This window comes from Talpa occidentalis, unplaced genomic scaffold (assembly GCF_014898055.3).
Source record: "Talpa occidentalis isolate TD23 unplaced genomic scaffold, MPIMG_talOcc4v2.1 talOcc4.5, whole genome shotgun sequence".
NCBI classification, from domain to species: Eukaryota; Metazoa; Chordata; class Mammalia; order Eulipotyphla; family Talpidae; genus Talpa; species Talpa occidentalis.
In genome coordinates this window covers 122612908-122720326 of record NW_023604861.1, presented here as the reverse complement: position 1 = coordinate 122720326, position 107419 = coordinate 122612908, and the positions used below count along the sequence as shown (strand labels likewise).

The following is a 107419-nucleotide window of genomic DNA, read 5'->3' as shown; positions in this document are numbered from 1 at the left end:
CAGTCCTCCCTGACCTCTGCTGACCCTGCTCATCTGCAGCACTTTCTGGCAGAAGCCCCTTTACACCCTGTTTTCGTCTTCTCGGGGTACAGTGACACATTGTGTATATCCAGTATAAACTCCGCTGTCGAACGGCTGTTCCACGCCTCCAAACCCCAGCAGGGGAGCGCACTGCAGGCCCCACAAAATCACTGTCAGTCAGTTGATTAATCAGTTAAAGTATCAAGGTCCAGGGCAGCTGGTTACACATTCAAATCAAAGGGCAAATAATTTTTAACTCGTAGTTTTACCTTCTGTGCTGACTGCAATGTTTGACAGGCCCTGGCAGCCTCCTGCACTCCTCATCCTCTTCATGTCGGTTCATTCCTGCTGCAACCTCTGGGTGGACCCTTTCCTAAGTTGGGGGGAATTTAAACTTCAGTGGCTCAAGGGCAAATCCCCGGAGCCCCTCAACTAGGCCCCTTCTCTGGCCAGGACAGCAGGTCTGCTGACAGCCCCTCCTCCAGCTCCTGCGCTTGTCGCCGCTTGGAGCTGCTGGGTTGACACCTGGCCCGAGTTCTGATTCCTCTAGGACTCACTCCAGCTGGGGTCTGGAAGTCCTCTGTGTGACCTTCACATGTCCCCTGCTCTAGGGGCAGCTATCGACTCCCCACGGGCGACCAGGCTGCTCTGTCCCAGCTTCCCAGCTGTCCGGCTTCTCTGTACAACCATAGCTTCCAACAGGACGGATTTCACCCCACGACCCTGCCCTGGGCCTGCCCTCCATCCTGACCTCAGGCCTGTAGAGCTTTCAGGTGCTGACTCTTCAAGGCCGCGCTCTGCTTAGATCCTGATTCATTGCTTCATCCACTTAGCTTCTCATTCATTCCACAAACACGTGCTGGAGGTCTTCTCTGCACAGATGGTGCCCTGGAGGCTGGGCTCTGTGCCCCAGTCCCACCCACCCCAGCCCGCATGCCCCAGGCGTCTGGCAGAGCCGCTTTCTGAGTCTCTGCGTGCACACTACCCCGCATGGAGGATTTGATTGTGGCCACCTGTAGTGCTGCAATAACCATTAAATTAATAACACAAGGCAGAATAATAGAGCTTGGGTTATAGTTCTAACCTTGATAGAATTCTTTGGTACAATAAGCACTCATAATGATAAGTGAATTAACCCATAAGTGGCACATTTAACTTTCTTGAATCTCTCAAGAAGTCCTGGTTGAGGCGCCTTTATATACAGGAGGGGAAGAGGAATTTTCTTGAGGCCATTGTAGTTCAAGAAAGGGGAACCTTGAAGGCACCATCAGCTGCAGCAGGTATTTGCAAAACCCCGGGAGGGCCCACGGGCCGGGGACAGTGTCACTTCAGTCCACTCGCCGTGGTCCTGTTTCATTGCAACGCTGATGAGAAAAAACAGCCCCGGCCAGCGGATGCTATTTGAGGACTTGATTTCCTTACATGCCGTTTCGCTTAAAGTTGCAGCTTCCAAGAAGCTCTTCGAGGCCTTGAATGAGAACTTCCGTTCTGAGCGCCAGTGGGGGTAAGAGTGGAGGGGGGGAGCTTTGAACCCCCAAGACAGTGAGAGGCTGGCGCCCTCTAGCGGCGGACGGGGCTAAGACATCGCCTTTGGGGCGTTATAAAGGCAACAGGAACGTTTAGTTTTTTGTTTTTTTTTTTTTAAGATTTATTTATGCATACAAGAGCTGGGGTACAGGCCAGAGGTGTGGGGAGTGAGAGGATTCACCAGAGACAGAGCGGGGAGCAGAACAGGCAGATTGTCTGAAGTACACTCCTGAGGGGAACAGCGGGCGAGACAGGAGAGGTCTGCTGCACCGTGTAGGTATCTCCCGTCCAGGGGGCTCGAACTCGTGGTGCAGAGGCTGCGGACAGCTTCATAGCGTCTTAACCCCTTGTGCCACCAGGGAGGCCCCAAACGTTCAGCATTTTAATAACAGAAGCATAACACTAATCACACATTCAAAATAAAATGTCACATTTTGTGCCCCAAGGGGCATCCACACAGCAGTACTCACTCGGCTTCTGCTCCCCATGAGCGCGGGCGCTTGGGCGTCTGGCCAGGTGGTCAGCGCTTCCCTGGAGGCTCCCATTTGGCCCTCGCGTTTCTTTCCATGACAGATAGTTTGTCCCAGTTAAAAATAGTGCCTCCCCCTAGAGCTGAGCTAAGCACTTATTCACGCTGGTTCTCAGCCTCCTCCCGAGGCATCGCTGAGCTGGTTCGCTGGCATCTGGTGGAGGCGCCAGCCAAGAATCCCACCTGGCCCCGGGCAACAGGCTTCAGGGCGCCGCTTCGGGTCAGCCCCAGCCAGGCACGATTTCAACCCCACGGAGCTGCGGCCCCCAGTGCCAGCTCCCGGACCCCCAGCCGGGAGGAAGGACCACAGCTTTGGTGCTGGCCAAGGAAACCTCAGTGGCTCAGAGTCTGTATTTAGCCAGAGCCCGTTTGTTGTGAAACCCTGAACGTGTCCTGAACCGGCATGTGCTCCCCACGGGAGGGTTTTGAACTGTGATGAAAAGGTTCACACGGTGTGCCAAGGAGGCGCCCAGCAAGCAGCAGCCACAACCCAAGGCAGGGCAACTCAGCATTCTTTTTTTTTTTTAATTTATTCATACATACAAGAACTGGGGCACAGACCAGAAGTGTGGGGGTAAGCGGATTCACCAGAGACAGAGTGGGGAACACCACAGGCAGATTGACAGAATTACACTGCTGAGGGGAGCAGCGGGCACAACAGGAGAGGTCTGCTGCGCCATGTGGGTAGCTCCCTGGCCAGGGATGTAACTCGTGCTGCAGTGGCTGTGGTGAGCTTCATAGGTTGCATCTTCATCCCTTGCACCAACAAGGAGGCCTCATCTCGGCATTCTTAAGAGTCAGTAGTTTCCTCCATCGGGATCAGAAAAGGTGCCCCAGCCAGTGGAGCTGAGCATGGGCCCTGGGCTCACAGGGCTTGCCACTGCCCCATCTTCTGAGCCAACAAGATAAAACTTGCCCCAAAGCAGGCTCCTCAGGGTGCTGCTTCTCCAAGTCAGGTCTGTGCTACACCCGTGTCTGCAGTCAGCATGCTTCCCGAAAATGCAGACTGCTGGGTCTGATCGAAGATTTTGGGGGGCAGGTGGCACCTGCATTTCTACAAGGGTAGTACATGGTGCTTACACACCATCCCAGCCAAAGGAGCAGAAGCAGTGACCTCCCCAGATGTCCTCCAAGGCTGCCGTTCCCCACGCGTCTTCTCCAACCCCCTGTGAGGAGGACCCTGGGGTTGGGTCCTTCTTGCCCTTGTAGCTTTCAGCACAGAGTCCTGGTAGCCGTTCTGTGAGTGAGCTGGGCTCTCAGCGTTGGACTCCAGGGAGACAAATCAGGCCCCAGTGCCTAGATTGGCCCTGGGGGGACAGAGGGGAACACTTGGGAAATTGGTCCTTCCCCCAAGTTCCCCACATGGAAGCAACATTTACAATGATGACTTTCAGCTGCATACTCTGATGAACAATGAGGCTTCCTGATGCTGCAGAAGGCAGCATCTGGGTGTGGTCTCCCGCTTACCGTCTCCCCACTCCCAGGGCTGAGGAGCTGGACTCCTTGCACCCCTGCAGCTCTCTTGTTTGGGAAACTTGCATTACGTGTCTGTTGCTCTTGTCCAGATAAGAAATGGAATGGAGAGGAGGCCACAGAAGAGAGATAGTGAGGGTGGGAATTTTAGACTTCACAGCTGATTAGATGTGGGGGAAATAGAAGGGCAGGCGTCAGAGGGCTGGGGGTTTCAGCTGGGATGTGGGGAAATGGACAGATGTAATGGTAGAGCCGGGCCTTGTTGCTGCCAGAACTTCTCATCTAGTCCTCACCTCGCTCCTGTGTCCTGGGGAAACCTCATACGTTTCCCTGGCCATCTGTTCCAAGGCTTTCTAAGAGGTTTGAGGTTGCAGAAGCTGGGGGTCTCTGATATTCTAGGTTTTGGGGTGAAGGACCGCTTTCTCTTGCTGACCTCTGCGCTCCTGCTAACCATGGTGAGGAAAGCATTTTGCATTTTCTCATCTCACTTCTCAGTCGAATCAGAGACACACAGGCTACATACTTTGTTCCATGACTAGCCAGGGGCTGAGGTTGGGCATTGGTGTCATGCCTACCTCAGTGTTTTGTGTGTTTTTACAATCATCAGTGACACTGTGTAAGGGCAGGACTGGACGCGGTGCAGGTTTTCTGATCCCATGCAGACCGGGTAAAGGAGGAGTCAGAGTCCTCAGTGGTTTTTTGCAGGTCTTTTATTGGGGTTCACCAGGCATATGGCAGGCAGGGGTGCTGGCTGGGGGGCTGGCAGGCTGGCAGGCCTCCCAGCCCCCAGCAAGTCTTCACTCTATCTGGGCTCTCTAGCGTTCGTTCTGCTGCTTCTCGGCTTCTCTTTCGGTTCTGCTGCTGCTGGCGTCCCCCCGTGACGCCGCCCTTAAAAGCCCAGTCTCAGCTCAGCTGAATCCCATCTACCTATGCCCACACCCTATTCCAGGTGCCCGCCATCAGGCATGCATTCAGGACAAGGATCCATCATCTATCCTGATGGCGGGAGGGCAGAAAAGCCTGACATTTTCTTTACCCTACACACTGCCATCTCAGCATGTTGACAGATGACCCATTTGCCCTTTCGGTCACTCTCTCCCTGGGGCCAGGTCAGATTTCTAGGTTACCTTTTCGGGAGGAGTCTCAGGCTCAGAGTTCAGGTGGCTGCACCCAATCCCCCACTAGGTGGCAGAGCTGGGAACCCGGGCTCTGGGATGAAGACCACAAGTCCCAGCTGGATTCTGCTCCAAGAAATTATCCAATTCTTTAACCCGCAGTGCAACTCCCTCTCTGGCTTGTACCCCCAAATCTATTTGCCAGTCCTTAATGGCACAAACGGACAATGTAAACTTCCGGGTAGGGCAGAGCCAAGAGGTAACTTAGGTTTAGTTAACTTAGGAGGGTGGGTTAGGTTTTACAGAACTGAAGTTTCTAGCAGTTTAGGAATATCTCTTTGGGGAACAATGCAAATATATATTACTTTTGCATATTTTACAGGAAACACAGGACTGTGCAATTGAAGGGTCCTGGAGTTAATGCTTCCTTAGCTCCCAGACACTCTGCCTTCATTTAAACAGGCTAAGGACTGCCGAGGGCTTGCGCAACCTTGGGTCACTTTTCCTTTCTGTTCTCATCTTGCCCGGCACAGGTGCAAAATTACAGTATCCTTGCATTTGAGAACAGTGCTGTCATCCCAGGGCCCTCGAGGCCCTTTAGAAATGTCAGGCTAATTATTAGATGATTAGATAATAGCTTCAGTGTGGCCGTCTGGGTGAGCCGCCACCGCTGCTACCCAAACACCCGAGAATGCCAAGTGACATGTTTGGAAAGCTGGGAGGGACTCGGCGACTCAGGCCTGCACAGCGTGCTCTACTCCAGGGTGACCTGGTCAGGGAGACACCCTGGAGACCCAGCTGGGGCAGGAGCCTGTGGTGGGAGGAGGCTGTGACAGGTTCTAACCTCTTCCCTGGTGAAAGGGCTCAGGTTCCAGCAGGGATTTACTGAGTGTTCACTGAATCAGCTAAACAAATTCTCCACATTGTTTCCTTTAATCCACCCCAAGTAGTCTTTGAAGGTGGGAGCTACTGATAATATTCATTAACAGAGAAAATGGAGGTCACAGCTGGTAAGTGGGGGAAACAGTGCTTATAACCTAGAGCTTGTGGGCCAGGATCCCCTGGTTTCTTTCACACACACAGGTGGAGGGAGGCCTTGCCTTGGCTTGACAGCTAACACACCTGACACCCTTCCTCTGCCACCCCCCACGACCTGCCTGCAGACAGGACTTTCCATGCCAGCGTGTAGGTGAGCCACCAAGAAGGGAGCCATCAGCACTGTCCTCTGCCCCTGGAGACATGGCACATTAAGCTGATGATTTGCAGAGATCTCTGTGAGAACCCAGAGCTGCATGCAGCTTCTCAGGAAGGGGAGAGGGGCATCTGTCAGTGAGGGATTAGTGGAGGGGTGAAGCAGCTCCTAGAAACCCCCATTCCCAAATGCAGCCAGAGCAGCTCCACCTTCATATGATTTTGTGTTTGGACAACTGGAGCTAGCTGCCCCCCCAAAATGTTTGCAGGCCCACATGGGTCTCCTAGCCCTGCACATATCACCCTGGCTGTTTGGGCGTGAGCGTAGCATGAGGTTCTGCGCGGAAAGAGGGTTCTGAACACATTGGTGAAGACAAGCTGGTGAGGCTGGTGAACCCCACCTCAGAGCAACATTTTAAAATGCATAGAACAGAGCACAAAAGATTCCAAAGGAAACCGACTTCAATGAGATGCAGTTATCAAAATATTTTTTAGAACCTCGACTTTGTGATATCACATGGCATGTGCTTTGTTAGCACACTCAACAAGATCCTGAGACAGGTCTAATAGCCACGATAATCCCGGAGTCGTGATGAGCTTAAACAATGACTTTAGATGTCTGCAAAAGAGAACTGGCAGAGGAAAACACCTGCGCTCTCTATGGGGGCAAATCCTGACGCTGCTGCAGTATCTGAGGTCTGCTGCCTACATTCAGATTCACAGGAAATGCTACATTTTGGCTGAAGGTTAGTGAAAATAAAGGTGCAAAATTTTTCCCCTTCCAATTGCAAAGACCCCTTGAATTCTGTCTGTGGCTCCACAGCATTCACTTAAATCCATCAGCACGGTCCCTGGTCGCCATCTAAATTCTTGCCCCTAACAATTGCTGCAGCTGCCCTTCGCCGAGCGGCCGCACAATGGCCTGCTCAGAGCTCCCTGGTGCCCACTGTGCTTTATGTCCTGGTGACCAGCAAGGAGGAGCCTTTCTCCATGTTTTTTCCTACTGGATTTTGATTCAAGTGCCTCTCACCAGAGGTTGTCCACAAATCGATCCCTTTACCAAGGAAGGGTGTTTTACTAATAAGAGTATTGGATCAAGATGGGTTTAGATTTTGCTGGGGAAAAGCCTATGTGGGGAGGAATTATGGGGAGTGGTCCTGGGTATCTGGCCCCTCCCTGCCCCATGCCTCCCACATTAAGGACACAGCCCTGCCCTGCACCCACCACTTTCCCTGTAGTCTGGCCTGTGCTCCTGGACTCGCCTCCTGTCGCCAGTCCTGGCAGCCGAGTCATCAACGCGCACCAGGGCAGCGAGGGGCCCACCTCGCCAGGGACACAGGACACAGCCCTCCGGCCATGCTCTGTCCCAGGCCTTGCCTCTGCCTCCGGGGAGATGGACCCCTGATGGGATGGGTCTCTGCTCAGCTGACCCGGAAGAGCATTCCGAAGTGGGGAACGCAGATGGATGATTTTCTGTTCAGCTTTCCCAACAAAAACCACTTGGAATTTATGTCCCTGAACATACCGTTCCCTGTTTCTGCTCACATTCCTCCCCCTGCCGCCTCGAAGCCTGTAGCTTGGCAAACAGCCCTTCCTGGGCCATAGGGGGGTCAGGGACCCGCAGCCACCTGGCCTTTCATTTCAACAAGGATGTTAAGCCCCCACCAGTGCCAGGCCTGGGACAGTCCCAGCCACTGACAGCAGCTCTGCGCAGACCAGGAGGGGCAGGGCTGCCCTTTCAGGACCTTATTTTCAACATTTTGCCAGGTATGGAGTTGGGCACCTTGTAACCTAATTTGTCCTCCCAACAGTCCTGGAAGACACAGGGTGCAGGCTAACGCCCCAAACCTATGAATAGAAGCTAAAATGTATGTATGATTGCGAGGATCTTGTGTTGGGGAGATTATCCTGGAACGTCCTATAAGAGAGAGGTGGGAAGGCCAGCGTCTGAGAACCAGACAAGTGATGAAAACAGAGGTCCAGGGGATGCGGCCGAGAGCCAAGGAACTCAGGCAGCTGCAGATGCCAGAAAAACAAGGGGGTGGATCTTCCCCGAGATCTAGAAGGAGCACAGCCCTGCAGAGACCTTGATTTTATCGCAGTGAGGCTGATTTGGGCACCTTGATAAATTGGTGTTGTTTAAAGCACAAAGTTTGTGGTCTTTTGTTTCAGAAGCAGCAGGAAAATGCTCCACCTGGCATTCGTCCTCCAGAGGCCAGCAGAGGTGGGGTTTGAACCTTGGTCTGTCTGACTCTAGGTCCAAAAGATGTTAAGACACGTTCATCAGAGCTCAGAGCCAGTGGCATTCAAAGGTGCTGTTGCTTGACCAGGTAAGAGGTGTCTGGACTGGCTACAGAGCTGGAGGGCACTGGACGGGGGCTCCCAGCTGAGTGGGAATGAGGGAGGTGTGAGAAGTTCACAACTGCAGAATGACCCCGACTATCCTCCCTGTCGACTTGCACAAGCTGAAAGCTGTTCCCACAGGGCACCTAGCAATGCCCCTTCAGTGACCACAGCTGGCTGAGGTGTCTGCTGACAGTCAGGGCTGGATGGGCGAGGGGAGCAGCAGAACTCCCACCCCACTTCATGAGACTCAGCTAAGCTCTGCCATGACTAATCCATCACAGAACCACCCCTGTCCTCAGCCTCCCCTCTGATCGACAGGATATATCACCTGCTTCACAAGGCTGCTGGAAGGATGGCCCACCCGAGGTCTGCAGGGAGCTGATTCTCAGCTGTGGCCACCATGCCTCCCCTTTTCAAAAGCTGGGGTCCACCCTGGCAGGCAGGTGCCAACTCTACTAGAGGCAGAATGATTTCATGGCATCCACCTGGGAACGCGCCTCTGTGGGGCTGCCCTCCTGTTCTGAGCTTTCACCCCCGAGCTCTTCCCTGAGGGGCTAACATCTGGTAGTCTGGACCCTCAGGCCAGAGGCTTTTTAAGAAGTTTGGCTGTGGTACATATATACCATGGAATATTACTCAGCATTCAAAAAAGATAAACACATGCAATTTGCAGCAACATGGATGGCGCTGGAAGGGATCATGCTCAGCGAAATAAGCCAAAAAGAAAAAGAAAAATACCGGATGGTCTCACTCATAGCAGGAATCTAGAAAACTTAAATAAGGGACCAGGAAAATGAATATAAGAAAGTGAAAATCAAAATCAACAAAAAACTATGAACCAGAGACACTTTTTGGGGGGTGGGGGGCGGGAGGGGAAGGATTGGGGTCAGAATGGGGCGTTTGCAATTGTATGGGGGAATATAAAAATAAAATTTATTATTTAAAAAAAAAAAAAAAGAACATGCAACGGAATGTAAAGGACAATTTACTGGAAGCCACACACCATCCCTCCCATTCAGCTGAAACAGATTTTTGACGCAACTTTATTTGTAGTTTGTAATTTTATTTTGCTTTTGTGATTGAGTATGAATGATTAGGATAAGAAACATACACCTACTGTATTTACCCAAAGGACACAGAAACATCAATTCCAAAGAGCACCTGCACCCCTATGTTTATAGCAGCACTATTTACAATAGCTAAGCTTTGGAAACAACCCAAATGCCCAAAAATAGATGACTGGATCAAGAAGATGTGGTACATATACACCATGGAATATTACTCAGCATTCAAAAAAGATAAACACATTCAATTTGCAGCAACATGGATGGCGCTGGAAGGGATCATGCTCAGCGAAATAAGCCAGAAAGAAAAAGAAAAATACCGGATGGTCTCACTCATAGCAGGAATCTAGAAAACTTAAATAAGGGACCAGGAAAATGAATAACTATAAGAAAGTGAAAATCAAAATCAACAAACAACTATGAACCAGAGACACTTTTAGGGGGGCGGGGGCGGGAGGGGAGGGATTGGGGTCAGAATGGGGGGCTGCAATTGTATGGGGAATATAACAATAAAATTTATAATATAAAAAAAAAAAGAAACATACACCTACCATTGTTTGAAATATTTAAGTTACATGATACAAAATGACTTACTTCTAACTGGTTTCCCTATTTCTATTCCTCCCCCCATACAGACATATACACATGCAGTGCTATTTATTGAATGACTGAATAAGGAAAAAAAAAAAAAAAAGAAGTTTGGTTGCTCTGTTATTCCTCCCTTTGCCAGAGGGCTGGGGAGGCTGGCACAGACCCGCTCCTGGCTCTCCCTCCATCTGGGGGCTCCAGGACATGGGGCATCATCAGAGCCAGGGGAGACCCCTCAGTGGCAGCCCCTCCAAGTGACTCTTCCTGGATGTGTTCAAAGTGTCCTTCAGTGACACATCTACTCGCGTCGCTGTATTTGTGAGAGGGACAGGATATTTTTGAACGGATGTAATTTCTGGCTCTTCCCTTGAAAAATTCTTTTCTCGTTCCTACTCTTCCTGGCCCTGCCTCTCACAGATTTCTCCTGTGTCCACACACATACACACGTGCACCAAGAAAGAAGGTCTCTATTCACAACGACTCTGACAAGATGGTGGCTGACTCTAGCATGATGGAGAGACAGACAGAGGGACAGAGGGACAGAGGGAAAAGGGAAAGCACTTGAGGAAACTATGACCATTTATTTTTTTCTTCCAACTTCACTGAACAATCACCCAGTGTGAAGGAGACCGGGTGAGCTTAGTGCACAAAGAGTTTGTTTCTGGACTACACACACACACACACACACACACACACACTCATAAAAACATTTGTATATATCTTTGGAGAATATATATATTTCTCTGAAACTACATGACCTCATTATTGTAACTTATAGTAAGTCTTGAGATCAGGTTTGCAGTTCCTCCAACTTTACTCTTTTTCTTCAAAATCGGTTTGACTATTCAAGTTCCTTGCCTTTCCGTATATGTTTTAGCACGAGCTTGTCAATTTCTATAAAATATTTTGCATGGAGCTTTATTGTATTGCATTAAGTGTACGGGTGATTTATATCTTAACAACACTGGGGCTTTCAATCCATGGACATGGGTTTCTTTAGGACTATTTTAATTTTTTTTCATCAAAGTTTTCTAATTTTCAACATAGTCTTGCACAGATTTATAACTGTTTAATATTTTTAGTGTTTTATCAATTTTATTTACCTTTTCAAAGATCCAGTTTTTCATTTCATTGAGTTTTTTCCTATTGTCTTTCTGTCCTCAATTTTGATTTTATTAATTTCTTCCTTTTGCCTGCTTCGAGTTTGATTTGCTTTTCTACTCTTGTTTCCTAGAGTGAGAGAGCAGTCATTTTTCCTTTCTTCTTCTCTAGCATAAGCTTATGCTATAAATTTCCCCTCCAAGCACTGACTTAGATGCATCTCACAAAGTCTGATATATTGTACTTTTATTTTCATTCAGTTCAAGCTATTTTCTAATTTTCCTGTTACTTCCTATTTGACTCAAGGGTTATTTAAAAATGTTTTTTAAATGTCTAAATATTTGAAGATTTCCAGATAGCTTTCTGGTTTCAATTTTCAGTTCAATTCTGCTGTGGTCAGAGAACATACTTAGTATTATTTAAATTCTTTTAAATGTGTTTGTTTGTTTTTAAGTGACCCTGAATATGTCCTATTTTGGCAACTATTTCACGTGATCTTGAAAAGAACGCGTATTCTGTTGTTGTTGGGTGGAATATTCTATGAACATCAATTAGTTCAAGTTGACTGATGGTGCAGTTCTGGTCATCTATGTTCTTAGAGATTTTTTGGCTACTTCTTCTATCAGTCATGCCAGAAGAATGTCAAAGTTTCTAAATACATATGTGGTTTGTCTATTTTCCCTTTCAAGTATGTCACTTTTTACATTGTGTGTTTTGAAGCTTTCTCTTTAAAGGTATACATTCTTAAGCTCATTATTATTTGGTGATTTTATCCTGTAATCATTATTTACTGTTCTCCTCTATCAACAGTAATATTCCTTGTTCCAAAGTCTATTTTGTCTGATATTAATATGAGCACTTCAGCTTACTTTTGAAGTCTGCAAGATAGATCTTTCCCCATTACTTTAGTGTCATCCTATTTATGTCAGTATTTAAGAGACAGAATAAAATTTTGTGCTTTAAAAAAAAATCTAGTTTGCAATTACTGTCTTTAAATTGGCGTGCTTGTGCAATTTGCATTGAATATAATTATCTTTGTCTAGTTAAAAATCTATAGTCTTGCACTTTTCTATTTGTTGCATCATTACTTATTCTCTTTATTTACCTCTTTTACCCTAGATTGAATGTTTCTTATTATTTCATTTTATTTCCAGTAGGGGTTGTTGTTTTTACTTCATTTTAAATTTATTCTAGTGATTAGCCTAAGGCTTACAATAAGCATTTTAATTCAAATAATATCATACTGTTTTACTTGTACTATAAGGCTTTTACAACAGTATATTCCTCCCCACCAGCATTGTCTGGCATTTTCCATGTGCCATAAGCACACAGGACATTGCTACTGACTTTGCTTCATACAGTCCACTATATTTTGGATCCGTTGGAATTTACTCTCATTAATGCCACTTCTAATGTTCTTTATTTTCTTTTTGTAAATTCTGGTTTCTATTTGCTATATAGCTTCTAAATAACTTGCTTTAGTATTTCTCATAGTACTGGTATGTCAGCAATTCATTATTTTTCTGAAAAAGTTTTTATTGGACTCTTATTTTTGAAAAATACCTTCCCTGGGAATAGAATTCTGAGTTAACAATCCTTTGTCTTTCAGCACTTTAGGATGTCAGTTCATTGTCTTCTGGTTAGCATATTTCTGAAAAGAACTCTGCAATATGGCTGACCTTTGTTCCTGGGTATACACTGGGTCTTTTGCTCTCACTGCCTCCAATTTTTTTCTCCTCATTTTTGGATTTCAGCAGTTTGGATAAGCTATGGTTCTCTTCTTTCTTCTTCATTTCCTACTCTCCATTCTCCTACCCCATCCCCTTTTTTGTTCTTCTTTTCTGACTGCTATTCTCTTAGATTGATGGATCTGTGGTTTGGTGACTGTAACTATATTTTAAAATTCCCAGTCAGTATCTTTTCAAATACTGCTTCTGAAAGTAGAATATTGCTATTTGCTGTGATTTGGTAGGTTATATTTTGGGTCTGGGAACGCTATTACCATTGATTTATATGGAAATTTTTTTGAGTGTTTCCAGATCCAAAAAAAATAACCTGCCAAATTATAGCAAATAGGAATGTTCTGCTTTCAAAGAGCATGGGAAACCTGTGTGTATATTTACATTATAGATGTCTCCAAATTGCCCTCTACAGGTGTTGCATCAATTCAGTTCTTCCCTACATTGCATGAGGCCTGCTTCCTACACCTTTGCCAAAATAAAGCGTTCCCAACCTTTTGGATCTTTGCCAGCCTCATAGAGCAAAAATACTATCTCAATGCAGTTTTGATTTGCATTTATTTTACTAAGACTTAATCTGTATGTCCTTACATTGGTTAAAGAGGCATTTTCCCCCTTTCTGTTCTCCAGAAAACAGGGTGCCTTGCTGGCTACAGGGGCAGGGGGGAGCAAAGGCAGGGATCTGGGCCCAGGATTAAGAATTCTCATTCCCTCTGCTGTATTTTTCCTTTTTGTATGGATTAGGGACGCTGCATCAAGTTTTATTGTAAACAAAATGTATCTGCCGCATTTTAAAACTTAGAAAATTACTGATTGAATGCCAGGTATCTTTGAAACACAGGAATAAAGACACCCCCCCCCCCCCCATTGCTTCCTTCTTTGCCAGCCTCCTTAGAGGAAACCCAGTGAGCAGCGTGGTGAGGACTTCTAAGCTGAGGGAGGAGGGAGAGTTTAGTAACTGTCAGTAAGACACACTTCCGAGGAAAGGGAGCCCTTGTCTTCTGCACTGAACATGCAGGCTGATAACACACACTGGCTCAGAGCCACCTCTGGGCCCCGCAGAGGCCATTGTCCTTGGACCACCACAGCAGGGTGGACAGAGTGCTCCCTAATAGGAGGTGGTTCCTCACTGGCCAAGAGCCTGCTCCTGTACTTTGGGCTGAGTAAGGCCTGGCCCCCAGGAAAGGCCTGGAACACTACAGCCTGAGGAGTGAGAGTCTTGTTTTAATTTTAATTTTTTTAATGACATAAATTTTAATTTTGTATAACATGGACACAGGGAAAGAAAACAGCATTCTGGGACAGGCCAGCACCAGGGAGCAGAAGGCAGAGATGCAAGGTGGGAGTGGAAAGGGAGCACCAGAGGCAGGAGGCCAGGGCATGAGCACAGATCTCGAGGTGGGAGATGAACTCCCCCAGGGGAGTTTGAGCCTATCTTATCTTTTAGGGAAGGGGCCTGCCAATTGGTGGGTCACAAAAACTACAGTACTATGTCTCAGATACGAAACAAATCTGGTTTCCAGGCTGCCCTGCCCTGTCCTTTGCCCTCTGTTGCTGGCACTGGGCCTTTAGCCACTGCTGCCAGGTGCTGCCCAACCACAGTGTCTGTTCCTGGCCACCAGGGCTTGCACCTTCTTCCTGGGGTGCAGGGGCTGCCCCTGCCCAGCGGCCTGCTCCCAGACCTGTACTCCCACATCTCTCAAGGGCTTGAGCCCCCATCCTTGTGGCCGCACTGTCATTCTCCTCCATTCGGTGCCGCTTTTCAGAGCTGCTGGCCCTTGGCCTCTGCCCAGCCAGAACTGCTGCCCAGCCCCCGACTCTGTGTGGACCCGGTGGGCTCTCGCTGGTTTGCACCTCTCCGCTTCCAGGTGAGTGTCACTGAGGGGTGGGGGCAGGCAGGAATTCCAGGTTAACACCAGCTAACTAACTCTGTTCTCTTGTTATTTTCCAGGTCTGGCTTTGAGCACATTCAATGTGTTTGTTACCTTGGGAGAACCTTCCAAGCACCCCTGTGAGGCAGGGCTATTTAGGAGAAAACAGGCCCTAATTTCAAACATGAGCATTTCTGAGAGTCCGTGTGGAAGGATGAGGGCCCCCGCTTTTTGACCAATGGCTGCCTGCCCTGTCCCAACACCACCAGCCGTGGACCTGGGGCTTCTTCCCAACCTGCGGACACCGTGGGAGCACTGCTAGCCCCCAGCATGCTCCTGCCCCAGCTTGCTGGTCACCCGGCCCCAGCAGGACATGTGTCTACACAGATGGCTTCCTGGGCACCTGTGGGGACGAAGGGATTAGAGGCCACTGAGCTACGGATGCCATTGCTGAAGGAGTACAGTTCAGGCAGGCTTAGCAGAGGAAGTTTCCACAAATCACTGAGACTCAGGGGTTAAAAATTACCTAGGAATCCTGTTCTACGAATAAGAAAGGAACAAGGAGACCAGGGTGCCTGCCTGCCTTCCTGGGGTTCTCAGTGCCCCTGCAGAGTCCAGGCCAAGCCTCACTACAGTGGGGGCCTTGACCAATAGCACCAGCCCTGGAGTCTGGGCTCTGTGGGAAGGAGGCCTCTGGGGGCAGGCCCTGACTTCTAGTCCCCTCCCTCTCAGTCACTGTCCTCATCTGCAAGTCAGGCTCCTGGGCCTGCCAGGTGGTTGACTGGTGCAGCATGCAGGTGCCTGGGCTGCGGGATGGGGAGGTTTAATTCCCACCTCCGCCCCCTTGACAGATCCTTCCACCTGACTCACCTTCCCTCCCCTCGTCAAGGCGGTCACTGCATGCACCTCCCTCTCCCGGTGGAGCACGTTCAGTGCTCCCACATGGCTCCAGTGGTAAGAACTCAATAAATAGCTGACGCTTACTGTTACCCAAGGGCCCAACTAGTGCTTGTTTTCTGAGCGGAGACAGTTTAAGCAGAAAAAGGGCTCTGGTTCCACAGCCCTGTGCTGCCGCCTGGTGGTCATGGGGGGGCAGCAAATGCAAACCCCTTAAGAGGGAGATGAACCTGCCAAGGCCCGAAACAATAGCTGTTGCTAGTGGAGTCCTTATCTAGGCACCTTCCTGACACAGAGAGGTGACCTCTTCTAAGGACAAGACACCTAATACCACATATTAAATAAGGTGGTGCTGTGGTTTATGAGGCCAGAGGCACCGCCTGTGTCATGTTACTTCATCCTTACAACACCCTGTGAGCAGAGGGTCTCGCTATCAGAGCGTCGTGGGACGGCGAGGGTCAGAGGTGGTAAGTACCTTCCCAAGGTCACACAGCAAGGAAGTGGCTGAGTTAGCCTGGAACCACATCTGTGTGGAGCCTAGTTCATGCTTGTTTGGGCATCATGTGCTTCCCCCAGAGAAGTTGGGGATCTGCTCACAGTCTCTGGATCTGGGGAGGGTGTCTGGCCGGGAGGTCAGCTATAGCTGGAGGGTGACGTGGAGCTACGGTCAGGAGGCATCCACTTTCCCGGATCAGCCCTGGACCGCAGGCACGGACACAGTCCTACAGTCCTCACAGCCATCCAAGCACCTTCCAAACAAGCGCTTTCACTCACACAGGCGAGGGGGCAGAAACGTGGATCAAAAGACAGAGCTTGGAGGAAACACAATATTTCTGGAAACTGGGATTAAGGAAACTCTCTAGTCTTCATCCTTGGGCTTTGGGGCACTTTATAATCCTCCCGGCACATTTGAATCCCACGGCATAGCTGTACACTGTTGGAAGTGACTTGTGGCAAGCACGGAGTAGCCTCCACAGATGTCAAGTTATAACATCTACACCCGAAACGTCTATAAAGTCATAAGTCAATGTTACCTCAATACAAATAAACAAAATCAAGAGGAAAAAGTTGATCTCACTGACAAAAACAAAAAACAAGTCACAGTTGGAAGGACCCTTGGACGCGGTCTGGGTATTAGTGGTACTCAGTGATGTAAGTCAGCAAGAGGAGGGGAGGAATCTGATGTGGGGAAACCGAGGCACAGAGGGGCAAGATGTTTCCTAGGTGATACAGCTGAGGCAGAGTTGGGCCTGAAACGTGGGTTCCTGGACACCTGCCTATTCTCTTTGTGCTCCATTGAGAGGTACCCAGAAGGCTGTGGGGTCCAGCAAGTGGAGGGAAGGGAAGGCCTGTGGCCAGAGGAAGGCACTGGGGGAGCAAGTGAGGCCTTCAGAGCAGAGCAGTGGCCGGCCAGAGTCGTGCTTTTGCCAAATAGCCAAGTCTTCTGACTATGGGAAGCTTTGTCTGGAGAGAGGGAGTGGAGGGTGGATCTTGCAGATCCTAGACCTCGAGTGTTTTTATCCCCAGCCTGGGGCTGTGTCTGCTGTCTTCTCCTGACTATAAATAAGCTCACTTGGCCAATCTGATCCTTAATTCTAACCCTGACTTATCTTAATTCTCATGACAATTTAAAGAGACAATAATTTCCCGCCCCTTTAAATAGACTTTAGGCTTCAGAGTAGCTTTAGGGTCACAGGAGAATTGAGGGGAAATCATAGCGCATTCCCTACCCCCCCCACCCGTGCACAGTCTCCCCTCCATCAACACCCCATCAAGGCATGCACTTGTTACAGTGCTTGCTGTCATCGCCCCAAAGATTTACACTAGAGCTCATTTTTGGTGTTGTCCGTTATGGGTGTGGCCAAGAAAGAGGTAGTGCTTTGAAATGCCTCTTTACAGAAGAGGGTGAGGGCCAGAGGGGTGCGGGCCAAGGCCATGCAGGCAGCGGGATCTGTGCCTGGATCCTCCCAGGACATACGGTTTCCAGTGGAGGTGCCCGTCGGGCAGAGCAGGGTGCTGGTGGGGATCCCCGTGCATCTTGGCCAGGATCGCCAAGCCCCACTGGCTGATGCCCAGTCTTCTCAAACCTTGTATGGGTTGGGCAGCGTGACATGGAAGAGAAGAAACTATTCTCACCCTTTTGTAGGATTAAACAGGCTGGCACTTGAGAGGATTCTAAATTTTCCCCGTCTAGATGTGAGTTTTCCGGTGGCCATCTCATCAGTGACTTGGGAGAATCAATCAGATACTGTAACTTTGATTACCGTGAACTGGCACTATTCCTTCATTGGCCCATCCTGCCTTCCTCCAGGCTTCTGTGTAGCTCAGGCTGTGGGCTCTGCCTTCCCTACTGCCTTCTGGGGCACTTCTAGGCACCCCTGGCTGAGTCCTGGCTGCCTGCAGGCTGTGCTGAGTCACCTCCCGGGACACCCCCTCAGCCCCTCTCAGGACTGACTGGCTGTCCCCTGGTCGGGGCTCGGGGCCAGAAGCTGGTTCCTCTCCCAAGCTACTTGGGCCAGAGGACAGAGCACCACTCTGGAGTGAGACTCTCCTGCCCCTTGTATCTGTGTGACCTTGGGCAAGCCCCTCCGCTTACTGATTTGAGAGCTGCTGCGAGAGCCATGCAAGAGGGTGTAAGGGCCAGAAACACAAGGCAGGCATTCCAAAGTCAGTGGTGCTTATCCCTGGGCCAGATGGGATCACATCTGGCCTGTCCTAGCTCTGGAAAACCTCCTCTCCAGAAAATATGCCCAGAGGGGCTGCCAGGCAAGAGGCCAAGGGATTCCACCCTCCAGTTTCCCAGCTGATGAGCAGGACTCAATTCTGCTCCACTATCGCCATTACAGCTTCGTCACCCATTAAGAGGATCCACGTGCCCTATTTGATTTTCATTTCAGAAGCCAGGTATCAATATCGGCCTTCGCACGGGCTGCTGGGGCTAAGAGAAGCTTGTTAGCCGGCAGCGATGCAAGGCTGGGCAGCCCCTACTTTTCATTGCCATCCCATTGGGGTGGATGGTCCCCTCTCGGAGCGTATCCTGACTTCTGGTGGTTTTGTTAAGTGCAAATTCCAGGTTCCCCTCTACCTATTAAATTGGACCCTGCAGAGGTGAGCTGGAGCCTCTACCAAGGCTTTCCGGGGATTCTGACTTGGGAGTCCTGCCTTCAAGCACCCAAGGGCACCTGACTGCCTTGCTTCCAGGGCAGAGAGCTCACGAAGCAGTGCTCAGAGGCGCTAGGTGTGTTCCTGGAGGAGGAGCTCTGCAACCTCGGTGGAGAAGCCCAGAGGCTAGCGCCACACACACCTCTGTCTAAACACCAGCTCAGCCACGAGTCCCTGCGTGCCCTTCTGGTTGCCTCTGGTCATTCAACAGCAAGCAACGACATCAATGCTGGCTCCTATTTCAAGGAATTAGGCCTGAGATTATAGGAGATTCGTGAAGACAATGCCTGACGCGGGTCTGGCACAAAGTAGCCGTGTCGTCAGCTTATTGCCGCTGAACTCCAAATCCTCCTTTGCCAGACTCTGATAGCAGAGCTGGACCCTGCCAGGGTGTCTCCTTTGCCTGCCGGTTAATGTTAGACTTTATCAGTAGGGGGCGCTACAGGGACACCGCAAGGTGGGTGGGATGCGCTTCTCTTCCCGCCTCCAGGAAGCCCTTTTGCTTCCTACAGTGACTGCCTGGGGCATCTGGCTCTCACCCGGTGGTGCTCTCTCCAGAAGGTGTTTCTGGCACCCAGTGGCTGGACTCCGTGTGGCACCCCACCTGCGGGTGTCCCCGTGAACGTCACCATCTACCGGGCGGCAGCCACACTCTCCAGGTGGGCTGAATCTTAGCTAAGTCCTTTGTTCCTTCTTGGGGCAACTATCCTCATCCCCTCAGGCCAGAGGTTGCAGCTGTTTCCTGCATTTTCTAATCCTGTATTCCTTGGAGTCCTTTGGTCTCGTTTAGTAGTTCATAATTCTGTTAGACTTCCCTGTTCAAACAGCTGGTGTGATTTTGAACTCTTGACTGGAGTTCAAACACCCTGAAATGGTGTTTTAAAACACTAGTTCACCTGCTCTCCATTTCCAGCAACATATTTTTACAAGCACACGTAATGTACTACATGCCACCAAAAAAAATGTGGCACCTCTAGAATTTGTCTCCCCAACCTGAGTTTCCTTCTCCCAGGGCGCCTAGTGTGGGCGCTGTGCACTTGCTAGGGTGGTCTGGAGGAAGCATGAGGAGTAAAGGTGCAGGCACAGGTGCAGCCTCACCTGGCACCTCAGCTGCTTGCACCTTGGAAAGCACTCAGGTCCCAAGGGGATGATGCAGCACCCAAAGGTTATATATACTTTGAGAAAGACGAAGGAACACAGACTAAAATGAGCGAAAAGGAACATGATTCAAGAGACAGGAAGCCTAGTTACTCCAGGATGAAAGTAACACGGGCCTCAGCAGCATCAGCAGGCTCAGCCTCCGTGTCCTCCGCCTTGCTACAATGGCACCTGGGCCCTGGGGGAGGCTCTGAAGTCTCACTCTTCGTGGTTTGTGGGGTATCTAGTGTGTTAACTAGAACCCATCTGGATTGTTTTTTAGGGATACACCAGCCCTGTGGACCCTACCAATAGGACAAGGCCCTGGTATCCAAAGAGGTGAGCACAGGTAGACTGGCCTGCAACACAAAGCTCCTTCCTTCTGCCTGGTCTTGTCACTTTTCCTAGCTCAGCAGCTGAGCTGGTGAGGCAGGAGTCGGCGATCTGCATCAGTGTCCTGGCCGGGTGGTCTCATGGCTGGTGGAGGTGGTTGCGTGGCAGGACCGTGCACAACTGTGGGGATGGAACCTCAGACAGCTCCTTCCAGGTTGGGGTACCCTGTCCACATGTAGGCCTAGGACCCCTGACTGGCTGCCATAAGCCATGGCAGATTCCCAGAGGACAAGGAAGTTGGAAGGAAAGGATTTACATGTCAAACTCCTATTTGAATCAACTAAGGTCAGACAGAGGCAGTTTCAAGACTGAGGTTGTAACCCAGGGCCCTGCATTACTCACACTGGCCTGTTACTGCCCATGGAGCCTTGCGGGGGTTGGAGACTTGGCCAGAGCTGAGAGGCAGGGCTGGGCCGGTTAGCGGAGATGGCCACTAGATGTCACTGTCTCTCCACCAGCCGGGACCACACCCAGGCCTCCTGGGGTCAAAGTCAATGCAAAAGGGGTCTCCCCGGTGGTGCAGCAGTTGAGAGCTGGGGTGCGAAGCTGCCCGCAGCCTCTGCAGCGCCGGTTCGATCCCCGGCTGCTCCCCGGCCACCGGAGGAGGGTCCCACATGGCGCACAGACCTCTCCTGCCGCCCGCTGCTCCCCTCAGCAGTGTACTTCGGTCCTTCTGCCTGCTCTGCTCCCCGCTCTGGCTCTGGTGAATTCTCTCACCCTCCCGCGCTTCTGACTGTACCCAGTGCTTGTATAAATAAATAAATAAATCTTTAAAAAAAAAAAAAGTCAATGCAAAGGCCAATTCTGGGTAAGCAAAGAGGCTTTTGAATTTCTACTGTCCTATAAGGAGTGGCAACCCCCAGGTGGGGTGGGTGGGGCACTTTTGACTTATTTTGCCTGAAAGTGGGTCCTGGTAAGAGCTCTTGTGGCTGCGTTGCTAGAGGCCCTTCTTTTCCCCCTTGCTGATCTCTGTCACTTACCGATTACTAAATAGAATCCCAACGGCTCCCAAGTTTGTGAGTTGCACGGGACTTTAGCAATCTTTGAGTTCAGTCCTCCATTTTAGAGGAGAATAAGAAAGCTTGGCCCCATTCTGCATCTGTCTCCTCAGACACAGCCCAGGGCTGCTGCTGCACTCATTATTGGCCATTCCGCCGGGATACACCCATAAAGAGGATTCACGTGCCCTGTTTGATTTTTATTTTAGAAGCCAGGGATCCATATTGATTTTCGCACGGGCTGCTGGGGCTGAGAGAAGCCCCACTTTTGGCTTGACTGGGGGATGGGATGGCTAATCAACACCCTGAGAGCCCCGCGCCCCTGACATCACCACATAAATACCCACTCACCCATCCTCTTAACATGCTGGAGCGCAGCGAGGTGCTTTTCTTCTTTCTATGCGACTGAAAATAATTGGAAACCCTTAAAGATATAAGGTGACATAGTATCGTAACAGGGTGGTCCCCAGGAAAGGGGGAGGTTCCAGGTTCCCTGCCCCACCCAAATGGAGGGTGGAGCTGAGCAGGGAGAGGAGAAGCTGAAGAGGAGACTGAGGAAGGAAGGAAGCAGGATGGAGCCAGGAGACCTGGAGGAGGCGCATGGAGCCGAGAGACACGTGAAGAAACTGCGCTTGTCTTTTGGTCGTGGACTGGGTGACACAGATGTGGGTGAGACCCGTGGGGAGGTGACCATGGCAGCTTTTATCTTGATGTTGATTTTGCTCTTTTCCTTCCGGGCTTGTCTGGTTGCTTCTGGCCCTTTTCTGTGGGTCCCCACTGGAAGATGCTTTAGACTTGTGCCAGGCTTTGGGGCCTTGCTCTGGGCCAATCCCATATGGATGGACTTTTACCCACGAGGGGACGGGTAACTTTGGGTGCTTGATTTAGAAACTAGATTCTTTGACTTTCCTGCATTGTTTCCTAATTGTACTAACGTTTCTTCCCATTAAAGTCTCCTATGTTTTGTGTTGATGTGGCAGATGGCAGAACCCATTTAGAACAGGCAGGTTGGCGGGGTCTGGGCTGCCCCTCTCCCTGCCCTGTAACAGATTGAGCGGGTGAAGCCCCGCAGTCAGGCAACCCCATTTTATATTGGGGTTTGCCCAGTAACAGTATGTCAGCGACCAAATCAGTGATTCAGCTGGGGTCTGTTTCCTTCCCCTTGGCTCAGAGTATTTGCCAAGGACATCAACTCTTTATGTAAAAACCGCAGAGGTGAGAGCAGGGCTAGACCCTGGAGCCAGCAGATGAGCGAGCAATTCCAGGGGGCGCCGCCAGAGGGCGCGGCTGGGCGGCCCACGCCGGCTGCCTGCGTGAGCTGGAACCTCTGGGAGGTGGAGCTGCTGCCCCAACTGCGGCCACCAGGGGGCAGTGTTTCACCAGGTCCCGCCTGCTCGAGGCCCAACTCTCCAGGCACTGAGAAAGCAAACATTTCAAGGCAGCAGTGGGGTGCTTGGAGTCTGACTGTGCAAAAGAGAAAGACATATTCGACTGGACTTGAAATGGCTCTCTCGAAGGCAGTCATTTTTTGGTTTGGCCTCGCTCTGACTCTGGCGGCTATGGAGTTGCCACAGCTGTGAACTTGGGGCATTTTCTTCCCAGCCAACTCCCTTTTCCACAGACTGTCCTCTCAGGTCCAGGCTTGGGGTGACTTTGGAAACCCTCTGGGGCAGTGGGTGGTCTCAGAAAGAATGGTCCAGAAAGGGCTCGCAGGCCCCGGCCTGGACACCCTGACGCAGTCCTGGAGCTGCCTGCTGTCCTCCAGCAGGCTGCAAAGTCGGGCCCAATTACCCATTCTGCATCTGTCTTCGCAGACACAGCCCGGGGCGGCTGCTGTACTCATTATTGACCATTCCGCTGGGATATTAAACACTTTTGGCTTGACTGGGGGATGGTTAATCAACAACCTTGTCAGAGTGATGGATTCTGCTAGGATTATTGCTTAATTAGCTTGTTTGGAGGTAAAAATTAACTAGGACATCAGATTTCTGGAGGCTGCAGGAAGGGGAGAGGTAAAAGGGGCGGTAGAAAGGGCTTTTGGTGAGATCCCACGGTGGGCGGGTGGCAGCCTGGAAGCTCCAACTTGTCCACGCTTCCAAGCTACCCACCCAGGGCGGCCAAAAGCGTGTCCACCCCTGGAGGAGGGTCAAGAGCTAGATTCCCAGGAGGTCCCCCAGGGACCTCAGAACCACTCGGGGGAGCTGCTAAAATGCCAATCCCCAGGCCTGACCCTGGATTCTCTGGGTCAGAATCTCTGAAGCTATTTTAAAAATCTATTCTGGGGGATATTTTATGCACAGCAAACTTTGACAGTCACGACCCTAAAGGTTTTGCGACTAGAACGGTTAAGGGGTCAGTGCTGGGCAAGTCGGCATTTTCACAAAATATCGGATGATGGCCCAAAACGACCTCCTGCACCCCGGCTTCTTCCCTCCGTTTTAATCTGACTGCTCACTTGTCCTCTGCCTGTCCCCTCTTATTTGTCCCTGCCCTGCCCGGTTTGCTGTTCCTGGCTGTCTGAATCTTCCCTCTGCCCAGCTCTCCATCTCTGCGACTCTCCCTCTCTCCCTGAGTTTCCTCTTTTCTTGGTGGTGCTATTATCTGGGGGGAACCTCACATCCATGCTCCCCTTCTGTATTCTCTCTTATCGGGAGGGGCTGGAAGCTGGTGAGCTCCCTTGCAGGAGAGTTCCAGATGCACGTAAATCCCACCAATGAGATGCACATAGGTGACACTTGGAAGGCAGAAGAGGGGCAGAAGCCGCATTATTCTGCCCTTAGCAGGTAGGCAGGCACGGCGCTCCAGATGTGAGCTCTGCCCTGCAGATCATCCCCGCAGGGCCACAGGTGGTGGCTGTTTCTGAAGCTTCCTCCAGTGTCTGGCTACAAGGTGACAGAAGCTTCTTGGTTCCCAGAAAGCTAGTGGTGAACTTGGAGTCGGTGGTGACCTTCTGGGGCCTTTCCTCTTCCACATCCTGACTCTTTGATGAGCACCTTGTTCCCTGTATTCAATAACTCCATCCTCAAACACCTTGCGTGGTTTCTCTCTTCCTGGCTAGATGCTGCCACTTATACTCTCTGCTCCTTCCCAATTTTCTCCTATCCCACGCTCTCTCCCCCTTGTCTTTTCCCACCCCCCACAGGCAATTAGATGGAATTAAATATTTTCAGTGCTTGGTTTTGGGTAAATTGTACAGCTTCTGTATTTAAAACATGGATGAGGTGAACATTTTTTAAGTTGGAGGACCCCCATTGAGTTGAATGGCTTCTATTTGAGCATCTCCATGGATTCTTTTAGGTCAGGGCCCTTGGGGGAGCAAAGGGAGGGAAGAGGGTGAGGAAGAGCACAGATGTGAAGAGAAAAGCCCCTGTGATTTCCCCTGTGAATCCTGCCTCTGTCCGCCTTGAGCCTACAATGGCAAGAACCCAGTGGGGCAAAGGGACCCATTTATGTTCTAAAGAGAATCAGGGCTGACTCAACCCCTGGGCACACATGTGGACTGCTTTTTGGGGGGCGTTCCCCTGGGAGGAGGGTTATTGCATGTGTGTGTGTGTGTGTGTGTGCGTGCACGCGTGTGTATGCACACAGGCCTCAGATTTCACCTCACCCCCACCAGATTAACCCCTGGCCCTGGGAAGTGATCCCATGCTTTTCTCTCCTCACCCAGGGCCAGCCTAAGGCCCAGCTGCTGGAGAAGACACGGTCACTGAGTCTGCTGCAGCTGGGGTGGCCACCTCTTCTCTGGGCCCTAAAACCTCCCTGTAAAGTGGGTAAGGCATGGCCTCCTGCTTCCCTTGTGGAACAGCTGCTGCTGAGAAGTTATGGGGAGTCCGAGGGGCAGGTGAGATTTGTGATGAGGCCTCGTGGTTTGGCCCTCCCTGCCCTTCCGGTGCTGGCTGTGCTTCCTGCCCACCACCTATTGCCAGACAACACACCTCACAGGGAAGAAGTGGGCAGAGTCAGGGTGTCTGGAGTCCTCAGCCCTGCTTTGGAGGCCTTTCTTGACCTTGGGTGAAGGATATGGGAGCCCTGAGGAGGGCCGTCTAGGCACAAGCTGGCCTGTCTGCCCTGGCCGGGGGCTAACAATCAAGCTCTCCTCTCCTGTGGGGGGGCGGGGAATGGTGACACATTCTTCCTGGCCCCAAGCAGGGCGCCTCCCTGAGCCCTCTGGCCTGGGTGCAGCAGAGAGTCAGCTTGTAGGTTATAGATCAACCTCCTCTCTCAGATCCTGTTACAGAGACAATCAAAGGCTGGTGCCTGAGCAAAGCCCCCTGAGGGCGGAAACTGCTCAGCTGCACGGCCAGCCACTGGCCCCAGGCCCATGGCATCCTTGTCCTCCAGGGCCCCAGCAGGCCCAGGAGGAGCCTGGGGTGATGTGGTTGAGTGTGCAGGTGTGTTGGGCTCTGACCTGGACATTCCGGTGAAGGTTCCCTCTAAATCCCACTGGAAAAGCTCATTCATTCTTGGAGACTCTCTTTGTAACAGAACTGATGTTGTCCTGCTGCATCACTTTCTCACCCGCAGGAGATCTCCCCTAACAGGGCAGGCTGACAGCCCCAGACTCGGGATCTTCGGGCATTAACTCCGTCTACCTCCAGAACCCATGCTGTCAGCCACCGCCACGGACCCTGGCTGGCCAGGCCTTGGGCCCGGTGGGAAAGTCCCCACCCAGCACTGCTCCGCCACAGTCCCGGCAGGGTGCCTGCTAGTAGACTGTGTGTTTGTTCCTTGTACCAGGCTGTGTTCACGTCTGGACGCTGACCTGGTCCTTCGGCGTGGTGCCTGGTGGCTCTGCCCACACCCTCCACATCCCGAGGTGTCTGCTCAGAAAACTCCCACTCACGAATTCTCCACCCTCTGGCCTCCTGGCACATGCATTTGCAAGGATTCCTCACTGGGGAGGCGCCTCTCAAAATGAGCTCTCAAGCCACATTCTCTACGGTGAGGTCTGGCTGGTCATTTCCTGGAATCTCTTCTGTTCTTGAGTGGGTCAGAGATTTGGGAGACACTAACTAGATGCCCACTTCATGGGTATGGACGGAGGGAGGTGCTCATCCTGCTGACTGACTTCCCCTTCCCAAAACGTATTTTTTTCATTTGTGAAACTAACATTCTGCTTGCCACTGAGCCTAAGATCACAAGAACTTTGTTTTATTTTGTCATTTGATCATGGAACAATCAGGATCCAGACACTGGAGATTATCTTTGTCCTGCAAGTGTCCAGAGGACTGTTCTGTGTCGCCCACGGCACCTGTGGGCAGATGCCGCCGTCCAGCTCATCCCAGACCTGGGGTAGGCTGGAGCGACAAATCCCAGATTTAGCTTCTTTCCCACAGTGGCACATCTCCTGCTTGACTTTCCCGGGGATTCCAGGCTGATTCCAGGAGGTTCCATACTCAGGTGCCCTTTCTGTCACCTCGGGCTGACCAGGGCCTGACCCAGCTGAGGACTCAGCCCAGATTCCTCAGGGGTGGCTTTGACATTTCAGGTGGTCCAAGCTTGGATGGGGGCAAGCACAGGGGCAATAGGACCTGTTGGGGTGAGAGGCAGATTCTTGAGAGAAAACTGAGAACTAGTCTTGGAGAAAGACACAGGTGCTCAAATGCAGGAGGCCCCTGCAGAATAAAGACTTTCCTTCCCTTGAGTGACCACATCAGCCCACAGAGGCTGATCGGGACCAGGAGACAGCAGAGGGGGCACAGGTACCACCTGCTGGCAAGACTGGACAGGCTCCGTCCTGCTGCTGCCCTACTCCCCCAAGGACGAGAATGTCTGCCCATTCTTCAAAATTCCTCAGAGGTCCCCTACCCACACACTCTTCCTGCTCCGAGTCCAAACCACAGCGCCCTCCGCACCTGAGTGCCTGCAGCAAAGTGGAGGAGAGCTGGGGAGCAGACATGCCCCAGACTCTAGGCAGGATGGAAAGACAGACCAGGGGCAACCAGAACAGCAGCTTCATCCTCTGTTCCAGCCGAGCCCGGGTCGGTCTGCTGCAGGGGCACACCTGAACACGCTTCTCTCATGTGTGTGTCATGGGTCAAAGTGACATTCTTGCATGAACATTTTCCTACAAAATCAGTCAACTTTCCTGTCCACATGGTGAAGAAGCCTCAACTCTTCTCTGTCTTCAGCTGCTTCTCTCGAATCTTAAACTCTTTTATCTCAGGTATGTTTGCTGGTTTGCTTACTTATCATAACAACACAGCCCAAGCTACATAATTACAAATTCAAGAAGCACAAAAAGACATGAAGGAAAAACGCAGTCTGCTGTGCCATTTCCCTCCTAAATTCCTGTGTCCAGACTTCGTTTCCTGATGTGCACTCCAAATCTATAAATAATGTGTCTGCACGGTTAGCCCTGGGCTCGTCTGCTTTAAATGCTGAGGACTTCTGACGATGGCAGCTGGGGCCGGTTGCTCCAACCCACTTTCATACCTTTATCTTCTCCCCTTCTATTCTTTAAAATATTTATATCGCATTTTTTTTGGTTAAATCGATATTCAATTTTATTATAATTATGTATGTACTGTTCACTGCTGAGTGAAGAAACACTTTCAGGATCACATTTCTTTCTTGCAGAAGTCTTTATTCTTCCAGGAGATAATAATTACCTCATTTTTGAAAATCATCTTAGTCAATTTCATTATCCTAATAATTCTTCCAAAACTCTCCAGCAGAAATTTAAAACCATCCTAAACACTAATTTTCCCATGGTTAAGTGATCAGATAATGACTGTTTCCTTTTTTGCAAGCTCGCTCCCCTTGCTGGGCTCCTTGCTGTCTTGTTCTGGCGCACAGCCCTGGTCCCTCGACTTTCTCAGCTAGTAAAGGATTTTGTGCCTGACCTCTGGTCTCCTGAATTCCAAATTTTTCTGCTTTTTGGTTTATGTCCTTGGAGGGTACATGCCAGTTTCCCATTTGGAGACATTTCACTCTAAGAACCAGCTCTGGAAGGGGGGCACCCTTGCTCTGAAAGGCGGGATCAGCAGGTATATTTGGGAGGTAGGGGGTGGGGAGTTCTCACATCTCCAGGGCAAAATTCAGCCCCCCCACACTCCAGTTCTCAAAAAGAATTTCTTTGGCCTGTAGGATGGGAGAGGTGAATTGATTAGGCCAAAAGGAGACCCATTCTGGTGAAAGCCGTGACTGGGACATCAGCAAGATCAGGGTCCCCCACAAGCAAAGTAGGAGGAAGTGGCCTATTCCTCAAGGCACTACTTTCGTGTATCAGGAAGTTGTGGCAAATATTAGCTTTATTAGAATGAGGCACATCACCGCTGTATTGACAGCTGATCAACATGAAAGCATATGACATTAGTTAGACAAACTCTCAGTGGGTATGACTTACAGTGTATTAAACTTCTAGATTCTGAAATCAATCAAACATAGTTTCAAATGTCTAGTGACCCTACACCAACGCACTCAGTGTCAGCATTTTTTAAAAGTACGAACCTGATTTCTTTAAGCAATTTTAACATTGCCCACAATGTGGCAATGGCGGTGCAAGCTCTGTTCAAAAGAAATAGATATAGGGGCTTCCCTGGTGGCGCATGGGGTTAAGACACAGCACTATGAAGCTATCCGCAGCCACTGCAGCACGATGCCTGGCCAGGGAGCTACCCACATGGCGCAGCAGACCTCTCCTGACTCGCCCACTGCTCTTCTCAGCAGTGTATTTCAGTAGATCCGCCTGTTCTATTCCCCTGTCTGTCTCTGGTGAATCCTCTCACCCCCTGCATCTCTGGCCTGTACCCCAGTTCTTGTATGCATAAATAAAGAAATCTTTCAAAAAACCCAAAAGAAATAGATATGATGGGAGGGAAGGAAGAGGAGCTGTCTGGTCACACATACTTTGAAGTCAGAGGAGAGCCTATGGGGGGAGATGAGGGAACAGGATGGGAGTGCACCCCAGCTTGCCTGGTGAGCCCAAGGGACAGTAAGAAGATTCTCATACACAGCTGAGAGGGAGTGGCCTGGAATCAACACAGACTGGTTAGGAGTTTCTGTAGCCCTGGCCTCTGGGGAGAAGCTCACTTGGGTTATCTCCCTGCATTGCAGTGATTGCTTCTTTGCACTGGGGGCCCGAGTGAGCCAGAAGAGGGGATTCTCCTCTGCATGGAATGCAGGCTGACAGTCAAAGTCCCTTTGCTGACCAGGAAATAGCGATTCTGAAAAGAGTGACTTAGACTTTGTAGTAGCAAAGTAAGGGAATGTTGGAGAGAGTTGAAATGCGCTCTGGTCTCGGGAAAGCAGACTTCAAACAGGGCAAGAGGATCAGCAGGTCGAACAACAGTCTTTATAAAAGAGTGTAGATCATGACAGGCTGGAGGTTGTTACAAGATTATGTAAAACACAGCACTATGAAGCTGTCCGCAGCCACTGCAGTACGGGTTCGATCCCCAGTCAGGGAGGTGACTCACATGGCGCAGCAGACCTCTGCTGACTCGCTCCCTAGGAATCCAAATAGGGAAGAAAATAAAGAAGTAGTTGAAAGAGTAGGAAGATCATGCTATCTTGGAGGTTACAAGATAATGTCAACTATCTTCTCCCTGGGGACTCTAAAGGGGTAGAAAATAGAAACAGTTGAAATAGTAGGAAGAAGACAATTATATACAAAAGTTGGGATGAGAACAAAACAAAGGAAGAGCATGAGGTTAAAAGGACAATTTCTTTCTGTTGTTTGGGGAAACTGTTAGCAAGCGGTTCCTGCATGCCGGGCACTTTGCTCTGAACACACCTGGGCTTACTGCCTCACAGGGAATACAGACACCAGGTAATTAAAGGTGTGCTGATATAATGAACTACAAACAGAATTTCCTCAACTTGATGAATGCTTCATCTATAAAAATCCATCATAGTGAAAGATGATTATTTCCCCCCAAGATGAAAAACATAAAGATGTCTGTTCTCTCCACCTTTACTCAGCTCTGTAGTAGAAGTTCTAGCCCTGACAATTTGACAAGAAAAAGCAATAAAATGTATCTTGATTAAAACAGAAGAAATAAAACTCTACTTGCAGATGACAAGCTTTTGTATATTTAAGATCCTAACATATCCCCTAAGAAACTGTTAGAACTAATAAATGAGTTTAGCAAGGTGGCAGAATATCAGTATATAAAAATTAATTTTAATTATATAAAAATTTTTAAATAATAATTGTTAGCAATGAATATTCTGAAACTGAAACTAAGGAAAACTGCATTTTTAATAGCATTAATAAGAATGTAATACCTAGGAATGAATTTAAGACAGGAAATGCAGGACTTCTGAAAGCAATAAAATATTGCTGAAAGAAATTAAAGAGCTAAAAAAAAATGGAGAGATATCTTATGTTCATAGATCAAAGACTTTATGTGGTAAAGATGGCAATACTCCCCAAATTAATCCACAGATTTATGTGATTACTATCAAAATCCCAGTTGCCTTTGTTTCCTGCAGAATTTGTCAATTGTGATCCTAAAATATATATGAAAGTATAAGGAAGCCAGAATAACCTACACAGTTTTGAAAAAGAAAACTGAATTAGAGACATGCTTCTTGATTTCAAAACATACTACATCCATTACTAGATGAATATATATAAATATATACACACATATACCATATACAAGCAAGTACTTGCTATCAATATTACATATTACATATCATGCATACTATTATTCACTAATATATATTATTCCTATTCACCATCATATAGTATGATATACATATACATACATGTGTATTATAGTTATATATATCAGAACTATAGTAGAGAATGAGACGATATGAATATTACGCTCAGTGAAATAAGTCCAACAGAGAAAGACAAATAACATATGATCTCTTTATATGTGGAATTAAGAGAATGAAAAAAAAAAACAGTTCATATGTACAGATTGGTTGTTGATAGGGGCTGGGGGTGGGAGAAATGGATGAAGAGGATCAAAAAGTAAAAATAAAACCAAGGGCCTTGTATCTCAGTAAAATTCCTTTCTTTTTAGCTTGCCCTTAAAAAACAAACAAAACCCACCTTACCACAAAACTATATTAGATAACACATAAGGACAGACAATAGAATAGAATTGAAAGTCCAGAAATAAATCCTTAATTAGATAAACTATTGAGAAGGGTGCCAAGTAGCACTGTGGTAACTGGGTATCAACCTGCAAAAACATGAAGCTGGATCCCTACCTCACACCATACACAAAAATTACCTCAAGATCAATCAAAGGCCTAAATGTAAGAACTATGAAACTTGTAAAACTATACAACTTTTAGATGAAAAATAGGAGTAAATGCTTGTGTTTTGGTGTCAGGCAGTGATTTCATAAGTAAAAACCAAAAGTGTGAGTGACAAAATTAAAAATAGATGAGACTAACTGCACCTAAATAAAAAAAACTCATGTTTTATACAATTTTTCAAGTAACTAAAAAGACAACCGGGAGATTGGGAGAAAATCTTTGCAAATCACATATGATAAGGGACAGGAGATTTTAAAAAACAATTTAAAAATGAGCAAAGGATTTGAATAGACATCTCTCCAGAGAAGATCAACGAATGGCCAATAAGCACTGGGAAGATATTCGATGTCACTGGAAAAATACTCGACATCACTAGCCGTCAGGGAACTGCACATCAAACCACAACAAGATATCACTTAACACCTTTTGGGGTGGCTAAAATAAAAAAAAGAGACAATAAAAGTGGTGAGGATGTGGACAAAGCAGAACTTTCATTCACTCGCATGTAAAATGGTGCAGCTTCTTTGGTGAACAGTCTAGCAGGCCCTCAAAATGTTACATATGGATGCCATATGCCCTACCAATCCTAGGAATACATCCAAGCAAAATGAGAACATACCTTCATGCAAAAACTTGTGCACAAACATTGATAGCAGCATTATTTACAAGAGCTAAAAAGTAGAAATAATCTAAATGTCCATCAACTGATAAATGAATGAATAAAATATGATGTATTTACAATGAATTGTTACTTGGAACTAAGAAGGAATGAAGTCTTGAGACATGTTACCACAGAGATGAACCTCGAAAATATGTGCTAAGTTAAAGAAGTCAATCACAGAAGACCAGATATTACACAACTCCAATTATATAAAATGTCTATAGAGTCGGAAAGTAAATTAATGATTGCCTGGGATTGGAGGGGTAGCAGTGGTTGCTAATGGGCATGGGATTTCTTTCAACAGTGATAATAATGTTCTAAAATTAGACAGTGATGATGGTTGTACAACTCTGTGATTATACTGAAATCTATTGATCTCTATGCCTTAAATCGGTGAACAGTATGATGCATGAATTCTATCTCCACAAGACTTTAAAGGAAAAGAAAGGAACAACAAAGCATCTTGAATACTATATGTGGGGAAGATTGATATGTGAGCAAATAATATGGGAACCCAATTGGGCTAAGACATGAAGGATCAGGAGCTACATAACTAACCCCAGAGCTGAGCAGACTAAGAGCAAAGGATGGACAGAGAAGGAAATAAAGGTGATACTGAGGCAGTGGGAGCAGAGTGCAGGAAGGAGGAGAGATACAGGTATGGTTAGATGGGTGGGCAGAGGCCAGGTGCAGTCTCTTATCATCCAGTGACTTAAAACTTTCCCTGGATATCAATAGGAAGACACTGAAAGGTTTCAAGCTGGGGAGTGCAATGATTGGATTTTTAAAAGTATACTTAGACTGCAGGAAATTGATTGAGGGATACAGGAGATATAGGAAAGTCAGGAAGCCAATGTAAAAGTCAAGGAGAGAGATGATGTCTGGGAAGTTCAAGTTGAAGGAGTTGGAATGGATAGTGGGAGGTAAGGAGGTGGAGACAATTTGCTCTTATATGAAGTTTGGTTATAAAGGGAGAAAAGAGTTGTAGTTCTAAATGAAAGGGAATTATGAGAGGGAGGAAATTTAAATGATAGTCATGTTTAAATGGGAATTGGAAGACTCCAGGAGAGAGGTTTAGTATTCAGAATATAAGGAAGATAATTCATTCAATCAGGTCCTTGTGAAGGTGGAAGGTAATGAGATCAGAACACTTTCAGAGGAATATAAGCTCTACTATTTCAGGAGGAAGTTGGGAATGGTTACAGATGAAAGTGGGCTTGTAAATTTGGAGTCAGAATTTCAGTCTCTTGCCTCCAGTTCTGCAAAGCAACCTATGAACCAAAAGTGAGCAGATATGCTTTAGCACTTTGCTGTCAGAGGACAGTGATTAATGAGGAAGGCAGAAGAACATGCTTAGGGATAATGATAGGCATTAATGAAAGAAATGGAAACACACATAACCTTGTATCTTATATTATACTTCCTACATAATTGTCAGGACAGGACATGTGGAAAAACTGGAATCCTACGCAAAAGAAAGGATAATAAGAAAGTAGTTATTTCAAAAGTTCAAGTCTTTGGTTCTTGCTGAATTAGCTTTAAAAAATAAAACAACTGAAGAATCATTCCTGAGATTATAAATCATCCAGATTGGAATAGGAGCCAGGCAGACTGGAAATGACCAAATGTCCTATATTGTAAAAGGAATGAAAGGGAAATTCAAGAAAATATAGTTGAATCTAATTTACTTTCATCTTTGCAATGTTTGTTAACTTGTGTTCATTAGGAAGTACCGTGTTCATCAGGACTTATTTATGATAAAATATTATTTCTTTATGGAGACATTGTCTTGTTTTTGAGGTAAATGATGGGGAGATTAAATAAATGCTGGTTCAAAATAATAGGGTTCCAGAATGGTTTGATCACTGGACTGCTGCAGAGAGAACTGCGGACTTCAAAGGGACACTGGCACAAACAGAATGAGAGCCAACAAGGGTAACTAAAGAAAAGGGGCTCTGGATGAGGCACAGAAGCTATCCTCAAGTGTCTGAAGCCCTGGCATGTGCAGTCTTTTTTCCACAGTGGTCCAGTGAGCACAGGCAGAAACGAAAGTAGAAAGTTCCAGGGAACTAGATTGTTGTCCCTAGATAAAGATTACCCAATATCTGAAGATGTCCAATAATATGAAACACAAATCACTGGGTTCCTAGTCCTGGAAGATTCTAGCAGACTCTCTCAGGGATTTTGCTATAATAGGTTAGGGTGTAGACTAAAAAAAGTCTAGGATCCAGGGCTTCCCTGGTGGCGCAGGGGTCAAAGTCTCAGCACTATCAAGCTATCGCCAGCCATTGTGGCGTGGGAGCTAACCCACATGGCACAGCAGACCTCTCCTGACTTGCCCGCTGCTCCCCTCAGCAGTGTATTTCAGTAGATCCACCTGTTCTACTCCCCACTCTGTCTCTGGTGAATCCTCTCAACCCCACTTCTGGCCTGTACCCCAGTTCTTGTATGCATAAATAAAATCTTTTTTTAAAAAAAGAATTCTAGAAAGAAACTACCATACACAAAAATTTAAAAAAAAAATGGATTAAAGACTTGAATATAAGACCTTGAGACCATAAAACTCCTAGAAGAAAATATAAGGGGTAAGCTTCTTGATAGGAGTCTTGGCAATGATTTTTTTTTTTTTTGATTTGACACCAAAAGCAAGACAAAAAAAGTAAAAATACACAAGTGGCATTACAATAAATTTTAAAGAACTTCTGTATGGCAAAGAAAATCATCAACAAAATGAAAAGGCAAACTATAGAATGGGAGAAAATATTTGAAAATAAGATCTGATAAGAGGTTAATATCTAAAATATATAAAGAACTCACACAACTCAAAAGAAATAAACAAGATTTAAAAATGGGCAGAGATCCAAATAGACATTTTTCCAAAGAAGACATACAAATGGTACATGGAATGATGCTCAATATCACTAATCATCAAGGAAATGCAAGTCAAATCCATAATAAGATATCACCTCATATCTGTTAGAAGAATGATTATCAAAAAGACAACAAACAACAAGTGTTGATGAGGATGTGGAGAAAAGGGCAACCTTGTGCACTGTTGGTGGGAATGTAAACTGTGCAACCAGTATGGAAAAAAGTAGGCCTAAAAAAATTAAAAATAGAACTCCTATTTGATCCAGCCATTCTACTTCAGGGTATTTATCTGAGGAAATGAAATCACTATTTTAAAAAGGTATCTGTATCCTCATGCTCATAGTAGCATTATTCAGAACAGCAAAGACACAGAAGAAAAGTAAATGTCCATCTATGGAAAATTATTCAGTCATAAAAAAGGAAAAAAATCCTCCTAATTGTAATGGACCTTGAGGGCACTAGTCAGAGAAAGACAAATATTGCATGATCCCACTTACACATGGTATCTAAAAGAAAATAAATCAAAGATACACAAGAACAGACAGATTGGTGGTTGGCAGAGGTAGGGGGTTGCAGAGTGGGCAAACTCTCAGAAGATAAATACATCCTGGGGATGCAATATACAGCATGGTGACTACAGTTAGCAATACTGTAGTAATGAAGGTTGCTCTAATGGGTAGAACATAAAACAGAACAAGGAAAAAACTGGGATGTATCGCAATGGATAGTAATGAAGCCTCTTGTAATAATTTAGCAATATATACATAGATCAAGTCATTATGGTGTAGCAGGAAAACAGTGTTATATGTCAATTATATATCTCAATAAAGAATCACAAAACAAGACCCTCATAAATGAGGTCTCACACTCCCCTGAGTGCTCACTGATCTACATGGCTTGGATGAAATCTGCAGTATTGGCCTTGAAACTCAGGGGCCTTATCACACAGATCTTATCACACAGTAATCTCTGGGGAGAGGTGCTCTCAGGGGAGAGAGTTTTTTGTGCCATTCCTGGGGATGAAGGGGAATTTTCACTCCAGGAGGAAATGATTCAAATGCCGCCATTTCTTACCTGGACTTTGGGATCTGCTCCACGCCTTGCTTCAATTGTACATGGCCAGGTTCATCCACTGAGAAATAAGCATTACCATTACAATCAATCTTTGAGCTTGTTGGCTTAGTACAGAGCAGTGCAAATGGTACCCTCCTCCATTGAAAAATTTCATCAACCCTTTCCAGCAAATTCCAACTCTAGCAAGAGTTCTCAGCCCCTTCGCAGTGTATCTTCTGCTACTCCCTGACTTGGCAGGCAGTACAGGGATAGCTGAGGTTGACCAGCTGGCTGGTCTGGGAGGCTCTTTCTTAAACTCGATGGGAGTACATTTCATGTACAGTTGAGCTCAGCAGGTGTTCTTCAGTTCCCTCCTGGATTTATGACTCCCACCATAATCTTCTGCTTTATTAAGCTATCGGAAAAAAATAAAATCTGTCTGCCAAGATCCTAAAGCAGCGTTGGCAGGCAGCAATATATAAAGGCAGTAATTGGAGGCCAGAGGGAGCAGCTTAGCAGTCTTTGACAGACTGTTCAATATCCTTAGGGAGAAAAATACTCCCTGGAATCAGGTGAGGAAGGTGGCCTGGAGCTGTGCCCTGACTCTGCGTGGGGAGGGACCTCACCTGTGTTTCTGTCAGGTAGATTCCTTTTCCATCATTGCAGAGGTTCTGGAAAGTCCCTAGTGGGGAGAGGAGGGGAGAAGTCAGGGTGGGTCCGAGGAGGCAGACATAAAACATGTGAAGTGTTTTATGCCAAAATTGGGGGAACCTCCCTTCTTCAACTGAGGACTCTCTGGAGAAAGTTTATGCCTTGGGATTCCTTTTATGCACCCAGGGCTTGGTTCTCATTCTTGATTAACTGACTAGCTGAGAGCTGCAGGGTTTAGAGGCTCCTCACCCCAGGGAGGGTGCAAGGCTTAGATCTGAGGTCAGATCCCATCCCACCTCCATTCTGAGCTCTAAATGGCTTGGGGTTTCACCTAAAATAGCATTTAAAACAAAGGGTGTGCTGCTAAGTATCAATGCCTCTGCCCCCAGAAGCCTTGGGAAAGCCCTCCTGGCCCCACTGTGGGCTGGGTGTGCACTTCCTTCAGCAGAGCCCAAATCATTCCCTGCATGATTGAAGAGCAGGTTTAAACTATCAACACCGTCTGCAGCGGGGACACAGAGCTTTGAGTGAAACTCTTTCCTGAAAGAGGTGCTGAATAGGGTGATGAGGAAAATGAGCTGGCTGGGTAGAGGAATGTCTTGGAGAGAAAAGGGGGCAGAAGGAGGTGGGAACCATCCCAAGCCCATTATTCTGTCACACAGACTAACACTGGCTCTGCCTCTTGGGCCAGGGCTCCAGCCCACCCCATGACTGAGGCCTAGCCCAGGCCTGCTTTCCTGGCTCTCTCCTATCTCTTTGCTCTATGAAGGTCTTCAGGGTGTCCCTCCGGTGACACTCACTCGACATGGCTTCGAGCCGCACCAGGAAGCAGGCCATGTTGGGGAAAGTGACCTTGCCGCTGCTGTCGCTGTAGCGGAGGGTCATGAGGTCCAGCAGATCATTGGTGACAGAGACCCCTGCAAGGAATTCTGGGCCCAGGGTGAGCCAGTGAGTGGGAAGGAAGCCAGGACTGGGGGTGCCCCCTGCCTTGCTGGGTCTGAGAAACCATTCAAATGGCCTCATGGCCTTTCCACTGACATTTTCTACTCATCCTGCTTCGGTGGCCAGCCCACTCTACCTCAGCGTTGTTATGATTCTCTGGTCAATTCTTTCTTGCTGGTTTTTGGACCCCAGTGACACTATTTTGAAGTTTGGCCACATACCGAGTCTAGAAAGTCGAGACCTTGCTGTGGTAGGGACACCTGCACCTTCCCCACATGCTGATGATCCCAATAGGGGTAGGGGGTTGCCACTACACTGGGGTTTGCTGGAACCCAGCCTCTGTCAGTCCTCTTTCTGCCGATGACCTTTAAACTCCCTTCGCCCCTGACCCAAGGCCGCCTGGGGGCCTTAGGCGCGGAGGCAGTCAGCATGTTAAGCATGGCTCCTGGAAGAGGGCGAGTCAGTCCTAAGTCATGCAAGGAACTGGGGAGAGCACAAGTCAGAACATGGCCTCGGGTGGGCAGGACAGAGCCCTGGTCATCTTGCATGTTTTGTTCTGAGCTCCAGAGAGGCACCAGCATCATAGTGGACAGCAGCTGAATGGCACAGGTGGCTCGGAGCTCTGGTGGCAAGTAGAACCTAGCAAGTCACACATTTATCAAGGGGATGAGCCTGGTGACCCATGCAGCTGGAGACAGTGGTTAATAAAATGTGGGTTTGAATGCCATCACTCAGAGTGTGCGGTCTCCAGCTGGCCATGTTCTTAAATCACCTTCTCTGTTTAGCTCTGCTGCACCTTTATGTTATCACACTGGGCCCTGAAGTCTTGTGAGCTGCTTCCAACTATTCTTTATCTTTCTCCACTTTATTATTCTGGAGTTATTAGTGAGCTCTCCTTTAAAAATTTTATCTTTCAGTGGCTATTCTGTGGTTCTCAAAGGTGGTTTCCAAAACAGAAGCATCACCTCACTAGGGGAACTTGTTAGAAATGCAAATGACTGAACCCCAACCACATCCATCCTGAATCAGAAGCTTCCAATGGGGTGAGGCTCATCAATCTGTTTTAACAAGCCTCCAGGGGGTGCTGGTGCATGCTCAGTTGAAGAACCAGCTCTGTGGTGTGAAGAATTAAGGGGTAGGGGGCTGTGCTAAAGGGGAGCAGCAACCCATCTGAAAGCCACAGAGGTAGAATTATGGAGGCTCCTTCACATCACCTGGGGGAATAGAGTATTGCATTTTACTAAGGAAGGTGGCAATTTCCTGTCTTAACCTTTGTGTGCTCCCTGTCCAGCAGAGATAATGATTTCTGCCCTCCCCAGTGGGCAGAGTTCTGGAGACCATCAGATGAGTGAGTGCAAATTCTTGCTGAACTATGGAAATCTCCTGTGCCCCACAGTATTATCTTCATTATCCCAGGGCTGAAACTAGGCCTACTTGGAGCAGACAGAGGCCGTTTGATTTCATTGTAGCCCCAAACCCTCTGTGAAGAGAGCACAGCAGCCTGCCCGGGGCTATAAACCTCCTGGCCCAGAGGCTGAGAAGGAAGCATGTCCCTGGCAACTTGGATTTCCGGTAGGGTGTCTGTCATGTGGGGTTATTTTCTCACAATTAGAGCTGTGTGGGTGTGAGAAAAGGCATTTGAGGACGAAGGTGGGGGGAGGATAGAGTGTGAGTGTGGAGCCTGGAGGCCCACAGACACGGCATAAACTAAGGAGGACAGTTTATGAGTTTCTGCTCTTTCCTGACTGCCCAGTGGGCAGCATTGTACTGGCCTTTACCTACCACATGCTGGGGTGTCAACGATCTCCACCCACTAGCAGTTATCCCCTCCCCCCAGCCATGGCTCACAGAGCTCCCAGTTTTACCTGTGTCCTCTATGGCCTGACACAAATCCGAGGTCAGGAAAATTCCAGAGTACCTCTGGATATTCTGGAAAACCCTCTGATATGCAAAAAGAAGCAAAGAACCATGTGAGTCCCAGTGTCGACCTTGAAGAGGACATCAGGGTGAGGGGGCCTGGAAACCCCTTCTCCATTCCTGGAAGTCGCTGCACTAAAACTCCCAGGCCTGCACCTTCGCCCCCCTCCCTCTGTACCCCTGGACTGGGCTCCAGACACACAGGGCAAGTTGCTGCTTTGGAAGGAGGTGTAACGCTCTCTGCAGAGTTGGGTTGGAGGTGGTTAAGAGCACAGACTTTCTCACCCAACTGCTGGGTTTAAATCCCAGCCTCATTATCATCTGGGTGAGTCACTTACCCTCTCTAGGCCTCAGTTTCCCCACCATTAGCACAGGACTAATGGCTAATGGCAGGACTAATGGCAGTACCTACTGCCCAAGTTAGCGACAAGGCGTACAGGGGCAATATTTATAAGGGCTGAGGAGTGCAGCACACAGAGCGCTAGAAAACACTCACAGTAGGTGAGAAACACCTGGGCCCCGCACGTGCCCTCACATCTCTATTTTGTATGCGGCACCTTCACATTTCCTACCTCTCCTGCCTTCTCAGTCCAATCCCCATCATCCTCTTACTTTGAAGGTGAGGAGGCCTACGCTTAGGCCTGTGGTCCCTGGCTTTGGATTAAGCGTGTACGTGCCATGGGATTGCGCTGTGACTCCTGATTTGGTCTGTGCACACCTGCCCCAGGGGTGGTGCTGAGGCAAAATACCCCACAGAGGTGTGTGAGGAGGCCAACTTGGGAGCAATTATTGTGAAATAGCAGCTGGAGGACTTTTTCTGATCTTACTTGGCCGTTGGTGAGTTTAAAGGCCTAGAATGTTCTTACTTAGGAAATCACTCATTCATGACTTCATTAGTTCAGTCATTTATTCAGCATGTTTGAGTTTCTGATGTTTGCTAGACACTATGGAAAGCACTGGAGAATGAAGATGAATATGAGGGAGCTCCTGCCTGAAAGACCCCGCAATCTAATGGGGGTTGGGGAGGGGACAGTAACATGTCAGCCATTGCAGTCCCCTGTGAGAAACCAAGTGACCCCAAGATAGGATTTAATTAGTGATGCATCCTGGTACAGCCACACAGGAGCCTTTACTGCTGGGGTCCAAGTGTTAGGAGCTGCAAGGGGAACTGGCAAGGCCCCAGAGGCCCTGCAGGGACGGACTCTCAGGCTGGGCGGGCACTCACCAGTTTTGGGACTCTGGGAGGAAACAGTCAGGTTTCTTAGGAGGGGCCTGCAGGGTGGGAAGGATTAGTGAAATGGCTTCTCCTGGACCCCAAAGTAAGTGCCAACTTGGAGGGCATTGATAACAGCTCTGATGAGTTTGTAGAACAGTGGTGAGGCCACAGACCACATCTGTGACTTTGACTTCTTCTGGCAGATGGATAGGAAGGGAGCGAGATGAGTGAGGGGTCTGGGGATGTTGCAGGGGGCCAGGGAGGAAGTGGAGGGGGCGGACACCCTCCTGGAGTGTGCTCATCCTGCCATGAGATCGAGCATTGCTGTGACCTTCCAGTGGTGCCGTGGGTCTCCCCAAAAAATGGGAGCTCTGCTGGAGGGCAGGGGTGATGTGCCTCTTCTTTCACACTCCTCAACTCTGGCACAGTGTTAGACACCCAACAGATTTTGACTAAACTGGATGGGATAAATGTCAGTCAAGAGAGAACATGCTGGTTGGTACCTGACAGCGAATGAGACGGCTCCATAGTCTTGAAAACTCCTCTTCGTCCAGCCGCCCGTCCACTTTCAGCTGGTGGGCAGTTAAGAGTTAACCAGTTCAGGCCACAGTGAGCAAAGGGGCTTTGGATCCTGCCAGACTAGCAGGAGCAGCTCCATCCATCAACTAGTAACACAGTCGGGCGGCCGTCACCTGGACGTGGCCCATGTCAGCCGGCTCCCGCTGTGTCTGCAAGGGACCTGGCTTAGATTTAATTTACAAGGGAAAATGGACCATTGGAAGGGAAGGAAGCCCCGAGAAAGAGGACCATCATCATCACTTGTATCCTCAGGAAGAGAAAGAGTCCAAATCATAACCTTGACTGGTAGGGAGGGGACACCCAGCAGGGGAGAGCGGGGAGGAGCAGGAGGGGGTCGTTGCCACTGCCAAAGCCACAGGAGAGGTGAGTGTGCACACCAGTGAGCTCGAGGGGATGGATCGCACTCCTATACTGAAGCCAGACCTGGTCACTCTTACGACAGGTTTAATGAGGACTAATGAAAGGAAAGAATCAGTCTCTGAGGAGTTGAGGGGAGCTGGTGGGTCAGTAGGAGAAAAGGCAGAAAAGACCCGCCTGCTTTGCAAGGGTCCAGCAGATAGGACCAGGCTGTGTGGCTGCGGCCAGCCATGTAATTCATCTGCAGGGGAGGGCAGCCTCTGAGCGATGCCAAGCCACAGCCAGCAGAGACAGGGCCTGATTTATGACTTCATCAAGAAGCCCTCTTGTTTGACAATGGCCTGCTTCGCATTTCCAATCGAGCCTGGTTAACCGTGAACAAACCGGGGCTCTGTCCCACTCCCGGAGGCAGAACACGCCCAGGTGAAGAGCTGCTGCAGCAGCTGGAGGAAGGCACAGTGGAGCCAGCTCTCCTGCCCAGACCCGACAGGCCCGGAGGACGACCCGGCTGGCCCGGAGGATGACCCGGCTTACTGGAGATGGAAGTCAGGGCAGGAGTCAGGAGGCCTCGGTTTCACCCCAGCCCCCTACTTGTGCCCATGGAACTTGGGCAAATCAGTGAACTGCTCCGACCCCAGGCTTGTCTGCAGATGCAGCATCCTAGTAAAAAGGGACACGACTGTGTAGGCCAAGGAATTTTCTACAAGTCTCAAGGGTTCTCTTCATTGAATTGGGGGTTTGTTGAATAAGGAATTTTAATAGCGAGGGCCCCTCCTGTGGGAAGCAAATGGAGGAATCTCCCAGTGGAGCTACAAAGAGGCAGCATGGGATGATGTGGGACGCAGACTTTGGGGACTAAAAATCCAGCTTCCAATCCAGGCACACGTTTTGACAAGCAGTGTGATCCGCTCCAATGACAATCTCTCTGAACCCATGTCTTCCACTGTGTGATGGTTTGATACTTATATCACAGAGCTATTGCAAGAATTACAAGGAAAAAAAATATATATATATACAGCAGTATAGCTCTCAGCACACAAAAGATGCCTAACAGAGCATAACTCCCGCTGTTGCTGCTGTGGTTGTTCTGGCGAGTTAGTGACTTAGTGCAGCATCCACAGAAACCTGGGCTCTTAGATGATCCTTAGAGCCAAGAAGGGGAAAGAACACTGAGCATAAGAAAAACAATCTCTTTTGGCCTAATTAGACCCCTAGGGAAGGCCGCAGAGCAGAGCAGACCTTAGATGTGGGAGTGGTGCAGGGTGGCATGGGTGACAGCAAAGGATACATCCATCAGCGCCACCATGCTCCGGCACTGATCCAGAGAGAATGTGTCCTCTTGGCGTCCTGAAGAGGGGGAAACAGGAAGGACCCACATGTGGGGGCTGGGATGACACTGGGCTGCTCGGAAGTGGGGTGAGGTGGGGGCCGGCAGGTTGACCTTACCTCTCAGGAGCTCGTGGTTGAGGAGACGCTGAAGCCGCATGGCATCAATGTCCACTCCCTGTCAGGACAAGAGAGGAAGCAGAATCACATGGGGCCACAGCTGAGGGGTACACTGCCTGGCTTTGTGAAAGCATTGGGTTTCTGGGTACTCACTCTCCAGCCTGCCATGCCCAGCTTATTCTGTCAAGCCTTTTCTCCTGATACTCCAGGTGGTGGTGACAACTCCCTCCCCTGGACGTCTGTGGTACCCACTTGGTGTGGGCTGCTTGTCTCTCTCTTCATTCATCATTGGGTGAAAGCAGGGTTTGCTTCCTCCCTGCTCCCACCCTAAGACTGGCACTCAGGAGCCCCTCAGGAGCAGCACTATTGAAATGAATCAATTCAGCCCTGTAGGTGTATTTCCCCATCTGCTTCTAGAAAGAGACTAAGAGAAAAGATGACTACAGTGTATGTAAATGCCCAGAATCTAGGCTAACAGAAGCTGCTCTAATCGAGAACATTACTTAGCTCTAGTCTTCCCAGCCAATGAAGCAAAAAGGGAGACATCAGGCCTTTCTTGGATTAAAAATGGGAAGCAATTGAGGCTCAGGGGAGAGAAACTTTTCCTGGCCTCAACTTCTGGAGGTGTTAACTGCATTCAATTTTCCACTGGGGACACCGAGCAGCTTTATGGGTAACATCAGCCATGATGATTTTGCAGAGAAGCTGAGCGGTTCCAACACGGCCGTTTCTTACACCCATCGGGGAACAAGCTGAGGGGATGCTGTGGCTCCTCATCCAGGGGAAGCTTTTCCACAGGGAAGGATCTGAGTGAGAAATTGCAGCAGGTGGGTCTGTAGGGAGGCCCTGGGTCAGGTGGAAGTGGGTGCCTCTTTGGGGGAGAACAAGCACCCCAGAGACAACAGATGCATGATCCCCAGGGTTGGCCTCACCACCTAGAAATGGAAGCCCAGGCAGACCTGCTGCCTGTCCCCAGGGGTGTCCTTCACATGCCCCCTGAGAAAAATGCCATGCCCAGGCCTGGAACTGGGCCTCACATTATCCCTGCAACATCTTAGTGACATCACTGACATTGGTGTTATGTGCTCGCCATCAACTGAGTTTTATCTCCTCCAAAGAAGCACAGCACCTAGTGTTAAGGGTACTGGATGGGCTGGTGAGGTATTAAGGGAATCACCAGCTATAATAAGGAGCTGGAGTCCAATTTGTATTCTACTTCCCAGCCATGCACCTTGGCATGAGGCTGGATCTGTGTCTTGGTCTAATTCCTGCAAAGAACCCCTAGGGACCCCCAGTTACCCTCTATGAGGAGACAAGTGGCTGCTCTTTGGAATAGTCCTGATGAGGGAATGTGTGCATTAATCACGTGACTGATTTTTTTTAGATGTGCAGGTGCGCGAACCAATTGAGAAATTTGCTTCCTGCCCCTGAAGGAAACTGGTCTCAGGTATCCTAATCAGGCCCTGCTCATCATTTTGGGCAGTAACCTTAGCTTGCTCTAAGGAAGCAAATCTGTCTTAATTCAATGCAAATTGAGACTCTTCTCTGTGCCAAGAACGGTGATAGGTCCTGGGGTCCAGGAATGCATAAAATGTCCTTTCTGCCTTTGGGAACTCACAGACTGGGGACAATCATCTCAGAAGATCTGGTCTTGCATCAAGTGAAGTGTGTTCTGAATCACCCCAGATGAGGGCCTGAATCCATTTATTTCAGTCCATACTAAGCTGCTCCTCATGCCAGCCACATTCTGTATTCTCCTTGCTTTTCCTCTGGACTCAGTCTGCCTGCATCATTTTCCCTTGGGCTCCTTCCTGGTTGCCACTGCCCCATTAGCCCTCCGAATGCCTGGCATCCCTCCTGTCCCTGACCTCTGCATGGCCTGTTCTGACCTGTACTCACCGGCATCTCTATTGCTCTCAGTTGCCACACCAACACTAGTATTAACGGTAAAAGGCCCATAGTGCAGAGCCCTTGGCAGCTATTCTTACCCTGACATGTCTTCATAACGGTTTATTAAACCATTTAGAAAGTCCCCTGTGCACATAGGTGGTTTGGCAATAAAAACACTTTCTGGAGTTGGCCAGCTCCTGGGAGAAATGATGCCAACGTTGGTGGGAGGCAGCAGAGCAGGAGAAAGATTTCAAGGGGTATTGCCAGTTGCTTGTTTAAAGATTTAGAAATCACACACACCCCATGATGAGCCCCTTCTGTTCCACGCTCTTCATTCCACCCCAGATGTTACCTGGGTGGGGAGCTACTTCCCTCATGGTCTGGAAGCCAGATCAGATCTGGAGACATCCATGAAGAGAGGTCGATAAAGTGACCCATCAAGTCGCTTTTCCTGTCTGTAACTTTGTTAAGAGTCTGGGAGCAGTTTCCAATCCCCTGGTTCTGCCTTCGCCTGTCTGACATAGGACCGCCAGTTCTAAGTACTGTACCTGATGAGCGTATCTGTGGAAAATGGTCTGTTCCCAGTCGTCTTCTGGAATATTTTCCTGTATCAAAGGGAGAACATCAACATCAAATTTCTGGAGAAGGGGGCTACCTCTGTGGTGCACTGAGGACACCAGAACCTCCCACGTGGATCTGAGACAGAGGTTTCAACCAGCCATTGGGTAAAGCCTTTAAGAGAGTGGGAAAACTGCAGTTTGTGGAAGCTGGTTGGGTCCAGCTTGGCCTTCGAGGCTGGGTCTTCTCCCCTAGGGCTACCCATCCACCCATTATGGTGTATCTGTTTTCACTGGTCCATGGAGAATCAAGAGGGAAGGAGACAGAGGCTCTTGGGGATGGGATGTGGTCAGTGACCCTTGACAGCCAAACCTTAACACACCTACCTTTATTTCTTTGAAACTGAAAGTGCTGTCCAGTTTCCTAGAAAATTAGGGAAACAGTGTGACAAGGATAACCAACTCACTCTTTAAAGGAGGGGGATTGGCCATTCCTGCGAGATTACCTCAGCCTGGCAGACCGAAGCAGAAAGCTGAAGAGCCTACAGACCAATAGTGTCTCAGGCTCCGGTCTTTCTGGTGGGAATACTCTGGTCTTCAAACCACTTGGTAAATGATTCCTTTCATAACCAGGCACACATGTATGCCACCCCACTGCCAGCGTTGTCTTGGGTTACAACTCTGATTGGTGGCACAGTGGCTGCTGGGTGTGCATGACCAGGAGGGTCTCATCCACACTGTAATGCGGGGACTGCCATGGCTATATGTCTGTCAGGAGGGACAAGGTGCCCACCAAGGTGTGCACTTGTGGATTCCAGTCTTGGCCACTGACTTGGCACTGAACACCCTCCACAGTCAGACTCTCTCTCTTACTATCCTCCTGATAAATCCCACATTCTGGCCACATTTCAGATAATTGCTGTGCAAGCCATGGAGCGCCTTCCTACATGTTTGGCTGCCATCACGTATGCTTCAACCAGCTCCATGCTCAACCACTTCCCTGCTTCACAATTTTATCTCATGCTTTCTCTTCTACTTGCCTTGCCTCCCCCTTTGAAACATTAGGTCTTCCATCAAGAGCTGGCTCAAATGCCATCTCCTCCAGCAAGGCTTCCTCAGTGCCTCTTGCCAGAAGTGGGCCCTTCCTTCCACCCCCTCTGCCCACACATGCCAAGTTGCCTTTCCCTCTAGCAATCACCTGGTCCTGTTTGTGGGCTAGTTGTTGATTGACAGATTTTTCTCACCCCCCCCCACCCCTTTATGGTAAGATTATGAGTAGGGTCTATGCCTTGCCCCCTGCTGGTGTTGGATACAATGTGTTTTTATAAAATTAAGTAGAATAAAACATTCAGAAGCTCAGAGGCTCTGTACCTGTCACAGTCTGATATTTTCAGGAAGACTCGGGCCAAGAAGTCAATTGGCTCTTTGCGGGCAGAGGCGGCCACCACATAGGTCCCAGGGGTCAGAGTGAAGCACTTGGTGAGGTTGCACTTGGTTTTAGACACTATGCCCTTTACAACACTTCTGAATTGGGAAAAAAATGTAGAAGGCAATTTCTCCTGAAAGTGCCGGAACTGAAAGAAGATAATAATGGTAAGAAAGCCCCCTGCTGCATGCACAAGCCCAGCCACCAGCAGATACCCATGCACTTCCAGACCCCTCTGCGTCTGCCAGAACAACATTACAGGCCTCAAATCGGGAAGCAGTGCTCACCTGAACTCTCAAAATGTGATGGAGTTTGAACTGTTATTTAATGGAGACTCTACCACCACAATGAAGGCAAAGAAATATGACACACAATTTTATCTCATTAAATCTAAGAGCATCCTGGGTTTCTAGGTTTCTCTCTCTGCTTATATATAGAGACTTCCAGAAAAATTGGGGAGATTATTTTTAGAGCCTCTAAAGCCCCTTCTCTGCTGAGAAACAAAACCTCTTTGGATTTCAGGGACACTGCAGGGCAAGTAGGCCCCTTTCCTTTCCTCCAGCTCAGCTTCCCAGCAGAGCTCTGAAATTCCTTCTCATTGGAGAATAATAGGCCCTGATCATTTTCCTTTTATTTCAATATTTTCTTAGAGATAAAACAATAAATATAATGCAGTTCCCATTACTGGATGTCACATACATATTACATAATAAAAACCCCTTACTAAATAAATTTTCCCCAATACAGTCAAGCATGGGGATTCCATTTAGAATGGTTACATAGTGTGAAATGATTATTTGTGAGCTCTGCCTTGGGGAAAGCAGGGAGAAGGGAGAGTTTCGTTTCTGGAGGTGGGGAAGGGCTGGGTGACAAGGTAAGACGGGAGAGAGGCACTTCAGTGCAGCAGGGCTGGGTGGCACCTCCAAAGTGACTCTCTTGGCACTAATATCAGTCCCAGTGGGGCTGGAGCCTGGTTGGCTGGATGAGGTCAGTTCTTCTCGAGTCAGCACTGTCCTGCAGCTCTGGGGTAAGTGTGCATGAGCACGTGGGAAGGCAGTGCGTGTGCAGGGGTGTGTGGGTGTTGTGCCTGCTACAACCTAGAAGATAAGGATTTCCCTCCATTGGATCTTGGCAGCCCTGTCTGGTGCCCGATCCTTCAGGACAGACATGCTCAGGCAGTGGGAAGTGTGATTGTGGGAGGGGGTGTGCTCTGGGTCCAGCATCAGATGAACAAATTCAGCCACCACCACGAATAGACCCGACCCCATAGCTCTAGGGGGGGAGCTTGTGCCTTTTCCTGGATCAAGTCCTCACCTTGCACCTCAACTCTGACAGCTAGAATGCCAACCTGTTCCTTGCACCCCAGTGCTTCCCTCCAAGCCCTTGAAGAAGTTTCACATTCATCAAAAACCAGAGTCAGATCCTAAACCCAGCTCTGTGCTGTCTGCTTTCTTCCGGGGCTTCTGGGTCTAAGACTCCATGTCTAGGACCTCTGGAAGGCCCAAAGAAGTTTCCTGGTCCTGGCAGCAGGCATCATCACCCATTGGCCATGGCTGGATCCTGCTCCCTCCCCTCCACCCCTTTCTGGGCACACCCACTTGCCCTTGGCACCAACAGCCCTTAGATCACATTTCCCCAACTCCATCTGTCTTCCCTCCTCACTCATATTTTCAATCACCTTTCACACCAAGGCCGGGCCAGAATATGTACTTAGGAGGCGAGACAATTTGGCTGTAAGAGGAGCTGGAGAATGTAGCTGAAGTTGATCTGCATGGCATGCTTTCTGGATGTGGTGGATTTGGGGCTGACAAAGAATGGAAGGTGGATGATTCCTCCAAAGTACGCCCATTAGCTTTGCCTCTCATCTCAAATATAAGTGGGAACTGGCTGTACCCGCCTTACCCATCAGGAGCCAAATACTTGAGGATGCTGTCACAGCTGCAGCCCCCCTTGAATGTCAGACCAGAGGGTTTGCCTCAAGTCCAGGGGATCCAGCCTTTAGACCAGGACACCTGTGGGCCTGCTTGGAGGGTCTATGCTTGTATCGGTTACAGGACACGCAAGACTGATTTCGCAGCCCCCGGACAGTGCGAGCCGTGTGCCAGCCACGGACTTGGAAGAGGCATAACACTTTACCGACTGTGCCCAGTGAGGCGGCGAGCCGTACCTGAGAGTCCACCTGTGGGGAGGAGGAAGAAAAGCAGGTTCAGCAACTCAAACCAAAACACAGAGGCAAGCGGAGCACAGCAGCCTGGCTCAGGGCCCTGAATCCAGTCCTCTTCTCTGTTGGCCGGTACCTGGGCCAACCGGGGGTGGGGGGTGTGGGGTGTGGGGGGATGGGGGGTGGGGTGAACAAGGGGAAAGGTTTCTCCCTTTGTCTGCAGAGCTGTGAAACAGACACCAGCCCATTGCAAAGGCTGGAGCGGGGACATCAGGAGGGGGACAAGCTGAGAGGAGGCGACTCTCCCTTGTCAAGTCAGCCAGGCATAGCTGCCCTTCACAGCACTGATGACAAATCCGGGAGGAGAAGGAGACAGTGACAGGGCCTGCGGGTAAGACAGAACCCAGATCCAATGTCAGCTCCCCAACACTGGAGCTCCAAGGAGAAGCAAACTCCTTTCCCCTGGGAACATGCCCAGCGTACCCCTCTGGTAGGGGATGTGAGATCACATTTCCCAAACGCCATCTGTCTTCCCTCCTCACTCATATTTTCCCTCCTCACTCGGCTTCCTTTGTAATCAAGACCCAGTGCCACCAGGCACTGCCCTCCGCAGCTGGCCAGGGGTTCAGTTCCTTGCCACCGCTCTCTTGGGCCCCTTTCATTTACTCAGGCAGGCTTCTCCAGAGGCAGGGGGAGCTGTGAAGGGGGTGCAAAGTCTCAGCCCCGGGGTGGAGCATTCGGGTGAGGTTGAATTGGTGTGTCTTTGTCTGTCTCTGTCCTGTCCCTCACTGCCTATCTGTGTTTGATGGTAGGTGGAGAGAGCAGTGCTGGCATAGTATTGGGGAGTCATAGGTGCACCCCAGGGCCAGAGCATAGTACGTAGTTATTGTTTTCATTATCACCGAGCACCTGAACACCCTTGCTACAAGGGGGGATGGATGGGGGCGGGGGTTGTGGAAGGCAGAGCCTAGACCCCCATTGCATCAGCAACAGGGCCTAACATTTCTTCTCCCTGCTCCCAGATACAAAGGAGTAGATGGGGGAGCCAGGCTTGTCCAACTCAATGCTCCCCTCACCTGCATTGCACTCAGTCACTCTTGGCTTTGACACTTGAGAAAGTACATAAAGGAGGCAGGGCCAGCCAAGGGAATTTTCCCAGCAAATCTCTGGGTCCAGAACAGCAATTAAGGCAAACCCAGGGGTGATGTCCAGACCCAGGGGTGATGTCCAGTGGGGTAGCCATCTCCTGAGTCTCCCCGCCTTCTAAGCTGCTTTCTCTAGACTTCTCCCACTGCCTCTGTGAACTAGCCTTCCTAAAAATGAGCTCTGCCCACACTATGCTGGGATGATTTCCCTTATTTCCTGCCAAAAATCCAAATTGATTCAGATGACTTTTAAGAGGACCCTTATCCTTAGAGTTCCTCAATTCCCACCTCTTGAAAGGACACGAGAATAAGAGTTGGGAAGGAATCGACACCTCTGGTTTACCGAGACAAGATTGAACCGTTCAGGGCAGCAGACAGGACTACTGAAGTATCCTGGCCTAGTCTTCCTTTTCCTGAGGAGAGACCACTGCAGAGAGGGTCGCCGGAGGGCACATGTCCTCAGGGTGATGTTCACCTTGTCTGCAAATCTGGCACCCCAGAGCCCAGCACCCTTACAGTAACTCACTTGTCCACGGTCTCCAGAGTTCAGGAGCCCGGGTAAGATGGTAATCATATCCATTTTTTAAGTGCTGTCAAGCCCATTTCTTTACTTTTCAGACAGATGCATTCTTTACTCAGCTGCCCACTTTGCTTAAAGGGGAAGATTTCCTCAGGTTCCCTGGCTCCTTATCAATTTAAATACCAGGACCAGTCCAGACAGCTCAAGAGACACCTGGGTTCCTTTCAAAATTCAGCCAAGGAGGGGCCTCCCTGGTGGCGCAAGGGGTAAAGATGCAGCACTATGAAGCAATCCACAGCCACCGCAGCACGAGTTCTATTCCCGGCCGGCCAGGGAGCGACCCACATGGTGCAGCAGACCTCCCCTGTCTAGCCCCCTGCTCCCCTCAGCAGTGTATTTCAGTCTGTCTGCCTGTTCTGCTCGCCACTCTGTCTCTGGTGAATTTCTCACCCCCTGCACCTCTGGCCTGTACCCCAGCTCTTGTATGCATAAATAAATAAATCTTAAAAAAAAAAAATTCCGCCAAGGAGATGAACATTGCACCTGGAAGCGGGCTCTCAGAAGCCTCAGAGGCTCTAATGGTGTTTGTGGGGACACCTCCTTCAGGGTTATTCTTTGATAGTTTCACAGGCTTGAGGTACCTCAAAACAGTAGTATGTTAACTGCACCCCCAAATTTCTTTCTGCTTTCAAATTCATGCAATTGGGATTAGAAATGTGCTCAGAGAAAGCAGAGCCCAAAGGGCTCTTCTCCTAGAGCCAGAATCATCATTTCTGGGGAAGCCATTTAACCAGCAATGCAAGTGCCTAAGTCCTGCCTTAAACCCTGGACCTGGACCAGATTCTCTGGTACCAGATACTCCCCATCACTCCCGCTGCTCCCTGGGCATGCCCTTCCTGCTCTGGGAGCTTTAGCTTCCGCATCAGTGAAAGTGGGGACACTAGAGGTTTTGAGACAGTGACTGTAAACCTGCTTGCAACTCTGAAATGCTGTTTGGGACTGTACCACTGATGACTTCCCCTTGGAGTGAGCCACTAGTGGGGGTACAGGACAGCTCCCCCATGAGCAGAAGACCTCGAAGCCCTCCCCGTCCATAAATGGGATAAGCCCAGGCTGTGAAGATCACCTTGTCTCAGCGACTCAAAACAGATCTTTCCTAGATATTCTATGACCAAATCCAACCACAGAGGTGCTGGGTATGTTTGACTGAAGACTTGGGGTCATGTGTTGCCCTGTCCCCAGCTCTGCCACCACCTCTGATCATGTCACTTCGCCTCACTGTCTGTTTCTTCAGTTCTGATATGAGGTGAGGGGAGTCCCAGCATTTGGTGGTTACATCATCTTAGTTATTCAAGTCTGTGCAGAAAGGCTGTGGGGTATATGATCTAAGAACACTTTATCTTTGGGGTGCATTAAATTTGGGGGGAAGGAGAAAGAAGCATAGGTATCAGCTTTTCTTCTATAACTCTTTTAAATAATATAAAATACCAAATTCCCTGATTACTTGCAAGTGCGGGTGTGTGCAGGTGTGGGGTACGAGGCAGCCTCTTGAGCTGAAAAACTGGTTTGGAGTTGCATGAAAGGGGAGCAGAGTCTATGGGAGAAGAAAACCTAGCCTTGGATGAGGGACCCAACAGATGCTTGCAAGCAACCACCAACCTATACCTGGACTTTGGTCCAAACATGAGAGCTAGTTACACCCAGGATTGTTTTTTTCCTTAAACGCTTCCTGAAGTTTAGCTAAATTCTCCTACAGTCATGTGCTCAAGCAGTACTGGGACTGCTCATTACAGTGTAGATTTTCAGGCTCTGTCCAAGGAGATTCAGGTTCAAAAGGCTCGGGCTGGTCCCAGGAACCTGCCTGCTTAACAGCTTGTCTTAGACCAGACCACTTTTTTGAGAAGCATTAATGCCTGCAGCATACCAGGAAATGCTGACAATTAACAGAAAAGAAGGCATGGCCCATTGTCAACTTGGTCCAGCCTAACCTCTCCTTCTCAAATTTGATTTGCCCAGATAAACTCTCTAGAGTTTCAAAGTGTTAACCCGGAGGAGTATCTCTATCTTGGTTCAGTGAGCCCCTCTCCCCTGCCGCCTGTTCTCCCTGCCAACGAATACACAAATGTCCTGACCAGGCAAGCCCTGAACTGGCTGCCTTACCTTGAACACCTCAAAGCTTAGTGGAAATTTCTCCTCTTCTGCTTTGAAATCCTGTGGCATGATGGTGAAGGACACAACAGCGTTGTTGCCTCTCGTGTTGTCTGGCACTGAGAAGATGAACTGCGAGTATTTCTGAAGTCCTTCTGCATGAGAAAGGGCTGTTACTAGGGTTGGCCTAAGGCCCTGGGACTCTCAGATGGGACTGGTCCAGTCCAGAGAGGCCTGGGGGGCTGTGTGCGGAGCACTGTACTTGGAGACCTGAGGCCTGTGTCCGAGGCCCCACGGATGGTGGCTGTGGTGCTAGCTGCTTTATTGGGCGAACCTCAGCCTCCTCCTCTTAAAATCAGGGAGGGGGAGTTGACTCCCCTCTTGGTGAGAATGTTTCTTAAACTATAAGGTTGAAGACTATTTTTATAAAAATGAGTGAGCCCAGGTATGTACTGGTGATAACCCCAGGGCCTTGAAGTGACACCGAGCCCCCATGCACCCATGGAGACAGGAAAATGGCGATTCATCAGAGCTAGAGCAAGAAAGAGAACTCATGGAAACGGTTCTGTTCAAATGTATGAGCGAATGAAGTGACTTAAGCTGGAATTGACACACGTCAGAGGCTGGGCTCACACCTGGGAAGCTCTGAAAGGTGAGTGGGAAGACCCAGGGGGCTGCATGGCTTTTTGAGGACTGGGCAAGATGACACACCAAAGAGCACAAAGCAGCACCTAGTAGGTGCCTGCTCGCTGGCTCCCTCCCTCTCTCCCTTGTAGGGAATTATTAAAAATGTATAATTTAGGTTAGTTCAGACGCCAAGGAACCACTGAGTTACTGCCTGGCTGCAAACTCACTGATTCACCTCCCTGAGCTGCACCTGCCTGAGTGTGGGCCCACAGCCCTCTGCTCTGGATGGAGTTCATGTCCATGAATGAACCAAAATCTAGTCTGTTAAGTTCTCTTTGTGCTTCCAGCCAATGGTTCAGACTCAAGGGCCACTAGGAGCTGAAGCCAGGGCCGGGCTACAGGAGAACAATCACCCATGTCATAACTACCTGCAGACATTCCTGGAATCACGCGGTCCTTATATGCCATTTGGGACCATCTTTCGCAGGCCATATTTCCATGGGCCAGGCTGATCGGAACTTGATTGCATATATACAGGCAAGAGAAATTCTCTTGGAAATCTCGACATGACATCCTGTTAAAAAAAAGATACACATCAAATAAGGGACCAGGAAATAGACTACTTAGAATAAAGAAAAAAATAAAAATCAACAAGCAACTATAAACCAGAGACACACTACGGGGGGCAGGGAGAGGAGAGGAGGGATTAGGGCCAAAATAAGGAGGGGGGGTGAGAATTATATGGGGAATATAACCAAAATAAAAATGCCTACATTGTGCAAAAATGAAAAATGATGTAAGAATTATATAAAATAAAAAAAAAGATACACATCACTGGCTTTACCCCTGGAGCAGGGAGGGGGGCTCCCATCACTTTACGCAACCTTTGCCCTTCTGGGACAGTATCCATTGACTGACCATGGTCTACCCAAAGACCAGAGCCTCATTCTAGTCCATTCACTGGCATGTAGACTTCTGCTCCCTCCAATGGGGAGGATGAGGACAGCGTCAACTGTGGGCTCTGTATGTCACCTGGCAGGGGCTTTATCGTCCACGGCCATCTCCTCAACTTACAGATCAAGTTGTGAGCCATCTGGAGGTCAGCAGGATGACTGCTGTCCTCTGGTATGGGTCCCACACACTGCTGCCAGGAAAACCACCCTTCCCTACGGTCTTCTCCCAATTCCATTGTTGAGAATACAATGAATTCAACACCTAATATCCCACCTTGTGTTATGATTAAAGTATAAGTGTCAGCACACCCTTATAAAGTATACAGATCAGAAGTATTTTTCCTTTTAATTTACATTTGTCCATCTGATCCTCAGTCTCTTTCCATATCTGTTGATTTCATTTGAATATGGCACTGCCTACACCAGCCTGTCCTTCAGAGAAATGTCCACCTTCCCCTTTATGATGTAGGCAGAAACCTGGACACACAATCTAGAATCAGATCTGGTGGCTTAACACTAAGTTGGTCTTTGGAATTCATGCCAGGGGAGGCTGTGGAGTTCCAGGGTCCCCACATGATAACATTGAAGATACAAGTCTGGCCCGCATGCACCCCAACTTCTAGGAAACTACTCATTTCAAAGCATTGGTGGCAACAATCCCAAATCCCTTTTACCCAGAACAGAGAGAGCACAATCAAGTCACTTTCCATCCAGAGACCAGGTCTCTGCAAAGTGAATATTCTCATGGAAGAGGTTGAGGGAAAGGGACGGGGATTGAGGATTGGGGCAAGTGTTAAAGATTTCAAGTATCTTTTTCAAAAAATAGTAAATACCAAAACTCTCCATCTTCCTTATTGTCATGTAGCTGGTTTTTCCGTTGGTCTGGCGTTTCCTTCCACTCCCGAGACCTGAGCGTGGACAGACAGACCAATGGTGAGACTTCTCAGAGCATTTCATCTCGGCCACAGGCGGCCACTGGATCTTGGCACAGCCTAGATTAGTCCCCGGGGTGCACGTGGACAGATCCATTAGTCTCTGTATGCTGATGGCTCCCAAATTCTATCCCCAACCTGATTCTCTTTCCCGAGCTCTTAATAGATACTCGCTACTATCCATCCCATGTCCCCACCAGACCCCCACAGTGGCCTTGAGATCAGCCTGTCCCCACTGTGCCATCCCCTCTCCTATCTCTGAAAGAGACAGGAGCTGTCACTCTTTCTCATAACCGTCCCAAATCCAAATCATCACCAAACATTTGTGATTTATCAATTCTGCCTCTCCAGCCCCTCTTAAAGTCATGCAGGTACTTCCCTCCCTACTGCTGATATCACAGCTCGGGAACCCTTAGCTCCCACTGGCCTCCCTGATCTACATCCCACTACTTCCTCTCTGTTGTCCACACCGCCATCAAAATGATTTCTCTAAAATAGAAATCTGTTTCTGGCATTTTCCTGCTTAAAAACACCAGTAGGTCTCCTTTTACTCTCAGGGTGATGTCCACACCCCTGAAATAGAACCTGGGCTCAGTCATCCTCTCTGCTTGATCTGAGCAGCTCCCCATTTCTCCTCTCCCCCCTGCCCTTGATTCCAGGTAATAAAGAATGTCTTCATGTCCTTATACACACCTGTCTCCCCCCGCCCCTTGATGCCTACCACAACGCTCCCTCTGCCTGGAACGCTCCTCCCTTTATCCTGTAGCCCAGTAACTTGTACTCAGCTTGCTCTTGAAAGTCACTTCCTCTGGGAAACCTTGCTGGCCCCCCATGGTACTCCCACTCCACCTTGGAGCCCCCATAACCCCTGCCCCTTCCTTGTCTGCACTCAGGGCCTCTGTTTCTGCCTCACTGGACTCCAAAGGCTTAGGGGGCTTCACTGGCCATGATATCACAGGGCTTTAGTGCAATACCTGTGCACACAGGGTGCATGCAATGCACCTTCTTGCTTGCTTAGTTCATTAAGGCAGTCCCCTGCAATAGGATGATGTCATCCAGAAGCTAGTCCTGGGGTCGGTGGTGAGGCGGAGACTCTCCCAGGCAGAGGGAAACCTTCATCCTCTCAAAGTGGAAGCTCACTCATTGGCAATGAGTCCACAGCACAGAACATAATGAGATCTTTCTCCAGGAGTGACTTGCCTCCAGGCCCTGGGTCACCTCTGTCACTGAGAGCAAGGCAGGGACCACCCCTCTGGCTTCCGTCTGCAGGCTGAGCCTGTCAGATGTGTTATTGTAAAATGGCAATTTTATAATTAAGTGATAATTACATTTTCTGCAGTGTGTAAGGGAAAATAAATGTAGTGTAAATCAATATGCTATCGATTCATGCAAGTTTGCCTTTAAGTGTGTGAGACTGAAATTTCAATTATGGCAGAGATTAGACATCCAGCTCTCTCCATTCATCTCTACTCCTTAAAAAGGAGAGGGGGATTTTATCATCTCTGTGGAGGCAGAGGTTAGGGGGGATTTTATCATCTCTGTGGAGGCAGAAGTTAGGGGGGATTTTATCATCTCTGTGGAGGCAGAGGTTAGGGGCCCCAGCACTTCTTTTGTTTCCTGGGGGGAAATGTGACCCTCAGCTTTCAGCCCCCAGCCAGAGTACATGTTCCCACATAGTAGGGGCCGCCAGCTGCATCTCCTGTCCGGCCTGCACACATCTGTCCCTGTTCAAGGCCTTTGCAGAACCCCAGCTGGCCAGGTGTGACTCAATCTCCCAGGCTGGCACCAGCTCTCTGACCCAGCTCCCTGTGCTTCTTCCAGGTTGCTCTGCCTCAGGCTGCTTGCTGACCCTGAACCACTACACAGTTCCTGGCTCAGGCAGTGACCTACACTTCCCCTGCCTACCTATTCATTTCTTCTGGAGTGAATAATAATAATAATTTTTTTTCAAGGTTGAACTCAAGTGCAACCCCATCCAGGAAGCTTTCTCTGAACATGAACAAGCTTTCTCTGAACATGGCAGGCCTTTGCTCCTGATACCTATGCCCCTTGCTGCTTCCCCTGATCATCTGCTATTTAACGTGGGGGGCGTAGGCACAGCATCAGCTCCCGAGTCTATGGCCTGTCCTCCCAGCCAAAGCACATGTGTCATCGGCTTTGACCTTTCTTCCACCACTGCTCCCAGGAGGCAGTCTTAAAACAGGGATTTTTTAGCTAGTTGTTTATCACCTCTCTTCCTTTCCCCTCGCTTGATTCCAAATGTCCACTCTAACTGGATGCTCATCTCACCTTGCTGAGGTCCTCTTGGGCCAGGCATGTCTCAGTGGTGGGGGCTCACAGAGGATCAGAGGGTCCCCGCCACAGTCTGCCTGGGCCATCACGTCAGGCTCTGGGTGGCCCAGAATCAAGGTCTCTGGCCAACCCTGCACTCGCCTTTCAGAACTCACTTTTCACTGCATTGGCATTCACACTTCCTGGGGCCTGGCTTCCTGTTTGTCTCACTGCTTTGCATCTCCTTTCGGGCCATGTTCTCTTGGCTCTTGCCTCCATGGTGCGGCTGTGGCCAGGCCTGGTCTCTCGACACTTTCCATGTGTCCATACAGGTACGCAGAGACAGGCAAAGGGATTGGCTGCTGAGCAGCGAGTCACCTATCACTGTCCTCTGTCCTTCTCAGGACTGCATCCCAGTCTCAGTCAGCAAGGAGCAGAGAACCAGGGATCAGTCTGGCAGCTGGGAAATGCCAACCCAGTTCCCTGGGAACCACTAGCTACACTTCTGGGGCCAGCCGTTCAGGGGACCAACAGGAACATCTAAGACCTACTGTGAGGAGGAGCCAGCCTAGGTACTGGTGACACCGGGAGTCCACCTCCGTGGGCAGGACGGATGACCCTGGAGGACTGCATGAAAAGATCTTACAGATCTTTGCCTCAGTTCTCCCAACACCCCCCAAAATAACGCCATGGATGAGAAAGTTTCTCAGGATCAGAAAGTTCCCATAGATTCCCTTTATGGGATGAGGTTCCTTCTCCCCATCTCTCTCTGCTAAGTAGAATTTGGCTCCTGTACTGCCTGTTATTATTATCATTATTATTTTGCTAATTCTGCATATGTGGGCTCACAGCTCTGGACTATAACCTTCTGGAGGACAGGCACTGGGCCTTGCCATCTGCTTGTATCTCACAGCACCCACCTAACACCATGCACTTAGTACAAAGAGTACACAGCAGGTGTCTAATGGATGCTGCTGGACAGCATCATAGAAATGGGAGATGAACCAACAGCCACACATAGGTGTGAACTGGACAGACTTGCAATGAAACCCACAACAGGGGAGACAGAGGTCACCCCCTGGGGCAGGGAGCACTCTGCACATGGGGTCTCTGTGGAGGACAGAGAGAAGTTTCAGAAGCCATACCCATCTCTCCAGGAGCCTTTCCACTCAGTTTTGCCCCAGGGGTTCCATAGGCGGATCAGATCTTCCCAGCCCCTCCTGTACTGAATCTGTAAAGAAGAGAAAAGGGACCTGTCAGCGCTCTCCAGCAAGTCAGCAGAGAGAGGGGATATGAATGCAGCTGCCTCTTACCTCCAAGGACTAATTTAACTTCTGACCTCATTTGGCTGCAGCCAGAAAAAAAACATTGAAAGAAAAAAAAAAATCAATGTCGCTGCCGCCTGCATGGAAATGGAATGAAGGAGAGGAGAAAATGGCCCCCTTTCTGCTCAGCGCCTCGCAGGGCAGGTGTGACTTCATCATTCCGTACCACTGCCTCCGAGAACCGGATGAGCGGAGATTTAATAGCAGATAAATGGTGTGGGATGTTGCTGCGGCTAGCAGAGGGGAGCTCTTGATGGGTCCCCGGCCTCCTTGGGGCCCAGCATAGCTGGCACCTCCATTCCAGGGACATAGCTGCTTTCCTGCCCGGGGCTGTTGGGGCTGTGCCATGGGCTCCACGGCATTTTTCTGAGCCAGGTGACAAGAGCCCAGGACGGCCTGGCGGTGGTGATGTCAGAGACGGCCCTCCTCCTCCTGCAAGCCAGGCTGTACGTGGCGCCTGTGGCCCTGCCTTTCTTGCGAGCCTGATGCCGGGATGGCCTGAACTTTCCTCCTTTATTGGGGAGCTCATCATCTCTCACTCCCAGATACAGAGGTTGCATTTGCTCCTCTGGCCACTGATGCCAGAGAGCAGGCCTGCTGTAAAGTTATAACAAAAGAAACATAACCCTTTGAACTTAAACTCCTAAGCCCCGAAGTCCCAAGTCTGGTGAGAGGAATTACAGCATGATTGAGCTGTAGCTGTGATATTGATCTGTGCTAATGCTGTCTGAGGAGAGAGAGGCCGGGAGGGGTAAGGGAAGGGGTGAACTTTTCAATGATTCTAGGTCAGAGGAGGCCGCGAAAGTCCAGAGTGGAACAGCACCATGTGGAAAAGAACTTGTGTGTGGAGAGAGGGCTAAGAGCAGGCACTAGCTGGGTGCCCAACATACCTAACCTCCTAGGTAGAGGCTCATGTAACCGCTGTCATGATGCAGAGGAAGAAACTGAGCATCAGAGAGGTTAAGGAACTTTTTCAAGGTCACAGAGCAAGTGGCAATGACAGCATTCTGACCCCAGACACAATCAGTCTCCAAAATCCAAGCTCTCCATTTTGGGATTGTGAGTGGATCAAAGATACAGCTGCTCCAGGGCCCAGTCCTTTCTCAGATAGAGATATGACCCTGACCTTGAATTCAACTGCCGGCCCAGTTGGCCAAGGTCCATTCATCAACAATAGGACCTGGTCATAAAGAAGCCATGCAATCTGACAGGGTCAAAGAGCTTGGTGAGGATAAAGTTCTTTCAGTGGCTTTGCCCTGCCTGCTTCAGTGCAAGGTGTTCTGGCTTGTAGTGACAGGGGGCCAGGGGCTCCAGGCACAAACACACTTTCCCTGCCCTCTGTGTCCTGTGTCCAGATGCTCCAGACCTTGTGCACAATGCATTATTAACCATCAGTACCTGACAGAGCCCCCAGGCAGGTGGGGGGCTTGAGAAATGGTTGCCTAGTGGCCCAAAGAGCTTAATGAGCCACTCTCAGAGCCTAAGGGAGCATCAGGGGCTCAGCTGGTCACAGGGAGAGGAGAGTGGCCAGGGATTGGAAGGAGCTGAAAGCAGAGCTAAATGAGGCATGCAGATAAACACTCACCCCCTGCCCAGGGGAGTCACCGGCCAAGCTAGGTGCATAATAAAAAATGCCAATTTCATTTATCTTCCTGTCTGTGTCCCGCCTGCAGGGAGGATGAGCAGATTAAAAAGCACACTACATTTACGGGCTGGTTTAATCTTCGCATGTGTCGCCAGAGTTATAGCCTTCTCTCTCTGGAGGAGGAATCTTTAACTAAGTCAGGTTCTTGGACCCTTATCTGACTATGTCACTCCTTTATGACTGTGTCCTATTGGTGATCGCATGGACCTCAGTCAAGCGGCTCAGGGGTCACATTTCCAGGCTAAGAGCCCACTACATCTGGGAATAGTCACATCTGGCTCAGTTGCTTCACCATCCTGGTTACTGACTGTACCACTGGCTCCAGTCAGCTCTCTGAAAGGCTATTACCAGGCAGAGGTGATTCAGGTTCTCTATCCTCAGATAGCATTTCCTCAAAGATGTTTTACAAATGCTAATATCATAGTTAGTCCTAGAAAAAATGTTTCATGGCTAAAGGTAGATTAAAACCGTGCTGTACATGTATGGTTCATCAAGCCTCTTCCAGAGCCTTTAAAATGTTAATGTCCACTGGAAATCTACAGCAGGGAATAAGGTGAGCAGCAGTTTCTGAAGGTATTTGGGGGCCCTCTTGGGCTGGTACTCCTTGGAGCACATGCAGGCAAGTGTTAGCCACAGCCAGATGGCAGGAACGGGAGGACAGACCAGATGTATGCAGTCTGGATCGCCTCCCGCAAGAGGCTTAGCATGTGCTATGGGGGCACAAACACTCAGGCTAAGAGCAGGATGACCAGGGGCCCGAGTCCACTATGCCCCCGCTTGGAGTCCTGAATTCCCCTCCATCACCTTGATCCAGGTGTTTACATGGCCACTCGATGCCCAGCAGTCACTGCCATCCCAACATCCAGCCTCCATGGGGACTCACATTCATGGCCATCGGGACCTCTGGAGACACAAGTTCCTCCTCCCCCGTGTTCAGAGGAAAAACAAAGACTGTCTCAATGCATATATGTAACATGAAGCTGCCCAGTGTGTAAGTGGAGGATCACAATGGACATTAGCACAATAACAAGGCCTGTGCGGACAGCAGACACGATGCAGCACTGCTCTGCATCCCATTCCCTGCACAGATGCCATTCATCGTCACAGTGCTCCTTCCCCAATCCTGGAGGCAGGGCCAGCACAGTCTCTCAGGCAGCATTGCCAATCGATTCACTGGCACGTGAGATAAATGACTTGCTGCCCCTAGCTTGGATTTGTCCACATCTGGGACAGGGTGGCTGTGGGGAGCATAGCAGTCACAGGTGGCCAGGGGTGATGACCGTCTTGGCTGTTCCCACTGGGAATTCCAAGGAAGGGCTTATATCTAGGGCTGCTTCTGACCTGGACTTCTTAGGGCAGCCTCTTTCTTGCCTGGGGGAAAGCTCTGCAGCTCCTCACACATGTGCTATGACAGTGGAGCACTGTGACATCATCGCAGGCCAAGGACACACGTTCATCCACTGATGCCAGTGCACTCACCCATGACTCTACACGTGGGCATTGGGCACTTACTCCCTCCCAGGTGGTGGGCAGGGAAGGCATTTTGTTACTGATTTCCTTAGGGAGACAGGCGGGAGACAGCAGATACTGTGTCTGCTCTGCGATTAGAACACGCACCAGAACACAAGACAATGGAGCAACTGGCTTAAGGGGAGTGGACAAGAGAGACAGATGGCTCCAGCGACAGAGGAGGCAGATATGAGAAAGCATACCAGAGACAGAACCTGACACCTCGTTCCTGGGCCCATAAATACCTGTGAAAAACACCTTGGTGTTTGGATCACTGTCTCTGAGGCTCCATTACTAGACCTCAAGAGTGCTGGGAAAGGTGGAGTTGGGAGAAGCTGGAGCGAGATCATCCCCAGACCAGGAAGCGCTGTCTCCACACACCGACATGGTCATTACAGACGGGGACAGAGGAGTCATGGGGTCTAAGCCCAGCCCCTTCAGTAGCTGTGTGACCTTGGACGACTCCCCTCCCAGGCCTCAGCTGCTCATTTATAACTCCAGGAGGCTGGCTTCTGGTGGTGTTTTCTTGACCAGATATACCACACACAGTAATTACGGACATTTTTGTCCACCCAGAATCAATTCTTGCCTCAGGGGGAAGGCTGTCCCCTAAAACCCAACCTCCCTTTTTCCACAAGAATCAAGTTTCACTGGGCATATGGCGGCCCAGCTAAACAGCATGTTTCTCAGACTCCCTTGGGTCTTGGTGTAGCCACGTGATTAATTTCAGACTAATGGGATGTGAGAGGAAACAGTGACTGCCTTTCCAATTCATGCCTTCTATCTGGTGCATGAGTGTCCACTGGCCTCTTCCTCATCCCCTAAGTGGGAATGAGGTCTCACAGGCACATGTTGTGGATGGAGTGACACCTACCATCTCTAGAATCACCTGCTTACTTGAGAGAGAGAGAGAGAGAGAGAGAGAGAGTTGCATGGAACAAATAAAACCCTTTTAGGGTAAAACTTTAACCAGAGACAGTCAGGTTGTCTATTTCTTTTTGGGAGGGGGCATTGCTTAGCCTCTAGCTTAGTTAGATACTCCGCCTGTTTGAGATCAGTTTGAGGATAGCAAGATCTTGGGGTCAGGTCGGGGGGGTGGCCTGGGGGATGAGGATATTGGGTACCAGAACTTCTAGATGAAAAGAAGAATGAGGATGTCCATGACGGACTTGACCATGGGGGCAGGAGTGAATGGATATTTGTTTCACGATGTGGGGTTTGCTGAAAGCATGTGCTTATGATTCCTGCTTAAAGGAGCAAGCTGAGGGTTGGGGGGGGCACAATCCAGGGGAGATTACCTGCTCAGCTCCAGTCACCGTGTAGGCATGCTGACTGACCAGGCCGTTCTCCAGTTCCGTGGCCTTACCCGTAGGCTACAAAGTTGAAAAGTAGACCAAATATTAAACCTGCACGATTCCACAATTGCATGAGCAGCTGAGCTGCGGCTGGATCAAAACTGTCCTGCTGACTCGTAGAGTGGAATGACATATGCTCCTGGCATCTTTTCTAGAGAGGTAGAGTTTGAGGGTTGCTGGGTAGCTGAGGCCCCAAGTACTTCATACCTCAGGAGATTACCCCATTACTGATAGAACCACACTGAGTCCAGGGGCCCAGGATTTTTGCCCCTCCAATTAGTCATCACTAATGAGATACCACAAGATATATGTCTACTGGGCTTTTTGTAGGAGTCAAGGATACCTGCCCCCCATGCTCTGAGTAATTGAAGTTTAAATACATCTTGGTTTGGGGCTTGTGACTCACAGCCCATGTGTTTAAAAAGCAGAGGAAACATGCCCAGGGATGGGGGCCTAGCTGTCTCAGGAGAGACCCATAACTTGGAGGGTGGCCCAGCCTTTCCCAAACGCGACCTTACGCCCTCGGGGGCTGCTCTTTCACTCAGTGGGCTCACCGCTCTGGCTCATGGGGAAGTGCCAGGCAAAGGCTTTGTTTGGCATGAGGCAGCAGCATGTGACTCCCTGACTGCGTGATGCTGAGCATTTTATGTAGCTTCTCTGAGTCCATTTCCTCTTCTATAAGTGGGTTCTGCAGGCTTCTGCAAAAGGAGGGCTGTCGTAGGCATTAAAGGAGGCTAGCTGGGTGAGCACAGCACCGGTGCGCTCAGTCCCGCACTGGCTGCCAGATGGGCGGCTGGCTGAGCATTCCTGGGTGAAAGATGAGAGCACAAAGAAAGTCCCAGACTACTCACCCCTGCGGGGGTGGCGCAGGTGATCAGGGAGCCTGCCTTGGCCGCGATCTTCACCATCATCACCAGGTCAGCAGGGGATGAGTGCAGGTCGAAGCTGGTGACCACGCCTCCCGTGAGGTCCACCAGGGCATCGGCAAGGTAGCCGTAGTTCAGGTTGACATAGGATCCACGGTACCTGGAGGGGGACGTCAGATCAACCCTCATGGAGCCTTCAGTGGGATACTCTCGGGAGGGAGGTGAGGTGGCTCACTTGACCTCTGGATGTTCCCGGGTGAAGGACTGCCTGATCACCCTGGATCTTGCCCACCCACTTTCCTTTCTCCTAGATGAAGAGTCTAGCAATGTACTGATGTGCCACCATTACTGCCTTCCACCCCGGGGGCAGCCCTCAAGTGGCAGCATTGTGTTGAGGTCAGGCATGCAGGTGTTGGAGCTACAGACCAGGGGGCAAATCCCAGCCTCGCCACACACTTAGCTGCATGACCTTGGACACATTACCTGGGCATAGCATTGTGGTTGCACATGGCAAGCCCTTCATAAATGTTAGTTATTCTGCACCCCTATGCTGATTGCAGCACTATTTATAATAGGTAAGATTTGGAAACAACCCAAATGCCCAAAAATAGATGGCTGGATCAAGAAGATGTGGTACTTATACACCATGGAATACTACTCGGCAATCAAAAAGATAAACTAATGCCATTCATAGCAATATGGATGGAGCTCAGTGAAATAATTCAAAAAGAGAAAGAAAAATATCAGATGGCTTCACTTATAGGAGGAATAGAGGGGAACCAAATAAGGGATCAGGGAAAAATAATAATAAAACCACAAAAAAAAATAAACAGACAATTATAAATCAGAGATATTCTGCAGGGGAGGGGGAGGGAGAGGGATCAAAATGAGGGTGGGAAGAGCACAAGGGACTACGGTGACGGTGCACAGGTGAATGGGTGGTGGGAATTCTATGGGGACGGCACCTGAGAAAAGAAAGCCAAAACTGTAAAAAAAAAAAAAAAAAATGAACCATAGGGCCTCCCTAGTGGCGCAGCGGTTGAGCGCTGGGCTGCGAAGCTTCCCGCAGCCTCTGCAGCGCCGGTTCGATCCACGGCTGCTGGGCGAGGGTCCCACATGGCACACAGACCTCTCCTGCCGCCCGCTGCTCCCCTCAGCAGTGTACTTTGGTCCTTCTGCCTGCTCTGCTCCCCGCTCTGGCTCTGGTGAATTCTCTCACCCTCCCGCGCTTCTGACTGTACCCAGTGCTTGCATAAATAAATAAATAAATCTTTTTTTAAAAAAAAAGAATAATGTAAACTGTATATAACTAAATTTAAAAAATAAAGATTAGGTTTTATAATGAGTCCCCACTATTTCTTGTTCAGTTTAGCAATAGTGGTAACTACATCCAGCATGCAGGGCACCGTGCTAGGTAGCGAGCGTTTAAAGATGAGGGAGACCCATTGCTCTCTGCAAGGAAGTCATTGTGGACAGGACTGCTGCGGCTACCAGCAAACCCTAATCCAGGATTCTCAATCCCCTTCTCACCTCTCACCCCAGAGTGATCAGCAAGGTAAAGCAGCCTTACTGGGGGTAACATAGGTGAGGATAAATCTTACATGGCACCTCCCAAAAACAAAGCACTTAAATTGCCACTTCACACCCTGCCATCAAGGCTTTTGCATCTGGACAGCTGACCCCAAAGAAAGTCTGTCCTTACTGCCCCATTTTACCTTCCTCCCAACTCTCCCCGCGCCTAAGTATCCCCAGTCACTTACTAAGGAGGCAGACAGGCTCCAGCCAGAGCCAAAGTGCTTGGGTCCAACTCCTGGCTTTTCTTTCATGACCTCTCAATCTTTGAGTAAGATACTGGGCTTTTCCAAGTTTCCCCTCGCCCCTCTGGGGAATGGGCATGTTACAGCACCTGCCTGGTGACATTCTCCACTTCACAGCACATAGATAAGTGCCTTAGAGGTTGTGCTTGCTGCTCCCAGAGTTCCCCCAAGTAGTCTGCCCCTTGGTGACAGCACTCAGCCCCTGGGACACTGTCTTCTTAGAAGGAGGTTATAAATCATGACATACTGGTTTTCTTTGCCTTCCCCCGGTGTCTATTTGTGATTGTAACAGGGTGGTCCCCAGGAAAGGGGGAGGTTCCCTGCCCCACCCAAGGGATGGTGGAGCTGAGCAGGGAAAGAAGAAGATGCAGAGGAGACTGAGGAAGGAAGGAAGTAGGATGGAGCCAGAAGGAGACCTGGAGGAGGCGCATGGAGCCTAGAAACACGTGAAGAAACTGCGCTTGTCTTTTGGTCGTGGACGGGGTGACACAGATGCGGGTGAGACCCGTGGGGAGGTGACCATGGCAGCTTTTATCTTGATGTTGATTTTGCTCTTTTCCTTCCGGGCTTGTCTGGTTGCTTCTGGCCCTTTTCTGTGGGTCCCCACTGGAAGATGCTTTAGACTTGTGGCAGGCTTTGGGGCCTTGCTCTGGGCCAATCCCATATGGATGGACTTTTACGCACGAGGGGACGGGTAACTTTGGGTGCTTCATTTAGAAACTAGATTCTTTGCCTTTCCTGTATTGTTTCCTAATTGTATTAAAGTTCCTTCCCATTAAAGTCTCATGTTTTATGTTGATGCGGCGGATGGCAGAACCCTATATAGAATAAGCAGGTTTGCGGGGTTTGGGCTGCCCCTCTCCCTGCCCTGTAACACTGTGAGAGCACATGGATCATCTTGGAACAGAGAAAACCTCTGAACCCAGCCTAGTTCTGAGTCTAGAAACCTAGGGGAGGCTTCTGAGAGGGGTACAGCTGTGGTTGAGTGTTATACGGGTAAGGAGAGTGGGCTGGCATTCCAGGCACAAGGAATCAAATTGGGGAGGCTCCCCAGAGCTGGAAGAGCACAGTGGAGCAGGACCTGTATTGGGCTCAGTGCCGTCCTCAGGTAAGAGGGTGGATGGATCAGTCATAGAGAGAACCACTGAGGCAGGAGCCAGACAAATCCTTTGTTCTGAGAACTCAAGTTCCTATCAGTGGGGTGAACTGGGAAGTAAACAGGGGGCTGAGGCCAGGCTGACGGGAGATCCTGCGCTGCTTGCTGTTGTCAGAGCCACGCAGTAGGAGCTACCCTTATCCTGCCCTCTCACTGGGGCTCCTCACTAGGGGCCTGAGCTCCCCCGTCCCTGGTGGGCAAGTGGAGGCCAGTCCCTTCACAGCTAGGGGGCGTGCAGTGGGGATCCCCTCTCGTGGCTTTCTCTCGTAATGCAAAACCACATGGGGGCCTGGAGCCTGGTCCATCTCTGGGGCTACTGCTAATGGGGTGTGCATCATTGAACAAGTTCTTGTGGGGTCCTTGGTCCTGGAAACAGTGAGACTGATTGAGTCGGCTCAGGGGGGAGGGTAGCGTTCTCCTCAGATGCTCCTCTCTCACTGTATCTCCACCTCTGTCATTATCGCCTCTGGGGCTCACCCAGAATTCATATAAATTCCCTTCAACAAATATGTTTCAAGCAGACACTGTAGCAGGACACCCCCAGGAGCACACCCCATGAGTGGCTCTGGAGACTTTTAGTAATGAAAGCTAAGGGTTTACAGAACAAAGAGCCATTTCACAGAACCAGCAGAGACTGAGCTCTCTCTCCAGCAGAGACTGGTTATAGAACTGGTGTTGAGTCTTATCTTCCTATCTCCCCTCTATGGCCCAGGAATGCTGCCAGTTCTATATGCTTATCTCTAGATAAGAGAGTTTGCTCAGTCAAACACAGAACCTTCCTTTGATCATGATCATGCCCAGTTCAGCCTGAATGCCTGACTTGTTTGATTTCCCACATGCCATCTGGCACCTGGTCCCAAATTAAGAGCTTTGTTGAAGGTACTAGAGAGCCACAAAGACTGGGGTTCTGGAACCTTCAGCATGACCTTCACTGGACAGCCTGTGGGTCTGCTACTCCTAGGCAGACTATTTGGCTGCCATTTTGTCACCTAAACAAGGTCAAAGTGGCCCGACCAGTTAGGAACAGGAGCCCAAACCCTTAAGCCCTTCAGATCAAACAAGAGCACAAAGCTGGATCACACTGGGAAGGTTATGCATCACAAGGTATGTCCAGAACGCCCGGGGGGCTGAGGACCGATGCATAACATATACTCCCGACTTATACATCACAACGTATGACCGGGAATGCCCGGGGGGCCGAGGACCAATGTATGACAAGGGACCCCAGAAGATGATCAGTGGAGAGCCTTGTTGATAAGATTAGAACCATGGCTGGGGATTAGGGTGTAGCATCAAGTAGATTAGAAGTGCCTGGAGGGCAGACTCACAATCCCTAATCTTCTACACCCTTCCCCTTTCTTTAATCTCATTAATCTCCTTACAATCAATTACATGTGTCAATAAAAGGGCCAGGATCTTGCTCTTCAGCAGCATCCTGCATTGTGTAGCCTGCTCCACGACTCCCATTTGTCAGTGTGGTGTTGTCCGACGCAACAACAGCCCTTCCTGGAGATGGACTCAGGGTCGGCCTGACTTCAGAGAGAGCTGCACCCGAACCACTCCAGAGAAGCAGCTGTTGGTTCCTGCACCATCTTGTCAGGCCCAACCCCTCTGTGTCTATAGGGTTCATCTGACATCGTGTGTCCACACCATTCTGTGGTCACCCCAGAGACACCTGTGCAGTGGGGAAGGACCATGGCCAGCAGAAGCCCCTCTAGGGTCTCCTGCAGCCTCCCCTCACCGCCTCTGCAGCACCCACAAAGCCCATCACAGTGGCAGCTGGGTGTTTTGACAAGGAGCTATCTCTCTGCTTTACAAACAGAAGCTCACGAATCCTGCTGATGCTTCGGGAACATGGCAACTATTCTTAGCCTCCTTTGCTGACAGGGAATAGAAAGGGAAGGAAAGATAGAACTGTGTTCGCCACACCTGTCACTACGCCTTGTCACCTGAACCCAGAAATTCTGAGAGAGCCTCATTCTCATCCCTCTGCTTCAATCTCATTTGGGGGAAACATCTATCTGTCCAACAGTGATATGAAAGAGGGAAGAATTAGGATGTCTAAATCAGAGCCAGAAAGACTGCTGAAATGCCGCAGTTGCTAACTGCAGCAATTCATGAGGGACAACATGGGGCTACCAGATCTGGTCCCCAGCCTCCTCTCTATACTGTCACCTCTGGGGGCAGGAAGGGAACCACAAACACAGATTTTCCCCAACTCCCAACACCTGACTGACTTGATCAATTCATTTTCAGACTCCCCAGTTACAGGATACTTGAAAATTTGGAGTCCATGTGCTCCCTGGGCATACCCTTGGAGGGAAGAGGGTGTCCCCACCCGGATGGAGGGGGGGTTCCATCTTCATGCTGTGGGGCCCATGGGCCACAACTGAGTCCTAAAGAAGCACAAAGACAAGTCCTTTCTTTTTCAATGGGACTGAGAGTATCAAGGGTTGATAGGAAAGAACACGACCAGGGAGAATAATTCTCCTGCCAAATTGTTGTCTGTGCCCATGTGATCTTGGGCAAGTCATGTCACCCCTCAGGGCTTCAGTTTCCTTATCTTTCAAAGATAGGAGGGAGGCTCAAAGCTGACTGAAGCCTCTCCAGCTCTGGAAGGCTACACTTCTATTCAGTTCGCTTCTACATCCTATGACTTCCTTCTTTGATGGAGGGAAAAGCTTTTAAATAGCTTAGTAATTTGAAACATTACTAAACTCGATTTCTTTAGGCGATTGAGTGTGAATTCTTGGTCCAGTTTCCCATTTCTTTTCAAGCTGAGTGATTGCTTTAGGTCAGCTGTTAACAAAACGGGGTCAAAGTCATCATTTCATTCCGCAAGCTTTCTAATTCTCCAAGTGAGTTACCAAGCTACCCTCTTTTACATAAGGGGAAAAAAATACAAGACCCTGAGGTCATAAGGGCTGAATCCATACTGGAAAGATAATGGTAATATCTGTATACGTAGCTTAGAAGTGAATTAACCTCCCCAAATATATGGATTGACTCAACAACCTTAACTGTTATCTGTGCTTCATTCTCAAATGCAAATCAACAGCTCTTCCTGACATTGGAAATAAGCAACAACTTTAATTTTTTAAAGTCAGCTCAAAACAAAGAATATAAATGGAGGTCTTGAGATGCCTCGCTGTTCAGGGTGTGACCCCTAGAAAGGAGGACACTGGCAGTCTGAGGGTTAGCGCCACTGCTCATGGCCCAGGGGTGGCTGCATCAGAGTTCTGGTCAAGTGACTGATGACTTAGCAGGTTGGTGAGCTACTCACACCTCCATCTCTTTGTAATTGGGAACCCCGGCTTTCCCATTTGTAAAATGTGGGGTTCATTAGGAACAATGTCTAGGAAACCTGATTCTGGAACACTCTCTCTTGTTCATTTCCTCCTTAAAGGTATGATCTTCTGTCCTGTCTTGCTAGAATTGCTTTCTAGCTCTTACATAGATGCTTGTTCCAGTCTCTCTAGAACAGTGCCAAGCACAGTGCCTGGCCTGTGCTTGAATGTTTGATAAACACCTGTTGTATAAAACCAACCTAAAGAGTCTAAATGAAACCTGTGAATTGGGGTGTTCATAAATTCTTCAGTTTGTCAATACCAAAAGGCAGTTTCTGAATCACGGTGTTTGAGTCACATCATGATGAGCAACTCCTGTCCCTGTTTGCACATGGAGCTGTAATCTCTCAGCAGCTGTGTCAGGCCCCAGACTGACATCGCTTTGACCGAGCTTGCCTGCAGCTCTTTGCTTGGATCACTCACATTGTTGGGGATGACTTCTCCATCAATCTCCTCTCTTCCCCCAGACATTCTACCCATCCTTCAAGATTTCTCTCAGCATCACCTCTTTCTTACAGCCTGTGAATCAGAGAGTCAGGAGAGTTTTCTTCCTTCTCTGCCCTTTCATCAGACATTGACCATGACATTATACTTCAGTTGGACCCTTAGATCAGCCTTGAATTAACAACATTGTCAGCATGCAGCTCTGTCAAGCCCTGCCCTTCCCGCCCCTATGGGTCTCTGGGTCCTGCCTGATGACCCCAACATAGTCTTGCACACAATGATTGTTTATGGAACATGTTTGGCTAGGTAGTGAAAATTCTGATGCTCCTGGGGTCATCATTTACATTCAGCAGAGCTGCTGAGAGTCCCAGGACTGGCCAGTAGGGGGCATTTGTCAGGGCAAGTGACTGGGAAGGCAGAGTGAGCACAGAGGCCCATTCTTACTTGGCATAGGCTTTCTCCAGAAGGCAGGGCCAAAACTCTTGGTTGTCACTGCGTGGATGCACAAAGAGGTACTTCCTGTCCACGATGGGCAGGCGATCATCAACCACCACTTCCACCCACTTGCCACACTGCCAGAACTGGAAGAGAGATGAGTGTCTTAGTAGAATTGGAATAGGTGGAAGCTCCTGACCCCTGCCCATGCCAAACTATCACCACCGTCACACCATGGCCTGCCAACCAGCAATGAATTCTATCCAGAACAAAATCCTAGCCCTGTAGATGGGCAGGGGACAGGTGTGTCCTTTCCACTGGCAGATGGAGAAAATACATCACAGGCAAAGTTAATTGAGAAAAATACAGTCAGGGAGAAAAGAGACTTGGGCTCTGGTTCAACTTTGCACTAATACTGGCTTTTCTTTGGCAAGTTCTTTGTGAGTTTCAGACAAATATGAGGTATATCCTGCTCACAAAATGGCAGGAGGGGAACAGATGCTGAATGATACAGGAGAATGGTAGTGGGGCAAGGAGAGCCTCCTGAGAGCTGCAGGCCTGAGGGAACAGGCAGGAGGTAAACAGGTGGAAAGGAGTTAGGGAAGACATCCAGATGGCAGGGGCAGGATGGGCAAAGGCTGGAGGCTGGAAAGTGAGTCCTCCTCTGGAGGACTGACAGCTACAACCTCGCTCTGGCCTCATATAAAGCTGGCCTTGCTTTCAGAGCAGCAGAAATGAAGCTGGCTAGAGCTGTGACTGCTAAGAGCGTAAATGAACCAGATGTTCCTCTCCAAAACAGACTGTTTTAATCTTTAGCATTCAACTCTTAATGGTTCACCCAGGGACATCACCAAATGAGGAAAATTCCTAACACAGCCAGGCTTTAGAGTTTCTTCACTTATATCCCCTGTGCAGGGTGAGCAGTGGGACTTGCGCTTCGGCCTGAGCCTGGGCAAAGATGAGTCTCTGACAGCTGGGCTCAGAGGACAGCTGGGTGGATGCCATCGATCATCTGCTCAGCAGTGACAGAAAGCCGTCCACATGGCCTTTTTCACAGCTGGGTGTCCCAGATGTTGGGCTGTTGCATCCAGCTGAGGACACGCTTTCAAAGCAGAGATGAGACTGATGCAGAGATGTCAGAGGAGACAAAGCAAAGATGATGTTTTTGTGGTCATTAGCAAGCCTTGTGCTGCAGCTGGTCAGGCACAGCTGTGGATGTGTGTCCCTGTTGCAGTAAGACGCACAGGCAAGTGAGGCTGCCATTAGGAGGGAGTGCATGAAACACATCTGAAGCACCAAGGAAAGCTAATCCCAGCCCCTAGAAGGGAATACTGGAAGGAAAGCCCATCTGGATTTTGGTTTAATTGGATAGCAAAGTGCAGTGGACTGTCCCATCAGTGGAAGTGTGCTTGGGTCCTGGTTTTGCCTTTAGTTTGCTGAGCAACAAGCATTGGGTAAGATACTTAATTTTTGACCTCAGTTTCCTCATCTGTCAAAGGGTGGTAAGAGTAAGAACTGTGCTGTAGGGCTCGTAATTGGGTACAGATGAGACTGTGAAAGTAAGATTACAGTTTTGAGAGTAGCATTTTTTTGTTCAGCACCTAGGACAGTGCCGGGTACCCAGCAGGCCATCAAGGAGTGAATCCTGGTTTGAATGAGCATCTGTTGAGCTGCCCCTTAGATATGAGCTCCCATCTTTCCATGCCAGTAATGCTGAGCAGACTTGCTCTTCACATACAAAGGGAACAGCTGATATGATGGTAATTCCCAGACAGTATGTAAACAGCCTGCCTGATGGTCAAGAATGAGGTCTCTATTTCTTTGGGTGAAAAGGCATCTGCATCAAGTCTGTACTCGTCTCAAAACATGCTGGTGCTGTTTTGCCAATACCCAGGCTTCTGAGGAAAAGCATACAAGTTGCCTGGGCACTGGGTCCTTTCTGGCCAGCAGTGCCTGAGCTGAGAGCAGTGAGAAGAGATATGCAGAGGTCAGCTCTTTGCAGCTCTTTCTGGGGAATTGTGAGACTTTCTCTACCACCTAGAAAGGCAGAATATGTCCAGCCTGGGCTCAGGATGCCTTTACCACCTGTCAATCCGTCAAAACGTGCAGCTGTGGGTAAGTCCAGACACAGCTGAGTCCTGTGACCTTTAGCTCACATCTCAGTGTGCCTTGGACCTGCAGCATCAATATCACCTGGCATTTGTTAGAAGACCCAGTTTACAAACAGTTGGATTTCAGGACAAGCGAAGGGGAGAAAAGAGAAAAGTAAGAAGGAAACTTAGCTGAGAAGAAAAAGCAGGCAGGTCTTCAGAATCAATTCCAGGCAAGAGTGATTTTTAAAAAGCATATATCTGGATTTAGTCTAGAGAAATTTCTGAACACTGAGGAAAGAGAGAGGCTTTTAGAAGCATGCAGTTTGAATGAACATGTTGCATACAAAGTCAAGAGAATAGATTAGCATTGGATGTTTTTCCCTGCAACATCAGAAGCTAGAGAAAATAGAATAACATTTACAGACACTTAGGGAAAGGGATATGGCCCAAGAATCCTAAACCCAACCAAAACATATTTTTTTAAGTAAAAGCAAATGAAGGGCCTCCCCGGTGGCGCAGCGGTTGAGCGCTGGGTTGCGAAGCTGCCTGCAGCCTCTGCGGCGCCGGTTCGATCCCCGGCTGCTCCCCGGCCACCCCGGAGGAGGGTCCCACATGGCGCGCAGACCTCTCCTGCCACCCGCTGCTCCCCTCAGCAGTGTACTTCTGTCCTTCTGCCTGCTCTGCTCCCCGCTCTGGCTCTGGTGAATTCTCTCACCCTCCCACGCTTCTGACTGTACCCAGTGTTTGTATAAATAAAATAAATAAATCTTTAAAAAAAAATAAAAGCAAATGAAAAACACTCAGGTAATCTGAAGAAACTATTCAATGAAGATGAAATTAATGGGGATGAAATTAGAACAAAAATCTTGAGGAAAGCCAAAATGAAAGAAACAATGGTGAGCAATGAGCTGTAAATATGTTGGTTTTTCTTTTTAAGATTTATTTATTGATTTATACAAGCACTGGGTACAGTCAGAAGCGCGGGTGGGTGAGAGAATTTACCAGAGCCAGAGCAGGGAGCAGAACAGGCAGACTGATGAAATACACTGCTGAGGGGAGCAGCGGGCAGCAGGAGAGGTCTGTGTGTCATGTGGGACCCTCTCCCGGCAGCCGGGGATCAAACTTGTGCTGCAGAGGCTGCAGGCAGCTTCGCAACCCAGCGCTCAACCGCTGCACCACCGGGGAGGCCCTGTAAATATGTTTTTTATAAGAATCATCCTTGTGAAAATGAAATTGATTACTGAAGGGACAAAGATATAACAGGGGAAGGTAAATAACAGGTAACTGGAGCACCTGTAGGAATATTAGATAAAGAAGAACTCAAGGCCAAAGCATTACATATAACAAAGAAGAGCATGTGTAAACTTTGTTTTAAAACCCAGACAGAAAGAACATAAACCTCTGGGCATGAAAGGATGTAGGAGGGAAAGTGTAAAGCCAAACCACTTAAAATATAAGATGAACCTTCCAAATTATAACTTTAAGGAGGAACTTTATTTCACACTCTTTCAAAATTTGCCAAATCAACCAAAGGAGTAAGCCAAGATAAAAGATATCATGGTTGATAATACAATCTGCAAGTCAAATGTCACATATAAAGAAAACTTGCTATAAAAATATATAAATATATGTAAAGTCATATATTTACATACATAAACTCATGTTTATATTCATGTATGTAAAACTCATGACCATTGGATAATATATAGCTTCACATATGTTCATGAAGCATTTATAGAAACTGTCATGGATTTAGACATAAAAAAATTAACAATGTCCTCAGATGTGGAGATTTTATTAATTATATTCTCTTATCATAATTTAATAAACCTAAAACTCTAGAATGAAAGATCATCCCCTATTAAAATTACCCAAAACTAAAAAAACCTTATTTAAAAATTAATAAAAGTTAGACATTTTAAATCAAAATTTTATGGATACAGATAAGATCTTAAGGGAAATTTATAGCCTGGAAAGCTTCTTATCATTAAAAGAAGACTAAGAATATTAGTGTATGCACTTTCAAAATCAAATAAAAAATAATAAAAGTAACCAAGATACAGTAAATGGGAATTAATAAAAATAAATTGAAAGTAATATATAGAAAACAACACTACAAATGAAAGAGAAAGGAAAGAATAATGAAAGCCAATTGATTTATTAAAAAAGCAATAGATTGGTTGGGTTAAGAAAACCTGGATTAAGAAAACAGGGAAGAATAAAAATATAGCGCTGGGATTGATAAAGTAGACTTTACCCAAGATTAAAAGAAATTAAGTGGATTTTCAGAGAATCACATAAGAAATATTTTGGCAATAAATTTTGAACTATAGATGAAACAGTTTTTCAGGCAAAACATAAATTTCAAGAATTAACTTCAGAAGAAATGAGACCCACGCAGATCGATAGCTACTGAATACATTGGAAGATTTAAGTCACAATTAAAAAGCAAGTAATCCCATATGATTTAACTAATGTCTATTTGACTTTCAAAGAACAGATAATTAACAACCATTATTCAAATTATTTTAGATGAAAGGAGCTTAATGGGTTAAAGCTTACTGGGATAAAGCTTAATGGGTTAATTTTTAAAAAGCTAGTACAAAACAAACATAAGAATAATATAAACAAGCAGAAACTAATTCTACATATGCTTTACATGCAAGCATTCTAACAAAATCTTCAGCAATTTGAATCCAACAGTGTATTCAAAGGACAGTACGCCAGGAAAATATATTACTAAAATCAAGAGAAGGCTGGCTTTTACTCTTGTTACTCTTACTCAAAATTATGAGACTCTAACCAATGTGACAAGGCAAAAGAGCAAATAAGTTTTACAGGTATCAAGGAGACAAAATTATCTTTATTTGAAGATAATGTTATAAGAGAACTAAAAAATGCAAACTTCACTAAAGAAAAAATAATACTAATAAAGAACTTTTAGTAAAGTGGCTATATACAGTTTAACAAATGATACAGAGTCACATTCTTCTTTTCAGTCATATCTAATTAACTTTTAAAAATTAGTTAGAAATTGGGGGAAAATCTCATTCATATAAGCTACAAAATTTTAAATATTTGAGAATATATCCACCAAGAAGGGTAGAACACCAATATGAAAACATAACTATAACATTTTATTGAAGGATATAAAAAATAGTTTTGAATTAATGGGAACATATACCATGTTTCTGGAAAGGAATAATTAAAATAATAAAAATATAATTTTTCCAGGTGAATATATAAATTTAATGCTGCTTTTATATCACTTTTCTTTTTAGTGAGATTAGACAACTTTAAAATTCTCATCAGGGCCTCCCTGGTGATGCAAGGGGTTAAGCACCATACTATGAAGCAATCTGCAGCCTCTGCAGTATGAGTTCGATCCCCGGCTGGCCAGGAAGCAACCCACATGGTGAGGCAGACCTCTCCTGACTTGCCTGCTGATCCCCTCAGCAGTGTGTTTCAGTCTGCCTGTTCTGTTCCCCACTCTGTCTCTGGTGGGTCTTCTCACTCCCCTCATCTCTGGCCTGTACCCCAGTTCTTGTATGCATAAATAAATCTTAAAAAAATAAAATGGCAAAAGTTCATCTTAAAAATATATGAAAATAAAATTCTCATCAAAGAATAAGTATGTAAGAATTACCAAGACATTTTTGAAGAAAGAATAAAGAACAAAGAAGGAGCTCTTGTCCGTCCAGATGCTGGAACTTACGCTAAAGCTGCACTCATCAGCACAGCCAGCTGTGGCACACAAAGAGGCACAGACAAATCTCAAAGATGTGTCAAATTCTGAATAACTCTTTTGCTAATTATCTCTGCCATTCCTTTCTGTTTACTTGGAAACATTCTAATTCTCATCTTTCCTATGTGCTTTCAGATCTTGGGCTCAAACCCTTTTTTGGAGACACCAGATAACACACAAGTGCGTCTTCCAGCTCCGGCTGCCAGGCCAAGAGAATATTCACAACCCTGCCCCCAGTGCTACAGAAAACCCCATGGAAGGAGCGCCCCAACCACACACGTACCCGGAAACGGAAAATCCCCGCGTATTGGTGTGAAAAGCTTTGGTCCATCAGGATCATCTGCAGGTGCTGTGGATTCTGTGTTAAGGCGCCCAGCGCGGCCAGGAACCAGCAGTCTCCTGAGTGTAGATGAGCCACAGGGATCAGTCAGACTCCCCGAATCCCCAGCCCATGCATTTCACAGGTCTTTGCCCCCAAAGCCTGCATTCCTCCTTCTGAATAGTGCATGCATTTTTTTCCCTACCTGAGAGAGAGGGGAAGGATTCCCTGGGACTAGTTCCAAATAAGATAGAGAAGGAGCTGATGGTCATGATGATGGTGGGGGTGGGGGTGGTGATGATGGTGGGAGTGGTGATGATGGTATGATGGTGGTCTGGTAATGATGCAGTGGTCATGTTGGGGGTGGTGATGATGATGGTGATCATGGTGATCATGGTGGTGAGGGTGGCTGTGCTGGGGGTGGTGATGCTGGTGGTGCTGAGCAGGGACAAGAGAGTCCTGGCCAGGTTTTGGCAGAACAGACGAGCTAACTTGCCTTCTGATTCTCATTTGTCAGAAAGGCCAGAGCAAGCACAATGTGTGAGTGAACAACTTAAAGTCTGTTCTCAGAGGAGGTGCTGTCTTATTTTGCTGTCTCCTTACTTCTTGTCCACTTCACCCTCACAGCCAGTCCTGCCCTCCACTCTGAGACTTCTTGCTCAGGGGCTGGGCTTGGCTGCAGCCAGTGCCACCCAGGGGCCTCCTTCCAAGGCAGACCTTCCTCTTCCCTGTTGTACCTCTCACCTCTTAGCAACAAACTTGGCCTCTGGAGTTCTGGTGGGTGACAAGAGGCTAATAGCCCTGGATTCAAAGTGGATTCAAACCTAACTCTGTCACTTGCTGATATGTCATCTTAAGGAAATTATTTTACTTCCTGGACACTTCGTTTCCACACATCTAGAAGGGGGCTGTTGCAAGGCATGAATGAGCTCACTCTGCAGGCATCGAGCATGGTCATTGCGGAAACTCAGTGACGGCTTCACCTCTCCATTCCCCATGTCCCATCTTCCTGTCTTCTAGCAGCTGATGCTTCTCTCTACTCAGACTAAAGCTGTGTCTATTCCCTCCCTTTCTTTCCTAATTGCTCAGCCCTGATGGTTGTGCACACTGGCCGTGAACCGAAAGCAGGCTGCAGGGTGTGCTGTGAGCCGCCCTTCCGAGGCAGCACAGGATGCCAGTCTGGCCTCCTCAGGAGCTGGGGCAGAACTCTAGGGGGCACCACCCTCCACCCCTCCCTACCTAGAGGGTGACTGGCTTGATCTGGTACAGGGAGGGAAAAGGTTGAGTTACCTGCCAATCCTTGTTGGATGTCAAATCTGCTTACGCCTTCCAGGATGAAGTAAGGGGGGCCATTTGATAACTCCTTAGGAAAGAGAAGAACAGTTTCATTCCTCTTTGTCCCACCACGGTACCCAAAACTCTGCTCATGTTGTCTTTGAGGGATCGAGTTAATTCTTAATAGACACTTAAAATCTGAGTTAGGAAAGTTCCCCTCATGCTTCCAGTTCCACACTCTCAGGAAAGCCAGTGTCCAAGGGTGTGTATGTAACTCATCAATGCACAAGCAAATGGCGCAGAGAGAAGATATAAATAAGGACTCCAGGGGCAACCTATGAAGCTGTTCCAGACACTGCAGCATGAGTTCCATCCCTGGACAGGGAGCTACCCATATGGTGCAGCAGACCTCTCCTGTCTCGCCCCCTGCTCCCCTCAGCAGTGTATTTCAGTCAGTCTGCCTGTTCTGTTCCCCACTCTGTCTCTGGTGAATCCTCTCACCCCCACACCTCTGGCCTGTACCCCAGTTCTTGTATGCATGAATGAATAAATCTTTAAAAAAATAAATAAGGACTCCAGATCCTTACATCAAATGATCAGTCATCCCTGTCCTAGTAAGTGTTTTATGAAGAGGTCATTAATGATCAAAAAAAAAATTAATAAAAAGGAGACATCTAATACAGGACATTTTTATAAACATAATAAAGGTTTCCTTGTGAAATCTCTCAGAAGTTAGCTTAGGCCTTCAGGGCTCCAGGTTTAAGTGCAGCCACATGCTGTGCAGGATATTACTCAGATTTATGCCCATTCTCTGGCTAACCCATGGGCTGACTGTGGAATCTCAGGTGCTGTTACTCAGCATCCAGTCACTCCCCACCCTGCAACCACATGTGCCTGCAGCCACAGAGAGGGGGTACCAGAGGAGGCTGTAGTGTCTTGCAGAGAATTTGGGAAGCTCTCAGTAGACACAGGGAGGTGAGAGCATTTTGAGGGGCTCCCTAGACACTCTGTGGGATCAGGGGTGACTCGGGTGTGCCCTAGCAGCAGCCCATAGGGTTATCCTCCGTGCTTCTCCACGTCGCTCTTCCTGGATTTACATTGTACACGGTGGCAGGATTTGGTAATTGCTCCTGTGTCATTTCTTTTCACAGTGACAAATAAGTCCCCAGAGAGTAGAACTGCAAAGTGGAAATGGATTCATTTGCTGCACAGCCATGAAAATACAGAGTCCTGGGCCTAAGAAACTGCTGGCTCTTTGTCAAGTGACAGTTTCCTGGTGGAGATGCAAAGGGGCACATAGGCGGACACCTCTGTCTGCAAACACTGGGACCCAGCTCACCTGTGAGGGTGCTTCCCTTGGTGAACTGCCTCCACTGCCCTTTGCAAATCAGAGGGCCAGGAAGAAGGCACCAAACCCAACCTTCTGGGGTACCCAGAGCCGGGAAGAACCTGGGGTCTCCCCCAAGTAAGCAGAGCACAACTCTCTCAGGGGTTTCAACTATGGGGGAGCAGGTCATGGCGGGCAACTCTCTAGTTGCAAACAATACGGGGCACTTTGGTCTCTCACTGCTGCCTGCCCTTCCTGGCCCGCAAGATCCTCCACTTGGGGCAGATAAAGAAGAGGGAGGAGGCTACTGGGTATTTGGACCAGGAACAAAGACAAAAGACAACTTTGCTTGGTTTTCTGAGCCCCCCTCCCTCCTCTCCAGCTCTTCTTCACTGTGGTGGACTTGTCCCTTCAGGGAGGGAGGGGGCGGGGGGCTGAGCTGGGATGTCAGTGCAGACAGGCAGGGGCAATACCTTGCATTCACCCTGGTCGTTTAGTAACTTCATTTTTCACCAAGCCTCAGTTTCCCTGTTTGTCAAGTGGGAAGGACATCACAAAACAGAAGGGCAGTTGGGAGCATCAAGCGACAAAACCATCTGGCGTCAGCCACAGGAACTAGACCCCGAAGGGGGGTGAGGTTTTATTCACAGATTGTTGCCCACGGCCTGGCTAAGCAGGAGTCCTTCCGCTTTACAGCTGAGGGAGGATGTGAAATACTTAGCACAGAGTTGGGTACATATTCAAATTCAATAAATATTGATTCTCTTCTTCTGTAATGTTTGCAAAATTAAAAAGACTTTTTTCATAGACAAACTAGAGGCTCAAATGCTTTCATTATTAAACAAGAGAAAGAAAAAAATAAGCAGTTAATGCATAGGTGTTAGAAAGAAGGAAAATAAAAAACATGCACAAAAAAGAGCCTCACTAATATGACAGGAAAAGAGTGATAGAGAAAACAATTAATGAATTATAAATAGAAAAACAGCAATACCAATAAAGCAAATTTTCTACTTGAGAAAGAAGGTTTACACAGACCTAAGCTTTGGCAAGTATGGTAGCGAATTCTAAATAAAATTAGAAATAAAAATGGGGTTTTAGTAACACAAAAACATCATGTAAAATTCTATACAAATTAATTTAAAGATACTGATGATTTTCTGAGAAACATGAGCATGGCCTCAAGTGATCCAAATGAGTAAATAACCTAAAGAGATCAGTAATTTAGTGATATTATTTTAAAATAATCAAAGAATAGCTCCTAAGTACTTATGACTTCCCTACTGAATTCTCTCAAACTTTTGGGCTAGACAATTCCTGTGTCACTTACAGTTTTGTTTTTTTTTAAATGAGAATCCTGTCACTTAAGAAGATGGCATAGCCTTGATACCCAGTCTGAGAAAGAGAAAACACAAAAACATATTTTAAACTGATTTCACTTATAGAAATATACCAACATAAACTACCCAGCCAATAAATCAACAATAAATTATAAGCTTAACCCATTATCATCAAGTAGGGTTTGTTGTAGAAATGCAGGAAGCCAGGATGAGTTCATATCAGAACCTCATCATATAAAATAGCATTTATGAGGGCCAAGCAATTAATAGTTTATATCCTTTCAATAAATGCTGGGAAGCAAAAATATACAACTTTCACTGGTTTTCCCAATAGAAGCCAAAAGTTTGGCTAATTAGGAACAGGAAGGACATTTTAATGTTATAAAAATTAAATGATAATTATTTCAAACACAGAGTCAATCATCAATGTGAAATTTAAGGGGGACTCTGGAGTCACTGTCTCCACATTGGGCAGAAAACCAGCGTGTCCTCTGAGCTGTCTAGCCTTCCCCTCCCTGGGCTTTCGAGAGGTGCTGGATGTTTCAAAAAGAACAAAGGTGGGAAGAGCCAGAAATTATGCCTAGGAGCATTTTAGGCTGCTGGTTGGACTTCCTGAGACAAGGACCACTGAGAAAATCAGCAAAGATGGCTGGAAGATGGAAATGCTCTGATGCTGGCAGGTCTGTCTCCTGGTAGGCTGGGCACAGCAGGGCAGTGACGTCAGAGTGATAAGAGCAGCAACAGGCAGAGTCTCCACCCGTGTGATTCAGAATCAGGCAAGAGCTGCTAAGGCGTGAAGGCTGCTGGGGGGCCTCCCACAACCTGGATCCAATAGGAACTCAGGAGATTGGGGTTCAGGATTGACAGAGCAGCTTAGGCAAGGGCGAGGGTGCAGGCTCAGAAAAGCTGAGCAATTTGTTCCAGATCCCACAAGAAGTAACTTTTAATCAGGCAACCTGTCTCTCTAGCTTAGCTCTTCCCACGGGCCATGTTGGCAGGCAGGGGCTGCCATCAGTGGGTGGACTTGTCTTGGAGGGCTCTGAACATCCAGCTGTATGGAGGGAAGCTGGAATGGTTATTTTTACAGATCAAGTTGACTTGATCATGGGATGCCCACATGTTTGACTAACCATTATTTCTAAATGCATCTGTATGAGTGTTTCCAGATGAGATAAGCTTTTGAATCAGTAGACTCAGTAAAGCAGAGCACCCTCCCTGATGTGGATGGAATCATCCACTCCTTCGAGGGGGAGAATCCCCCATTCTCTGCCTACCTGCTGAGCTGACACATTGGTCTTTCTTGCCCCTGGACTGGGAATTACACCATAATAATTATGCCATAACAAGCTGTTCTCAGGCCTTCCCATGTGGACTGAACTACTGCACTGGCGTCCTGGGTCTCTAACTTGCAGATGGCAGATTGTGGGACTTCTCAGTTCCCATAATCACATGAGCAAATTCCTCAGAATAAAGCTATCAACAGGATATATCAGCATGTATATATGTATGTATATGGGTAAATATTTTATTGGTTTCTCTTAGAACCCTGACTTATGCAGAAATCATTAGCAAAAAATCAAACTAAGTAATCTCAGTCTCTTAGCTCTGGATCCTAAAGCCCTTTCTCAAAGCAAAGTTTGGGACAATCTTTGCTGTATTAGTTATGCCAGAAGCAAATATAATGCAAGAGTTCCTGGAGTCTTAGGAAATACTCTCTCTGAACCTGGCACGTTTCCACAATATCTCTGGAGCAGTCTCTTTCAACATCACTTTGTATATTTGGACAGTGACTCCTGCATTCTCTTCAAAGGCTGTGCATGCACTTGCCCAGAGGATGTGCTGTTTCTGGATGAGGAGGTACCAGCTTTAGCCTCCTGGCATTCAGATCTGGCCCTTTTCACAAGGTGGCCAGAGTTGAGGCTGGGCCAGGTGGCCAAGTCACTCCCTTTTCTGTTTTTGTCAATGAGCTTTTCTTTATTTGGCATCAAAGTTCTTTGGCTCAGTTTCTTGTTGGCAGGCTCGCCTCCTGTGACCTCGTGTGAACTACATTCAGATATTCCCTTTATTAATCGCTCCTTTCTGAAGAATTTATTTTGGTTGGAAGGAGATTCATTTCTAGCCACTGGTCCTTTAGAAATTACTCCAGCTACTTGGAAGATGAAAGTCATCAGCTGGATACAAAAAGCTACGTTCTGGCCACAGACCAGAGACCACAGTGGAACTATGAGTATGAAGCTTGGGGGGCCCCTCACATGGCATGTTTTGGGCCCACATCCCATTCTTTAGTTAGAAATGAAATTACTTTTACTAAAGAATGGGGACAAAAATGAAATTTCATTCTCTCAATCTGACACACACTGGTGCCTGCTGTGAAAATCTACATCTACAATTCTATGCCCTCCAATCCTGCAGCCACAAGTGCCTACTTAAATTTAAATTAATTTAAATAAAATTAAGACTTCAATTCCTCAGTCACACTAGCCACATTCCAAGTGCTCAGTCACCACATGGAGCTAGTGGCCACTGACTTAAACAGGACAGAAAAACTCATGGTTGCAGAAAGTTTTAGGGGGCAGTGCTGATCTATTGAATGAGATAATAATATTATCTGTCTCCCAGGTATGTTATGGTGATTAAATGAAGTGTTGAATGCGAAGTACTTAAATACCTAAACCTTGTCCATGCTTGATAAGTAAAAATTTTATAGTTATCCATGAAATAAATATTGTAAAAGAAAGTCACTCTAAACACCAAATTTAGTTCATGCAAATGTCATATAGATACTCCATGTGTATGTGTAGGGCTCAGCATTGTCTCTTGCTGAGACTGGGGCTTGCAGTAAGTGCTGAGGCTGATGAAAGCTGGGTCCCCTCACTCGGCATGCTCCCCGCACACTCATGGCTAATGCAGAACCCAAGTGCCACCAGTAGGGGGAGTGTGGAGTGTGTGTGTGTGGAATTGGCAACTCCTTAAACAAAGAGATGCTCAATGAAGTTGGCTATAAAGGAACTTCTACTTCAGAGTTGCAGCAGCAAAAATGGATTAACTGTTAAATGGAGGAAGAACATGAAGAGAAGGAGCAGGCAAAAGAGAGAGAGGGAGAGAGAGAGAGAGAGAGAGAGAGAGAGAGAAACACAACAGGACCCGAAACGTGTCTGCACCAGGCGTGAAAAAGAGAGTCTGGCCTCACTGCCCTGAGTCTTGGGCTCTTGTTGAAAGCACCAACCTGGATGAGCACTTGAGTGCCCAGGCTGGAATATCATGATGGTGAAGCAGTTGTCTAGATCATGGAGCTTCTGTATTGCCTAGAAAAGCTTAGTATGTAAAGATGGCCCAAGAAAGCTTGGTGTCACCTCAGTGATTTATATTTCAATTTTCAGGAGTATCTGGATAGGCACTGGGCAAGCTCCAGATAGGGAGGTTAGCTCTTGCTAGAAATTGGATAGACAGCAGAATGTGAGAAGAAAGTACTTTCCACTCTTTGCCAGGCTCCTCCTGACCTCCACCTCCTAATGGTTTCCTGTTACCCACATTAATCTCCAAAAGAATTGGCTAAAATTGAAACTGAGAAGACAGGTCTGCAAAAGTCAGAGGTTCCCAGGGACAGCTGCTGAAGCTGCTGCCCTAGGCCACGGCTTCTTGGTTAATTATAGCAGCAATAGCTGGTGTTTCATAACTGCTTACAACATGCGAGACACTATTGTCAGTATTGTCATCTGGTACACCTTAAAATTATGGTGGGAGGGACAGGTACCATTTCTTAATCTTTATTTTCCCCCCTCATTAAAAAAAATGGAAAGAAGGGTAGAACATAGAGAGATCTACTTTAGAAAGAGATGACTCCTGGTTACTCAGATGAGGTGGGAGAGTCTACTGGTGTACAAAGTATTATTAATGGCAAACAGGACACCAGAACACAAATGATAAGGCCTTACTGGAGGCAATACAGTACAGGAGTCCAGGGCCTGGAGCCAGACTCCAGAGTTCAAACCCCATCTCTGCTACTTTGGCAGGTTGTTTAACTGTTTCTGTTTATCTTCTGAAATATGGGACTATAACAGCATCTCCTCAGAGACTGAGGATTAATGAGCCAGGGTGCTGAGAGCCAGACCATATGGTCAGCACTATGGCCAGGCTGGCCATGGTTCCTGTCCCGGGGCTCTGTATAGTCCTAGCTGTGAGTAAGCTGTTGCCATCAAGGATGTTACCATGTTGAAAGGATGCCTACATTGTTTTTTTCCCTCTACTGTCCTCCTTGGAGCACAAGTCAACCCAGGGATTCTCTGACACATATGGAGCTTGAAAGACTCACCAGGTATATAGACAGAGTCCTTCATTCATTCATTCACTCACTCTTTCATTCATTCCTATTTTAACAGCGTGTCATTGGGTGTGCAATTCCATGTGAGAAAAAGTATAGAAAGTGAAGTCAGGAATCTTAGTTCAAATCCCAGATCTTAAATAAAAAAAAAAAATTCCAGATCTTTCCTTCAATAATTGTGTCCTATCACCTATCTGAATCTGCTTTCTTTCTTTTAACATTGTGAAAGAACAAAGGAAACAAAGAGAAGACACATGGAAAGTTCTAGAAAGTGCTATTACAAATGTAAGTGCTGCCAGTTACAATAAGAGGCACAAAGAAATATGATTTGTATGAAAACTGACCTCCTGGTAGTTTAGTTAAGATTTTTGGATGAGAAAGGGAAGAGGATTAAAACGTATTTGGTCCCTAGCTGCCTGCATTTTCTGGTTCCTGGCATGATTCTGTATAAGTTATTTCTCTTCTATTTGTCTTAGTTTCTCCTTGTCCTCAAACGACATCACAAGTTGAGATGTTGTTGGAATTAGATAATAAGAAACTCTCAACCCTTTCTAAATAGAAATGTTATAAATTCTTCAACACTAAAAATATGGTCTCAGATCTAAGGCTCAGCACCTTGTGAAAGAAAAAAAAAAAAAAAAAAAAAAAAAAACCAGCCACTTTCTAAAAGAATCTGTTTCTGAAAATGACAAAGAGGGAAAAAAATTAACCCTTGCAAATTTTAAACAGAGTTCTCTGCTCAGCTGTCTTTAGGAGGTGAAGGCCAGAAGACAGTTATTGTTGGGGATTTGCTGCCTCTGGCTGATAGGATGGACCACAGTAGGTTGATGTACCCCATTTTTCTTTAATCAACATTCCAAACAGCACCAGATTCCTACTAACCATTCCTTTTCCAAAAGCTATAAATTTACCCCAAGTCAGGGCAAGAGTTGGCACCTCCAAAGTTCTATGACTTATCATGTCATCAGCAAATCCCTTTTCTGAGTGACCTAACTTGGCTTTATTGACAGGACTCGGTACAATGCTTGACATTTAATCAATGCTCAGTAATGCTTGCTGATATTATAATCATTAGCTTACAAGACATCCTATTATTTTCTCCTGTTCAAGGTTCTGCTGTTCATTTTCAGAAGCATGAACAAGAGGTTTGGGCATCAGGGCCCTCAATGTGGTTCTTGCTGAGTCATTTACATCAATAGTAGTCCTGATGAGATTACGAGAGTGTTGAGTGGACGGAAAAATTTCCCTTGGAGTTTCACGCCCTGAAACTAATAAAGTTCTAGAAAAACCAATAAAGCTCCCTTTGCAGCAGAGTGGAGTAAGTGGTCATCTTCTGGGGTAGGTTTCCCTGTGATATCTCCCTAATTTAAAACTAATGTCTGAAATTCTTTTACAGGTGATCAAATCTTTGCAAGATTGGGAATGCAAATATAAGTAAGAGAGGTGAGGCCACTGTTTAAATGCATTCTCTTTTATAAGTGACTGCATGATATCTTCCCTCTGAGTAAATTTCTAACAGGGAAGGAGAGAAGATAAAGGCAATGATGTCTGAGGAGAATGAAGGACAAAGGACACTCCAGTTGGGCTCAGTTATGGAGATGAAAGGGGACCTAGCAACAAATACTTCAATCTTCACTCCCATGGACTCCCATTTTTTAGATGGAAATACTGAGGCATCTGATCTAGAGATGTTCTCAGGGCTAGAACTGGATTAGAACCTAGGGGTCTGGGTTCCTCATACAAACTTTAATTCTACTGAGGACACAACACAGCAGCAGATGGATTTCTTTCTCCTTTCAGTGTGGTTGGAGCCATCCCTGGAATCCAGGTCTCCTTCCCATCCTCTGTCCAGTGGGAGGCACCATGGCAGGCATCTCAGAGGGCCTAGGAACTAGAGGCGTCCTTGGAAGGCTCACTCACCTGGGGCCGCTTCCATTCCAGTCTGGAGAAGCCATCTCTCTGGTACAGCTGCAGACCTATGGATGACGGCGAGATGGGGAATGTGTCATCCTCAAACAGACGGCCGCTCCTCAGGCACTGATCTCGGAGGAAATAAAAGTCCTGGCCGTTGAAATTGACGACAGGGGTATTGGCTAGATGCTCCTGATAATATGACATGTCTCAGCTCAGAAGACCTTAAAAAAGGCCTTTTCCTGGTGAGAAAAAGATATATTTTAGAATTGAGCCATCAAGTCCTTTGCATCACTGATGTGAGCCAGGGAAGGATGCTCTGATATCCCCCCACCCCATAAATGAGGGGACTGAGACCCAGATCAGTGCTATTCCCTGGTGACACAGTCACTTGGTGGGCCATCCCAGACTAGAATTCAAGCATCCTTACTCCCAATGTCATCTGTAACCTACTGCACTGAGCAGCTTCTCAGTATTCGCTTGTGTGCCTGAGAGACTATGCAGGCATTTGAACATTAATGAACATTTATTGAGGGCTGACCTGGTGCCAGGCACTTTTCTGAATGCTGGCAATCCAAAGATAAATACGGCATGATCTTTATCCCCTGGGGGCTCATTATCAGTGGGAAAGAAAGATAAGACATTTAACAGAAACTGTATAATTAAAAATGTGTACAAAGTCTTGTGGATATAAAAAGGAGGAACTCCAAACTGCCAAGGAGAGCATGTCAGTCTCTGTCTCAGCCAATCAGCAGTAGTGCCATCCACTAGAAATGCCTGGGGCACCACAGGCCCGCTGTGAGATCCCCACAGAAACCTCCCCCTTTGGAGTCAATGTTGTCACAGGACCAGCCCTTGTGGTTCTTGTGATTGTAAGACGCCCTCAGTAATAACTCTGAAAACTTTGAAAGGCAAAGCTTATTACTCACAAATCCTGGAGGTACCTGGCACTCCTGGGACCACAGAGGAAGGTCCTGGGTAGAGAGAGAGGGAGCCTGGGGTTCTGCTTTTATTGGGGTTGGAGGTGGGGAGCCCAGAGCTTCAAGGCTTTGCTCTTTCCTGCTGAGTTTAAAAGCTAAGAGCAGGAATTATTATGCAGGGATGGAAAAATAAGTGGATCAAAGTTCAGGTAGCTAAGTCAACCAATATCTACAAACAAAGGAAGGCCTAGGCGGGGTGTCCTGCTCTGGATTTAGCCGTGTGGCTGATATTGTTTATTTGCATGTGACCAAGGTAAGAAATCCTACTTTTTGCTCTGTTGGAAAAGGTTTAGTTCTGCCCTGCCAGGGCTGCCTCAAGAGGTTGGGGTCAGTACAATAGTAATTCTTGTTCACTGTGAATAAACCTGGGGTGAGAAAGGAAGGGATATCTGGGGCCTCCCTGGTGGTGCAGGGGTTTAAGTCTCAGCGCTATCAAGCTATCGCCAGCCACTGCAGCACGAGTTCACGCCCCAGCCAGGGAGCTGACCCACATGGTGCAGCAGACCTCTCCTGTCTCCCATGCTGCTCCCCTTAGCAGTGTATTTCAGTAGATCTGCCTGTTCTGCTCCCCACTCTGTCTCTGGTGAATCCTCTCACCCCCACCTCACTACCTACACCTCTGGCCTACACCCCAGGTCTTGAGTACATAAATAAATAAAAATAAATCTTTAAAAAAAAAAAAAAGAAGGACTGTCTAAAAAATCCCACAGGCCAGAGCCTACCATGTTAGAGAGTTGCAGAAGAAGGAACAAGAGATAACAGCCTTATTGTGCCCTCCCTCTATGGGGACTTTCAGGATAAGAGATTCAAATGATCTTTGGTCCTTACATCTTTCCAAGCACAGATTGCTCTGGCTAAATTAGCTCCCTGTGATCAAGGACACCTTTGAAGATGTGAAATGGTGCTTCTCCTTTATCTAGGTTTGTTAGAAAACGACCTCCTTTAGTTACCTGAAAATTTTAGAAATTAATTAGATATCTTCTTTCCTTTGTTAAAAAAAATTGTATATTCTTTCTGTGTATTTAACTTACCTATATTTACTGAGGCCAAAAAGCCTAAGGGAGGGATTAATCACTTAGAGAAATCTGATATTGGTCTCTCCTGCCCAGGTCCTCAGTTTGGCTCTGAATAACCTCTTTAATGCATTTCTCTTTACAAAACCGTGAGTTTGCTTCACAGTGGTAATAGCTTTGAATCAAAAGCTTAAATCAGAAACTTGCATTACAATGAAAAGAAACAAAACCCAAAAATCCCAACTGTCAGGTGCTTAAGCTAAAATTCACCCTGCGATGCCCCCAGTTCATGCTGAGAACTCGCATAGCCTGGGGAGCAGATATGCTCAAGGTCAGGTCTAGGGCACATCACAACCAAGAAAGCACACATCTGAATGAGATTATAGTCACACATCATACAGCTAATAGTCTGAAATCCAGTCGATAGCCAGTGTGCCAAACTTGGAGTGTCCAGCTATGAATATAGATCACTAATCTGGGCCCCTGGGAATCTATTCAAAGATTTGGGTAATATTGTGGAAAATGATAACACCTTGGGTCATTTGGTGCAGGGAGGCTTCCCCCTGTCTGCAGTGGTTGAAGCGTATGCAGTAAGTGGTTCCAGGGAGGGCACCAACCTGTGTTCTGTGGCCAGGAGATAATCTGCATCAGGCACTGTCTAAACCACTGGACAAGAGACTCATGAGTCAGTTGCACAAGGGACAGGATTTTGTGGAGTCATTGTTGATTTCAAGGTAAGGTGGTCAATAATTGTTGGTTGGCCTCAATTACCTGATTCTGGGTAACTGGGGCTGTGGCCTCTGTACCCAGTCCAGTCAGTCCTTAGAACTGAAATGCCCAGGACTAAAGGAATGAGAATGGCTCATTTGGGTTAGTGGTAATGTTATAGGGCAGGGAGAGGGGCAGCCCAAACCCCGCAAACCTGCCTATTCTAAATGGGTTCTGCCATCCGCCGCATCAACACAAAACATAGGAGACTTTAATGGGAAGGAACTTTAATAAAACTAGGAAACAATACAGGTAAGGCAAAGAGTCTAGTTTCTAAATGAAGCACCCAAAGTTACCCGTTCCCTCGTGGGTAAAAGTCCATCCATATGGGATTGGCCCAGAACAAGGCCCCAAAGCCTGCTACAAGTCTAAAGCATCTTCCAGTGGGGACCCACAGAAAAGGGTCACAAACAACTGGACAAGCCCGGAAGGAAAAGAGCAAAATCAACATCAAGATAAAAGCTGCCATTGTCACCTCCCCACAGGTCTCACCCACATTTGTGTCACCCCGTCCACGACCAAAAGACAAGCGCAGTTTCTTCACGTGTCTCTAGGCTCCATGCGCCTCTTCCAGGTCTCCTGGCTCCATCCTGCTTCCTTCCTTCCTCAGTCTCTTCTTGCAGCTTCTTCTCTTCCTGCTCAGCTCCACCCTCCCTTGGGTGGGGCAGGGAACCTCCCCCTTTCCTGGGGACCACCCTGTTACAGTAACCAGACATAGTAACAAATGGAGGCATGGGGGCGATATTACCTGCAGGATTATAATAACAGCAGGCCAAGGGAGACAATGGGGCATTGTACTATGTTTCGGGAAAGCCTATCAGAGGACAGGGAGAGAATTAATGAGAGTGCTGTGATATGGACCCTCAATAAAGCCAAAGGCAGAAGTTCCCAGGGCAAAGGATTCATCAGAACCTCTGGCGAGAATCCCAGAATTCATGCATGCACTATGAGTCCTGGGGGTGCAATAAAGGGGTCTGCAGGCCAAGAGCTGTTTGTACCTGGGCACAGAATGACCTGGGTGACCTCAAAGGCGACTCCACAAGCACTCCTTGAGGAGCCATTGGGGCAGAAAATGGGTAGGGCGTCTAATTGAAGGAAGCCCGAGGGCAATGGTGTTGCTAGTAGTTGGATGAAATGGAATATATCAGCAGAGTAAGCATTTAAGTTGGGAAACAGGCAATTAGAGGCCACGTGACAAGTCCAGCAATTCTCATTCCAAATGTGGGAATCTCAGAATAAGAATGCTTGTGGTGTGGACGAAGCCTCAGGCCAACACTGTGGAAGGCAGAGGGGAGGTGCAGTGGACCAACTCATAGTAGTGCTAGAGAGAATCCTGGGAAGGCAGGAACCCCTTTACTGACCAGATTCTGTGGGGCAGGCTGGTCTGAGCACTTCCAACAGGGCTGTCCAATATTCCCCATTTTCTACCCGGTGGTACAATTACGTGCTGAAGTGGCACTGTTTCAGCCTTGGATCTATAAGATGATTAGGTCCCATGGATCTACCCCTTCACCCAGTAGCGCCTTCACCCAGGCTGTGCAAGCAGGTAGAATAGCCATAGTCATGTAGAGTCAAGATGAGCCTGGTGGGGTTCCTTTGGGCTGAGCTATTTGTATGTTGACTAACATCCGACTGCTGTGGTTGTCAGCAAGATGATGGGCTACCCATCTGGTGTAGGGGGCGGCCAGGACTTGCAGCTTTCTTGGCACACTTTCATCTCCAAATAAGGCTCTTGTCTACCAAGGGAAGAGTTTCTTTCCCTCTTTCAAACACCTAAACTCTGTGACTGGTTGGTCCTGAGGCATTGACTTCCAATTCCTGTAAATGAGTGGAATTTGGTTTCATTAGCCAGCCTTTGTAGCCACTATATTTGGGGAAAGCAGTTGGTATGGAGGTGGCTCCTTTTGAACAGTCTTCACTGTTGTCAAGTTTTCCAAAGTAACTTGGTGAACTTTTGAATTAGGGACATTAAATGATGGCAGGATCATCATATTTGACTATCCACTTTTGATCAGGTTGCCAGTGTGAAGTAGATGGCGAGATGATCAAACAATCACAGTGGAATGGGGGAATGGAGTCAGAGGACAGATCAAAAAGAATACTGTCTTTGAGGGAAAAATGTTGAGAATTATAAGAGGACCGAAAGGAGAATTCTGGGTGCTGTATAATATTCAGGGACTACGTCCCCATTCAAATCATCTCCATTGTTCAATTTGGGAGCAGAGAATATACCTTGTCATAACCTTGGCTGCCACCAGGAGAGGTTCTGTCCCCTCTGTTGAGCCCAAGTTAAAGCATGAATTTCCTGATGATCTGATATTGTACATGCCCATTCTGGATAGTGGTGGGAAGTGTCAGTACCCTGAGGAGTCTGCGCAGACAGAGCATGGAGACTTAGTAAAGGAAGAGGTGATATTGTTGAAAATGACTGCTGTAGGGCAACCTCACTCTTTGTGACTGGAACGTGTTTATTCAAGATAGCCCTCTTTAAAGAGGATTCCTTGGCAATCAAAAGCGTAAATCTGGCACTTAGTATAACCACAACACCACTCAGGTGCTTACACTACAGAGTTTGAGGTGACTCTCCCACAGGCAGGAACCTTGGCTTTGAGCCTTGAAGGAAGAAGAATTTTCCTGCTAGGGAACTAGTGTGTAGATATTTTTGAAAAATCTCTCCAGGTTCCCTGAGCAGCAAGTGCATGGAGACCCAGAAGTTGGACTGAAAGGTCATGGGTGTTGGGATCAGTGGGGTGGGAGCTGGGAATAGGGAGTGTTGACAGAGGTGGCCAGGAAGATAGGTTAGATTGTGACATGTCTTAAGCCCCATGAGCACTGCAGGGCCATTGAAGAGGTGGGTCTTGATCAGCTCTGTGTACAGGAGTGTGGCCCTGGCAGCGAGTTAGAGGCCACCTGGAGGGATGGGGGCGCTGAGGCTAGGTAGGAAGTTAGGAGGCTTCTGCATTTGTCCACGAAGAGATGGTGCTCGAATATTAGTAGTAACAACGGTGGAGAAGAGACAGATTCCAGGTCATTCTATAGGCAGAACCTATAGGATTTGATGATGAATTTCAATACAGAGCAAAGGGAGGAAAAGGCAGTGTAACAAATAGATTTTGAAGTTTGCTTTCTGTTCTTACAACCTGCCTATTGAAAAATAGCTTTATCACATTTATGTATCTCCACGTTGCATAGTTTTAGTTTCGCTTGTTTTTCAGCTTTAGAAAATAATGTGGGAGTGCAAGTTTTTCTATGGCAATGTAAGATGCCTCCTGTACAATCCATCTCTCTTGCTGATTACAACTATAACGTCTAGATAAAGTAAAACAATTGCCTGGGGATTTTGAATGGAAACAAAATCTGGCAAACTGTGTGTATGAGTCAAAAGTTGGAGAAGAAACAGGCATGAGGATGAATTTTTAGGTTTTTGGATTTTATCTCTTTCATCTTTGCCATGAAATCTGGCCCCAGTTATGGTGGCCTGGCACAGGTGACTGACTCTTTGAGGGGAACCCTGTCATCTTTCTGGCAAAGGAATTTCTACGGAAAGGCAGTGGGAACTGGTGGGGAGATCTGGAAAAGGGAGAGAGCAGGAGTAGAGGCTCCTGGAATTGTGTATGTGAACTTGCACAGGCCTTAACCTAACACTCCTTACTATGGATGTGAGGGACAGACCCATGCCAGCATAGCAAAGGCTTAAAGAAAATATTTGAGATTTGAATCACTTTCCACAGGTGAGCTAGAATGCAAGTCTGACTTAATCAAGTTGATTTCTTGTTCAATAAATAAAAAGACCGACACCATATAATACAATCCCAAACTATTCAAAATAGAAGAACTAAGAAAAGTGACCCATTTTTAAGAGAAAACACAATTGACAGGAATCAACTCCAAAATGATCTAAAGGTGGAAATTATGATTTTAAAGTATTTCTATGTTCTAAAGTAAACTATGTTCTATGAAATATAAGAAAACACACAAAATCAACAGAGAAAAGTTATTAAAAGGAGATAAATGGAAACTTTTTAGTTGAAAATATAAGATCTGAAATAAAAAATTCACTGAATGGGCTTAAAAGTAGAATGGAGGTAATGCAGAAATAAGTCAGATCAATAGAAAGTATCCAATTTCAGAACAGAATAAAACATTGAAAATAAAAAGTAATTAGTGGCCAAAAACTCCCCAAATTTGGTGACAAGTTTATATATATATATAGTCTTATATATATATATATATAGTCTTATATATATATATATATATATATATAAAAAATTCAAGAAAACCACAACTATACACATTAAAATTACACTGCTGAAAAACCAAACATAAAGACAAAATTTTGATAGAAGCTAGAGAAAAACAACACATTAAATAGGAGAGAACAGCCATGCAAATGACTTCAAATTTGTCATCGGTAGCCATGGAGGTCAGAAAGCAGTGGAATAGTTCTAAAGTGCTGAAAGAAAGAAATGTCAACTTAGAATTCTATATTCAGTGAAAATACATTTCAGGAATAAAGTGAAATGAGGACATTTCAGATGAAGAAAAACCAAAATTCATCATCCAAAGACAACTTCAGGAGAAATAATAGAGGAAGTTCTTTAGCTTGAAGGGAAATAATAATGAGGAAAATTGAATTTTCGGAAATCGTATACAGCAAATGTCTGCGCAAATGTGAGTATTGTTCCCTCTTCAGCTCTTTATAATACATGTATGTGTTTAAAGCAACAGTTATAACAGTGTCTGGAGAGGTTTCATTGCATGCAGATATAATTCATACAACAACTATAACATAAGGGAGCGTGGAGGGAGGTTAAAGGAGCCTATCTCATGGCAGTTTGTCTATATTTTACACGAAGTGATGCAATAGAATGTAAAAGCTTAGGTGTGTGTATTACAATCTCTAAACAACTACTATCAAGACAATAAAAAGAGATATAGTAAAACTAAATGTAAAATGGAATACAAAAACATATTCAAATAACCAAAAAGAATTCAAAAAGGGAAACCAGTGGATAAAACAATAAATAAACCCAAATCCAACTATATCAACAATTAAATTAAATTTTAACCACAATTAGCAAAAAGCAGTGATTGACAAAGTAGATGCCCATCTACCATCTAATAGGAGTGAAATGGCCGCTTCTTGCAATCTTATGTTTTCCTGATTACTGGTAAGATTGAGCATCTTTTAATACACTTATTTTTCATTCATATTCCCTCTTTTGTGCAATGCATATTTGTATCTTATGCCCATTTATCTATTATGTTGTCTTTTGTTTATTGATTTATAGTTATTACTTCTCTGAATAGTCATCTTTTGTTAAATTTTATCTTACAAATATCTTCCGCCAGTGGAGGCTTATTTTTTTCTCGCTTTTCAGTGTCGTGGTGAACATTTATATTCTTCATTTTATGCAAATATAAACGTGTCATGAATATTTGCTTAGAAGTTTAATTTTTATAAAATGAGCCAAAGGTTAATTATTATGGGAACTTAATATAAGGAACTTTGTGGGAAGTTTTCTTTTAAATAAGAACTTCATTTGTAATTAACATATTACCACAAAGCATTGATTTTTTAAAAATTATACAGTTCTATAATAATATTTAAAGTATGATATTCATAGCAAATATTTACAAAATAAGTAAATTGTATTTATTTAAATACACCTTGAGTATTTCAGAAATAATGCTTTTATTTCCAAAAGCAAGTATAGATTTACCAAAGCTAATTAATTTTCCCTCTTTTTTGTCCTAAAATAGTTCCTACTTTTAAACAACAGGAATCATATATATATTCATGTTACCATAGATACATATAAAATATACATAATGTACAAATATAAATATTTATATAAGATGTAGAAAATGTATTTTGATTTCTAAAAAGCATTTGGTAAAATCTCCTTTTATTACCTATTTGATGGTGAAGGCAGACTAGACTCCTAGAACTGGGTAGATTGTGTCTATAGAATTTTACATTATAGAAGTACAATGTAATGGAGAAGAGAAAGTAAACAGAATTCAATTTGATCCAGAGACTTTGGATGTTGATTCTGAATTATCTTGGAATCGTTGCACCATCACAGAATTCCATCCCTTGTCCTGTCCTGCTTAACATTTTATCTGAGGCTGGATGTTGAAGTGAAAATGTAAATACTTTTCATTATTTTTACTGATAGAAAAGGGAGAACAATTAAGCAAGCAGATGGCAGAATCAAAATTCTAAAGGACCTCAAAATCAAGAAGATGGAATTTAACCAAGGAAAGTGCAAATCTATATTCACATTTCAAAGTTAGCTGTGCGAGTAAACAGTGAGTGGGATCTGCCTTGGCTAAATTTCATCTTGAAAGTGTGTTGCATGGCTTACTTGGGATCTGAAATGAAGCAAAGTGGAGAAAGATTTGAGACAATATGAACCGCAGAGATAATAAGACCTTGTCCTGACAGGCTAGCCTTAGCCCCCTGGACATAGCTGCTCCTGACCCACAGGGACATTTCATCCATGGTGTTTAGTTCTGGGGGCTGCATTTCAAGAGGTACATCCATGCTCTGGTTGGTATCTAAAGAGTAGTGTAGGTAGATGAGTGTCAGTGAAGAAGCACTGGGCTGGCGAGAGAGTTTTCGTGGCATGCAGTGTTATCTGCCAAGAAAAGGTGGCGAGTCTTTCTAACTGGGACAAACATGCCACGAACTGAACATACAAAGCAGCACAGATCACCTTCTGGAAGCTGAAAGTCTAGACATGTTTACTGGGAGGAAGACTTATTGGGTCAGACCCACCCACACAGTCTGTCTCGCAGTTCTCCAGAGTAACCCTTGGCTGAGAGAGCAGAGGTTTAACCATCTTTGATTCTACAACAGACCTCCTTTTTGCTGCTTCTCTGACCCCCAAGGTTATGCTACAAGGCCTTGTTTTGTCCCTTAGGGGAAAAAAATAAAGAGCAAGATCTGAAAAGGACAAATAGAAGGAAATTGGTTCACAGTAAGTGACAGACAGCAGGTCTTTATTCCTAATACATAAAATGCCCTTACAGAAAAGAAAGAGATGAATATGCCAGTAGGAAAATTGTCGAAATGTGAAAAGTGGATCCACAAAAGAAAGAATACAGATGAGCAATAAAAATATTTCTTGAAGTTCAACTTATGTTTAAATCAAAGAAGAATTTTTTTTGGAGATGGTACAGTAGTACCATCTTCAACCCATTAGCTAAGCAATTATTTTTATGATAATATTCAGGTTTAATGAGGTTATGAGAAAGTAGGTATTTATATTCTCCTGGTAGCAATCCTACCTGCCATATCCTTTGTATCAGCTAATATGCATCAAAATCCTTAAAAAAATCTATATAACGTTTACTTCTCTAATTCTACTCTTGGGATTTATTGGGAAGAAATAATCAAAGATATAAATGACTATTTATTAAAAACACATTAGCCACAGAGTCATTTATAAAGAAGAGAAGAAGAGACACGTTCTCTGTGACAGCATAAATCTCAAACATGAATGTGAAGGCATATTCATAACAAGGAATACTTGTCATAATTTATGCTTCAACACTAATTCAAAAGGAAACCTACACTCCTATGTTTATTGCAGCACTATTGATAATAGCTAAGATATGGAAACAATCCAAATGCCTCAAACAAGATGAATGGATCAAATGGAATATATACACAATGGAATACTACTCAGTGATCAAAAAAGATAAACCCAATGCCATTTGCGGCCACATGGAAAGGTTTATGCTAAGCAAAATAAGTCAGGAGGAAAAAGATAAATATCAGATGGTTTCACTTACATGTGGAATATAGAGAAACCAAACAAAGGGTTAGAAACCAAACAAAAAAAGACAAAACTTGCAAGCTGACCAGATATCGAGACAATTGCAGGGGAGAGGAGAGAAGAGCACAAGAAACTGGTGATGGATCACAGGTGCTGTGGTGATGAGAGAACTATGGGGACTACACCTGAGGGGGGAGCTTAAATACCGTAAATAATGTTTATTAAAAATGCTTGATGATAAGTATTCACATTATAAAGGATGAATTCAAGTTACAAATGCTATGAACTATAAATTCAGTTTGCACGTTTGTGAGTACATGAGAGTGTGAGTGCGTGTGAGTGTGTGTCCCTAGCGAGTCTGACACACCCCCATTAGTCATCCAGAAGTGGTGTGACCATTCATGACTAAAGTTTCTCATCGAAGTCCCACCACCCCAATATTTTCCCCAATATATAGTGAATGTGCATTTATTTTATAAATATTAGAACAAAATCAACAGTCTTCAAATTATTTTTTTAAAGGCATCACAGAATGGTGGTGAAGATAATGGGGTATCAGATGGAAACTTTTCTCCTAACCCCGTTGTTGCTTAGTGACTGAACCCCATTGTTGCTTAGTGACTTACTACCTGAGCCTCCTTTCTTACCTACGAAAATGAGGTAATGGTGGTAATTAAACCAGCTCATGGCATTAGGTGGGCATTAAACAAGAAGATTTTGGGAAAGGACTTGGCATGGGTGTGGCAGACGCTTGAGGTAGGTCTCGAGATCTCACCCCGTCAGGATCTTCCAGGTGCCCGCAGCCCCGACCCAGAATGTGAGCGCAGAGGCTGGGGTCCTGTAGCCACTGGCAGGTACCCCACGCACTGGTCAGTGGCCTGTAGCCTTCCAATAGCAGGTCTCTCCAAGCCCCCAGAGCTGTGTCCAGTATAGTAACCACTGGCCACACGTGGATTCTGAGCACTTGAAATACCCAAGTGCAACTAAGGAACTGAATTTTAAAGGAATTTGCATTTAAATTGAAACAGCGTCATGTGCTGATGGCACGAGTGACCAGAGAATAGGGGTCTGGGCCTCTTCAGGGGAGACATCAAGTTCAGGTTGGGTGCCTAGGAAAGGGCTGGGGGTGCAGAAGAATCCTTGAGTTGGGTGATCACTTCCAACTTTGACCTGCCGGGGTCCTCTGCACTCACTGGCTTTTCTTCAACATGGTATTTTCATCCTCAAACCACCCAGCCCCTCCTGCCCAAGCTATGACAGGACAGGGACAGCATCTGCCCAGGCCTCCGGGAACAGGTGCAGGCTGGCCCTGCAGTCCAGTCCCAGGATGAGCTCAGCATTTCTCTGCAACATTCTGTTTGCATTTTGTTTTCAATCAGCCTAAGAAACAGGAAGCTGCTTTCAATTGTTCCCTGCCTGGGAGTGAGGCACTCAGCTTTCTCCTGGCTGGTGTTTTCAGAACAATGGAAATAAATCTGATGTAATGTAGCAGAACTCGACAAGGGACGGTTTCCCCCTTAACAAATACTCATTTGAAATAGTGCCCAAACCCTGCACGAGGAGCGATCTATTTCCCACAACAGTGTTCCACCAAAACCCATTACTAATTCCACAACTCAAATTAAAACTAACAGACCTTGAAGGCTGGGCCTGACACTCTCTGCTGACAAGGAACAGGAAGGGTGGGGGAAGGGCCGGGCACACGCCTGTGTATGTGTTTAATTGCACTGTTTAACACATCGAGGATAATTTAGTCACCCAAGTGGAGAAAATAAAACACTTAACTGTTCTCTGGTGGAAAAAGCCCCGTGTGAGCACCACTTTCAGTCCTAAGCCACCTCAGCACACCTCGGGGTCCTGGAGGGAGTAGGGAGGAGAAGAGGGCAGCTGAGGTAAGGGAAAGAGAGTGGGGGGCAGAGAGGGGGTTGCCCTGTCCATGGGCAGCAGCAGCAGTTCCTGCCTTCCTATGCTCTGGCAGGCTTGGCGTCTCTTTGGCAGTCACTGGACATTGAACCCAGAGCACTGGCAGGTGATGATAGTTCAGTTCGAGTCCTTGCTCCTTGGCGTTGGTTCCAGATCTTGAAAGCGAAGCAGATTGCTAGCCCCCTCCCCCGTGGTGTGGGGTGGTGGATGCGGAGGGGCGCAGTCACCTCAGCAGCCCAGGGGCAGATCCTGAAGGCAGGCGTGTGGTACCAGGGGTCTCGGCTAACAGGCTGCGGTGGGCTCTGGCGAGGGTCTCTGAGCTGCGGGGAGGTCCTGGCCCAGCCTGACCCGCAGGTGCTGGGTGGGCATAACAGGGCTGACACTCACTGTTCTGGGGACGAGTACAGCCCAAGGGACCATCCTTGCTGAGAGAAATTGAGTAGAGGTCCTGGCCACTCCGTTTTAAAGGTCCCTTGTGGCTGGCCTGGCAGAGTAAGAATGTTAACCACATAGACCCCATCTCTCTCCCAGCCCACACTTAGAGGCAGCCCGTTGCGTAGGGCACATGGCATTTATTTCATCTTACAGCCATCACTTCCATACCCCTGCACCATCTCTTAAAATTCAGCTTGTTGGGCCTCCCCAGTGGCGCAGCGGTTGAGCGCTGGGTTGCGAAGCTGCCCACAGCCTCTGTGGCACCGGTTTGATCCCCGGCTGCTCCCCGGCCACTGGAGGAGGGTCCCACATGGGGCGCAGACCTCTCCTGCCGCCCGCTGCTCCCCTCAGCAGTGTACTTCGGTCCTTCTGCCTGCTCTGCTCCCCGCTCTGGCTCTGGTGAATTCTCTCACCCTCCTGCACTTCTGACTGTACCCAGTGCTTGTATAAACAAACAAATAAATAAATAAATAAATCTTTAAAAAAAAAATTCAGCTTGTTTAGGGCCTTCCCTGGTGGCACAGCGGTTGAGCGCTGGGCTGCGAGGCTGCCCACAGCCTCTGCAGCGCCGGTTAGTTCCCCGGCCGTGGGCAAGGGTCCCACAAAAAAAAAAAAAAAAAAAAAAAAAAAATTCAGCTTGTTTATTAGCTAAATAGACTGACACTGAGGCCATGCAGGAGCTGGAAGAGATGACCTTCAGTTGCCTTTCAATAACAGCCTCACAGATTATAAGAGGCTGGAAAGTCCCTTGGGAATCCCCTTGTTCACCTGTCTGAATTCTTAGGCTAAGGAAATGGGTTGGGCAGGTGTTTATGGTTTTCATTGGGAGAACCAGCTTTGCAGATGGGCCACCACATGAAGCTTCATATCATATCGCAGAAATTTTTACTCAAGAAGGTGCAAGGCAGGCCTCCCCTGGTGGCACAGGCGGTTGAGCGCCCTGCTGTAAAACTGTCCGCAGCCTCTGCAGCGCCAGTTCGATCCAGGCCGGCTGGCGAGGGTCCCACATGGCATGGCAGACCTCTCCTGTCTCGCCCGCTGCTCTCCTCAGCAGTGTATTTCGTCAGTCTGCCTGTTCTGTTCCCCACTCTGGCTCTGGTGAATCCTCTCACCCTCCCACAAATCTGGCCTGTACTCTGGTTCTTAAATAAATAAATAAATAAATAAATAAATAAATAAATAAATAAATAAAAAAGAGGTGCAAGGTAAAAATAATGCACGCTAGAGGAGGGCCCTGGAAAATCAGGGGTGAGGACGGAGGAGAGATAGAAGTCCAGGCTGGCTGTGTTTCCAAGCAACTGTGGTTAGAAGTGTGGGCGCCCTCAGTCTCCTTGATTTAGCCTTCTCAAAACCCTTTCCGTGCAAATCTGAATCATGACCCCAAGCAGGGAGAGCAAGAGGCAAAGTTCATCCAAGTGTTGGACCAGAGGACATTTATATGAAGGGGCTCCCAGCAACAGCTCCAGAATTAGTAGCCCACATGCAGTGCTTTCAAAAACACTTTTCCAAGAGATGCAGTCCCGGGGCAGTAGAAAGCCCAGTATCCTCTTGGTTCTGCTCTGGTCTTTTGCACGGCCTTGAGCTTTCTCATCTGCTGCAGATGAGTTGTTTTCTCTACCACATAGAGCCTTGAGAGAGTCAAGGATGCACCCAGATTCACCTCTTCCAAAAGAGAGAGATGGGATGGACTAGTGTATCTGAGGACCCCTTTATGGTCATCTCATGGGACAAAAAGGAGACCCCTCCCCAAGATCAGGGAACAGTAGAACCTTGCACAGGTCCAGGAATGATCATTTGGTCTGTATCAGGCAAATTTTATGTGCTGTCTCAGGTTCTCTCGGCGTCCTCCACTTCTGAGACTTTTAATTCCCCCCCCCCTTTTTTTAGCCCTAACCAAAGAAGTGGCTTAGCTGACCATTTCTGGACTCAGAGGAGGAACCACATCTGGACTTTCTAATGGCTGCCAAGGTGACCAGATGGTACAAGTCAGAAGTTCTGGAGGGTTAACTCCTTTAGAGGTAAATTTGGAGCGCGAGATAAGAGACAGAAGGAGGACGTATGTGAATTTCCTCTGCAGCCCCTCTTGGTTGGACTCTTCCAAGGCAGTTTCTGCAAAGCTGGTGCACAGATGTCCAGCCTTGGCCAAGCAGCCGCTGTCTCATTGTGGAGGTGACGCGCTGCCTTGCAGGGCTTGCCATCCTTCTCGGCCCGTTCCCAATCCCTCCATCCCACTCACCTTATCACTCGAAGTGAGGTGTCAGCACTCAAGCTTTGTTTTGTAGAGAACCCATACTAATATAACACGAATGGTAATAATTAAAATTTCTTGAACACCAGACACTGCTATGTTACCTCACACCAGACACTGCTATGTACAAATACTACCTTTTCGATCATCGTATGAGGTAGGTTCCTTTTAAACCATACCTTAGGGATGAGGAAACAAGGGCCCAGAAAGGCTAAGCAATATCCCAAATGGTGGGAACATACTGGGGCGGGGGGGTGTCAAGCACAGAGTGAGATCTTGGTACCAGCAGGTGATCCATTCATTTTTATATTTCTTGATAGTGCCTTTTTTTCTAAGGTATTCTTTCAAAGGAGCCACTCATGGAGGACAACCAAGCAACCAGAGAACTAGACAGGGTACCAGGAACATCATGCCTCTAGATCTGTTATTTGCAGCTGGTATGAGCTTAGCAGCAAATCCCTCACCAGGTACTTTATACCTTTTCCATCTGCAGAGTGGGGTTATTGAGCTCGTGTTATATGTTACTCTTGCTTATAATCCAGTTCGTAGATTATATTCTTTTCAACCCATGTGCTAATGATTCTGTCCTCCTGCATCTATCAGACACAAAAGCAGTTATATTCCGCTGGGTACAGGTGGGGTAAGTCAACAGGATAGACTGATGGGAGACCCAGTTAATGCCCCCTGTAGTTACAGTTGGGTTATCATCCACCGGCTTTTCTGTTGTCCTGGGACACAGACCACTTTGCTGACATGCAGGTGGCATTAACTGGGTCTCCCATCTGTCTCTCCTCTGGTGAGTTTAGGTTCAAGCAACAGCTGCAGTTCTGTCTCCCTAGGAACAAGATGGCCTCTCAAAGATCACAGAACTTTAGCCTCAAGGCAATGTGCACTAGCCAATTTTATTCATGTCCTTATTAAGCAATATCAATAAAAACAAAAGGCAAGGCCTGGGTCCTATTTCTCCTTTCAGCAAATATTTACTGAACACCTACTATGTGTCAGAAACCATACAGGGTGAACAGAGAAGATACGATTCCTACCTTCAGGCTATCCCTTATGGCCAATGTGACCCTCAAGGTTGCTACTGTCAATAAGCAGAGAACAAAGGTGAGATCCCTCACTGTCTGCGATCACCAAGGTTTAGCTTCTCTGAGTCAACTCATGCCTTTATCTTAGCTTTTCTTCAAGCCTACCCAGGAACCATTTGAATCAGAAATGCCTGGTTTTCAGAGCTATTCAATTCATATCTCTGGGGTGGAGTGTCAGAATCCACATCATTAAAAAGCCTTCCAAGAAAATTCATATCTTCCCTAAAGTTCAGAGCAATTTTGGCCCAAAGCCCTTTGTGGTCACCACTCATGCCCTACCTGTTTGCCTGACAAGCGAGTGTGATGGATCGCTGTCGCAGGCCCCGCGGGGAGCGGGGAGTGGAGCTTGCTCTGGGCAGGTGCCTGGTTCAGCAGCAGTAATTTTGTAGGAGGGAGAGTGGTGGTGTCTTTGGAGAAAGACCAACAGGCAGTGCTGGCATCTGCTCGCCTGCTTCCCCTCGGGCAATTTCTTATATGAGCACACCAGGTCGACTCCACCTTAGTTAAACAAGAACTCTGGCATTGGGTCTTGGAGCGTCCTGGCCAAACTGCATTGGAGATTTCACAGTCAATCTCCTGATACCCCGCCCCCAGCCTAGCTCCACCGGATCTCACTTAACACCCTGAGGCCCTGACTGCTGATTTCTTAGCTGCCTGGGCTATGCCTTTCACTATTTGTTTCTTTATTTCACTTCTGGGAATTTGGTGTTTCTACAAATTCTCTCCCGGAGCAGAGAGGGAATCTCGAGAAAAGTCTCAGGAAGGCAACCTTCCTTCATGCCTTGGTACCCCACTGGGGTCCGTTGCCACAAATTGCAAGCTGAGAGCGGGCACTACAGATAGTCATACCACACGCTCCTTCTGCTCGAGAAAGTATGTTCTTTCAAAAATAAATCACAGAACTCATGAGCCCTTGGGCCCGTGGAGGCCCCGGGAAGTTCTCTGCATCATCCATGCTTCATGGGTTGGGGAGGAAATGATGAGGCCTGCAAAGCAGATGCTTCCAGAACCCTGAGTGGCTCCCTTACAAAGGAGAGAAGGCTAGAAGAGAAGGATAAAATAGATACAGCATGACAAGAGGTGGCAATCACTCGGAACTGATGTGGCTGAATTCATTCCCAGAGGTGATAGGTAGGAGCCACAGCTGCAGGAAAAGAAGTGGCGGGTGATGATTCCGAAAACCCCAACCACACACGGGGATTTTGACACAGTGCCTAAGGAAAATCACTAAAGCTTCCTGCTGATGCTGATGACTTGGCCTTCTCCCATTTCGTAACTTTTTTTTTGCTCCCCGAGAGCAGGAACTACTGTCCCAGCGCAGACTTTGGGAGCATTGAGACAAAAGGGAAATTGATCTCAAAGGAGTGGTCTTGGTGCCAGGAGACAAGCGACTCTGGGTGCCAGCTGTGCTGCAGTGCAGGCTTAGGTAGGGGCCTCCATAAAGACCTTTTTACAACTCCAAGGAGCGTTTTCTTTTACTGGCTTCACTGGCAATTTGGTGTTCTCCCTCCCATTCACCTGCGTTCTGTCGAAGCCAACTCCTGGTAGTTTATATCTTCCAGAGAATTCTAGCCTGGGTCTATAAACCAGGTAACCTCTTACAGTAATTTTCTAGCTGTACTTCTTCCAAGTCTGCAGCTGGCATGGGCTGAGATGCAGCCCTTTGCTCCCCTTGGGACCCACCTCCCCACTCCCTGATGCAGGGTGGCCTTCCCCGCTGTAGGGGCAGGACAGGCCACTGAGCAAGTTTCCTATGATCCCATGCAGACGGGGTAAAGGAGGAGAGAGTCCTGGAGACCTCAGCAGGTTTGCAGGCTTTTATTGGGATTTACCAGGTACACAGCAAGCAAGGGTGTTGGGGGCCCGGAGGCTGGCAGTCTTCCCAGCCCCCAGCAAATCCTCACTCTCTCTGGGCTCTCCAGCCTTCTCTCACATTCTCTCTGCTCTTCTCATGGCTCTGCTTCCCTCTCAGCTTCTCTGCTCCTCTCTCAGCTTCTCCTGGCATCCCCGTGACGCCGCCCTTAAAAGCACAGTCTCAGCCCAGGTGAATCCCATCTACCTATGCCCACATCCTACTCCAGGTGCCGCCATCAGGCATGCATTCAGGACCACAAGGATCCATCATCTCTCCTGATGGCGAGAGGGCAGAAAAGCCTGACATTTTTCCTCACCCTACACTTGCACACCATGGCTGCCGTGTCATGAGGCCCACAGAGACCCACCTGTGTCTGTGCGGCTGTCCACACGTGGGCCACCAGGCCTGCACCTCCAGTGCCCACTGGATGAAGAAAGTGTGGCCATCACCACAGTGCTGCCTTCACCCCCATCAGTGCCACGGCCACACCCAAGCCTGCCACTGTACCCACATGGAAGGCATTTCATGGTCTCAATGGGCAGCAGAAATTACAGAGAAATTGCTCTATTTTGCAACTTTCTTTGAGCCAGAAGCAAATCCAAGACAGACTGGGCTCAGAACCCTGCCCTCCCTTAAGGCCCGGGCACCAGTCCTTGAACCAATCTCACCTGCAGTCTACCTTCCTTTGGAGGGACTTCTTCCTTGGGAGCCTCTATTCATTCATATAAATATACTCCTGAGACTCTCCTTCTTGCCGGCCTTTAGTCATGCCTCAAAATACCAGATCCTGGGTGTAGGATAAGTGAAAATTATCAGGATTTCCACCCTCCTGCCATTAGCATTAATGATGGATCCCTGCGGTCCTGCATGCATGCTAATGGCGGGCACCCGGAGTAGGGTGTGGGCATGCATAGTGGGCACACCTGGGCTGAGAAACTGGGCTTATAAGAGTGGCATCAGGGGGACGCCAGTAGAGTAGCAGAAAGAAGAACGAGAACAGAACCAGCAGAGCAGCGCAGGAGAAGCAGAGAACAGAGCCCAAGAGAGAAGGCCAGAGAGCCCAGAAAGAGTGAAGACTCGCTGGGGGCTGGGAGGTCTGCCAGCCTCCTGGCTCCCCGGGCCCCCTGCCTGCTGTGCACCTGCGTGCTGCTCTATATATGGTATAAAAAGCTCAATAAAAGCCTGAAAATCCACCGAGGGGTCCAGGACTCCCCTTTACCTGTCTGCCTGGATCATAAAGATCCTGCAACTGTGCCTTCCTGCCACTACACCAGGGGACACACTCTTCTCCCTACCTTCCGCCCTTCTCACCTTCTTGCCTCCCCTCCCCCCTATTCTATCTTTTCGCTGGCTTCCCTCCTCCTCCTTCATCCTTTTACAATCTATTTCTTGT

At 47.5% G+C, this 107419-nt stretch overlaps 1 protein-coding gene across 1 annotated transcript; it reads right to left on the bottom strand.

Annotated features, from left to right (window-relative positions):
* Window positions 1-24349: 24349 nt before the first annotated feature.
* Window positions 24350-104474, bottom strand: CAPN13 (calpain 13). Its single transcript, XM_037528272.2, has 23 exons — window positions 104451-104474; window positions 87936-88168; window positions 79046-79118; window positions 77720-77835; window positions 71608-71744; window positions 64385-64559; window positions 63477-63551; window positions 58845-58930; window positions 55330-55404; window positions 53972-54117; window positions 52929-53071; window positions 49110-49121; window positions 46888-47090; window positions 45904-45940; window positions 45508-45564; window positions 43070-43127; window positions 42912-42970; window positions 41191-41259; window positions 39420-39495; window positions 37413-37541; window positions 36588-36643; window positions 35983-36040; window positions 24350-24458 (listed from the first exon to the last, which is right to left on the bottom strand). The coding sequence occupies exons 2-22, from the start codon at window positions 88131-88133 to the stop codon at window positions 36014-36016; spliced, it is 2007 nt and encodes a 668-aa protein (XP_037384169.1). The 5' UTR covers window positions 88134-88168; window positions 104451-104474; the 3' UTR covers window positions 24350-24458; window positions 35983-36013.
* Window positions 104475-107419: the final 2945 nt, after the last annotated feature.

Excerpts from the sequence above, each read along its gene's own strand:
- CAPN13 (XM_037528272.2), bottom strand. The coding sequence starts at position 88,133 with ATGTCATATTATCAGGAGCATCTAGCCAATACCCCTGTCGTCAATTTC. Across the intron at positions 77,836-79,045 it reads CATCCAACAAGGATTGGCAG|GAGACTGCTGGTTCCTGGCC; the intron begins GTAACTCAACCT and ends ATCTACACTCAG. Across the intron at positions 54,118-55,329 it reads AAGGAAGATGGAGAGTTTTG|GATGTCATGTCGAGATTTCC; the intron begins GTATTTACTATT and ends TTTTTTTAACAG.